General features: G+C 39.2%; 11 protein-coding genes across 15 annotated transcripts in view; 9 read left to right on the plus strand and 2 right to left on the minus strand.

Annotated features, from left to right (window-relative positions):
- The window catches only part of rcbtb2 (regulator of chromosome condensation (RCC1) and BTB (POZ) domain containing protein 2), an 8,221-nt gene extending 3,813 nt beyond the window's left edge, over positions 1 to 4,408 (minus strand). The window contains exons 1-8 of the mRNA XM_085380438.1: positions 4,189 to 4,408; positions 3,107 to 3,241; positions 2,296 to 2,446; positions 1,345 to 1,511; positions 1,107 to 1,265; positions 652 to 759; positions 403 to 545; positions 1 to 146 (exon numbers count right to left, since the gene is read on the minus strand). The exon at positions 1 to 146 is cut by the window's left edge and continues 45 nt beyond it. Coding sequence (XP_085236564.1) covers positions 1 to 146; positions 403 to 545; positions 652 to 759; positions 1,107 to 1,265; positions 1,345 to 1,511; positions 2,296 to 2,446; positions 3,107 to 3,232 — 1,000 coding nt within the window. The 5' untranslated portion in view covers positions 3,233 to 3,241; positions 4,189 to 4,408. The remainder of the gene's footprint in view (positions 147 to 402; positions 546 to 651; positions 760 to 1,106; positions 1,266 to 1,344; positions 1,512 to 2,295; positions 2,447 to 3,106; positions 3,242 to 4,188) is intronic.
- A 2,386-nt stretch (positions 4,409 to 6,794) lies between these two features.
- Positions 6,795 to 53,975, plus strand: fndc3a (fibronectin type III domain containing 3A). Of its 3 annotated transcripts, none has more exons than XM_085379305.1 (26): positions 6,795 to 7,348; positions 14,434 to 14,577; positions 27,341 to 27,416; positions 36,088 to 36,164; positions 36,272 to 36,518; positions 36,735 to 37,025; positions 37,499 to 37,557; positions 38,743 to 38,909; positions 39,027 to 39,086; positions 39,194 to 39,332; positions 39,736 to 39,789; positions 39,898 to 40,022; positions 40,193 to 40,367; positions 41,251 to 41,337; positions 43,489 to 43,627; positions 44,177 to 44,245; positions 44,378 to 44,496; positions 45,532 to 45,637; positions 45,877 to 46,052; positions 46,202 to 46,315; positions 46,398 to 46,547; positions 47,209 to 47,555; positions 48,095 to 48,304; positions 48,599 to 48,765; positions 50,382 to 50,506; positions 51,460 to 53,975. In XM_085379305.1, the coding sequence occupies exons 2-26, from the start codon at positions 14,467 to 14,469 to the stop codon at positions 51,781 to 51,783; spliced, it is 3,714 nt and encodes a 1,237-aa protein (XP_085235431.1). In that variant the 5' UTR covers positions 6,795 to 7,348; positions 14,434 to 14,466; the 3' UTR covers positions 51,784 to 53,975. The 3 variants fall into 3 exon arrangements, with proteins under 3 accessions (XP_085235431.1, XP_085235433.1, XP_085235432.1); XM_085379307.1 differs by having other exon boundaries at positions 36,735 to 36,923; XM_085379306.1 differs by having other exon boundaries at positions 14,437 to 14,577.
- Positions 53,976 to 56,712: 2,737 nt separating this feature from the next.
- On the plus strand, positions 56,713 to 61,906 carry mlnr (motilin receptor). The gene is made up of 3 exons (XM_085379731.1): positions 56,713 to 56,845; positions 57,207 to 58,029; positions 60,524 to 61,906. Exons 1-3 carry the CDS (start codon positions 56,747 to 56,749, stop codon positions 60,829 to 60,831), a joined length of 1,230 nt encoding a protein of 409 aa, XP_085235857.1. The 5' UTR covers positions 56,713 to 56,746; the 3' UTR covers positions 60,832 to 61,906.
- A 4,951-nt stretch (positions 61,907 to 66,857) lies between these two features.
- LOC146654501 (capZ-interacting protein) lies at positions 66,858 to 82,242 on the plus strand. Of its 2 annotated transcripts, none has more exons than XM_085380724.1 (6): positions 66,858 to 67,159; positions 79,260 to 79,343; positions 79,486 to 79,551; positions 80,107 to 80,175; positions 80,909 to 81,121; positions 81,647 to 82,242. In XM_085380724.1, exons 1-6 carry the CDS (start codon positions 67,154 to 67,156, stop codon positions 82,055 to 82,057), a joined length of 849 nt encoding a protein of 282 aa, XP_085236850.1. In that variant the 5' UTR covers positions 66,858 to 67,153; the 3' UTR covers positions 82,058 to 82,242. The 2 variants fall into 2 exon arrangements, with proteins under 2 accessions (XP_085236850.1, XP_085236849.1); XM_085380723.1 differs by having other exon boundaries at positions 66,860 to 67,159; positions 79,257 to 79,343.
- A 1,881-nt stretch (positions 82,243 to 84,123) lies between these two features.
- c15h3orf52 (chromosome 15 C3orf52 homolog) lies at positions 84,124 to 90,076 on the plus strand. Its single transcript, XM_085380847.1, has 7 exons — positions 84,124 to 84,468; positions 86,094 to 86,165; positions 86,394 to 86,456; positions 86,754 to 86,886; positions 87,067 to 87,227; positions 88,670 to 88,740; positions 88,841 to 90,076. Exons 1-7 carry the CDS (start codon positions 84,394 to 84,396, stop codon positions 89,031 to 89,033), a joined length of 768 nt encoding a protein of 255 aa, XP_085236973.1. The 5' UTR covers positions 84,124 to 84,393; the 3' UTR covers positions 89,034 to 90,076.
- A 1,753-nt stretch (positions 90,077 to 91,829) lies between these two features.
- Positions 91,830 to 93,289, plus strand: guca1c (guanylate cyclase activator 1C). The gene is made up of 4 exons (XM_085380075.1): positions 91,830 to 92,024; positions 92,487 to 92,636; positions 92,869 to 92,956; positions 93,153 to 93,289. Exons 1-4 carry the CDS (start codon positions 91,830 to 91,832, stop codon positions 93,287 to 93,289), a joined length of 570 nt encoding a protein of 189 aa, XP_085236201.1.
- A 1,888-nt stretch (positions 93,290 to 95,177) lies between these two features.
- thrsp (thyroid hormone responsive) lies at positions 95,178 to 95,846 on the plus strand. The gene has a single exon (XM_085379338.1). The coding sequence runs from the start codon at positions 95,198 to 95,200 to the stop codon at positions 95,615 to 95,617; it is 420 nt and encodes a 139-aa protein (XP_085235464.1). The 5' UTR covers positions 95,178 to 95,197; the 3' UTR covers positions 95,618 to 95,846.
- Positions 95,847 to 95,960: 114 nt separating this feature from the next.
- On the minus strand, positions 95,961 to 98,433 carry ndufc2 (NADH:ubiquinone oxidoreductase subunit C2). The gene is made up of 3 exons (XM_085379339.1): positions 98,169 to 98,433; positions 97,205 to 97,348; positions 95,961 to 96,148 (listed from the first exon to the last, which is right to left on the minus strand). Exons 1-3 carry the CDS (start codon positions 98,305 to 98,307, stop codon positions 96,099 to 96,101), a joined length of 333 nt encoding a protein of 110 aa, XP_085235465.1. The 5' UTR covers positions 98,308 to 98,433; the 3' UTR covers positions 95,961 to 96,098.
- Positions 98,434 to 99,178: 745 nt separating this feature from the next.
- On the plus strand, positions 99,179 to 103,907 carry rab30 (RAB30, member RAS oncogene family). 2 transcript variants are annotated; one of them, XM_085379336.1, is made up of 5 exons: positions 99,179 to 99,335; positions 101,365 to 101,463; positions 101,553 to 101,636; positions 101,725 to 101,908; positions 102,188 to 103,907. In XM_085379336.1, exons 1-5 carry the CDS (start codon positions 99,294 to 99,296, stop codon positions 102,436 to 102,438), a joined length of 660 nt encoding a protein of 219 aa, XP_085235462.1. In that variant the 5' UTR covers positions 99,179 to 99,293; the 3' UTR covers positions 102,439 to 103,907. The 2 variants fall into 2 exon arrangements, with proteins under 2 accessions (XP_085235462.1, XP_085235463.1); XM_085379337.1 differs by having other exon boundaries at positions 99,205 to 99,335; positions 101,370 to 101,463.
- A 1,224-nt stretch (positions 103,908 to 105,131) lies between these two features.
- prcp (prolylcarboxypeptidase (angiotensinase C)) lies at positions 105,132 to 114,875 on the plus strand. Its single transcript, XM_085380396.1, has 9 exons — positions 105,132 to 105,924; positions 108,867 to 109,007; positions 109,089 to 109,190; positions 109,453 to 109,634; positions 110,053 to 110,210; positions 111,565 to 111,737; positions 113,524 to 113,691; positions 113,807 to 113,994; positions 114,362 to 114,875. Exons 1-9 carry the CDS (start codon positions 105,751 to 105,753, stop codon positions 114,582 to 114,584), a joined length of 1,509 nt encoding a protein of 502 aa, XP_085236522.1. The 5' UTR covers positions 105,132 to 105,750; the 3' UTR covers positions 114,585 to 114,875.
- Positions 114,876 to 118,600: 3,725 nt separating this feature from the next.
- On the plus strand, positions 118,601 to 120,647 carry fam181b (family with sequence similarity 181 member B). The gene has a single exon (XM_085380140.1). It carries the CDS (start codon positions 118,762 to 118,764, stop codon positions 119,722 to 119,724), a length of 963 nt encoding a protein of 320 aa, XP_085236266.1. The 5' UTR covers positions 118,601 to 118,761; the 3' UTR covers positions 119,725 to 120,647.
- The last annotated feature ends 13,730 nt before the right edge of the window (positions 120,648 to 134,377 follow it).

The following is a 134,377-nucleotide window of genomic DNA, read 5'->3' on the forward strand; positions in this document are numbered from 1 at the left end:
CGAACACATCATCAGTGCTGCTGAAATGTGCGAGATGGGGACTGGCTACAGCCTGACCTCGACACTGACCCCACATCAGAACTTGTCCACTCTGTGTCTTGGCTGCTGACGTGTGACTGGTGTGACATGCAGCCACTTCGACTATCCTACCGAGAAAAATCACAAATCTAGATATACATTTGAACTTAAGACAGAAAAAGGCCCATATGAAAAGTGAACATTTCTCTAATAAAGTTCTTTTACAGTCAACAATCAGTCCCTTACTACTCCGTAGCATAAAACCACAAGTGTAAGAATTTGTACGAGTTTGAGACGTTTGGTTATTCTAGGGATCTGTGACCTATTATGGTAGCAAAGTACTGCTGGTAATTTACAATGGGAACAAAGTAACAAAGTACTAACCTCTCCTTGTCTGTGTTTATAGGAGTGGGGAGCGCTTGGTTACTCTTATTGCCTGTTCCCAACTGCCCGTATGAGTTGGCACCCCAAGCATAAACAAATCCCTCATCTGTCAGTGCCAACGTGTGTGCATATCCACAAGCGACCTGTGTTTGGAAAAAAAGAAAAAAGAGGGTATTTAAGATGCATGCAAACAGAAATAAGTAATCAAAAACAATATTTTGTTAGATTTATCCCTCTTTAAGCTCTTACCTGTACAATGTTTACACCCTGGAGGGCAGCGATTCGGCATGGTGTCTGCTGGTTTCCATTATTGCCCAAACCTAGCTGTCCATTGCAATTATAGCCCCAACCATAGATCTGGAAACAATGGACGATTTTGGGATATGCACATACCTCGTTATCAATAAGTGTGCGGAACATCACAGTACTTTTATTCTTGGGTTTTTTGTTAAATTAAATCTGAAATTCAGATTCTGATTTTGTGTGTAAAAACAAATGCAATACTATTTTAGATCTTCTGACAGAGACTGAACGTTAATTTTTTTAAACTATACTGTCTCCACTCACACTCCAGGACCGTTCTTCAAGCTGTCATCATTCAGATCGAGCGTAAACACAAATTCATTTCAGACACTGTTAGAAATCCAATTTGTTTTTCTCTGCTTCATCATGGTTAACATGTATAGATGGGTGTGACCAGTTACCTCTCCGTTGTCCAGTACAGCCATAGAGCAGAGCTGTCCACAGGCTATGTTTACCACAATCTTGTTTTGCAGGCAGCTGCTGACCCGACGCGGTGTCGGCTGGTTGGCAGTAGAACCTGAACCAACTTGTCCAGAGTTGTTGTAACCCCACGCGTACACCTGAACACAAAGATGAATGCTCACCACCCAGAAAAATTCTCAGATTAAACAGAAACAAAGCAAGTAGAGGAAAATTTACCTCTCCATCAGTTGTGAGGGCAATAGTGTGGTGGGAGCCACAGGCCACTTCTGTCACTCTCTTGCTGAGGAGATTAGTGGACACCAGGGCAGGGGTCAGCCCGTGGTTGGTGGTGCCATTTCCGAGTTGGCTGTAGCCATTGTGGCCCCAGGCATACACTTCTCCATCTACACAGCAACAAGTGCAAGTTTATTGATGTTGTCACAGAAGTTAATATTTCATTAAAAGATAAGAAGCAGTCTATTTCACATGATATACTGCAAGTTAAGCAGCCATACTTTTATCAGACATCACAGATATCGATTAAATGCCTTGATTCACTTAGTTTAGTGTTGCATTGACTCAGTATAAATGAAGTACACGAGAACATATCCATAATTAACTTTTTTGCAACTTCTTTTACTGTAAATGCAGATTGAGCAAAGATTTTTCCACATGTAAATAAAAAAACAAAAAAAAACCTCAAACTGACTGGCCTCCCTCAGATGATGTGGAGTTAGTTAATCATTACCACATATTACAGGAAAACAGATACCTTTATGTTGCTTTAATCAAAGTTAAAGGTGCAATCAATTATCCAAATAAATAAGCATGCAATAATCACATTGAAAGCAACTCTCAGACATTTTAATTTAATATTCCAAACAGGAATGAGTGAAAATTGAATGTGTATTTGAAATTTAACAGTTTGAATGCATTTTTTAATCGTAATTTAAGTATGCATGCAACCACATCTCTTGGCCAAGAAGTCCACTTTGACCAAAAAGAATCACACTTAAAAAACTAGATACAATATGAAGCCAATGGTGGCACAAAATAAAAATAAAATATCAAATAAAATATGCATTTTGCATGTTTGGACTCATTTGCTTGTGATCTTATTCCTCTGCCTCCTGAAGACATTTCTCCTTGGTGACACACACAGAAAAAAAGGTTTTGGAGCTACATTACCTGCAGTGGCGATAACCACATGTGGCCCCGTTCCATAGCTTAGAGACACAATCTTCTTTCCACACAAGACATCAATCCTGCGTGGCTCAATAGTGCTTTGAAGATCTCCAAGCCCTAAACAGCCGCTACAGTTAGTCCCTAAAGCAAAGACCTGCAAAGAAAAAACATTAAAAATGTCTTTTTTTAAATATATACATTTACAAATAAGAATTACTCGATCATATTTATTGTGCATTTTTTTTTATATCACAAAATGGTGAAGTTGTCTTAATCTAATCTGTCTAAGATGGCAAATTGCAAATTATGATCACCGGTACACTAAAACAAACTAACTAACTACACTTGAAACCAGGCTATAATAATTTGAGACACTGTCTTTCTAAAATTATGACTGAAAAAAAAAAAAAAACGGCAGCAAGCATGCTCATGCTGGGACTGCTGAATGTGATGTACGGCATAATTTAAAGTGAAATCCACCAAAATACAATTTAACGGTACAGTTGGCTGTTCCATAACATCAAACAAATAAGCAAGGGTGGAAAGATTAGGCATGCACTGCACCTTTCCAAAGGCTCAGGCATTAAGCTCATATGGCTAAAGATAGCCTCATTCCATCTGCTTATCCCTGTGCCTGTAACTGCACCTCATATCAAGCAGAGAGCAAGAAGGCCTGGAGCATTTTTATATCCACTTCAAAACAAGAACTACTCAAAAATCAATACAGAGAAATGAATGACTTCTATGCGTGCTTCAGGACAGCTTCACGTAAAGAAGAACAAGAAGGCAACCTTGCTTAAACTCCAAATGTTACCTCATCATTAACTGTGACATAGAGGGCTTCATTTGCAGCACTGCCAAATACACAAGCCTGCCGGATAAGCCGGAGTTCCTCAGGAGGAAGAAGTGCAAACACTGGCCACTTTCCCACGTCCAGCATACTACTCAGCTGTGAAAAAAAGAAAAAACATGGAGAAGCATATGAATCTAACTCACTATGGAATAAAGGAAAGGTTGATTAGATAAACTGAAAAACACAGATAAAAGCAGGAGTATGTTTTCATGTTAAATACTTTGATGGTCTGGTTGTTTAATTGTATTCAAATGGTTATTAAACTGGATAATAGGAACTTTCTGCCCTGTATCATGGAATGCATACATATATGTTAAAGAAAAGATTATTAAATTTCCACCTTTATCATCCCTCTTGAGTGACCAGCAGCATTCAGATTTAGATGGGCAGACAGATTAAAACGTGTACATCTGTTCTGTGACCTTTACTACCACAGAAAGTAAAGTCAAAATTATGTCATCTCTAAAGTCTAACATAATATTTCAAATATAACGGTTTCAATGATTGCACCATTACTCTCTATTATCAAACCACACAGCTGTCTATGGCTGTGTGTTAAATGGAAAACTGCAATCAACAGTAAAACCTACTCGTCTGATCTTCTGTGTATCATTATTTGTAACGCCTATAAAAGATAATTATCTTGTATTGCTAACAATATATTTCAGCTCAGTTTTTATTCACAAAAACAAACAAACACAAAAACCTGTTTTTATTGCCGCGTCTGACAAATTTACAGTGCTGTTGCATTGCCTTGCAGAAATATGAAGTTGCACTTTGCATGAACCCAGACAACACCTCCTTAAACACACACATACACCACCATGACCACCAGCTGCTGTTGCTGCTGGTAAGATGTCCCATACGTCAAATTAGCAGATACCGAAGACAACACAAACAAGCACCGCAAAACTAAGTGTGTTGGTTTTGATATATAAACTGTCAGCAATGAAACTACAACCTGAAATTATCCCACAAAAACTATCAAGCTAATTAGCGTAAAGAGCGGTGTTGTTGCTGGTACTTCCAAGTGTTGACGTTACCTTCTAGCTAGTGCTTAGTCCGCGAGGTCGTTTTCTGATTTAAAAAAAAAGATACTAAAACATGTCACCCAACATATTTTTCAAATAACTTTGCCGGGGACGTCATGCCGACAAACTGGTGTAGGTCTAGCTTCACGTTAGCTCCTATGGTTGCACTTTGTTGTAGCTAGCTTTAATCGCTACACCACCGCCTGAAAAACATACACACACAACACCACACTTCCTGTAGTCACTTGGTGCGTTTACTGAAAATCGGACCTGGGAGCTTCAAGGTTAAATTGGTATTATACAGTAATTAGTGACATCTATTATGCAAGATTAAATAAATCCAATAGTCTTTTATTTGTGAAGTTACATTACTGGTCAATAGACCATAACGACCCAAGACTCACATGGGTTATAAGTTTAATGGAGAATATTTTTGCATGTTGTTTAAACATCTGTGGCATACATTGTATTTATTTATTTATTTAAGAAAAAAAAATATTTCACCCTACTTTTCAGGAGTTGTTGATATACCAATATCAATTTTGTGTGGAACTTTAGGAAACAATTGCTGGTGTGAAACAGATGTGGGTGATACATTTCTGGCTGAGTCGTCCTGTACCATTACAACTACAGGCACAGTTTCAGTATCAATGGAGAGCTAATCTCCTTTAAGTTAAAACAGTAGAATGTAAACAGAATGACACCTGACTCCTGACACACACACAAATACACACACTTGCTTGCCCACACACATCACATATTTGACCCTAACTGACCAATCACGGTCTTTTGACCCATGAAAGGTGCATTTTGTTTAAGTTAGTACAAGCTCATGTTATTGCGTGGTTTGAATTATTTTATTATCCCATCACTCTGTACTCTCAAAACACAAAGGTTCTCATAAGGACCTCCAATCTCCACTCCAAAAATGTGATTCAATTGATAAAATGAGTATTAAATGCTGCAGCTGCCTGAAAAACAAACAAAAAAAAAAACAAAAACAGATCATTTGAATCAGACAAGAGAGCACCTAAAACAAGAAGTCCTCGGGGAGCTGAAAACCACTGCTTTAGAATTACTGCCTCCAGAAACGATGTCCAACTGCATAATGATGCCCTTGTAAATTTGCTCCCTCTTCATTGTCCGCTTACATTTACTTCCTCATTATGTTTCTCATTACTTTGTATTATATTTTGTGTTCTGCTGCAGTCCTTGATGTTGCTTTTTCATCATGCACTTCTTCTCAAGTCTTAAAATATATGCCCCTTCATCTTCGAGTGTGTGCAGGTGTTTGCATATAACTTTGCTGAGTGTGAGCTTGTTGAGTACAGATTTGAACAACAAGTCTATGTGCATTTCTGAAATCGTAACACTGCATCCCAAGTTACATGTCTTATGTTATTACATTAAAAAAAATAAATACATAAAATAAATGCACGGTGTAAAATAAAATATGTGATGTGTTCGCTGTTCACTGGTTCAGTCCCTGCAATGACACAACTATAATCTGCATATTTCACTGATTACTGCATAATCAGTCTGTCTTAAAGAGTCAAATAAATTTTTGGAAAGAGATGACTCTCCACTGCATATTTCATTGAGAACTATAGCAGACACAATGGGGCATTCCTTTATTAAGTCCAGCAGGTGGAGTCATTGATAACCATCTTGGTGTATATCAGTGGATGGGATAGCACATGTTTTTGCCAAAGATTTAAAGACCGCCTATGCAAGAACGGTGAGTGTGTACATTGTTTCAACAACATCTATATGCATATGATATATAGCATAGTGAAGTTTCGTATGTAGGTAGCTACATTAGGTTGTGTATGATACATTGTCTGTGATGTTTGTGCAATTGTCTGTCTGAGACTTAATATGCAGAAGGGACTAGCACATGAAAGAAGATTTCAGATAGATAGATACTTTTTAATTAAATCAAATTTGGAAGGCACATGAATGAAGGGAATATTACAGTTTCCAGGCAACATGAATTTCTAATAGTGTAAATTTCAAGTAGAAAACAAACCAGGGGGAAAAAAAATCAATAAAACAGAACGAACACAAAACAATCAGAAAAACGATCATCTCTTTGATATATACCAATGTATATTTAAAATAAGCTTTTTTGGAGTACACAAATACTACAAAAATATCTTTGTGTTCACTCAAAACGTGTAACAAACCCAAGACTGCACGGTTTACAAGAACCAGTGATCCACACTTTCTTTCTGCTAAAAGCGATATTGTATTTCAAATTGTCTGTGTGTGTCTTGTGTAGGTTTGACATCACTTGTGCCGTTCAGTGTGTAATTTTGAAAGGGTTGTTTTTTTTTTCTTTCTCCATACATTCCGTATTGGCTCTCTGGCGTGTAAAATACTGCAGTTCAATCATGCTTGTTAATTTTTAGTACAACTGTGTGCTTCTGGTTACAAACCAGGTAGAAGTAGCAGTGTAGTCTTATATGGAGAACAGCAAGGTGGTCCCTGGACTGACCACGTAGCATTCTTAGATCCCCCCCACCCCCGACTGACTTGGTTGGACGAACCGGTCATAGACACGTCAACCGTAAGGTCTTTCTTAAAGTGATGGAAAAAAAAAAATAGGTAGGCAAATGAAGTTCATCATAACTGCACCGGATAGTGACCGGGTTCACAACAAACAAAATGAAATATAGTAACATTATTTAGCGTTTATCTTTGCTATCTTGTAAATTAGGATTCGTGATGAATTGCCCGAATACGCATGCGCACTAAGTCGTGTAAGCGATGGCGACATTCCTGCTTTTTATGCGAGGAACAGGGTTGGATGGAAAGTTATCTCGATAAAACTGAGGGTTAGACAAACGTTATCGATACTTTGCATCGTCACAGTCGCTCGCTAGCTACTTCGACCGTTTTAAGGTGCTGTTAACGCGAGCCTGCGTCGTTCATGAGAAGACCGCATACTATCTTGCTAACTGTTAGCTAGGTAGCTTACGCTAGTATGTCACACTTTGCCTTGTCTTGTGTTTGTCTGGGTAGCTAGCAAGTTCTCATCAGCTTCAGGTTCTGCAGAAAGTTGCTGGTCATCCAAGGTTGCTGACGTTAAACATTTCGGGGAAGAGCTGCATAAGACTCATCACTGTGCATCGGCTTGTTCAGCAAGACTGCTGCTCTGCCAACTGACTGGGTGAGTAACGTTAGCTGCGCTTTTGGTAATAAGTCTTGTTTTGCTACAGCGAACAACATTGACGATATCATTTTAAGGAAGTCGAACTAACCTGTAAGGTTATTGTTTGTCAGTACGTTGGCTACAATAAGGCTGCAGTTAGATAACTATTAGCTATGATATAACGCTAAGCACACACACCTGTAGCCAAAGTAAACAGTCTCGGGTGCGAGATAGTTAACCTTGTTAAAGGAGCTAAAAAAAAATACCAACCGATACTGTGACATAAAATAGGAGCTTGTGCGTGTTGTTGACCGGCCAGGTAATGTTAAACGAGAGTCAACGACATTGCTACGTCAAATACTTTCAGTCAAAGGATAACCAGCTGTTACCCCGTGTGCAGATGTCTGGTACGAAAATAGTGCTACAGTTAAATTTACGCATTACAGTTGAGAAAAAACCAGCGCTATTAAACAACGACAAGAAATATCATTACCACAATTTTGTGTGGCTGATAATTAAAATGAAAAGCTAGTTCAAATCTTCAAGGTGTTTTCCCGTTTTCTCTAAAACTGCAACTGAAAAACAGCTGGTGTGTCCTTGTCAACTGCTCTGTAGCCACAAACAAATGTGAGGCACAATCAGGGCAACAACAGATGTAACATCTGTTATCTGTTGTTATTTCGATACAGATTTCTTGCAGCGCAACTATAACAGAAGTTACAGCTGTTTTCTAGTCGTAGGTGGTGACTACTGATAGGCTATAGTTCTGAAAGTTTCAGATAACTTTGTTAAAGAAAGAGGAGCAAAAAAGACTGAAGTATACATCTGTTCATATGTTACTGCTGTCACTGCATCTGTTTGATAATCAAAATCATAATGTTCCACTTACCACAATCAAATTTGGAAAATATGTAATGAACTTTCAGATCATCTTTTCCCATACGAGGGGAAAAAAAAAAAGAAATTTTGACTTTAACTGCGTAAATGGTGGGTGGTCAGAGGAAATATAAAGAATTGCCTGTCATTAGGGATTTCCCTTAGTTGCTTCTCATTTTACTGACCTCCAGGTAGCTGTTGTCACTGTGGTGCTGGCAAGTAATTTACAACTAGAATAAAATTACCAGACAACCTACCAGCTGGTTGCAGTGATTGGCTTGGAGGCCTCAGAGCCACACAAGTCTGGCATTCATCTAAAGCCTGCTAGTGTTACAAAAATTAACCACATGGCAATCTCTCATGGCTGTATAAATGGTTCTGCAGGCCTAGTTCATTGACCATCACACTGTAAACTGACTTTGTTGTTTGGGCTTAAGGAGGGGAGGGACTAAAGCGAACAGATAAGCCAGATCACAGTAAGGTTTAGGCACGCATGCGCCAGAGAGTAATTAAGTTCAAGGACACGTTACATTTCTTTCATGCTGTTCTGTTGCTTTACACGGGAATTTTATTAACCATGTAACGATTGTATACATTTTATTTACAGTTGGGAAATCCTCAGTGTATAACTTTGGTATTTTACTCCCGTGTCAGTGGAGTGTTGAATAAAAAATATTTTTGTTCTGTTTGTTTGTTCTGTATTGTTTTGTTGTTTTCCCTAGAAATTCTCACATGGTCTAACTTTATTATGCATTTTTTGAGTGTTAGAGTTTAGTAATTAATCACTGAATGGTCAGCTTTTGGGTATATTTGTTATGCAAGGGGTTTGTGTTTGCCAATGCAGTATACTGGAGGAGACAGATGAGAAGGGAATCTTTGAAAGAACAGATTAATGGTTTTTCTCTTTGCCATCATCCACTTTCTTTCTCCTCTCTCGTAGTCACTGTGTAAACCCTTCACAGCCCTGGTCTTATCTCAATGCTGATATGTGTCACATGATAAGTCATGTCCAAAACATTATACCATTGTACTTTCTCATCACATTGTGATGCAAATGATTTTAAATTCAATAATAGGCTCATTAGGTTTGTTCTGAATTTGCCTCTTTCCTTCTTTTCTTAACTAGTTAAGGTATTTAACGTCTGAGAAAAAATGGCATGTGGCACATTTAACCACTTTTTAGTATCACTCTTATTCATTTCTGCACCCTGTACCCTGCACATTTTTTTTGCTTTGTGTTGACAAACTATGTGTTATAGTACAGATGTACCGCTTTTGCGTATATCTTGGCTTTTGGTTTGATATTTGATAAAGGTGACTGATAAACGGACTCCTATATACCAGACTTCTGCTATTACTGAGTACTCAAAGTGCTTTTATGGTGCATTCATAGATCAACTGCATGCGTTTGTATTACTCATGTGAATCTGGTCCCATTGGAAGCCTACAAATATTTGCCTGTTATAGCCAATGGTTCAAGGATGACTATTAGGGCTGCTACAAACGATTATTTTGATAGTCAACTAGTCACCGATTATTTTTGCGATTAGTTGACTAATCAGATCATGCATCCATTGGACGTAAAACTTACAGCTTATTGCACCAGCATGCATCTGCTCTTATATAACTATCATTAGCTTACAGCTTTAAGTGTTTAAGCTATGTGCTAACTAAAAATAAAGACAAGATGATAGTTTATTAAATTTAAATGAAATTTGCAGATTGTTTCGGTGAAGTTTAATAAACTCAGCCGTCTGCTCCTTGCTATCTAAAATATAACAGGACACCGGAGTATATTCTCGAGCATCTCACACTTCTGATAATCAGTTGTCTGCTTGACGTTTATTCAGCTGTGTAAAAACTATAACTTTAATCTCAGCCAAACCGATTTACTCAGGAACAAATAAAATACTGAAAAAAGCCAAACAATAACATTTTTAAGTTATCTAAGTGACTTGTATATCATGTTTAACCTGAGTAGCGAAAGACGGCGGTGGGTTTGAAAACGATTTGCCGGGAGTCCGGTGTTCCCACCGGCTATAGTGAGCCTTGAACCCCGGCTAGCTTTCGAGCTGGTGGGTAACAGACTTCTCCGAAAATGTTGGAGCGCTTCTGAAAATATGTGGTGTCTTGATAAACTGAGCAGTTATTTGAAGCTTAAAGAGTCATATTTACATTCTCGCCTGAAAATATGTTAAACATTTATTTTGTGACCCAGAAAGAATAATAAGAGTAATATTAAAACTAACTAGCTGCTGCCATTGTTGGAAACTGAGCAGGGCCGCGCTATGAGTTCTGGGATAGGTTGGGCCACGAAGTATACACCCGACCCATCCTTCAAATCTGGGGAAATGAAGGGCGCATTTGTCAGAGTCTTCGAATTTGGACAGTTTTTGTCGTGTCGCTGTAACGTAATCGTCCTCCAAATGCGGGCACCGGAGGATGCGGCTCCTGAATTTGGACACAGCTACAATACCGGACACAGCTTCTTCTTCTTCTTCGAGGTTTAACGGCAGCTGGCATCCTTGTACATGCAGTGCTGCCATCTTATGTTTCAGTCCGTTATTACACTCTTAAATCCTACTACTTATTCCTGCGTCTTTTGGGATCCTACAAAGCTTCAAACGGCGCGTCGACTATTAAATTAGTCGTCAACGATTTTGATAGTCGACGTAATCGTGACTAGTCGACTAATTGTGGCAGCCCTAATGACCAATAGCTGGAAGCAAGTTACAGTAAGATATTTTAACAGCTTACTACAAAGTTTCTTAAGCCCTCCTTCTTTATAAAACTGAAGTTGAACCATAGAACTCCATTTGCCCTCAAATTCCAATGATAAGCTTATCCACAGTCCTTGAGAGAAGTCCAGCTGATGGTCTTTAGTGACACAGGATGATGCATATTTTTCATCTAATTTTGAAATATTTTAACTTGCATGAATTAGGATTCCTCTCCGTTCGTGTCACCCAGCACAGATTTATTTAAATTTGCTTCATTACATTGTTATTGTATGTATTCACGGTGCACGAAAATGCATAGTAAGAGGTCAACAAACACACACACACACACACACACACACACAAGATATTCCTGATATCTGATTAAAAAGTTATTAAACGAGGAAAAAATCTGACTAGTTGGCTAGTGTGATGTAATTAAGTACTCAGTAAACAGCCAAAATTGAGCCTTTTGAAACGGATGAGGGTCAAATATTGGCTATACAAAGATTGTGTGTATATTTAAAAGCCATTTGAAACTGTTAGTCACATTTTCCAGTAATAAAATTGACTTTTAAATGTCACTGAAATGTGTGGCATTTTGTAACATGCACCAAATTGTACAAACATCATGGCGGATTATTTGTTTGCTGAATGGCTACCATTAACAGTGCCAACATCAGCAGTCACAGACCTAACGTCTTAGAATCAGTAAAGATGTAACTGGCATTGTACATTTAATAAAACAATAATTTCCTTAACCCAATACAATTTCTGGTACAGACTGTTAAGGACAACGTTTAAACATCACATACATAATTTATAAAGCTATTTTGGTCTTTGCACTTTAAGCACTTTGGTGTTCAGCATGTTGAACGCAGACTTGAGGAGGTGGTTATCGACCACCAACCTTGTGTGTGTATATACAGTTTCAGTGTGAATCATTGAACACTCTCTAATCAAGAGAAAGAAACAATAAAGACTGTAAAAACTTTTTAATTGCACGACATTTTTTACTCTGCATTTAGTCTTGGGTTTAGACAAGATGCCATCCTCAACTCACGCATCAGAGAAATATCTTTCAATAGAGTTTATGTTGCTGGAAGTGAGAAACGATGGATGTATCCAGAAATAAATTAAGCTTTGCACCAAATTGCCACTAGTTCATCTTAAGGCCACTCCTTAGGACATGTCTGTGTCTTAATTTACAAAATGTGTGTCAAGTGTTGTGATTTGACCCACTGTTTTGAGTTAGAGCTTGATTTGATGTCCCTAAACCTCTCAGCAAAGCAAAAATGAGCTTACTGAAAACACACTGAGCCACCATTGGCAAATTTATGCACATAGCAGGTCAAGTAATCAAGCTACCACAATAAACTTGATAAAATACTGCAAAATATTGTTTCTCCTTAGCAAACAGAAGGGAACTGTGTGTCTTTAGAGTAGTCACAGTTTTTGTCAAACGCCCCAAAAGTCAGAATCACTGGTGCTCATGAGAGTAGGTAAGCAAGCTGTCAGTCGTGACTATCAATGAATGGTTTACATGGAGACATTAGAATATTAGAGTAATGAATATTCTTCATTTTGGACCAGACAGCCAATTCTGTCATTGCAAGGTAGTGTTGTTGTTTTTGTTTGTTTGTTTGTTTGTTTGTTTGTTTTTTAAATAATTGTCATCCCAAGTCAACTGTAGATGCTAAACTTGGTTGTTTAATGTTTTTTACAATGTGGCCAACATAGGCTACGTCCACACGTACCCGGGTATTTTTGAAAACGCAGATTTTTCTATGCGTTTGCACCTTTCGTCCACACGTAAACGGCATTTTCGGTCCGTTTTCAAAAATACCCGTGTACGTGTGGACGTAGCCATAGTTTAGCCCCTGTGTACATAAAAAAACAAAACAAAAAACAAACAAACAAAAAAAACCATGTCACTAGAAACTCCCAAAATGATCAGTGATAATCTTGACATAATTCAGAATTCAGTTAGTTTGATCTAATAACTAGGGGTGGGCGGTATAAATGATATCCGGTAGAAACGATATAAATTTGGCCAACAGTAGAGATTTTGACTATACCGCTCTACGGCGATAGCGCATGTTGATGGTGTCATCAAGCTGCGCCTGTTTTGGTCGAAAGCATTGCAGTGGCTGCAACATCATCTGCAAATTATGCCAGGCAACAGTCATAGCAAAGAGACGAAGGACTTCTGGAATATGGGGAAAGACAAAAACTGCGCTTCCTCCACTTCCCTACCATTGATTCATTAATGCTGAATTCTCTCGCAGCTGCTCTATTCCCATGTTGTTGCAGTATATTAATGACTAACCTTGTATTGTGGAGGGATTATCTCAGTTTTTCTCCTAACTGAAGTTTGGTCTGCTTACAGCATCCTGCCATGTGATTGCATTTGTCCCTAACCTCATGTTAACTTTGATCGAGTGGAAAAGGTTTAGCGTCCATCTTTCAGCTTCACTGTGCTAATGTTATGCTAACATAGGTGTTTTGCTAGTGATCACGTAGGACATCATTATATACCAGCTAGTCCAACTTCAGTAACCCTACAGAAGTCACTACAGACTCCTGACTACGGTAGCCGTAACGCTCTGGCAATCCATCAAGCGGTGCGGCTTCATAGCTTACCAAAGTCGTACTAAAACATTTTTGACAGATTTCTGCGCGCTGTGTACAACATAAAATTGGTTTGAGGTCAGTAAGCACAACCAGAATTCATACATAAGGCACACTGTCGATTTTTGAGAAAATTAAAGGATATTAAGTGTGCCTTATAGTGTGTAAAATACGTTATACAGAAGAAAAGAATATATATCGCGATATATATCGTTACCGCACATGCTTCAAATTATACTGTGATATGGATTTTAGGCCATATCGCCCAGCTCTACTAATAAGTCTTTAAAAGGTGACTGATGATTTGATTTGATCTAATTTATGAATGTGGGGACCCAGAAGGATCAACCCTGGTCCTTCATGCTTACTACTGTTTCTTCTGAGAAAGTTGCTATGCGTTTTCTGCAAGCTCAAAATTGTCAAGCATCTTGGTAGCTTATAAAGGTACCATGATTTCTTTATAGGCATCCAAAATGCCGGTTTTGATTTCTGTGATGGAGTTGCTTTCGTGACTTGTCAAGTAATGCCGTTGACAGTGGCATGCAGTCTGTTGACATCACATCTTCCGGTCAATTCAGCTTGCCCAGAAAACCCAGCCAAGTAGGTACTAAAAAAGTACTTGTTACCAGTTACTACCACTTAATGCAAGATCGCAAAAACCCAGTCAAGCTGAGTTGAGCCAGGACGAGTAGGTACTAGTGGAAAAGGACTAATAGTGTGTACAGACAGAGAGGAGAAAAAAGCTGCAGCCTGCAGACATTATAGGTAAATGTATTTCTCAGCACAGGCTGAATGACTCCCAAGACTTTAGATGTTGACGTCATAAACCTTTTTGGTACACTTTGTACATTTCCATTGATCACTCTGTCTTCGTTGCAGCAGTACCTCTTCAGTGGTGTGAATGAGGGAGACATGGCAGACCACACGCCACCTCTGGAGTCTGGCCAGCTTCTCAGCCCTGAACTCCCAATCCTGGCCTCACCACCACCCCCAGCCATGGTCAACGGGGAGGGCCCCCAGCAGGTACACTAATTTTTGTCCAGTATTAGTCACACTTACTGACTTAAGTCTGTTGGGCCCAAGTTCATTTCTGACAAAACTGCCTTGGGATTACATTTGAGGAAATTTGTTCTAAATGGTGCTTCTACTTTTATCTGTTGGCATTTAGGTGTTCAGGTGTAGAGCTGCTGTGAGTTTGATTTCATTTCAGGGCTAAAGGTGTTTCTTTGTGTGTGTTGGGAGGATTAGCTATTGTGTAATACTTGAGTCAGAGATATTGATGCCATTGATCGCACTACATAAATGAACTCCATCAGTGAAATTGAGAATTTTTCACTGGTGCACTTAAAGCATTTCTACGCAAGTAGTAACACTGGAGGCAGTGATGGTAATATTTTTGACCAGCATGGCAGAGACGCACTTCTGTGGGATTTTTACAGAATATCTACAGTCCAGCAGTGACTCCTGTGTCATGCAATAATAAATCCAAAAAGTGTTTGAAACCCTACATTTGTAGAGTTATTTACTATGGCTGACTGTTATATTTTATATGAAATTATATTTCTTTTTTTGCTTTTTTTTTTCTTTTTTTTAGTAAGAAACTGTTATCAGATGAACTTAGATCCACCTCTTGTCAATTGCAATTTGTTTGAAGGCTTGTTTCAGATGCTAAACAAACTATACCGCTATAGTTCTTACTCAGTTCAGTATTGAAACAGCCAAAATGGGTTTTGCTGTGCTCACTTCATTTGCTCATTGAACAAATTTCACAGGCAAGAGGTGCCACTCCTCTCTCGGTTTTGATAGTTTTGCTATATATGTACAGGAAATGGATTGGACCCCACACCTGCCTCAATCATCTCTTGTCAGCATCAGGGTGAGATTGAGCGGTCCTGACAAGCCTCTGTGATATCCCTGTCATTTTGATGGTCACCAGTCCAATTTGTTTAAGTTTCCCCAACTTCCTGGGGGATGGCAGGGAATCCACAGTGATATCTTTTTGTCACTTCCCCAGTCTTATGCAGTTTGTCCTGATAAGACTTGCTAATATTAGCACTGCCTTACAAACATGCCTTTCTAGCCATTGCCGTCATTTTCCACAGTGGAAAAACCCTCACCTGAATCAGGCTTTGTTCAAACAGAGATCAAATTTTGCTTGCGGTGCTCAGCTATGGGTCTGTTGTCCTCAGGGAATTCGGTTACATTACCATCATCCACAAAGACCTTACCTGATTACCTGAACATGTTCTGTGTCAATGTTTAAACTGTTTAAAAATGTGAGGAAATAAAAAGCCACTTTTTCTGCCTGGTCTACATAATTACACCCCCTGCTCCTTGAAAATCACTTACATGTTACTTGCATATGAAAAACAAATACCAAAAATATGTAATTTTGTTTTGTTTAGTTGTTTAAAAAAAAATCTTACAGAGCCCTGTCAGAAGTTACATTAGAGTAAATGAAAATAAAACATGAATAAAATACAATAATGTAATCTTTACTCTCTGTTCACACACTAGTGGCGACAGAGCTTCCATGCAAGGTGTGGCATGCCATGGGGACTAACTTGGGGGCATGTTGCATGGCCAGGGGTTAACCAAATACCATTCACTACTTTATACAAAAACTGTTGTTTTCCATTTAATGTGACAATTTTATGTTTGGGCAGCACAATAGTGCAGTGCTTACCACAGCAAGGAAGTTCTAGATTTCTACTTCCTGTTCAGCCAGAGCCTTTCTGTGTTGAATTAGCATGTTCTCCCTGTACCGGCACAGTTTTCGCTTATGTACTCCAGGTCATCCACAGTCCTAAGCCATGCATGTTGAGTTGATTGGTGATTCTAAATTGTATGCAAGCAGTTTGTGGTTGTGTACCCTTTGGTAAACCTTATTTGGGTAGGTGGTTTGGAATGTGGATGAAGCTGTTGAAAGATGGCAGCAGAAATCAACATGGCACTTTTTTTTTTCTTTTTTTTTTCTTTGCTTTCCCTACCATTTTCTTTCTGTTGTCAAAATTGGACCTTGTGTGGTAGTTACTGCTGAGTAACTGCTTTATTAATAGTATATTTAAAAAAACAAACACAATAAAAAAAATAGATTTGGGTTGTGGATGAACATTTTTAACCAATAGCTTAAAAAATGACAAACTAAATATTGAGAACACAGTGCTGAAAATAGGAAATGTTCCACAAGGTAACCTTTTGGATAGCATCCATTATGTATGTGTTTTTCAATGAAAGGGTGACAAAACTGGATATTATGCGGCACATTTTCAAGGTCAACCTATTCCATCTATATCTATCATTTTTAGCAATGCTGTATGGGTACATGTCATGCTTGCATGGGTGTGTCATGCTTGCAGTGGGTTTCCTGCTGGTGATGTTCTACTGTTCTTTTTTTCCCTTTGAAGAGCAGATAGTGGTGGTTCACACACACAAAGCACTGTGGCGCCCAGAGCACAGCAACTACATGTAATTTATTTTAACTATGATTAATATCTATTGATTATTTTCAGTCAGTCCATCAATAGTTTCAACTTTTATATCAGTGCCCTCATACAAATTAATTTGTCTGCACACCCACCTTCAGTGTTGGTTTTTTTTTATGACATTATCTGACCCTAATCTTTGCATTTTCATGTTATTTTTATCTTATTTTTGACCATTTGATAAACACAAATGTCAGAAACATTTAAAGTGCTATTTGTAGTCTTGATTCTTATCATTTTTGTGCTGGTGATTTTATTTTACTATAGTCTAAAATCTCTTTTGTGAGGGACCAAACATGTTTGTAGGTAAGAAAAACCCTTCTGGGGTTATTTGTTGTTGTGTTTTGTTTGTTTTAGTACATTGTGCAGATGACATGTGGCACAGTTTGTGGCCACCTGAAAATAATACTGGCATTTTGCAATATTTCATATAGGGGTTACAACCCATCATTGTTTGAGTGATGCTGTAAATCTAATGTGTGTAGTGTTGTGTCTGAGGAGGTGCATAAATATCATGACAGCTGCAGAGTGAGGAGCAGGAACCACTGGAGGGGTCTGGGCCCTGACAGAATGAGGCAGGACTGAGGTGACAGTGAAGAGGATTCACAGCGATGGCTGACCCCTTTATTTCTGACCTTTAAGTTAGAGAAGCTACAAGAACACTTCTTTCTTTCTTTGTTCTTGTTTTTGTTGTTGTTGTTTAGTTTTTTTTCCCCCTCTTTCGCCGGTCTTGGCTTGGTATTAACGCTCTATTGGACCAATTATTCTGACTCACAGAGGAAGCTGTTGTCTGGAGGTCATTACCTGAGATGATTCTATTTAAGAGATAACTTTGGCTACAGTGTGATTCACTGCTTCTTTCCATTTAAGCCCCCCCCCCCCCCCCCCCCTTTTTTTTTTTCTGCTTTTGCCGTTTGATTTGTAGCTAAATTGGTAACAGATGAATCAGTCTTTCTGTCAATGTTTAAGCCTAGCTAATGGCTTATGTACTTAGCTGTTGGCTGTGCTGATGGATATATGTTCTTTTTCTGTTCATTACTCCTTTTCATTAGACCTGCCATTTAATGTTTCTGTGCTCTTTGTGCTTATGTTCTTGTGTTTTGATGGATTTTAGGTCTGTTTGTAACCTAACAGATTGTAGGGAATTAGTATCAGTCCTTGGTACAGACGTCTTGCTGTGCAGTTTCTGTTAGAAAGCCTGCCAAGGAACCATCCAACCTTTTGGGAAATGTATATAATAGCTGCTTAATTCAAGACAAAGTAGCACATTTGAGAGAAGGCTTTGAAAGAACACTGAATGAAGAAATTGCTTTCACTTGTCGTCTGTGCAGATGCAGTCTTGTCAGTTTTCCATTTTTAACATGAGATGAGCTTTAAACATGAGAAGTCGACTTTGGTCAAGTGTAATACTCAGTATTAAATGGTAGATACAAAAACTGAAGCGGGGACATAGCCATGAGTCTGTGGTCTGCTTGTGGCTGTGTCTCATGCGTGGGCTACTGTTACTGTGGGATAGTGAGACCTCACTCCCAATTCAGCTGTCTCTAGTGTCGGCCAGACACAGGAGACAGGGCCTTGAATATGTGCCTCTCATAAGTTGCCAGAGGGCTTGAGATGTTGTGACAAAAATGCAACCCACTCTGCTTGTCTCCTGGTCAGCCACTGAATCATCTGTGAAGATGAAGGTGAGCCCACTATTTGTCAACTATTGTGAGGGGGTGAACAGTGCGTGACTCAGCAGTGTTTAGGACACTTTCCTCTAAGCTAGTAAGATGAACCACCATCACTGCTGCACCAGTATTCAGAAGAGACACAAGTACTAGTTAAGCATAGGCACAGTATTTCTGAGCTGAGAAAAAATATCCAGTTATCAGTGCAGATGATTTTCCTATTTGCCATCTGTGTATTTTGAAACCAGATACCAGAACAAGGGCTGGATCAGTTTGTAAAAACGTACACTCACCAACTAACATCCTGTAATTGACAAGCCGTTAGCCAAAGGTTAAATAGTAATAAGTTAAAAAGAAAAAAACACGACACTATTGTTTCAACATCACAACCACTAAGCCCCTGTTTTGTTGTGTTGTAATCTTATTTAGTCACTGCTTACCAAATGCCTTCCCTGTAAATTTTTTAAAAACTGCACCCCATTGTCAAATGTGTAGGCTATAAAAAAAAGAAAATATTACTGTGACTTCATAACCCTGGATTAAGTAAAGGTTTGGCCATGTTTTAAGAGACTACAAAGCTTTTGCAATAAACTGGCTGACAGACCTGTGGCATCATTCATCTTCCCCCTGCTACTGATGTGAAGAGACCCACTGCTTGACAGTTACTGCTGGTTGGAAGCTGACTCTTGGTTTTCACTTCACTGTCTACAAGCATTCGCCTTTGCGTCCTTTTTAAGATGCACAGGAAATCAGGCTTTGCCTTTCTGTAACTAGCATTTATTTAGATGTGGTGTTAACAATTTGGTGATAAGTTATATGGAGCTCATTACCTGCTGTGGTTTAAGAGGGCACAAGATGACTGCTGGCAGAGAGTTTGCAGACATCTGCAAGTTTTTGTTCTGCTTGCTTAACAGGTTTTTGATTAATTGCTTTCCTCTAGTTCTAGATTTTCTTGTACTTATGGCGAATGGGCATTGTTGGTGAGCTTCATTCTTTCCACTCTGGCCTTTGCTTTGAAGTATCTGCTGTGTGTGAAGAGCTTTGGCGCACCCTCATGCAGACATACAATGACACTTGACACACATTGCAGTGGTTACTGAAATAATTACAGCATTTTATCAAAACATGCTTTCAAATGCAAAAGCAAATTGCATGTTGACAACTACAGTTGATAAAGGTGTGGAAGGAAGTAATAACTAGATTTGTAGAAAAAAAAAAGCTTTTTTGTTATTATGCACTAAAATGCCATAAGTAGTTTTTGTAGCAGAGATTCTGCCCCCTTTTTGACGACACTGAATTTGGCCGTTATGTCAGGGAAATAGGTGAAGCCAATCTTAGTCAATGGCCCCATTCGGAAATATGAAGACAAATCCCTTGGGTGATGTAATATGATACATTGTGCTCTTTAGGTATCTTGAGACAGTATTTTTTTTTTAAAAAACAAAACAAAAAACAACCCAACAACAAAATGCATAAATATGTAGCAGGGTTTCTAAGGTAAATTTAAACTTTTAACTTTGGTTGTTTTTTGTTTTTGGTAGAAATCTAGAAGAAAACATGGGCAGTGGAAAAGAATAACACATGGATTTTAATGTGGCCAAAACTGTGAAACTACCTGGGCTTTCAACTGACCAAATAGTGACCAAGCTAGAAAATCTCAGCTAGGAAACAGACTTTGAGTCCAAGGACTGTTTTGATAGTGGAACAAAGTGCCTTCACTTTAATGAGAGATTGCTTTGGAAGCAGTACACTCAGCACAGCACTTCACAAGTGTGGGCTATGTGGTAAAGTAGCCAGATGGAAAGTGCTCCTGAGTAGGGGAGAAAAAAAACAAGCCAAAAGTAACAGGGCTGTGCATTACTTGCCTAGCACTAGTTTCACTGTCAAGCATGGTGGTAGAAGCATGGCAGTGATTTTCCTAAATATGTGATAAGAAAAGATGAGAGCCAGCTATTGAAAATCTCTCTTGACTATCATTATGCTGTTGACATCCTTTTTTTATTTGTAACTATGCACTCATTTCCCAGCCATTGTTGGAATTGGTTGAAAATTGACTCCAAACTATACGCAGCCCAGAACCTTTCCAGAAATGTAACTACATCTCAGAATGACGTAGTAAAGGATTTCCAGGCCCTATAAACATGGCAACTTGATTTCAACAACAAAATGTGCTATATTGTAATTGTGTTGAGCTATTATTGCTTTGCAGTAGCTTCAGTTAAAAAGACTATTTTAAATTTATTAGCTCCAGCTGGATTGAAATGCACATAGAATCTCTGGACAGTAACAGTTGACCCAGTAGTATTTGGAGGTGGAATAAAAGAGTGATGGAAAGATGTAAAACATGTGGGATATACTGTCATTTATTTTCAGTTGATTATTATTTGTAGGGATGTCATGATACCAGAAATTTAGTACATCGTATGAATAGAATTACATGGTTTTAGTACCAAAGAAAATGATCTTTGCATAGAATTACACTCCTTTATTTAAAAAGTCATTTCAAATCGTTGAGACTATGGCAGTCAGTAATTTAAAATGTTATCATTATATTGTGTTTACCATAGCTGGAGAGTAGCCTAATGTTACAGTTACATAGTGAGAATAGTCAAATCTTCAAGTCAGGCTGTCAAAATAAAAAAGAGGAAGAGAGAAAATCCAAATCAGCTTAAGAAACAAACTGTACTGTAATTTATTTGGGATTTTTGCAAAACGGTGATCCCAACAGTGCACCCATTTAAATAGAATGCATCATTATTTTGCTCTGATAGTACTGCTGGTATAATAGTTAAGTTGATCAGGTATAAATTGCCTTTGTCTGCATATAGAAGTCACTGGTGAATTACTTTTTTTGTTTTTCTTATTGTCTGCATACCAGCATTTCAGTTCAGTTAGCTAATTGCTCAATTCTTATTATTGGCCAATTAACTTTTTAAATATGTAGATTTTGAAAGGTAAAAGTCTTGAATTCACAAATTTCAAACACCAATTATCCCCTCCACTGAATTGTGAAATATTCATATGTAGTTTGAAGACGACAATAAAAAAAAAAAGGTTGTCTGTTTTTTGTGCACTGTAATATAAATATATACTTGTATTTTTTTTTAATTGAAGTACAGATTAATATAGGTCAAAACCATTTAAAAGCTATTACTGTATATCATTTTATATAATGACTTAATGCAAAGCTCAAACACCCTGTCAGTCAGTAGTGTTTGGTCAGTATTGATGTGTGTTTAGAAAGGGATCATCTGATATCCTCGTGTTGGTGTTGTTCCCAGACCATCATGAAAATGTTGTTCCAGGTTCAACATTGCAAGTGACCAATCACATTGTTGTGACGTTATTCCTTTGCGCGCCAAGCCATTCGTGCATTTATGAAATTCCAATGTTGCAAGGACAATATCAATTCTGCTTACTGTTTATTAAAGGGTTACGGTTAGGGTTAGGGTCAGGGTCTGTTGATCGGCGGACAGAGGCGGTTTCACGCAGCTTAACTACAGTTTTTTTGTTTTACGCCGGTTTTTCCCGAAGTCGCAAAAGTATGACGTCACAACATTCTGATTGGTCACTTGCAATGTTGATCCTGGAACAACATTTAGTATGATGATCTGGGAACAACACCAACACGAGGATATCAAATCAACCGTTTAGAAATATGATGAGGCATAAAATAGAGAAATGAAAACTAATTAACTTTGTAAACAAGATGCCAGTGGAAGCTGTTGTGTAAATGAGATGTATGAATCTGTATGACTGACTGTGTGCTTTGGTAATGCTTTGTAGTTGCTCTAATACATATAACAGATTATCCTCTCTAAATTAATGGCACAGAGAAGAAGACGGTTATTTACAACAGTATGAAAACCTCTTTAAATGATTTTATTTTTCAGGGTCCCCCCCCCCCCTATCCCCTTATGTAACGTTTCCAGGGTATCCTGGAGGGTGGAGAATCATTAAATTGGTTTGAATCATCATTGCACACGCAAGTGTATGCCATCAGCTGCAGGGAGACTGCGTTAGTTCCTGGCTAGTTCCGACACTGGCAGGATTTTTCCCTGTGTCATTTGGCTCCTGCTTCCTGTCCACCCAGCTGCTATCTCGCATCAACACACAGTAAACAATTAAGAGGAACAAATAGTGAGAAACCTGAACTCTGAGTCACCAACGGCAGAAAAACGTCAGAGCTAACAGCCACAAACGCACAGAACAGCCCCATTCTCCTGGGTAATAAAACACAGCAGTGGCCACCTGTGTGACAGCGTGTGCGTACTGATCCTCAATCTCTTTGCATAGGGCTCATACTTGGATGCAGATCTTTATAGCAGTGAGAACAAGATATACTGCTTAACCTTTGGACACACTGGTTATATAAATTTGTGGCAGCTTAACTGAATTGTGTTGTTCCCTGTTGTGAATGTAACTGGGAAACCATTGCACATTACAGTGCTTAGTCATCTGTGTGAAAAGTAACCTTTGCAGCATCCTAGCACTTCTTCAGAGTCTGTCTACTTACAAATAAAGTCATCACGCTGTTGGTCTTTACTGCATCTGGACATTTAATACAGACAGCCAGCTTGGGTTGGAGATGGGCACAGAGGTTTTTGGAGCCAAGCAGTGACGTTGTGGATCTTTCTGCTTTGTTTTTTAAAAATAACTTTCTCCTTAATCTTTGTTGTTCTGCCATTGTCTGTGGTAGCACCTAGGCTGTGCTCAAATTATTAATTAATTCACTTGCACACTCATTCAATCACTATATAGTGTTGGCTGTATTGTAGGCTCACTAGGACATAACTGGAGACAATTGTTTATACATTTCAGACACTACATGTATGTACTGCTGCTGAGATTGTAGACCATGCGCACCTCAAACTTGCAACTAAAAAAGTAAAGTATGATGGAAACTGCAGGTGTAACTGCGTTATTATATAATAATAATAATAATACACTAATTATGAAAGAAAATTACCATTTCAAGTTGCAAATTGCAAATATTTCATAAGTAATCTACTTAAGTATGTATCACAAATGTATGTACAGTTTAGACTGAGCATTTAAAGTCTTGAATATGGCTCTCCTGTTTAAATCTGGCACCCAATGGGTGGGTAATATTTACAGTTGTATTTTTGAATGGCAAGACAAAATTTTTGAATTCCCTGCTTATTTACTGAGTAGTACATTATATGGTCAGGCAGATATAGTCCTGCAAAAGCTTTCAAATTTGGCACGCTGATTGGGGCTAAATCGGGATCTTACAGACTTGGACACCCGTAAATGATCAGAACATAAGGTATTGTATTGTTATTGCTCGGATTTGGGCATCTTCACAGCATTCTTGCGCCATATTTTATTTTCATTCAACATCCCATTTTGAAAAAGCGTCACTGGACCTCGGTTAACTGCTGAACTGCTTGAACCTGTCATTGCTGTTTGCAGCTATATTTGACAGTAGGATTTTAAGTTAAGCTTTACATCTGAGCTTCCTGGGGATGTAAGAGCTATGTTTGTGCATGACACGTGGCACTATCAAAAGAGGAACTTGTCTTATCTGAAAGTGATTTATCTTTTATGGTGTCGTTCCCCCGCCCCATTCTGCAAAGTCAGTTTATGCATTAAAAATGTTAGATGTAGTTATTCTCAAACTAGTAGTGTTTTTTTTTTTTTTTTTTTTTTTTTTTTTTCTGCTTCTTGTATATGTGGCAGGTTCTAAGGTCTCAAAAAAACGCACCAAATCCATTTGCTTGTTTCACTAATGGCAAGATGATGTTTTCAGTTTTGTTTTATTTTGTTTTAAATTCAGAGGATGATGAAGGATAAATGATTACAGATGAATAAGTAGATTTTGCCTTTTTGCGCTGTAGTGACTCTCCACTTAGTAAGCAGTTGTCCATAATTATTTTGTGTGGACACACAATAATGTCTACAAATTGCATGGTTGAATGACTGCAATATTTTAGATTAAAAAAATTAAAGGCAAGTGAAATCAAGCTGAAGGTTCACTATTCATATTTCACTTTGTGCTTTAGTCCATAACTGCCTGCAGGAAAAGGAAAAAGAATAAAGAAAAAAAAAATCCATAATTCAAAGAGTGTCAGCCTAATGATTATATCCATTTCTTTTTAGTGTGTGTGAACTGCATAAACTAAAGTTTACCTTTTGAAGTGTTTTTTATTTGATTTTGATGTTTTACAGTCAGATTGTGTGATTTTTGTTTTGTGGAAGAGTTTGTTGTACTCTTTGTTCAGCAGTGTCAGTGACGCAGAATATTGGGTAACTTGACATACGCTGATCAAGTGATCAGCACTGTCGCTTTAAGGAACGATCCATTTGGAGTAAATGAGGACAGATGTTAGTAAAGCACTGAGTACTTGCAAGCTGTGTGCGTTGTGTCACTATACAAATAATCTCTCGGTTTTGTTTCATTTTTGCTGCTTTCTGATCTTTAAAGACAGCACAAATGACACGAGGCTGGAATTGTCACAAATGCAGGAGCTCTGCAGTTGAACTCCTACCACCTCATCTCCGCTCAAATTGATCGGAGTATTAAGAGGATGTACGGCATGTTGCTCTGTGAATGGGAGAGAGAGACAGGGAGAGTATGAGGGGGAGGGAGAGAAGGGAGGGCGAGGGAAAGGGACTGTAGCGTAGTCGTATATGTCAGCCTCAGAAGCTGCGTGGGTCGCTCAGCTCCCTCACGCCATTGTTGTTGTTGTGAAAAAGAGAGAACAAAGGACTCCCCATGCTGTGGACCCCTTATACCTTTGCCGGCTCAGCTGTGCCATGATCACACCCTGATGGAATGCTCTTGAAATTAACCATATTAAGGAGCACAGCAGGCGTTAACTGAGCTGGCACGCAGTCAGTCACAGAGTCAAGAAGGGAACTGGAGAGGGAACTGAGGCATCATCTAAAGTCCTCCTTATTTTTGCTCCTGATTTCTTGGGCTCATCTGCCTCCTTTTCCGGAGAGTGGCTACTGCTGATAACGTTTCAATCCCTTCTGTGAAGGTTTGGCGTGGACATCGCTGTGGCTTATTTGTTGAAGGGGTTGCTGTGGATACTGACGGTAGGGAGGCTGCACTAGAGCCAGAGGCGAAAGTGAACAAGCCGCCTGCTGCAGAGAGAGACGCTGTTTGAGCAGATGCGGCTGAACCACGCTAAGCAAGCATGAGATTTATGAACTACTTTGTGTAAATGCTACGTCCAGTGCAAGAGACCGATCTCTATATTACTGCACTCCTCGCATCTTGTCAGTTTCTTCCTGGACTTTATGCAGGAGTTCATGGAAGTGGAGGATGTTAAAAGAAAACATCCAAGCCAGATGTGTTAGCATCGCAGGTCATGTGATTTCTCATGAGGGTTGGGTGAAATGGTGGAGGGTCTGATAGACCCTGGAGCATCTTTTCCTTTCTGTGACTGCGTGAACAGAGACGCTTGAATGAGAAAAAGCAATGCGGGCAACAGTAAGTAGCAGTCAAATCTTTCGCAAGCAAAATTTCCTTTGTTTGATTTTTATTGGCTGGCAGTGAATGTCACAGTATTGATTACAACAGTAATTTCCAGTGTAAAATTAAATGGGGGAGGAAATATCCTACAAAGCATATTTGCTTCAAATCAAAGAGAGTGTAAAACAAACATACACATGCAGCCGTCTCTGAAGTAGCGAGACTTTGATTCACTTAAACCTCCCTTGCCCCTCCCACCACCTCCATCATCTACGCTTGCTGCTGACGCTGCTTGTGTGGGTTTGTATGGACATATGAGGCTCTGTGTGGCAGGCAAAGGGCTCTTTCCTCTCCCTGCTGAGCACATGAATGGGAGCAGTGTCAGAGATGGAGGTGCTGATGATTTCAGTGCTTGAAGCGAACCATAGTCAAAGCCCTTTGCTAGAGGAGTGTAGATTCTATGACAGCGACTTCCACAAGAGTGAGGTAACTAGCTCCCACACACAGTGCCAGGCAACAAAAGCCTAGTTGCGCATGTTTCAGACTTTAAAAAGACAAGTTAACGGAATAATCAGTTTGTGATCTTGATATTTTCATTTTCTAACCTAAGCTAACCTGTTATTTAATTGAAAGGAGAAAAATAATGATTGTTATAAACTTACAATAACACTTTGGATGCAGCTCTTAAAAGAAAGGTTATATTGTCAGAGACCTTGAAGGTGATTAGAAATGTCTTTACAGACCAAAGTGTGCTTTTTAGTTTGTGCTTTCTTGGTTGTTGTTTTTTTTTTGCTTTTTTTTTTTTTCCTGGTCTTTTGTAAATGACATAAGCAGTGTGACTCATTGTCGGCTACGTAGCTGTGTCTTTTCTTAATCAACAAATTTGTCTTTCCTGTACATTTGATTTAGCTGTGGCGAGAAACTGTTTTCCAGCAAATTATATTTTATATTATCATATTGGTTTTTGTATTTTTTTTTTTTTAATACTTTTTTTTCTTTTTTACGATTGTGGTTTTTACCTTTTTGACTTTCCTGAATTATACCTTCTTTAGGGTATGAGACGGTTTAATTATTTTAAAGTTATTCATTAAGCATGGCACTTTTGTAGGTCATTCAGTATGCCTTCACTGAAATGAGAGTTTGAAACTCATATTTTTCTGTTTGTCATCTTGTTTGCTTTCTCACAGGTAATCCTGGTGCAAGTAAACCCAGGTGAGGCCTTTACTATTCGACGAGAGGATGGTCAGTTTCAGTGTATCACAGGTAAGAAGAAGCGTTGATCTTTTTAGTCTAAATTTTTATCTGTGTTGTCTAATATGACATAACGTTCAGTTAAGTCAGTCTTAACTTTTTTTTTTTTTTTTTTTTTTTTTACCTCACTGGATGTTTTTCACCCGTCTTTATTCATTAATGCATAGAGACAAAAAAAAAACAAAACGTATTTTCTCAGTTCTGTTTTTTGCCTTTAAAAATTAGTTCATACAATGTCATCTGTTAATCTATTTTTGGAATACAATAGTTTCCCCAGCATTTTAAAGAGATAATTAGGCGTTGTGTTTGACTATGTGTTTTCTGCATAGATAACACGGCAACAGTATTAGATCAAGGTTTAATTTTCATCATAACCTTGTACATATGAATACATATAAAATGTTAAAGCTTCAAACTCATTCATTTGCAGCAGAAATCATCAACAGCTAATGAAAAATAAGGCACCTGCATGACTGTCACTCAACTGAAGAGCCTTTTCTGGCATTTGGTAGAGAAGGCGTGGCTGTCAGATAATCATATTAATCTTCACTCTGCATCACGTTTACAAAGAGAAAATGAAAGTTGAAATGTTTGGATAAACTTAGCCTTGGGAAAACTAGAGACCTAGAGGGGAGTAGGACAAAGGGAGATTAAGTTGAGCCTAAAGTCAAAGTTGGGCTGGTAAATCTGATCATTCTACTTGTATGTTCGTCATTTAAGTCATGGTGGTTGGTAGTGGTACATTTAACTGCTTCATATCTTAAAGCATGCATAATATTTTCCACCGTTACGTATGTAAATGGGGTGGAAAAATTACTATAGGAGGGGTTGTATTGAATTACAGGGTTGCAGTAGTGTTAATAAAGTGCTTGATGAGTGCGTTTTTTTTTTTTTTTGTTTTTTTTTCTCAGGATATGGTAATCTGATTAACACAGATTCTGTTCTTGTCAGTTATTTCCTTTATGTGGAGTCATTCAGCTTGGTTTTTTCGCCTTGAAAGAGAGGAAGTTGGTGAGGATGCAGTGACGTATTTTTACTGAAAAAATATCAGAATGGTAGTCATGTGTCATAGCTCTCAGCTTGCTCAGTGCCATAATTGCACGTATAGTTTCAGTTACAACAGTGACTAGTTCAAAGAATGGCATATGACAAGATGTTTTTAAGACAAATATCTTTAAACGTGCTTAAAGGACAGATTCTTGTTCTGTAGTATGTGATGTACATGTGGTCATGCAAGTATTATTTAAGTGTGTTTTGTTTACTATAATCATTCCATCTGTCTTTAAAGTTAATAAGAGGCTTCAGCATTCTGAGACTGTTGAATCAAATGGGTATCTTCCAAAGGTACCGTGGTTTAAGTATGAAGTTCTTTATTTTCTTCATCTGGACACTGTTTTCCTTGTCAATATGGCAGCAAGAGGATAACATGAACAATTAGATGCCTACTGAAAAGCACAGTTAGTTTGGAAGGTATTCATTTGACTTGTCAAACTCAGACTGCTGAACGCTCCTATTACGTTTGCTGAACTTTAGAAGAGAGCTTTTTTTAAAAAAATTTTTTATATTTAATCAAAGCCTTCAGACTTTGTCCCTCATCACTTGAATTACACATAAGGAAGAGACCTGTGACCATTGTAAACGGGAGCAGTGATTAAAGCAAGCAAAACCGGTTTTGTGTACTCATACGATCACATGTACTGTTTTTAGAAGACTTAAAAATGAGTGAGCCTATTGTTTAACACAACAAACTAACAAAAAAGATGTTAACAAAATGTGCATTATTTATACGAATCTAGCATGAGAAATGCTTGATTACGCTCAGTTAATATGTAATTTTGTTCTCTTTATATTCTTCTCCCTCATCTCATTAAAAATCCATTGTCCTGATGAATGGTGCATCTGTAATCTATATATCATAATGTTAAAGAAAAATATGGCATAATTACAGTGTTTAGTAGAGGGCTTGGGGCAAAAGATGTTTGAGTAAGATGTGTTACTCATGCTTATTTGTCCTGATGGCATTTCCTTTTCCACAATTGTTGGTGATTACGCTGGCTTTGTGACAGCAACAATGAAGTCTAGCCCTAACGTGTTGCTGACAGTGTGAAGGAGGGGGAAAAAGTGCCAGCGTAGTTGTAGGAGGGAGCGTCGTGGTACCATAATTATAAATGATAAATTGTAGTTGCCCGGAGAAAACATTGATCTGAAAATGATTTGCTTTGTTTATGGCTTGGTACACGGGACATCCTGCCCTGTATTGACATTTCCTCGAGCTCATAGCCACTCTTGCGTTCTCTCTCTCCAATTGTGAATTTGATATGATAAGGAAAAAGATGTTAACATAGTGTGATTAATTTCTGATACCCTTTGTGACCCCATTAAAGGCATTCAGCATTGTAGGACACATTTAATGATTTCCATATAGACTGCTGCTTACTGTCTCATTGTGTCTGGGCCTTTTGTCTATACCATGTGGCATATAGAAATAACTATGAGATGACATGCCCCAGGGATCTATAGTTAAATGACAAAGGAGTTATAGAAAGTGATACTGCCCAGCCAGGAAGCCATAATACAATGTGCTCACAGCAGGGGCTCTTCTCCCTACTCCTCTCTTCTGAGTTCTCACACCAGTCCCCCATTATGAGCTTAGTAAACCTTCCTAATAGGGAGCAAGCATGCATAGTTTCCATCAGAGGAGAAACAAGGAGCTGAGAGGTGCCACATAGATCAGTGTGACTGCTACTAACTGGCCTGTCACAGGGTGCACTCATCTCTCTGTGACGTGAATAGAGGGATGACTCACCGCTTGCAGTGCAAGGAGGGAGGAAGAAGTGTGTGTGTGTGTGTGTGTGTGTGTGTGTGTGTGTGTGTGTGTGTGTGTCTGTTTGTGCTTGCAGGCATGCATGCATGCATGCATGTATGTGCTGGTTGATTGGGTTGTTTTTTGTTTTGTTTTCCCCCTCCCTTGTTTGTTCAGAACAACCCATACAACACAACAATATCTCTGTTCACTTAAGTGTTTAATGTGCACGTGTATGCTTCCATCTTTAACCCTGGTGTGTATGATGGTATCACAAAGCCAAAAGGATCTGGCTTACGCACTTTTTGCTTTATACGACATCATTTTGTGTGCTCATATATTCACATATTTTTAGCAGCTTAATGTGCACAATTTCTGTGTGTTAGGGCATGGCAGCCAGGTTAATAGGAACGCACAGTCTTGTTAAATGTCGTTTATAGAAGGCGTTTGCCTTTTTGCTAAGTTGGAGGCGGGACCTGAGATGATAGAATCTAATTGGAGTGGCCATTTACTGTGCTTGTGTTGGGTAACTTTCTTGCCACAAGGAGAGTGGACATGCCCTCACAGTTTCAGGCCAGCACTCCCTAATTTGGCTTTCTCTTTACCTACTTCTAGATGCCAAATCTAGACGTAGATGAAGAAAGCTGCATCACTGGAATCTGTAGCCACCTGATAAGCTTGGTGACAGATGAGGCAAGTCAGCTTCAGGACCACTAGGTTGATTAGATCCACTTCTTTATGTGATATAGCCTTGCGGTGATTCACCATCACTTTGGATGATTCAGTCGGTGGTTTATGGCATAAAGCTCTGTCTAGTTCTACAGGGCTTATTGAACCTGATAGTGATTTGCCATTTTTTTTCACAAAAAATCAGTCATTTTGGTATTGTGACGGGAAGCTAAAAATAGTGTGCACAGACCTTCATGTTACTGAGCAGACACACACCTTACTCAGTTTGATTATTCAGTCCTTCTGCTTACGTGTCCCTTATCTCCGCTGAGGCTGTCTCACAGCTATGAAACACTTCACTTCACTTCATTTCTGATGATCTGCAGGTGTCTTTAGTCTTTCTTTTTCCCTATTGAAGAAAGTTACATCTATCATATCCTGTGCCTTAAACTGTCTACACTGTATACTATGGTGTAGTCCGTTTTGAGACTGTTTTGATGACAATCTATGTTCAAGAAGTTCTACGAAAATAATTCCTATGATTTGAGTTTTTGGGGTTGAGTTAATTTGATCCACTTCACTTGCAGTATCATCAACTTGAATTTTTTGAGCTTGTTAGTGCATACTAACCTTCAGAAAAACTGTTTCAGATAGGCTACCCTAGAAAACTGTATGTATGTAACCATCACGTTTTTTCCCCCCAACAACAGGAAAAAAAAACATTAAATGAGAATTTCAAATATGGATTATACTTTTTCTGTCGCTGCTTAATTTTCCACCACCTCTTTAGGTGTAATTTATACTTCAGTGTTAAATCTATATGGAGTCTATGATGTAATCTACACTAGTGTCTACTGCTGTTGCTGAAATTTAAACTGGTGTGCCTGCACTTAGGCAGTTTGTCTCTTCAAATTAAAGCATTCTCCTCCTGTCTACCTGAAAAAATGGTGGCAGAAGAAGTGGCCGCTGGAAATGTTTAGAATGAAACAATGGTAATGAATGAACCCATCGTAATTGGTGCAACATTGGTCCAACATTACTCAGTCTTCGACTGAGTAGCTAAGGCCATCATGAAACGGTTGCTGGTGGCACAGGCTACCAGCAACCAGTAGTCAGCCTATTATTTTAACTGGAAATAAACAGAAATTTGGATGAATTGCATCATTTAAAATTAAAACCCATGTGAACAGCTGTAGTTGGACTTCTTTTCATACACAACACCCTTTCCCAAACCACAGCCATCACATATGGTTTACAGGATTGGGCTGCAAACATCAAACACATTAGCACTATTTTTATGCTCATCACCTCCCCCACCTAACTCCAAGGACATGTACACAAACATGTGGATGCAGACAGTTCATTCACAGCTTCTGCAGTGAGTAGCTCTAAGAATGACTGAGCTTGTGAGTCATTCTCCCGCTGCTGCGTTGATACCAAGGGAAAGGGGTAAAGAGGATATGATGGGGGGGGTGTCAACTTAACCCCACCCTCCACCCCCGTTTAGGCAGTTGGGGGATGTCCATAGCAATAAGATGGTTGCATGTCTCTTAAGCTGTTTTTGTGTTTGGGAAATTATCATTTCAGACATCATAACTTTATGTCAGGAAACTGTTTTTAAAGTGGAATCTTTATTTCCTGAACATAGTCAGATAATTCATTATTTACAAAAAAGTGCCCCCTGTAGTCATGGCCCCTCTCTTGTTCTGGTTTAGTCTGGCTTACAGCAGTATAAGCCTCTGATGTTCTGTAATAAGCACAAGCATGAAGGTTACTGACTCCCTCCCTTCCTGTAAACGTCATTCATACCGGTGGGGGCTGCAAGACTCACACAGATGCCTTAACATTTTTAGGATATTCAGATTAACTTTACAAATACCCAAGAAAATGTCTATTTTTTTTCTTAAAATGTTCAATTGTTTACAGCTTCCTCAAGTTCTGGTTTGCACAGTTCCCTCTCCTTTTTTTCTCCTCCTCTATCTGGATAGATTGGTGATGGTTGGATGCTAGCAGGCATGTTTTGGATCAGCACTGTGTCTGAGGATGGGTGTACACATGCAGCCTTTGTAATCTGATAATAAAATGTTGCGCTTGCTATAAATTACTGCCTTCTTAATTTGATGAAAGATATTTCCCGCCTAAAAGAAAAATGCTATATCATGCAAAAAAGGGAACAATTTGCCACAGTGTCATCACTAAAAATTCAGGTTATGGTTTTAAGTTCTAATTATTACTTTTTGGGATTATTGACAGTTCAGTACTTCCTTTTCCCTTGCTTGGGTGTAATTATTATCCACTGTCAGTAAGTGTTCTTGCATCCCCTGCCTACCCTAACTCTCCTCTTTATTTGCTGATAGAGACAATTTATTAGCTCTAATTAATCAAGCCCACTTCATCTTTATAGGACCACAGTTCATCGTGTTGCCAGTGAGAGCTCATTGAGAGCGCCCATATGAAAATACTGACTGTTGTTCCCTCTGAATGCTTTCCTGGATTTTTACACTTGTCTCTTAACCCAAACAGACTCTATGTAGCTTATCTGCTTCTTTGTAGTCTTCAAATGTAATTGAGGGTTCATCGTACATCGGATTAAACCTGACAGTTTGCTTGTATTATAGCAAGCAAATTTTATAATCTATTATTTCAACACCACGTCTGCCAAGTTTTGTATTTTTGCAGCATGCATGTGAAGTTCCGCTTGACTGTTTTTGTTATTGAGCCCCATTTTAAGACAAGCGGAAACAGGTGGGTGCTCAAAGGGCCTCAGCTCATTTTTGTGTATGTGAACATGTATGCGGCCTTTTGAAAAGTCTTTAACTCCTAGAGGAATACTGATACTTTCTTTTTTCTTAATGAGTTTTTCTTTTTTCTGTGGCAACTTCCTCTGGAAGGCTGGCACTTCATGGCCACGTCAGCACAACCAGTGCTTCGGTTGACTCAGGGGGAGGAGGGGGGTGGGGATGTGGCCTTTTTTTTTTTTTTTTCTTCAAATAATCTGATCTTTGTCAGCACGCGTGCGTCAGTTTGATGTAAAAAGAGTGGGTGTCTCCCCCTATTTTCCACCCTGCTTCTCACATCGTGGACTTCTATCCTGCCTCTCTTACCTTGTACTTTCTAGCCCATGCACTCCAAGTTGGTAGACACAAAGCTTTTCATTCTGTGTGAACAACGTATAGCATGCTAATGAGATTAATCAGATTTCCTGTTCCTCAGCATCAGAGGCACTAACTAGAATTGCTTTAGGCAGTTGTTAGGCTGATGTGCTGCTTAGTACTGAGTGGCATAACAGATTTTTCTTAAAAGTGAGTAGAGTTCACAATGCAGCCCTTGAACTCCTACTCAAATTATATTGTTAATCTAAAAATCTATGATGGCTGAGCCAGTGTGACTGGCTTCATTCAGACAAAGTCTCCTCATGTTACCTGAATTTTTGTCCTTGCACAGCCTGTGTTCTTAGGCAGGGAAATGACTCACTGCCTGTTTGCCCTTTTGACTTCAGTATAAAAGGCCTATCTTCTGTTTGTCTTATTCAAGAAAGTTTATTAGCAGGGAGCAGGTGCCCTGCAAAATCATGGGCTTACGTAGTTGGGTCTCCTGGAGGCTACTGTTGATGCATTTAGTCTTGGCTCGGTACACTGGGTCAGTGGGGTAAAATTCTTTGTAACCCTTTGTATAGCAAATAATACCAGAAAGGGGATGTGAGTATGATTCAATTCTAAGCTGTCGTACTACTTTTCTTTGTAAAGTGATGCAAACGCGTCATGATCAGCTATAGATTAAAGTTAACATTTCTGTCTACCCATATGGACATTTACCTTCTCTTATCATGTATTCATGACTTTTCTCCCCTCTCACATTTCTCCCACAGCCTGTAGAATAATATACAAGCATAGAAATGATCACATTTACTTCCTTTCCTGATAGCAACAGCAATATCACCAAAGCTGTGCAACATTCACACACGGATTGACCTACACAGATAAAGACTGCTGTGTCAGCTTCGATGGTGCAGCATTACTTTTCTCACAAAACAAAGTTGCTCGACTGCCTCTCAAACATTACCCGCCTCTGTGTTGAGCTGCTGATTACAACTGTGAACTCTGGACCTGTTATTCTGTGTTGAGATTTTATCTGTTTACACTTAACTAAATGCTACTACAGTCTAAAGCAACAGCCTCACAGTTACTGTAATTTGGTCCCGAATGTATTAACGGCAATGCTTCTGTTATTTGGAAGTAATAGTGGTGGAAATATCCAAAACAGGTAGCTGGCAAACTGGCAGCTGTTCCTATTTGTGCTCGTACTTGCTGTTAATCTTCCTTGAGACCTGGAGGCTGGACTTAGTGCTGAAGGAGGGCAGTGCTAAGTGTTAGTGGGAGTGTGGCAGGCTATAGTCCTAGACACGTTAGAATTAGAATAGCTTTTGCCTCTTATTACTCTTTTGACAAAATGAGTGAAAATGCTTAATCAAGCAATCTCTTTTGCTCTCCTCCATGACATATGGCATTGGGGGGCGTTTGTCTTTGGTCTGTAAGAAGAGAAATGTGTGAATGTGCAAACTTGGCTGAGAGGTCTCTTTCTTTCTCCAAGGCTTTTTGCTGAGCTGTCTCTTCTCTGAGCTGAGCTAAGCCGTTGAACTGCCCCCCACAACAGAGCAGGAAACTTTGTTCCTCAGCACTTTTGGAAAGTGGTTTTCTTGCATTTGCCAGGATTTTTAAAAATGTGTTTTGGGCCTTTTTTCTCATAGGTATTAAGAAAATACTTATTGAAAATGCATCTGGTTTAGAAAAACAAATCATATACAGGGATATTCCTCTTACAGAGGTGCAGCTTTAGTTAAAACTGCCTGTGCATGGGAATTTTAAGTAGCTGAATGTGAGAAGTTTTTCTGACTTAGATTTAAGTAAAGTGTGTTTATTATTTCTATAGAAGTTTTAAGGTAAATGGCCGCATTGTTGACTTTACTAATTGAGTGTAGTCTTCTGTAAATAAAGCCCTGACCCTTCAGTTAAAAAATGTAAATTGGGGGCTCTGGCTTAGTTTTGATCACTCATTCATTGCTGCGTGGCATGTCGGAAATGTGCTACATTTGTGGATTGTGGTTCTGGTTTGCCATAGCTGTTGGGCTTGTATTAAACTTAAGCCCCATGTATTACAGTGTTTATCCTGAGGGAAGGTGTTTGATCTTGCGCCTTTCTAACTTCTTCGTAGGTCCTGCTCAGGTTCCCATGATGTCTCCAAATGGTTCAGTGCCTCCAATCTATGTGCCTCCTGGATACATTTCACAGGTAGCCATTCATGCGCTATTTCCATCCCAGTGTTTCTGATTGGCATCTTATCATTCTGAGAGTAGCTTTGATATCTGCTTTCAATGCTATTGTTTTCCCCCCCTTAGATCATAGAAGAGAACGGAGTGCGGCGGGTTCTGGTTTTACCTCAGCAACCAGAGTTCCACCCAGGGGGGCACTCCCCTCTCCACCATCCTCCTCCACCACCCCATGCCCACCTGCCTGCCTTCATCCCACACCCTGCCATGATGCCCCCTCCACATCACCTGTATACAGGCATGGCAGGGGGCGTGGGCGACATGAGCTCCCAGTACATCTCTCAGTACCATCCAGCTCATATTTACCCAGAGCAGGGTGAGTTGGAGTCAGGAGTCCCTGGATATACTGTTATACTTGTTGTGTTGTTTGTTTTTGTATTTGTTCTCAGCACTTTATTTGGATAGGCTGGTTACACACTAATGGCATGAGTCAACTCTTACTCTTTTAGTTGCTTAATCTAAGAGAATTACTTCACTTTCATCATGTGCATTTGCATGTCCGTCTTATAAGAATAATGTTTTTGTGCCACAGTCTCTACAGATTCTCACTCCCAACATGGACGTCCATCGTTGGTTCACAGAGATGACAGAACTAGCAAAACACATGAACGTCTGCAGAAGAAACTGAAGGAGCGTCAAGGAGGAGGGCAGGTGAAGGACAGCCCTCCCTCGTCACCACAGAAGTCCTGCAACAGTCCCCCAACGGTGGACATTCATAACGGTATTGGAGGGAAAGGGCTGGAGGCAGAGCAGGGGCAACTTAGGCACACAGTGTCCTCTCCTGACAAGCAGACAGGCAAGCGAAAAATTGGAGAGTCAGCAGGTAAGAGTATTAAAGGGTGGAGGTTTATCATAGGTTTTGGGTTTTAGCATGGTATTTGGGAAAACTAATAGCTGGGCAAAGGTGATACTATTTAATCAGTCACGTTTTAATGTGCAGGAAGAATAGTTTCACATTGTGACCTGATGGAGATTGCTACAATGTAGAAACAATCCACTACTAATAATGAAGCATTTAAAAAACCGTTACAATATTTTTCAAGATCCAGTTAGAGAATCATTTTCACAGCTTAGAAATATCTGAATTCCTCACTTGATAGTTTTCTTTAAGTCTTTAAAGCTTAAGGGTAGTAACTAACAGAAGGTTGATCTGTAATCATTAATTTAAAAGAAGTTTGACATTTACAGAGTGATTTTGGTAGTACTGACACATCCTGTTTGTTCAGCACGTAAAAACAGTAGCTATTATTAAAGTATTTTAATAAATTGATTTACTTTTTTCTCTTCTTTCCTCAGTACTTGACAAGGAGGCGCAGGCCCTACAAGCGCTCTTGAGCACCATCAATAAACCAGAGGTTGGTGTTTGCTTCTTTCTTCTTCTTTTTTTTTTTTTTTTTTTTTTTAAATCTAATTAATGCAGTTTGCATGATTTTATGTGATTCCGTTAACAAAAAATGAAACTGTAATGATGCTACTATGTTGCATCATTAAACATTCTATTAACAACCTCAATGAATTATTACTTAGCATCTTACTAATGGAGTCAGACCTGCTGACTACCATCCATGTGGGGACTTTTATTCCCAATTGTGCCGCAGCATTTATACAAGTACTGAAAGGTTTGGATTTGCTCTGGGTTAAATACATTTTTCCCCTGGCTCTCACATAGTTAGATTATATACATGAGAAAGCCATTTGTTTTGCACCAAAATACATGATTAAATGTTATAGTTGCAAAATTATCTGACTGAAATATTCATACTAGATACTTCTTTTTTTTTTTAATCCTTTGAAATTGCTATTTTAAAATGGTGTTGGGTTCTCAGCTGCCCAGCAGCTTTGTAGATAAATGAAGACGAGAATGGCTGTTCAATAGCAGCTGGGTCAGAATTAGTAGAACTGCAAATAGAATTTGCTTGACCTTATAAGATAAGATTTGTCACCGTTGGTACCGTCTGAGCTCCTTGTAAAAGTAGCAAAAACAACTCGGTTGGAAATATAATAGATAAAGTTAACAGAATACTGGGGAAGTTCAGCTCTTTTCTGCCATACTGGTCCGTTACTCAACAGAGAGTCAAACTGCGGGAAGGAAAAGGACTAAGGTGGGCCTGCAGGGCAGAGGGGAGGAGGTACAGACTTGACCTGATTGAGTTCTTCCACATATGAATCCCCCCCCTGCAGAGTAGCTCAACCTATTTTTAAATCTTCTCCAAACAGAATGGAAAAAAAATATCTTAGGGTTGCACAGCACATCCCTGCCAGAAGCTGAAAACCTTTTTCCCAATGCACTGTCAGTTTGCATATTTTGATCCCACACTCTTTTCCACTACCAAGCAATATGTTGGTTTTGGAAAATGCAAGAATAAGAAATGCTTATGTTTTTAAGACTTCTAAGCATGGCTGTTTACCAGCCATAACCAGTTTTGGTTCTGAGTTTTAAGGGTTGTAGGAAATTATTAATTTGACAGTATTTTAAGAGTCTGCAGATACTCTGAAGAAGGAATAACTTGATACTCATCCAATGTACTTTCTTGTGATAGGTGTCAGACATCGAGGCCAGAGGAGCAACAGTGAGCTGGAGTGCGCCCACCAAGCCAGAAAGTGAGAATGACAGCAAGGAGGATGACCCCAGCTTCTCAGAGCCTCTCTGCTATGATGTCTCCATCTCAATTAGTGGTAAAGATGGGAAGTACCAGAGCATGCACTGGTGAGTATAAGAAACATCCACAAGTTTTAACATCAGTTGTCATGACAAATTAAGCATAGACTATGTCCTTATCAAACTCAAAAGGTGTTGTTTTTTTTTCATTTTCCTTTAATGCAGTGGGGAAGAACTAAGTGCAACTTTAGAACTCCTTCGGCCAGCAACAGACTATCATGTCAGGTTGGTGCAACACTCCACCACCTCTTATTTCAAATCCAGATTTAGTACTCCTAGTAATAATGTATAAACATGTTTTTTTTGTTTGTTTGTGTCATGCCCCCTCCCAGGGTCCAGGCGATGTGTAGCGGTTTACAGGGAAACCCATCAGAGGCTGTGAGCTTCACCACTTTAAGCTGTGAGCCAGATCCTCCCAATCCTCCCAAGAAGATCAGTGGGACCAAGAATTCTCTTGTACTTCAGTGGAAGGTAAAAGAAAAGACTGCCTGATGAAGCCACAGTTTTAAAGCTGGACATTAAGAAGCAGCAAGAATGTATGATATAAAAAAGATTACTAAATATTGAAACTACGATTTCTTTTGTGTTCAGGAATGATAGTAGGTGATGGTAATAAACGATGCACACATATTTGCCCCTTGAGGCGGAATAATGACGAAGAGTTAAGATCCCTGCACTTTCTATGATTACCTGATAATTATAATTACCTTCCCTTCACATTTGTTACCATGCCCCCATCAGTGTTGTACCACTTCTGTGTTTTCATTCAAACTGTTCTATGGTGAGGATTAATGCTAGTGGTTGCACAGACTACTAGTTAGTTGAAATATTAAAAACCTTTTTTTGTTTGCTTTTTTTTTTTTATCATCTATAGGCTCCATGTGACAATGGTTCCAAAATTCAAAACTACATACTCCAGTGGGATGAGGTAATTTTTTTTTTTTTTTTTTTTTTTTTTTTTTTTATCTCTAAAGAATTGATATTTGTGTTCAACTAGTATTCCAGTTTCTTAAGTGAAACACTTTGTTCATTAAAGGGGAAGGGCACTGGTGTTTATGAACAGTGCTACTATGGACCTCAGAAGCAGTACAAAGTGACCAAGCTTTCTCCAGCTTCACGATACTCTTTCCGCCTTGCAGCCAAAAATGACATGGGTACAAGGTAGGTGCATTAACGTCCTATTATCTCCTGAATGGCACCCTCCCTGTTGTCCGTTATTATATTGCTGTTTCTTCCATCCACTGTCTTCATCCATGTGTGTCTCTCACTGTGTTTCTTCTGTCTCTCTCTCCCATTCTTTCCCATCCACCATCTCTCTCTGCCCTCCCCAGCGAGTTCAGTGAAGTGGTGGACCTGTTCACCTCATGCAGTGTGCCATTGCCACCCTTCCCTCCAGAGCTGGAGATGGCGGGGGTGACCTGGCTGTGTCTGAAGTGGCAGAGGCCTGCTAGCTCTCCAAAGGAGGATGACATCTTTTATATTTTGGAAATGGAGGAGGAAGGCTCGGTATGTCTCCTGCGTAAACCTAAAATCATCTGATCATGTGAGATTGTAGCTCATGTATGAAACAGCAGTATATGCAGACACTGTTTTCTGTAAAATATTATGTTTTTCCCATCCACGTGAAGTGCCTCCCGTTAATGCATACAGGCTTATCTTAGACTGTTGTGTTTCCAGTTGTGTTGCCATCTTGAGTTTGTGAAAGAGTATAAAATATGTACATTTTCCACATTTTGTTGTGCTTAGACTTACCTTAATTCTTTGTCCATTGTGTCCTACTTCCGTTGGTGTTCCTAAGATTCGTTCTGTGCCTAATTGAAATAAATTAATATTAAACAGATGTAACAGTTTGTATTAGGTCTCACAGTTGATGATGTCAGAGTTGGAAAACTAAGCAGTGAGGTCAAAAAAACATGCCCATAGACTTGCAAGAAAGGGTTGACTCAATCCATGGATGAAGGAAAGGATACAAGAACATTTAAACAGTGTTAAGTACTCGAGAGTAGATGGTCTCCATTGAAGGTGGTTTCTCGTGCCTTTTAAAAATAATGGTAAATCCATCCTTAATCCTTAATCACAAGAGTCACAGCTACCGGTTAAAGGTTTAAAGAAAAATTGGAGCAAGAGGGCTTGGTAAGACAGGTAACACAGAAGCCAATTGATTTTTTTTTCTTTTTTTTTTCTAGGTTAAAAAGTTGACATATTTGTAGCTTTGTTGCTTTTGCCCCTCAAAACGTAGTAGGTGGCGTGAACCAGACGAAAGCTTCCGTAATCCCTGCAGCTATTGCTCCTGCAGACCACTTTGCTTTCTGTGCTACAGTGGTTGTCTTGAAAGCCATTGCTCACCTGGTTGTTTTCCTCCTCCCTTTGTCATTTGTCTTTGTCTCAGGGATATGGCTTCCAGACAAGCTACAACGGTGACGAACTCTCTTTCACCATTAGGAATCTCCACAGGAGCACCAAGTACAAGTTTAGGGTAAGGGAGCCCAAAGACTGACGTTGGTCCTTTTGGTTGTACTTTAATTTGAAATAAATGAAATCATATCTTTTAAATGAAAATATTAAAAGAATGCAGATCATAAATGTAGAACTTCTGAAATTTATGCTCAGGGATGCAGTGAAGCATTCCTGTCCAACTTTTTGGAAAAATGTTGAGGTTAACAAATTCTGAATGAGCATGTATTTATTTGTTTATTTATTTTTAAAGCTTCAATATTTGATATGTTGGCTTGGGAATTATTTGCTGCTTATTATTATTATTATTATTATTATTATTATTATTATTATTAATAATATCAAGTGTCCCAATGATTTTTGAAAACAAGGTTGTGGAGTGTGTATGGAGAGGAACAGCTTTTAGGCGGGGAAGTTGCTGAGTTCAATGTTGACCCTGTGAGTCATCTGTTTTGCAAGATTCTGCTAGCAAAGCGGTGGGCAGCTGACAACATCAACAGGAAGAGCCAATGAGAACCTAGTTGTGCAAAGTGTTTGAGCTACACAAGTTTTTTGGGCCGGCAGTAATGTTAGAACCTTTGGACAAATAGTTGCCTGTGTCTTCTTCCCTATATATTTTTCTCTTTCACACATTCCCAGATTCCCAGTCTTTCCCATTCTCCCCAACATTATTAGTCTCCTATTTAATTTTTGAATGTTTACTAAAGAGTTTTGAGCTCAGAAAATGGGCAAAGATTAATAATTGGTTGAAATTAAACTGAAGATGTGACGCCTGCTTGAGATGTATGATCCATATCTTTATATAAAATAGTGTGTGTTCAATAAATCTGTAATATTTGTTTTTCTAAATATTTGTAGCGTGTTAGACGTCTTAAATGAGTTTTGTCTAAAACACAGTTCCATATCCTGTAAACGTTGTTTTAGTATTGATTACAGCAATTTGTAAATGCTGTTTAGCCTTGTTTGAGCAGGCCTGAAAGATATAGAGCCCACTTTTAAGAGGTTTACTGTGCCCTGTTAAACTAAACATTTCTCAGAGATGGCATCACCTCAGCTGTGACGTTAGTGAGTTCTTAGCTCGAATCCATCTTTAAAAATATCATTTTTGCCCAGCATTTTCACCGCAGACATCCAGACGTTCAGACATATAAACACCTTCCCAATTTCCCCAAAGCATCTTTGTGGTTGTTTCTACTACACTGGTTGTCCTCAGAAGGAAGTGGTGGGTTTCTGGTTTTGGTGCTAGAGGCAGCAGTGCTGATTGCCAAAACATATAGAAGACATTCTTTTAATTCAGGTGAACTGCTTTTGTGGTATTTCCTTTAAAAAAAAAAAAAAGGCAAAAAAGAAAAAGTTGATTACATAAGTTCCTCCATAAGACTGTATTTAACAAGTGTGTCATATTCAGTTTAGCTAAGTAGCTGTACTCCTAAACTGCATTTGCACTAGATCACAGGTGTTCAGTGTGTCTCCCCTCTCATAATAACTGTTATTTTCCTGCAGCAAGTGACAGTAACAGGTGCTATTTTTCTGCCCTGTGTTTCAAGAGCAAGAAATCCAAATTAATTAATAGACTGGTAATAGAATTTATAAGCTTTACTCACATGGCCATACAAATCCACACCACAGCATTGCAAAGCATGAAACTGTCAGAAAAGTATCACATAAACAAGCCGCCATATGGCTAAATGATAGAAATATTCATTAGCCATCTCAAGAAATCCTCAATTCCTCATTTCCAATTTTCCAGCTGCACATTGCGAAGGCAGGCTATGCACTGTGCAGGTTTGTTTGGTACAATTCGTGGATGAACGCTGCTCAGCGTGCTCACAGAGATTTCAATATTATAGCAGAAGCGGCAGAGAAATGCAAATCCCAATAAAGCTTATTGTCTCGTTTCATGATTGCCTTTTGAATTGAGAAGAATAAAACCTGTTTAGACACCACAAGCTCTGCAGAGTCATCTCTCTCATAATGTGCTATTTGCCTGAGGCCATTTTAGTTGCAGGCATACTGTTTACTTTGTCTCATGGATCTGGTTGGTGGTTATTATCAGGGAAAATAATGATCTTTATACACTTGGCCTCATTTACTACCTAGAGGGGAAAAAAGGATTAATTTCCTGATAGGGGTTTATTATTTATTTATTTCTGCATTTCTGCACCTCCTCCAGGTGGCGGCATACAACTCAGAGGGCAAGAGCAACCCTAGCCAGGTGGTCGAGTTCATCACAAAACCAGATATACCTGGCTGTCCCTTCAAGCCTGTCATCAGAGGAAGAGTCCTGCCCAACAGCTTCAAAATGGCCTGGGGTAAGTTTTCTTCTAGTTGCCCTTTTGACTTATTAAAACCTTTCACTCTTCATGTAGTTGACAGCCTGGCAAGTCCAGTTTGCAAGTTCATTTTTCTGACTGAGCTCTGCCTGGACCTATGTGACGGATGACATCCCAGGCTGTCTGTACTATAGATGATTGACAATTCTCTTCTCTTCAGACATAAGCATGAATCCTTCATACGCACACCTCACTGGACAAACACATCCATCACCGCTGTACGTGTCTGTGCTTCCAGATTTCAAAATGCCATTTAAAAAACATGTCTGCAGTTATGAAGATATTTTCAAATGTTTCTGTGCACTAAAATGAGTTTCAGAAGAAAAAACAAGGCAACATCCTTGGCCAATCATGCTTTAACTGAGATTATTCTAATGCCGAAATCAGAAATCAAATTTTGTAGATTCATAGCACACTTTTAAAATGAATTAATATATTTCAGGTGGATAAGTAGTCAACCCTTTTGGGGACATAATGATTTATATAGAAAAATAATTATTTTAATTATGTGCTTGTGTTAAAATTTAGAACCCCCTAAAGATGATGGTGGCTCAGAAATCACTAAGTATGTTGTGGAGCTTTCTGAAGGCACAAGTGGTAAGTTCCTCATGGTGACAGTAATAATTTACAAATTTAATAATATATGATTTCATTTATTGAAATAATTTTAATGTAATTAAAATGGTCTGTGCGTGCGTGTGTGTTTTTTGTTATGTTTTTTCCGCTTAGGCTCACCGTGGGGGCAGGTGTACTCGGGGCCAGCTCTGGAACATGTGTGTGAGGGCTTGAAGCCCGGCTGCTCCTACCAGACGCGAGTTTACTGCATGAGCGAGGGGGGGCAGAGCCCGGTGAGTCATTCAACGTCAGTACACGTGTGCACATGGTTGCGCACATAGCCTTGTGTTTCACCACAGGAATTCAGAGTTTGATGCATCAGTTACATATTGATTTGATTGCAGGGAGAAAAGGGAGGGTAAGATATGGCTGTGGTTTTTTGGGCGTTTTTTGTTTTGTTATGCTTTTTTTGTTTTTGTTTTTTAAATGATTTGCATACACGTGGACTGAGATTACTGTTAGAAACATTAGAAAATGTAACAGACACTTATTTATCTTATAAAAACTTTCAGAATCACACTAGGTGTTAGCCCCTTTTCCTGTTGTTGTTGTTATTATTATTATTATTATCATTATTATTATTATTTTGGTTATGAGTGATGCATTTCTGAGCTGTTATTCAAAGTGTTGTGAGTAAGCAGACAGTGATGATTTCATTAATTTGACACAAATGATTCTAGATATGCAATCTATTTATGGCAAGTTTTAATAGGAAATTGTCATTCAGTCAGTTGCTTATGTTGGATATTAGACTATGCTTCCTGGTGTGTAAGTACAAGACAAAGCCTGCTAATCGATTAACCCTCCCTGCATGTGTCAGAGAATGTTTTTCTTAATTAGTTCAGTTCACAGACGCTCTTCATTAATTTCTTCATCAGCTGTTTGTGCATGCATTTATTCAAGATGGAGCTGGTAAAGAAACATGAGTCATGGTGGCGAATTCCTGCTTTTTGGTGCAGCGCAATGTGACATAACACTCACATGGGCTTTTTTTTTTCCCTTTGTCACAGAAGTTGAGTGTATAATTCACTTGTGAGGCAGTATGTCTAACTTTACCCATAAAGACAGCGTATTTTTCTGTATGCTCGTGTCCTTTGATCGATGCATTCACATTAGTCTCCTCTCCGGACTGCTGTAGCCTGAGTCGGTCTGATAAGCCGGTGAAAATGACAATCTGTGTCCTGTGTGTTTTGTAAGAGGAGAGAGTAAAGAGTGTGAAATTGTTATTTTCTGTGGGTCTTAATTGGTGTGTTGTCTTTACTTGCAAGCTGTCAGAGACCCTGCAGGTCCAGACTCCCGCAGTGCCCCCGGGGCAATGCCAGCCCCCTCGGTTGGTGGGCAAGCCCAAAGCCAGGGAGGTGCAACTGCGCTGGGGTGAGTCATTCCTCTCCAACTTAGATCTGTGTGGGATGCATCTCTGGCTTCTGTTGATGCATTTATTTGTCTTGTGAACAAACCTCAAAGCACTAATCTTTGATTGTACAGTTACTATTATTTTGCTGTTTGTGCATTTTAGCTTTGTTTATACACTGTTATTTTTCTTGGACAGTGCTTCTTTTTTTCTCCCAAAGTGTATTGATCTTTATAAATACTTGTTTGTACAAATTTCCTAGGTGTCCCTCAGGTAGACGGAGGAAGCCCGGTTTCTTGCTACAGTATAGAAATGAGCGGGCCACAGTCTGAGGAAAGCAAAGAGGTTTACCAGGGTCCAGAGCTGGACTGTTCTGTAGGAGGGTTAATGCCTGGCAAAACCTATAGTTTCCGGCTCAAGGCAGCAAACAAGGCTGGGGTGAGAGACTAATAATACTGAATAACACTGTAAGGGATTTAATTATTTTTTCCCAGTGTGCTTTGAACAGTCTCAATAAATACATTTTAAAAGTGTCATTTGGAAATTTCTGGTTGTATAAACTAGTTCTGTTCTTTTCATGTGAAAAGTTTGGCCCTCTTTCGGAGCGCTTTGAGGTTACGACTGGCCCCGGGGCCCCTGAGCAGTGCAAAGCTCCCTCCACCACATGCAAGTCCTCCAGCTGTGTTGTTGTGAGCTGGGAGGTAAGACTGGCTGCCCCAAGTAATGTGTTCAAAATTGAGTGTTGTATGCATCATACTCATTCATTTCTTGTTTGGGATCTAGGCCCCTCCTTGTAATGGAGCTCCGGTGACAGAGTTTCGTCTGGAGTGGGGAGCAGCTGAGGGTAGCATGCAGATTTGTTATAGTGGACCAGGCCTCAGTCATGAAATGAAAGGCCTACTGCCTGCAACCAACTACTTCTGCCGGGTGCAAGTGAGTGCTTCATTATTTCCGATTTTATTTCTCGATTTCTAGCCCCCCCCTTTTTTTTTTCTTCAGTCTTCACCATGGTTAAAATAAAAGTCTAAAGCAGAATTATACATCATCTTTCACTATATAAAGACTATTATGCTATCTTATGACCTTATTTAAGTGTGATATATTCTCTGAGAATCTCATAATAATCCGAAGGACTCCCAGTAAAATGAATAATTTTAACTTTAATTTAATTTGAGAACATAAAGCTGACTAGGCCAGCACAGTAGGAAATATCTGAAACAGTTCTGCATCAGTTCCCTTATCCTTTGAGACACCACTTTCTGCCGGAGTGGAATAGTTCTTTTCAGTTTTTTTTTTTTTTGTTTTTGTTTTTTTTTTTGTGGTTTTTTTTTTAATGTCAGTACTTGTAATAATTTCTGCAGCGTTACTAAATGTCATCATTTGAGGTTTTCTCCAATTTTGTGGATGTTATCATTTGGATAGTTGTTTGGTGCATTTAATTTTTAGCATATTCTTGACTGAAGAGTAAAATTGTTTACGTTTACATTGGAACTCCATCTTGTGGTCAAACGTTAATGCTGCACAGGTGTTCTTCCACACCACAAGTGGTACTTGATATCAACTTCTTGGGCGCACTCTTGTTTCTTGTTAATAGGCTGTGAACGTGGCTGGTGTGGGTCCCTTCAGCGAGGCAGTGTTTTGCCTGACGCCCTGCACTGTGCCTGCTGCTGTCAGCAACATATACGTGCTCAAAGAGTCTGAGCTGCGAAGTTACGATACTCCAGTGGATGCGGATGAAGATGAGGAAGAGGAGGAGAGTGAGTCCCGGCCACAGCCGGTCTACTCTCCGTCCACCTGCCTGGGTATTTGCTGGGACCCTCCATGCGATCACGGCTCTGAGATCAATTCCTACCTGATTGACATTGGAGAGCGACAACCTATTGTTGTTGGTCCGGTCACCAAACACGTCATCCAAAATCTACAGCCTGACACCAGCTACAGGTTGGTGCAAGTTTTAAAGGTAGCATCGTAGTTATGCTACACCACTAAGAACTTTCCAGATGTAAGGCAGAAAGAGCAGTTTTTAAATTATGTCTCTGTGCTCATGCGGGATAACATGTGATACAAATTGGACACGCCATGCTTTTAGATTCACTTGGTCTGTGATGCTTTGTTCCAAAAGATGTCAAAGGGGACAACTTGGGCAGATGTAATTGGTTACATCTGTAAACCTTGTCTATTGTGAAGAGGGCTGGCAACTGTTTAGAAAGCAGTTGGGTTCCAGACGAGACATCAAACATTTTTTTGTTGGCTGGATATTTGAATGTGTTTTATTATTCTAAACGAGACAGAAATACTGACAGAGTTCATGGATTAACATTTTAAGAGGGACTGAGATGAATGAATTTGTTGTCAACTTTTAGTGAATTTGTACAGAAAATGTAAAATCAAGGACATAAAGGTCCTCTGGTTGTCACTGCAGTGTTTTACTATACCTTTCCAGCTCTCTGGTGTCATGTCTTCTTCTTCTTCTTCTTCAGGATTCGAATCCAAGCCCTTAATAGCCTGGGAGCAGGCCCCTTTAGTCACACCTTTAAGCTGAAGACAAAGCCCCTGCCCCCACAGCCCCCCCGCTTGGAGTGCACCGCCTTCAGCCACCAGACCCTCAGGCTCAAGTGGGGTGACGGCCCAGCCAAAGCCACCTCAGATGCCCTTCAGTATCAGCTGCACATGGGGGACAAGAATGGCAGGTTAGTCGGTCATTATTCAGGTGGGAGAAAGCGATCTGACAAGAGATAAACCAATAAGAAGGGAGACTGGAGTTTGAGCAAAAGCTGCAGATAACTGTATTCAGGAGGGCGGGGTGATTGAAAATAAAGCAGCAGACAAATTGCGTTGGAAGCTGAAGGAGACAGGAACTGATGATATGCCTTTTGCCACTCTGTAGTTTCAGATAGAGAAGTCACTCATGCCATTTGCTTTTTCTAATATTTATCCTTTGCTCATTAAATCCTTTCTCTTTTTCCATGTTCCTGTCATTGCAGATTTATATCCTTGTATAAAGGACCATGCCACACACACAAAGTCCAGAGGCTTAATGAGTCTACCTCTTACACGTTCCGCATCCAGGCCTTTAATGAGGCGGGCGAAGGGCCCTTCTCCAATGTTTACACATTCACTACCCCACGTTCTCCTCCAGCTCCTCTGAAAGGTACAGTGCCACATTTTTTTCTTTCTGTCCTAAGCATTAAACAGTTCCTACTATCTTTACAGACACTCACTGCTTGACACTGTGTGCTCATCCTTTAACCTGAGGTGACCCAAACTTGACTTGCATTTGAGTTAGACCAAACTGCCAGAGATTCACTCGCCTGCTCTCATCAAAAGTCGTGTAGATCAGCTCTGTGGTCTGGTCTCTGCCAGCCTCTGCAGAGCCTCTTTTGATCCTACGCGTTGAAGTCAGTAATGAGGATGTAGGCTTTATTCTCAGTGCGGCACCTCTTTTGAATCAAGCAGTCATGTGCCAGATTGTCAGTGTTACTCAACACTGCTGGTCTCCCCACACAGTGAAGTGGACTCTCAAATATAGACAGTTTGAATTTAGACAAGCCATTTCAGCATTGAGTTTAACGTCTGATATCACAAAGGCACAAAAGACTAAAATGCTACTTGCCGCTCCATCTCTTCACGCATTACCAGGCCACTTTCAACCAGTCCAGTACAACCACGTATTTTTTTATTGTTTTTGCTCAAATTGCCACCTACCTAAGGAACAGCGTGACTCACAGTTAGGTACTCTGCTAATGGGGGAACAATCACATTAAGTTCTCTAAAATGCACTTTTTTTTTTATCCATCGGCTTGAGTCACTGTTCATATATAAAAGCAAGTACTCTTGTATTAAAGCTAGGAGTGTCTGAAGAAGTTCCATTTTCAGAAATCCCCCAAAGCTCGCATTCAAAGTGGGAGTTTACTTCATGTTTGAAAAGTGTTTGGGAACTTTGATGTCTCTTACTATTTTGTCAACAAAGCTACATCCCGTTATTTTGCAGAATATGCATTATGCGGGGTTCACTTCAAATGGTGTTTTGGTTACTTTAATCCAGAGAAGCCTTTTTACACATCTCCATTGCAGTAATGTACCACCCTTCAAAGGGAATCTAAGATAAATAGCAGTTCAGTTTACCTGTGTTTAAATGAAGCCATTTTAGCCTGGATATAACCACCGGTAGCGTTTTAGATGTTGAGTAGCCAGAATTGACCGTGTTTGGACCTGAGGGAGGACTTGGATCAGTTTGCAAAGCAGGCTACTGTTATAAACTGTGCTAATTGCAAACACACATGGCTGCTAACTAGTGTTAAGTAACACACTAATAAAATACCAGATTTTAATCTTCAAAACTCAAGTGCAATTTGTTGCAGACTTCTTGGACAGGCACACAGCAACACTGCATTTATTGATTATTGGTTAGATATTTCACTCACATTAAAGTTGCCATCAAGGGGAAACTGTGTCAGGCTCTAAACATGTATTTAAATGCTCTAAATCTGGCCATTTAACATGGGAGTCCATGTGGATTGACTGCAGTGTTTGATATTTTAGCACTGGCCTAATTTTTTTTGATGCAGAGGGTGTTGCATGTGTGTACCTTTCTAATGCTGTCAGTGATGTTTTGTTGTTTTTTTTGTAGTTGGGTTTTTTGTGGGTTTTTTTTTTTTACATTTCTATTAGTCTATTTTAAAGCAGTTAAATAAGTAGTCGCCTGTATTGCTTGTCTTCATCACAGCTCATTTTTTTCCCTCTTTCATTTCCAACTTCACCCTCCAGCCCCTAAAGTGGAGCGTCTGGATGATAACTCCTGCGAAGTCACGTGGGAGGCCCTGCCGCCTATGAAGGGGGACCCAGTAATCTACAGCTTGCAGTGTATGATAGGAAATTCAGATTTTAAACAGGTACAGATGTTGTCGTGTTAAGGTTTTGTACCCCTCCTTTGTGTTTTATGTCCTTCTGTGTTACCTTCATGTGACCCACCATTCATCACAGTGGCCTTTTTCTATGCAGAGTGGGATACAGATGGATCCCAGGGCCTTGATGCGTTTGCTGTGGCTTTGCAGCACTCTGTATTACTCACCGCTGGCTTTAAATTGCCCATTATGCAAAGGTCATTGATCCATGAGGTATACCAGGTGTCTAACCCCTGCCACCACATTCATCCCTCTCAATGGCCTGTGGCCATGTTAACATGAAATAATGGTCTCTGCAGGTTTATGCTAATCTCACCACATCGTATATGGCAATTGAATCGGGACGCTGAAATATATGGCTACCATCCCCCTTTGTTTCCCTCTTTGTCAGTCTTGGTGGCTTGGATTCAAAGCCCATATTTAAGAAAGTAATTTTTGTATCACTGCTAGTTTGACATCCAGTATTTAAATAACACTGCTCATATCCTCCTCCTGTAATTTTGTGTGCAATTGTTTTTAATTTTGATTTTATGTGGTGGGCTTAATTAAAGTTTAGGCTTCAAATGAAACGTTTGTTCACTCATTAAAGAGAATCAAAGAAAGTGTCACTACGGCAACCAAGCAGATCAGGTTCACGAGGTCCTCTAAAAACTTGTGGGTGTGTCAGCTGGACAGACGGCTGAGGCAGATGGCTTTCCACGTCTTCCAAGGCGAAAAAACAGGACAAGTCTAATGAAAAGAATCAAAAATACTCTGTCAACTGGAAAAATAATAAAAGTTAAAAGAGATACAAGTGTATTTTCATTATTTCTGTCACTGAAGTTACTCAGAAGCAGTAAGAAAGATGAATTTTCATCTTCATTGTTCAGTACAGCTTCTTGCTTCATGTTTTCTATAATTTTATATACTATTTTTAATCTCTTCCTCTCTCCTGTTCTCAGGCTTACAAAGGCTCTGCCACAACCTTCCATGTTCAGAACCTGCAGCCCAACAGTGACTATCGTTTCCGAGTATGTGCTATCAGGCAGTGCCAGGACGCCCCGGAGCTGAGCGGTCCCTACAGCCCCACGGTGACCCTCTCCTCCCAGCGGAATGATGCGGCGCTGGCCAGCAGCGCGGTCAGCTCAGGATCCAGGATCGGCACAGAGTCCACCCGAGCCAGACAGAGCCTGAGCGACGAGCAGTGCGCTTTCCTCATCCTCATGGTTTTTGCCGTCATCGCCATCCTCATCGCTTTTGTCATCCAATATTTTGTCATTAAATGAGCAGTCTGCACCCCCCAGCTTCAGGGTTATAGCTTTACTCTTCCCTGCCCCTCTGTCTCTCTGTTGTTTTGTATTCTTTATTTTGTACTTACTATTCTCCAGTTTCAACGGAGTAATTGCATTAGCCGAACTGGGGCGCAGCAGGAGGATGGGCGGGTGAGTGGGCGCTAAATGGAAGTTATAAATTGAGGATGTAACGTCTCATTTGGCACCTGTGATACCTTCCTGACTCTCCTTCCTCTGTCTCCCCGCTCCAAGGTTGTGGTATCTGTTGAGTCCAAATGCCTAATCCATCACGATTAGCTTCCTGTGCAAAAGGAACTCAGAAAGCATAGGGATAGGGTTTGCTTTGGGGAAGGGCTGGGGAGAAGTGGCGCATATATATAAAAATGTATAGAAATAGTCATTTATATTTCCATTTAAGTGTCCAGTAAGAAACAGTTTTTTGATAGATGTGTTCCAAAAATAGTCTGTAGGTGTAAACCTATGTGCTATTTGATCCTGGGACCTGGTGGGCCAGTGTTTGCACAGTGAGGTGTGTCCAGATGTGTTTACTGTATGTAGTTAGTGCCACTGCAGTACACGGCTGGGAATGCCTCAGGGCCACACGAAGGGACGTGATTCCCCATGCTGGAGTTTGTTCGAGAAGTCTAGGGAAAGAAGAATCTGAAGAGTTAACCTTGTTCACATTAGTAGGGCGTTCATTTAGCACTTTCCAACCTTTTTGATGTTTAAGAATGTTTAAGGATGCAAAAATGACTGGAGAAATGTTAGTATATTTTTGTACAGTGAAGATCTGTAAGTTTGAGGGGGAAAAAAATGCTCAGTATAAAGTTAGAAAACAAAAACCAAACTAACAGTGAATTCTAATTATTTTTACTATCATATAGTTATACTGTAGCTTGTTTTTACAATCATGCAGCTGCTTTACTCTGAGATATTGTTGTTCAGCACAAAAAATGTATGCTTTCTCGTATGTTCTGTTTTATTTCGTTCTCCCCGGTAATTGATTTTGCACCTTAGTGAAAGAAAACCTAGACTGACTGCGTCTTGGTCTTGTGATGCATTTTATAGAACACACTTTGAGATTGTGAAAGCCCTTCATGTGTTTTGGGTGTTTTTAAAAGTTGTTGAATCACATGACATGTCACTGAAACAGCTAATCAGCAAAAATGAAAAAAAATAAATAAATAAAAAAAGGATTTAAAAAAAGAAAACCAGAGGGAAAAATATCACAAGTTGTTTCAGAGGCCTTAATTGGAGAGGAAAAAAACTTTGGGAGATTTTTTTTTTTTTTTTTCTTTCTTAATTTCTCTTCAGTTCCTATGGTTTTCTTTTAGTGTTAGAAAACACTACAATGTGTTTCATTTTACTTTTGCAAAATTCATTTGGTGTTTAGTAAACATGTATAATCATGAGAGAAATGGAAAGTAGTTGTATGTATTAAATTTATTTTGGTTTCTGTTTTTTCAAGTCATACATGTGTGAAGTATATTTTTTTATGATATTGAAGTAATATAAGTTAATACTCTCCAGAACATTAAAAGAAGAAAAAAATCCTGTCATGAATCATTGAAAGCTGAAACAAAATGTGTTATGTACTTCCTGTGAATCTAAATTTGCCTTTTCTCTGTGTGTTAAGTATTTCTAACAGGTTGCTAAGCTGAGTTTTCAGTGGTAATCTGGCTGTAGAGTCTAGTGATTGGTTTTGGGCAGATAACTGCTGTTGCAACTTTCAAAATGAAATGCAGGTACCTTGCAAAACATCCTGGATAATTACATGATTTGGTCCTTAAGACATTCTGCAAATGTCTCCTCTTTGTCATTTAAAAAAAGAAGAAGAAAAAAGATTCAAAATTCCTATTTTTGATAGCAATTGCAAAGCGTGCCATTTTAACACCTCTTCACCCGGGGGCTTACTACCTTTGGCTGGGGAGATTAACAAAATGCTACAAAAATGAGTAAAATATGCACAAAACAGACCATTTTTATGTAATTTTAATGTTTGCAGTTACCTCATACACCGTACATTCCAAAATGAAAATTTGTTATACTATACATACTACCAGACATATCACTTTACAATGTTCGTTATGGGAAAAATGTATAATCATAGATATGTATCTAAAGTGTATCTGTATAGTCATGATATCTACAAAGGATCCATGCACAATAAAAGATTTATAATTCTTTGTCCTGCTTCAAGTTTGTACATGTGAGTGTTTGATTACCTATTTGTGCACAACATGACTTTGGCAGCACTTGTTTCTGAACGACTGGCTTGTGTTTGAGGGAGGGAAAGAGCACCTCAACACCCTTCTTTATATCTCCTGATGGTTATAAAAATTTGATCAGTAAAGAACTGCTGCTTCTCTGGTGGTAAGGGTGAAAATCTAAATTTCAATGCTGTTCTAGCCACATTCAAAAAAGAAGCAGAATTATGGGAAAAGCTATAAGGGACTATATTTAGATTGCTATACCCTCCTTAGTGGCTGAATAGTGTAGTGGTTAATATATTCACTGGTTAGAGGCCTGGATGACACACCAATCCCTAGGAGGGTTGCATCAGAAAGGACAAAAAGAAAAAAGCCCAAACAAACCTGGATCCATCCACTGTAGCAACACCTTGTGAGTGAGCGATCAGTTGAAATAACAGTTCAGACTCCTCCTTTTGCCTTGAACTGCCTGAATTCTTAGTGGCATCGATCCAACAAAATGCTGGAAACAATCCTCGTGAGATTTTGGCCCATTCTAATATCATCACACAGTTGGTGCAGATTTGTTGGATCTCCTATTTCAATGCATCCCAAAGGAGCTTTATTAAATTGGGGTCTGGTGACTGTGAGGCAATTTGAGTACACAAACTCCTTTTCACATTCACAAAACCAGATTCGGGTTGTTTGAGGTTTGTGACATGGCACATTGTCTCTGTGGAAACAGCCATTAGAAGATTACAGCTACACTGTGGTTATAAAGAAAAGGGTGTGCTCATCAGTGAACCTCTGTTGGGCTGTGGCATTTAAAAGATTCTCACTTGGCACTAAGGAACTCAAAATATGCCACGAAAACATTCCCCACACCATAGCACAAATTCTGACCTGAATGTTGCAGCAGAAACTAAAACGTCACCATTCGATGTTTTTCTAGCCTTTTATCATCCAGCTTTGTGAGTCTTTGTAAATTGTAGCTTTTCTATTCTTAGCTGCTGTAGCCCATCTCCTTCAAGATGTGACACGCTGTGCATTCAGGGATGTTTTTCTGCATACTTTAGCTGTAGTAAGTGATTATTTGACTTACTGTGGCCTTCCTGTCAGCTAGAAGCAGTCTGGCCATTCTCCTCTGACCTCTGACAAGGCATTTTGCCCAGAGAGCTGCAACTCACTGCTTATACCCTCTTCTCTTTCTTTTATCATCCTCTGTAAACCCCAGACGTAATTGTGTGAGAAAATTCCAGTAGACCAGCAGTTTTTAAAATACAGACCAGCTCATCTGGCGCCAACAATAATGCCACATTTCAACCACTAAAATCACATTTCTCCCCTATTCAGATACTCAGTTTGAACTTTAGCACCTCAGTGCCAAAATGCATTGAGATTGTGGCATGTGATTGGCTGATTAGATGTTAACATCTCTAATGAAATGGTTGGCGACGGTATTTACAGCTAAATATAAAAACAGAAAATATTAAAAAGATTAAAAGATTACAAGTTTATTAACATTCTTCAACGTCCTGATTTTTTTATGTTTATAATTCTATCGTATAAAACATCATACAATATAATAATAGGGACACTGAAGCTCAGTGTAGTGTGTGAAGTTGTGGACATGGGGGACTTTTTGTTCTCTGCACAAACCTACCTAAACAATACAACTAAAAATGGCGTAATTAATGAAGGCGAAAGCGTGCTTACTCATCTCGGTTGCCGCATTGTGGACAACATTGGCTGCTGTTGAAAGATGGATTGGAAACCCTTTCAAAACAAGCAAACGAGGCCTCCCTGTGACAGCGCAAACAATGATAGAGGAGAGAGCTTCACACTGACCCTTTCTTAGGTCCGACTGGTTCATCTGGTCATGGGCCAGCTCAGTGTAAACACACAAATACACCCTTGTGTCAGTGTGTCTCTTTTCTGAAAGGTTCGTCGAGTTGTAATGGATGTGGTGGCTGTGAACCAACAGAGCGAAGCAGCGTTGGGATAAATGTTAGCTTGGAAGAAATATCAGAAAACCGGTGTTTCAGGAAGTGAAAGTACCCCTCTGCTCTCATGTCTGCAATTAACTTCTGGAATGTAATTTTCCACAAGAATCAGGACAGTTCAATTCACATAGAGGTAGCAGTTTTCTAATATTCATACTTATCAGCACTCTCCAAAGCCTTGAAACGGTCTCTAAACCTTATGGATTAGTGGGACGTGGAGTCAAGAACTGAGGTCAATACCCTCTGGAGGTCACCCCAAGTTAAACTTTTGATTCTTCTATTAAAAATCCTAACTAAGCAGAAAAGTCAAAGAAGAAAAACCCTTCGCTGTCCCTTCTTCACCTTCGTTGTTGAAGTTTAAGGTTTGTTAGAACAAGCCTGAGATGATACCTAACTCAGAGAAAGATGGGGCTGGTGGACAGCGGAGCAGATAAAGAACATATTTTTCAGTCACTACTTCCAAACAGCTCAGCAAACGCACACTGACTGTCGCATGAATCATTGAATTAAGAGCAATTTTTATATGTTTATGTCTTGTGGGTTTATGTTCAATCCAGAATAATATCATCCTCCGTCTTTTGCCTTTTACCATCATCTGTCCTGTTGTCATTTGATTATAAAGATTACCCAGGCACACACACACAAACAACAGACACCCATGCTGTTACTCCTGGACTCCTGAGGGTGCTGTGGAGGAGGAGCTCCTTTCTTCATCTCTCACAGCTCAACCAGTTATTGAGCACCAGGACAGGCTCTGCCACTTCAATGCAAACCTCCTGCCACCGCTGCTCTCCTTCGGCACACACAGAACCACAACAGGGACTGCAAAAAGTTTCAACTTTGAAAGATCTCTCCATTTGCGAGGTACCAGCACCAGCAAAAATCTATTTTACACCATTAAGTTTCCTTTTAAGGTTTAATGCATCGTACTAGTTGGTTTGCATGACTTACTATAACCTGCAGTGCTTTATTTATTATGTTGTTTTGCGTAAATCTTGTATTTATTTTTGTTAGAGTTTAGTTTTATATTTTTCATTGACATGTGGTGCAATGCTTGAAATCAGTCTGCATTTTCATTACCATCAAGTGTCGTTGTGGCATTTTTATTATGTGCAGTGAGTTTATTTATGATTTATCCAAATTCAGTATTCATATTATGTCTGCAGTAATGAAAAGTCTACGGCATTTGGTTTGGTTCTTTAATATGTCATTTTTGTCTTGTCAGTGGGTCCCTGAAACCAGATTTTTGATCTTTACTGTGCCAGCACCTAATGAAATTGGCATGCCCTGGTCAAGACCTCATGCTGGTGGAGCAGAGGACATGGACAACATAGATGACCACCACTACGAGGGTTCCCTGTTCCCCACCTCCACCCTCATCCCTGTCACTGTCATCTGCATCCTTATTTTCATTGTCGGGGTGACAGGCAATACCATGACCATCCTCATCATCCAGCGCTTCAAGGACATGAAGACTACCACCAACCTCTATCTATCCAGCATGGCAGTTTCTGACCTCATCATCTTCCTGTGCCTGCCATTTGATCTGTACCGCCTGTGGAAGTATGTGCCCTGGCTTTTTGGGGAAGTCGTGTGCCGCTTATATCACTACATCTTTGAGGGCTGCACTTCGGCCACGATCCTTCACATCACGGCACTGAGCGTCGAACGCTATCTGGCCATCAGCTTCCCCCTCCGAAGCAAGGCGGTGGTGACCAGACGCAGGGTCCAGTACATCATCTTTGCCCTGTGGGGTTTCGCCTTGGTCTCTGCAGCTCCCACGCTCTTCTTGGTAGGGGTCGAGTATGACAACGAAACACACCCAGATTACAACACGGGGCAGTGCAAGCACACCAACTACGCCATCATCTCGGGAAAGCTGCACATCATGCTCTGGGTGTCCACCACATACTTTTTCTGCCCAATGCTCTGCCTCATCTTTCTCTACGGCTCCATCGGGTGCAAGTTATGGAAGAGCAAAAATGACCTGCAAGGCCCCTGTGCACTGGCCCGAGAGAGGCCACACAGACAAACAGTCAAGATCCTGGGTGAGTAAGAACATTTGCATCAATGCAGAAAGTATATATCTCTGGTATGCTGAATCCCAGCAGAGCACGCACATTTTTACAGGTTCTAAAAGTGTCACATTTTGTACATCAGAGAGATTTTTAAGAATTAGACAGCCACCTGTTCCAGCACTGTGACTCAGTCTCACATTTGCCATCTGCAGATAAACGTTTAAATAATAATTATCACTGATTTCGCACAAAACGGTGGCATTTAATGTATTCCATGATCTTCATATTCTGCTTTATCTGCAATAGTATATAAAGGTGTTTGAATTTCAATTACGAAACATGTAAAAATCATTGTCTAGAGCCAACAACAGGGCAAAACAGCCTGAAGTAACTGTCTCCAAATCATTTAAAAACACCTAAATTCATTTAAATGAGACCAGCTCCTTAACTTTTTGTTGATTTTACAGCTGATTACAGGAGGAGGGAGCTGCTCTTTTTTCCAAATTCAGTGTAACCTTTCAGGACAGACAAGAAAACAAAAAAAACCCCAACACTTTTTTCAGGAAGGCATCAGTTTATATCATCAGTCTCCCTTTTTATTGCTGCTGAGGCCAAACAGCAGACACATTGGACAAGTCTGAATTCAGGTTTTCTCCTTTCCTGCACTGCCTTTGCCACAGCATTTGCCGCACATGTCGGTGAACTGATTTAAAAGCCAGTAGTTTCACCTTAAAAATATATCATTTGCTCTTGTTTTACTTCTGTCTTGATCAATAAAAAGCTGGTTCCATGTGTGCTGCTGTTGATACCAGCTGGTTAATTACTCTATTTTGTCACGTCCTGCCACTGCAAATATATTTGCTTTAATTTGCAGTTCTGGTAGACTGTGCAGGAAACTGTTTTACAGTTAAAGACCCGGGCCAGGCCTGTCCACATTAACTAAATGTTTAATCATGGTGTATGTATTAGGATATAAATGCTGTTCATTAGCTGAGCATACACTGTGCAGAGCTCACGTCATCAAACACAATGCCATTTGTATCCACTGAATCCCAAATTGGACTGTCACCATGAGGGACCTGCATGAATCAGCCTTATTGGAAAATTCCATGCAAGGTTTTTTTTTCATTTTTTAACATCTCAGGAGTCTCACACTAAATCTACAATTAATGTCTTACATTTATGGATAACTGTCATTGTTAATTTAGGAATATTTAGGCCGATGTGAGCTACATCCGCTTCTATTTTTATTATTGAACAAACAATCACGGTCTTCACAGAAATTGCTCCACCATTACAAGTTTATAGTAATTTATTCTGCAGGGGCTTCGTGATCAATACTGGTGACTCAGTGATTACCTCACCCACTGTTTCTGACTTTGCTCTTTGCTGGATGTGTGGCGTGTTTTCTTCTCGGCAAAGCTTTCTGCTGCATATGCGCTCTAATTGGCCTGCTTACATAAAAATGTGACTTCATTGTTGGAGCCAATTACAGTCTCCAGTCACTTCAGGGAAGAAGGAGAGAAGCTCTTTTGATTTAGCTGTAATTGCCGCTGGTCATTAACAAATGTCAAGGGTAAGCGTAGACCACAGATCTGAGAATACTTAAAGATCCCGAAAACCAATTTTCTTAATCAGCTTCTCGTTATAAATGAGCTCAACATGAACACAATTTAATTACTCCAAGTAAGTTGGATGCTTTTTTTGCCACACGAGTTTTCTATATTTGTATGTACTATTTCTATTTTGGTCTTCTGAAAAAAAGGCTTTGCTGTAACACGTCAGATATATCAGTGCACCAATCTGAAATGATTGCTGCCATTCATAAAATCTGATCCAACTACTCCCACACAATGAAGCAGAGTAGCTGAGTGTTATGAGAATTTTACTATTTTTAGAACTAAAGATGGGTTTTTTTTCCCCTTTTCCAATCACATATTTAAGTTTTGCTCATTCATTCACAAATATTCAAGGAGTTTATTCATACCTGCTAATATCTTCATGTCTCTTGTGTATTGGGCAGGAATCAGAAAACAAACGGAGGCATATCTGTAAAAATAATTAACTAATAAACACTGAAACTCTCTACCCACCCGGATACCAAAACAGATAATGTGCCAGTGTGCTTTTTTATTGCCTTATTTTTTACTAAAGAAACACTGGATGCATATCTAAAGCAATGTTTTACAACACTCGTCTGGAACGCTCGGTTATGTGCTGAGACTTATGGAGACCCATAATGCTTCAGTAATGTTATGGCAAATCTTATCTGCAGGCAGTCATTAACGCTTGCCTGCGTATTAACCTCATCATCAGGACAAAACAGGAAGTTAGACAGCTGTATATAAATTAGTGTAAAATAAATCAGTATAACATCAACAAAATGTTTTTAACTGGTTTTTAAAGGAGTCCACAGTCAGCTAAAAATAACTGTAATAGGAGACAGTTCCTTAGTGCCAGCGATACCTGTCTGCTTATATAACTTTTATCAAACTAATTTATCCCTCCAAACTTTCCCTCTCAGTGGTGGTGGTGCTGGCCTTCATCATCTGCTGGCTGCCGTACCACATCGGCAGAAACCTCTTCGCCCAGGTGGACGACTACGAAACAGCCATGCTGAGCCAGAACTTCAACATGGCCTCCATGGTTCTCTGCTACCTTAGCGCCTCCATCGACCCCGTCGTCTATAACCTGATGTCTCGGAAGTACAGGGCCGCGGCCAAGCGGCTCTTCCTGCTGCACCAGCGGCCCAGGCAAACCCGCGGTGGCCAGAGACAGCTCTGCGTAATAGATCACATCTCCACCCTGAATGAAAGCCTTACAGGGGTCTGAGAGGAGTCAACACATAATGAGCACTCACAAGCTTGTTTGACTTCACTGCCAGGGGGGAATCTGCAGGTCTCTTTAAAGTTCAGGGGGTTAGGAGTCGAGAAGGCTTGTAGAGGAGAAATGCTCTGTTTTTTTTCCATGGTGGAGGCAGGGGGTGACAGGGCTGAGCGCTCCGCTGCGCTTCAATGCAAAAATCACATTTCTTACTTCTCAATGACATTCTGTTCACGGACACACGATGATGATGTTCTGCCATGTCGCATTATCATTTTTGTCAATTTACAGTCCATTTGCAGTCTTCCTGCCTTAGTCATACGCCCCTCATGCAGAAGTATTTACCTCTGCATTGTGCGCTGCTACACGTTTTTCTAGCTCTTTATTACACACATCATTTCAGCTCACAAGTACCGAGTAATCTCTCTTTGTTAATGACCAATGAAGGTTGCCACATCTGAATGTTCATGTGAAATTTTTAATTGTAGCTAACTATAGTCTGCTGTAAGATTTGTTTAATCAATGGTGAGTAACTGTTATCTTAATAAAAAAACAACAACAAAAAACAACAAAAACACAAAAAATGAAACCTATTAGCTGAGGGCTATTAGATGAGCAGATCTGACATTGTGTATGGAGTGTGTGTGTGTGTGTTAATGGAGCATACATTCGATAAAAGCAGATTAGTATGAAAATGGGGCACTTGCTGTCTGTGTGTGTGATACCACCTGAGTCTTGAGGCTTTGGGTCTGTGTACGTGCCGGTCATCACATGTAAGATGACGTGGCTATTATATTAAATGGACCCTGAGTTAGATTTACACTGGCAGGCAATGTCCCCACATCACCATATTCAAAGTAATGGCTGCTCTAAGTGCATTTCAAAGAGGAAAAAAGATATTAGGTTGTCAGCAGTAGCGGAGCTTATTGCTTTTATTGCTTCCACTTGCATAATCTTGGCACATTGTACAATTCTTCTTGGGGTTTTGGATTAGAAATGGCACACTTTTGTACCTCATACTCTGTGGAAAGAAAGGTAATGTCAAAGTTATATATTTCAACCTGAACAATGTCTTAAGCATAAAATAAACCCATTTTTATTCTTAGCTCTGTCTATCATACATCTTGTTCTCTAAAAGGAACTGTCATGATTTTGCCTATGAATCATCGGCCCTCGGTTTGTACAAATACAAAGAGACATAGTCGCTGTGGGCTGACTCATCCCCATGACACTTTTTTTTTCAGAGAACCATTCATCTTTTAACCAGAGGAGCTGAAGCTGAACGACCTTATATCGCACAGACCATCGTGCCATCACCTGGGGAAAGATCAACAAGAGGCGCAGCTCCTCTGTCGGTTATTTTCTTTACTGATAATGAAGAGAGTAGATGTGAGTGGTTTGTTTGGAGCTGTCAACACCTCCCTGTGGTGTTCTTTACACCGCCTCAAATCACTCACAGACATATACAATTTCTTTGTTCTGATTCCACTTTTAAGGCTGCGATGTCTACTTCATCAGCAAACCTCGAACATTGTGCAAATATGTAAGTAGGGATTTGTCTGAATGGTTAATACAGAATAATACCTGACATTTCAGCTTTAAGTAGAAATTAGATCATATGCTCTAATGGGGTGATATGGTACTATGAGGTCATTAAGATAAGATGGGGCCTGATTATTCAAGACCTTGTATGTGAGGAGGATCAGGATTTTAAAATTGATTCTGGACTTAACACGGAGCCAATATAGGAGAAATATGCTCTCTCTTTCTAGTCCCTGTCAGTACTCTTGCTGTAGCATTTTGGATCAGCTGATGGCTTTTCAGGGGGTTTTTAGGGCATCCTGGTAATAACGAATTACAGCAGCCTAAATGCATTTTTCTGTCTCAAATGGTAAAAGGTAAGGACCAGTAATTTAACAGAACACTCAAGTATATTTTAAACATCTATTTTCAATTTAGAATGACAAATTAAGCTATCATCTATATCTTTGGACTGTCAGAGGAAACCAGAGCAACCCCTGATGAAAGGTAAAACTCGATGTTGCATGCTGTAAGGGGAATCTGCCTCATTTGTAATTTGCAATTTCATGATACCAGTGACAGACATCATTTAAGGTAGTTTCCACCAGAAGGGGGAGCCAGAATATACTGCTCTTCAGACAGACAGTGTGTGAAAGCTATATGCAATTTCCAGCAATTTCCTGAGATTTAGATGGTTCTAAACTACATAAACAATGTTGTTTGAGTTAAGGGCTCCTGGTTTCCACCTTTGCCCTGTAAGAAATCTTTATCAGCTTCCCTTTTTACCTCATTTCCACAAATTATCAGCAATGCATTCACTTCCTGTTTGGCTCCCTATGCCTACTGACCTTTGCAGGAAAGCTGTGCAAAAATGGAGATTATTTAGGAGCAGGGTCTGCAGGACTAGTCTTTCCACAAAGCCTGCAGGGGCTCATTATCTTTCCTTCTGGCTTTCTTCCTAGGTAGACTGCTCTCTAATGCCATCTCTTTTTCTCCATGCACCTCCCCAAAGAGAAAGCTTTTGCCACCCCAAGCTGGCTGTGAGGTCAATCATCTGTACCCAAAAAATGTTCTCTCTGAAAGCTGCTATAATGGAGAGCCGAGGGAATTTGGTGACCAACAGTATTTGGGGGTGTTAGTCATTTTATCTTGTGTGAACATAAAAGCCTGAAATGGCTCGGGTAATTCAACCATTCACAATCATGTTTTGCTGCCATGACGAGCCAGACGGGTGGCAGTGCTACCCTCGTGCTCTTGTTGTCACAGCTGGGTGACAGTAACACAACAAACACAAATACGACTTTCCCTTTTACAAACCACCAAGCACTCCCACGACGCTTTAATGACAGTGATAACGAACCTTAATTTACTAATCACCTCATCTTCTAAAGCCTTTTGTAAACAGCCACCACTCTCCTTCTTTCTACAAATTAGGGTAGTTTCCTACAATTTAGAGGCTGCAATTTTATAGACTTATGGACTTGATGTCTATTTAAGTGTCTAAAAAGTATTCAACATTTGGTCAACTGAGAGACTTTAGAGCACGGGTGTGAAATATGCCAGAAAATCTAATTCAGCCCACTTTATGGTGCTGCAAAATAGTATCATTTACTTTAACAAACTGCACTGATGTTCCTGGGGCTCAGGGGTTAATGTGGGATTTAGCAGGTGTGATAACCTTAAGATCAGACGGAGCCGTGCAATGTAAGGAAAATAATTATTTAGGAATAAGTCACATACCAGTTTGCTTTGTGAGCTCCAGTAGATTTTTGTGTACATGCTGTGATCAGCTGACCTGTGCTGCTACTCTGACATTTGTGGCTTTAACTAATTAAACAAAATTAAAAAATAGGCCAATATATCAACTATTTCCACCCCCTACACTACTATAAAACTCATATAAAAAGTAGAATTAAGAGGGTGAATCTAATCAGCATCATCTCCTTAAATATAAAGAGATGTCTCCTGCCACCCTTGATGTAACCTAATAATAGCACACTAGATGTAAGTAGTCAAACATAATGCAGTACTTTAAACTCAATCACAATATAGCAAACTAACCAGCCTGTACTAAACTGCACAGCATTTTCATGCAACCTCTGAATTTCTTGTTTTACAAGACATATTGCAAAAACAGTCTGCAACGCATCAGATTCAGTATCTTATTTAAAAATTCGAAGCTGACTCAGAACATTACACGCAAGACTCCTTTACTAAGCATTATTTATCTTTGAAAATAATTTCTCAACTTCCTCTCTTGCTGATTTTTGAGCTGTATGAAAAGTTGCATTAGAAATTAGTTAAAAAAGGTGTAATGTCTAAACAACTACAGATGCTCCTCTTCTGGAGTTAGTTAGATGTTTCAATACTGTGATTGCCACTTGCACTATATCTGGACTATGAACGCATCAAGAGGAGGGGAAGGAAAAGGGATATGCTGAGGATTTGAGTGGTCAAAAAGTGATTGCTGATATTTGTATGTGCTCTTTATGATCTCTTAACATCCTTGTTTAGATTGGTAAATAGCGCATAGACAAAATGAGTTTACAAAGGGGTTATTTTTAAAATAAAGTGAAGTGCTATATAAAGATTTAAAATATCATGTCATGCTTGACCTTTGATTTTCAAGGCCAAAATATTGATCTGAAGGTCAAAGTGATAGTAATGCTATATAGAGCTATTTTATGCCATTGTTTGTTTTGACAATACGCAGGCATATAGGAAATTATATATGTGGATTCTAAATATCACATTATTTTATTGTGACTTTGTTATGTACATTACAGTAACCAGTTCTAATAACAATGAAATGAATGCTGCAAATGTACCATCTCTACATAAATAAGAACTAATAAAATTATTGTACTCAAAGTGATGTCATGCATATTGAAATAGAGTTTCAACAATGCAAATAACAAAAGCCAAACGTGTGAACGAAAACCCAATGAATGTAATACTGTTCCCTTAAAAAGTAAATACTGCCTAAAGAGTGAGCTGCCTCGGTGGAGGTTAGTGTGCTCGGAGTGCTTATTACTCTTTTTGTAAATATAAACAATACCATAACTAATTATGGAAAACTTCTATATATCCCTTGTGCATGATAGTGATGCAGGGACAAGATAAATGATGTTACAGGCTTGTGGGACGAGTTTTGTACAGGCTATAGTGTCACATTACACAGCTTATACGCAACGCATAAATATAAGAAACATTTTCATGTTTATTGTTTAACAATACATGGTTTTAAAAGTACAAATAAAATAATAACTTTAAATAAACTTTCATTTATTTTTCAATTGTTCCATTCTTCTTTATGTCTTTACAGTTAATTTAGAAAGCTCTGCACACCTGAATCAATGACAGATGCATAATTCTAACAATTCTACAACTCGTCAAACTGGATTTTGACTATTTGACAGCTGAACATAAAGATATATCTAAACTCTAAAACCATCTATCCATTACACTTCACAAAAACAGAATGAGTGACAATGGCCATGAGTTTCATATCATGTATCAAATTTTTCATGGCCAAAAAAAAGCGCAAAATTACCATAAAGCATTTACAGTTCAACAGTGTGAACCCTTTGAGTGACTGACCTGTCTTCATTCAGGCCACAGACAGGATAGTAGAGTTACTTCTATATATTTTATAAGACTCCAAATGAGCCAACAGACTAAAAATGAAGTTACTAGATGTGAGTATCTGTGACTTACATTATAGAAAAAAGAAATGGTAATTCTTCGCATTGTCAAGAAAACACAAGATATGCAAACACGTTGAACGAATTACAAATGTCCACATTTAAAGCTAGAAATGACCCCCAAACACCACCCTTTTAATTAAAGATATTAAAATTTGTTTTCAAGTTTGTCACATTGTTCTAATTAGTTGTCAAGTTAACTTTTAGAGACCCTGCAGGATATTTACACGAAATGAAGCAACCATTAAATAGCAATGTGAAAAAGTGCATGTGGTTTAATGAGACATTTGTCAGGATACTGTGGGAGAACCACCTACAGCAAGGAACTGAACTCTACCCAAACATGTTTCTTATGCACAGCAAAAATACATACCACCCACCTGATTACCAGCGCAGCTTAACCACATCAAAATAAAGAAAAACAACACCACATCCGTGACAACGTTGTCTTCAAAATAAAGGCTTTAAATGGGTAATTCTCGCCAATAAAATAGTGCATGTACTCCATTTTCAAGAACAACTATATTTATGATCTAAAAGAGTAAATAAATAAGTTTACTCATTTGGCAGATAATCTGCTGCTGTTGTGACGTAAAGGATTGAAACGTACAGTTTGGCTGCCTTGTCACAGCAACTCTTAGCTGCCATGTGGCAAAAGCAAACGATTGTCCCCCAAGATTAAAGCTGTCGCCTTCTGGAACTAAATGGTAAGTTCATTTCTTTGAATAAAACATCTATTAGTATGTCCATAGCAAAATTTATTTTGGGATATCTGCTTCATTTGTAATAGCAGCTGCTGCCAAACCTGCAAGACAAAAGTAATTTTGAGTGACGGCAAAGTGCGTTTTATTTTGAAAGGCTTTGGGAAAAGTGGCATTTTCAATCCGACTGACTTGACGGCGTTGAAGGAGCCAAATGCGCGTGAAAGTTGCCCGCTCCTCCCACCTCCATGAGGCTGATTTGGCTCCAGATATAAACACAGAGTTTCTATCTACGAGCTACGCTTCTCCCCGCTCTCACCTTCCTCACAACCCAGCAGTTCGCTCCAAGAGGCCGAAAAGGAGAGAATTACGCAGGAGGGGACGGTCTTTTCCACATTCAACAGGATGGAGGTAGAAACTATATATATGACTCCGAGCGCAGTCGTTATGCAGCCCGTGCTCTGAAGCCAGATGTTTTTAACATTTAATCTGGTTGTGTGTAGAGACTGTGTGGTTGAAATTAAGGCATTGCATCATAGGAGAGTTTATTTGTGCTCAGTATTATTACTGGGATATTTGTGGGGGAACTGGGACTTGTTTGCGCAATGTTTTAACAAATGTTTGACCAATGGTTCATTATGAGCGTGTCCTATGTCTTTACTAAGATGATCATATAGTGTGGTTTGTGATAGCAATCAGCACGTGATAGCAGCGTGATGTGCTTTTAAACTCAGACTCACTTTTTGGATTTTTCTTTTTGTGTGTGTGTGTGTGTGTGTGTGTGTGTGTGTGTGTGTGTGTGTGTGTGTGTGTCTGTTTTTGAAGCATAGAGACTAAAGACACACCAATTTTAACCTATTTGGCTCTGTGTGTTTGAGCCTCCGGCTGATATGCTTCAATAACAGGTTTGTGGTCACAATTTAACAACACAACAGCAGTGTAGAGGAAGGAAACGGAACTCTTAGAACATCTTTCACCAGATGCTGTTTTGCCGCGATGGCAAATTTACAGTTCAAACTGCTATTTTATTAATTTTAAGTCTTCTGTAAGGACTTTTGGGGGTTCCTGCCACTTCTCAGAACCCAAACTTTCCTTTACTCACTTGTGCTGAAGCTAAAAGAAAGAACACGAGCTCTTCTTTATGGTATAAGATAAGATAAGATAAGATAAGATAACCTTTATTAGTCCCACACGTGGGAAATTTGTTTTGTCACAGCAGGAAGTGGACAGTGCAAAAGTTATGACGCAAAAATTAGAATACAATAAGAATAAATACAGTACACAGCTGTACAGAATAGAATAAAATAATATACTATATACAGTAGAATAAAATAGAATAAAAATATACAATAAGATAAAAATAGAATACGAATGCTATATACAACTGAGTAAAAATACAACGATGCCAGAAAAGATTATTGCACTTAGTGTTATTGCACATGTGTGGATGTGTGTGTTTGTTCAGTTAAAGTCTTTGTTGTGGAGTCTGACAGCAGTGGGGAGGAAAGACCTGCGAAATCTCTCCGTCCCACACCGTGGGTGCCGCAGGAAGTCTGTTCAGTCTTCCACTGCACTGTGTGCTCACAGGTTCCCGGCCTCCTCCCTGCAAAACAAGCTGTTCCCTCAGACATCATTATTAAGTTTTTTTAATCTCATGTGGAAAATAGCAGAAATACCCCTTTTCTCCAACCACAGAAGAAGACGGAGAACAAAACCGATCTCACATTCTTTAGAATTGCTTTCGACTTGTTCACCTTGCGAGTTTATTCGACTTTTTGTGTAGCAAATAGGGACCACCTTCAAATCTTGAAAGATAAGAGCGTTTAACAAACAAGTATTTATGATTTGAAATACTTCCAGTGAAATGAAACTGTTAAAATAAAAAATAATCAAAAACTGAACTTTCATCCTGAAGCAAAGCTTTGATGTGCATTTGATGCATTTTCTGTACCCTCTAAAAAAACCCAGTGTGACTTGATTTGGGAGCCTGTGAACAGCATATAGACCCGGATATTCTGCTATTACCTGTCAGCAGTTTCATGGATCTATTGATGACTGAGCTCATTTGGTCTTTCCGCAATTACCACAATTAGTGAAGTGAAATTTGTCATCAAAGTGTCTTTAGCTTAGTTTTGGATGTCACATGCTAATGGTGGCCAATGTGTGGTTCTAGCATAGTCAAAGAATGGGTCACGGTCACAAATGTTGATTTACGTCACCGCCTTCAAGCCAGCCTAAGGAGAAGATTAACACATGGAAGTTCTTAAACTTTGTGTTTCCCTTCTAGGAACTCTAACTGTGTGTTTGTGTGTATGTGCACAAACACCTGAAAATTAGTACTGTATATGCATGTGTGGTGGTTTTCCTCTCATGGAAAAACATCCCCACAGCTGGAGGACTGAGTATTTGAGATCGCATTGCCAACCATATGGCATGCACATTTATTATGTAATCCTAAGTAAAGAGACCAATAACACAGAAACTCAGTCTGTACCAGCCAGACATTTGCTAATGAGTTAGTTTTTCCACTTTTGCATTACAACAACATGTCTTTTTAAATGGTGCTCGCAGCGCTGCAGTCACTGGTACATGTAGTCCATTGTCAAAGGTTGTATACTACAACTACAGACGAAAAGAGTAAAAAAAGAAAGAAAATAAACATGTATATTCCCGATCACCATTAAACTTGGTGACTTTTTTACTTTCACATGCACCTGTGGCTTTATTTAAATTCAGTTTTATTTAACTCGAAATCACAACAACAGTCACCTCAAGGTGGTTAATGCTGCAAGGTAAAAATGGTACAACGATGCAGAACAAACCCCAACAATTAGACGACTGCCTAAGAGCAAGCACTTGGTGACTGGGAGAAGGAAAAACTCCTTTTTAACAGGAAGAAACTTCTGGCATTATTTATCTAAGCTCATGCTAATTTGCAAACAAAGGTAACAAAGGTTGTTACTCCAAGAATGTGTTGGAAAAATACTTCAGTGGATAGGTAGGAATAAAACTGGGACATGTACTGCTGACATTTCAGCTCAAAAATGGTTGGCAAAAAATAAATGTACTCATGCCTGTGGTAATATACCCTCGGTTTTTATCTGAAAACGGTTTATCTCAAAGATATCACCGTGAAACTTTCCGAGTTAATTACTTTCTCATTTAAAAATGCAAATGAGGTACTATCTCACTAAACATACGCTACACTCATTTGCATAAATGTTAGACAATGTGTGGTAAAATAAACCCATATATGTGTGATTTGGACAGTGGTTTTTTTTTTTTTTTTTTAATTCCTGTTGATGGGCCTTGCCTTGTTTTCCTAACCAGTGCTAATGTGCCATGTTTCAGTACACCGAATGAATGGTCCACTCTGTAGCAAACATAAAACAGACACCTAACTGACCGTGAAACTCAGTGGAATGCAAAACACTAAGATCAAGGAAAGTGGAAGACACTGTGGCCTATCCTCTGAGTCACGGAGTCGTTATGGCTATATCTCCGTTTAAAGCACACACAGTGGGGTGTCTGTTCAATGTTTTGTGACTTTTACAGTTAATAAAATTCACTTATGTTTCCAAAACAGTTTTGAGCATTGTTGGGATGAGTTGGGTGACATTTGGACAAACAGCCAGCATCTTGTAGTTAACTTATGCTTTCTATAGGCTAATTACTTATTTTAACTTTATTTTTGTTATACAAAAGCTTTGACTTCCAAAAGGATGTAATCGCAAAATAATTTCATGCAGAATCTTATTGCTCTTTGCAGTTTTTCTTGATTATTTCACAATGCATGCAGTTTCCCTGGGGATAACAGTAACAGGGTGAAAATAAACACTTTTTTGGGGGGCCTAACTTAACTGTTGTTGACATGAGAGTTGGACTATGCTCATTACAAAAAAGTAACTTGCACTCCTTAAAAATGCTTAGATTCTCTGATAATGTTTGCAGTGCATGTTCCCAGATGAAGATGCAGATGCACTGTATGAATGAGTGCAATGATTATTGTCTGGAGAGGGAGACGAAGATTATTGTCTGCAGACAATAATCATCCTCCTTAGTATGACAATAATCATACTAGGAGTCGGTGGCGGTTCATTCAGCAAGAAGTGAGCTGCAACAATAAAAGATGAGATGATCTAAAAAATGGAGTTGGAGGGGAAAAAATCAGAACTGGGTAAATTTATAATATTTTTCACGCCTGAGGGATGCACACAATGTGTTTGGTTGACAAATGGGCTTGATTCTGCAGCTGGCTGAAGCAGTTTAATTGTTCCCATCAGATGTGAAATTGCCCAAGTTTAATTCAAAGTAAGGCATTTTATGTCTCCTTGTGTTGCATATGTCTACTCTCTGCTTTGCTGCTTGAAGTTACTTCTCCACGTCGACCCTCATTATAGCACCTCGAGTCATAGGAGGCTATTTGCACCTTTACGACCGATCAAATGATTCATTAAGCCCCATAATCCTCTAAATGCCTTTGCTGCGTTTTACTGCAACACTTTTGTTCTTTTCCTAAACAATGTTGTTATTTGCAGCCCACACAGACCAAAAGGTTCTGCTATCAGGACGAGACTTCGTCAGAGCTAACAGTTCAAAGCAATGCGTGAAGCAGAGAGATACTGTGTGTGGGGTGGGAACTACAGAAGAGATAACGCAGAGGACACTGATATGTAGAAGCAAAACACGCATGTTGTTTGCCCTTAAAAATTACACCATGAACGCATGCATGTACACCATGAAGAAATCATTGTAATTTGAATGCTGGCAACACAACTTCTGGCCCAGCTTTGTTATTGCAGGCAAGTTCTTGAGATCTTCATCTTGACAGAGCTGACAGGGTACAAGTTATTGCAGTCAAAGCCATTTAAGTTTGTAAAGGCCGGGGGGGCTGTTTGTGCTGTCTTAGACATCTGCAGCTTCTCAAACATGCTGACTTTTCAGCGCAAAGTCTAAAAAATGTGAGGTACGTGCAGAAGGATTTTGAGAACAGTGAGCCAAACAGAGGAAGTGGAAACTACAAAAACACTATCATCATGAGTTTATACATTTCTTACAAATCTCCCTGCAGAACAGTTAACCCCTGCTACCTGCACCTCTTCAACCACCCTCTTCTAAATGTGGCATTTAGCCATGCTCTTGATTTCCTTTTTTGGCAGAAAGTAGTGCAAATGCAATAAATGCTGCAAGATGCACATAGTTTGCAATTGCCCTTTTTCCCACATTTACTTTTGCATTTTTCTTAAAAAGGAAAATCTTGCAACCTCTTTAAGATGTTGAATATTTATGATTTCATCATTGTTGCTTTATTATTGAATGTACTGTGTGAAAGGTATTGAGATTTTTAGGTTGTTGTAGCTTGGAAGACACGTGCATCCTGTGGGTTTGGGCATGTACAGTCATGTGAAAAAGAGTTTTCATAGCACTTCATGCAGTCTTGTAAAAATCTATGTAGGCCCAACAATTCAATATCTTTTTTCTGCTGTGGCAAAAATTCAAAGAAATTGTTTTCTGTATGACTTTATCAGTCTCTCGCATCGCTGTGGAGGAATTTCGGCCCACTTTTCTTTACAATGTTCTTTGAGTTTTGTGGTCATTCGTTTATGCACAGCTCTTAACATCACACCAGCGTGTTTCTGTCAGGCTGATGTTTGGCCATTTCATTACAGATTTTCTGGGAAGTTTGAAATGATCGTCCTGTTGAATGACCCAGATTCGGTCAACCTTTAGCTGTGTGACATATAGCCTCACATGTGACTCAAGAATACTGCGGTGTACATAGGAGCTGCTGTACGAGTCAATGACAGCAAGATGTTATCTGGCTGCAAAACAAGACCAAATCATCAAAAGTCTTGTGGTTTGTTCAGTTAAACTTAGCAAACCTAAACTGTGCCACCATGTTCTTTTTAGAGACTTTCTACTGCCAGTAAAATTATGATTCAGTTTAAACGTTGTAGCAGGCTGATGTTGGGCTAACCTGTCCACATATACTGTTTGGAAACCTAATCAAATTTTTATAAATTCACTAAATAAGATTTGAAACTATCCTTAGTTAGTGTAGAACACAGGTGACATGTAGATACTACTCGGGTCTCTGTGGTTGTGGTAGTAGGGTAAAGTCAAACTGTAAGGTTTTCAGTTGAAACACAAATGACATCCTGCTGTACAGGGTGGTTGTTTGTTGCACAATCTCCGGTCTGAAAGCCTTAAGTTTGCTTGAAATGATCTAGAAACGCATGCAGTTCAACTCTCATTAGCAGAATATTGTGGTGCCAGGAATGGAGTTAAGAAAATGTTGGGAAGAGGAAGTGGTAGAGTAGTGGAAAAGTGGGAGGATAGATTGAATTCCCAACAGAAAGAAATCATGGGGAAAAAATAATGTTTTATTCACAAGCAGCATATATAATGTCACTGTCTACATCCAGTTTCATACTTATGTGCCACTTCAAATCCCTTTACTCCATCACTACACTATTCAGGCTATTGCCAAACTGCCAAAATATGATCGCTATGCCTGAACAGATCCCAGATCCTCTGGCACACTGCAGGTACCATGTAATTAAAGTGACTTCACTGAATGATGTCATCCCGTGACTGTCTGTGTTCTTTAGTCCACAATGTCAACCATCTGATTCACTATGCTGATGGCTTGTCATTGTGCTGTTTGGATCAGAGTGAATGAGAATACCAGAGCCCTGTGAGACTCACTAAAGTTTTCCTGAATAAGTTCAAATGTTTGGGAGCTGTAATCTCTACCATGAGCTGTTCACATATTCTGGTAGCTTTTGTTTCTCAGATTCTTGTTAAACAGTGCATTCCCACATTAACAATTTCTTAATCAAATCGCAGTTAAAGTCACTTGGGATGTTGATATTGTTGGTGCATTTATCACATTTGAGAAAAATGTGTTCTGGCCTTCTGGGTATTCTTGGGAAAAATAACTTTATCTGCAGCTTTCTGTTCTCAGGTCATTTGGATTTGTTTTCCTTTTCTCTGGATGCTTATTTAATATTTGTCTCCTCAGTCGACAGTGTTAGGCTGTGTCTGCAGTACCTCCCATTTCCCCGGAGGCTGCAGCAACAAGTGAATGAGTTTGTCCATTTACCTCATCCCTCTGATTCAGGACCTTTTATAACACTAGCACACGTAAGTGAAAACACACAACGGTGGTGCCAGTAATGGGCAGTGGAAAACTGACATATTCAGATGAGGTCTGGTCCAAAAACACATCATGTTTTCCTGGAAATGCAGCTAGCAAGAAAGTGCCTGTCTGTTCTCTCGCCACTTAACATGTGTAGGCAGAAGGGAGCTGCTAACTGTGGTGGTTTTCCCCCTGGCAGAACACACTGACTTGTGAAAAGTCTGCAGACTCAAACTGAAGCCATTAGGCTTGGTGAACCTATGGAACAAAGTCTTGCTGAACAGCTGTGTGCTGTATTTATCTTCACTTTCACCGATCCACACCCTGAGGCTCGCCAGTTAGACATTATTAGGATTGAGAGTTAAAAGATCCTGCGCCAGACAGCACCTTTATCAGCTCCTTTATGTACATGGCTTCTTGCTCTCAGACAATTGCACAAGCAGATATGTTTAAGATTTACGCAGACTAACATCATGTGCTTCTTCTCTCCTGCCTCTGGAAATGGGAATCACAGGAACGGACAATAACTGGTTTTGTGTGATCTGTGGTCTCTCTGTTCTCCTTCTGCTAGTCATACAGTAAACCTCGTGTCTCCATCCACAGCCTAAAAATTAAGGCACTGGTTAGCAATAACCTTTGTGTCTCTAAGCACAGCCCACAGAGAAAATGTGGAATTCGTAGATAATTTTCTTAGCAATTTCAAAATATCTTTTTAGCGCAGTATATTGATTTTAAAGAAATTGTAGCACCTTAATTTCTCAGTTAGTTATTTAAAGACACTGTTAAACCTCATAGGTAACCATAGAAACGTCTTCCTGATGGCAAACGGGAGTCTCCAGTTTTGGTCCCACTGTTAGTACAATTTTACTTTTTCTAATTTTCTCACTTTATCTATTGATTACTCTAGTAGATAATATCCACATTTTTCCTAAATCTCTTCAGATGCATTCGTGTTTGACCCCAACCCTGTGACCACCCAGCAGAAGTGATATTTGACTGTTTGCCGTGCTCTTTGTATATCAGGGTGCCCCAACATCACACACTCAGATAAATGAGGATTTAAAGTATTTGATGTGACTGCATCAAATATTTCCGTTCTCACGGGCAGTGTTAACTTGGCAGCAAATTTTGATTTAGTTATAATCATAATTTAGTATCTAAATTCCTTTTTTTTTTTTTTTTTTTTTTTTTTCCCCATTTACTCTAGTTTTAGTTGACTAAATATCGTAACATTATTGTAGACTGGCTAAAACGAAGTGTTACAAAAGTTACAAAGCGTCTTATTTTCCTTAAATCAAAAGTGTAATGCGTCTACTCTTATTATCATCCCATGTGTTGACATTTTATCACGTATTCATGAGAAACAGGGAGCATGGGAGCTTGCCTCCTCCCGCTCCATTTGTCGGCGGCAGATCAAATTCATGTCTAACCTTACGGCACAAGGAGAGTACTTCTGGGTCACTTCCAAACTCGTCCCGCCTTTCTACACAAATTGATGAACTCTGATTGGATTTTGTCTGACCAGAACATTTTCATCTTGTTTTTATATGTCTACGCAAGTGTGAATACATTTTATCATAGTTTTTGTCCTTGTGCATTAGTTTTTATTTAGTTATCGTCAGGGGGAAAAAAGCTTGTTGATAAAAACTATGACTAAAAGAATTAATCAACGAAATTAACACGGCTCATCCATTAAGTACTGTCCCAGCATGACTAAAATGGTGACGTTACATCTCAGGTCAAAACTGGTCACCATATGACCACAAAGACTCAGTTTTATTGATATAGCGCACATTATATTATAAGGTAAATATCCTACAATAATAGAATTCAATGAATGGATTTTGTTTCCAAGTATTATACAGGTTCACTCTGACAAAACCAGACAAATTGAACCTTTTTTTTTTTTTTTTTAAACAAACTAAATCTTAGTGAATCCTCTTACATGGTGTTCTCCGGAAGTATTACAGCAGCCATGATGTTTATCTAAAATCTATTTAAATTGTTACATGGTAAATATGTTACACTGTCATAGATATCCTCTCCTTACAAAGCTGTGGTGTGAGCAGTACATTGTCTACTCAGTGGCTATAGTTCCTGATGTTCTCACTGTCCACTCGATCGATGACTCCCCCCCCCCCACTTGATACAGGGGGGGGGGGGGGAACGAAACCTTCTTTGGATAGAAAGCCAAACAAAGACATCTAGACAATGTTTGAGAAGTATATTTCATCAGTGGCTTTCCTTCACACCTTTCAATTTCATATTGTTTTACAAACTCGACTAGATGTCAAAAAGACTGCAAAGCTGGTGGTTGTTCAGTGTGGAGATATTTGCTGGGGTGGGGGCTATAGTGCATATGTCTGCTTATATTATTGCGGTCAGTCATTTACTTAAAGACGATACACTTTACCTCTGATCCATTAAACGCCAGTCTTACTGAAAGCATCAAAATGCAGCTATTGAATGGTAAGAACACTTTTAATTTGTGCAAAAGCGAACCTAAATGAGCTATTTCCAGGAAGCTTTCTTGGATTTAAGCTGGGCCTGGTTTTGTGTGTGTCACACATGGGGCAATCGTGGCTCAAGAGTTGGCAGTTTGTCTTGTAATTGGAGGTTGCCGGTTCGAGCCCCGGCTCCGACAGTCTCGGTCATTGTGTCCTTGGGCAAGAAACTTCACCTGTTGCCTACTGGTGGTGGTCAGAGGGCCTGGTGGTGGTCAGAGGGCCCAGTGGCGTCAGTGTCTGGCAGGCTCGCCTCTGTCAGTGCGCCCCAGGGTGGCTGTGGCTACAATGTAGCTTGCCATCACCAGTGTGTGAATGAGTGGATGACTGGATGTGTAAAGCGCTTTGGGGTCCTTAGGGACTAGTAAAGCGCTATACAAATACAGGCCATTTACCATTTTAGAAGGCATTTCCTTTTTTAGATATGTTCAATTGCCCTGTATGCTAGATTATGGTATGTTTCAGATGTGGTCTAGCATGTCCAGGGACACACTCTCTTAGGAGCCGGGGGGTTACAGAGTAGAGCTGTGATCCAGGAAGCCTACACAGCTCTGGTGCTTTTTCCCAGGCCTAGAGCCCCAGAAATAGTTTGCCCTGCTCATAGTGAAACATAGTTTCCCACTCTTCCACTGAGCTTGGGGTCCCACCAAAGTTAAGCATGTGTAGTAGTGATAACCCACCAGAAGCCTTTTTGTCATCTTGGTGACACAGTTGATGAAGCTATATGTGTTCATGAGCTGAGAGGAAAAAGATTTTTGTCACTGGCGTTGTTAAGATGCACTTCATTTTTCATAAGAGTGCTGACTTTGTATCTGTAAAATGTTGTGAAACTCAAAGCTGATGAGAAACCTAATAAAACCACTGTTTTTACGTCCACAGACAGTATGTCGCATGGTCTTGGGTGTTACCTCAATATATGCAAGACTCTAGTTTTAAAGTAACTGCTGATGTGTTGATAATACACGTCTTGGATATTTTTACATTATGCATGAACAGAATTACATTTATCATCTTATATAAATGCGTATTAAGTGTCATTAAATTCGGGAGTTTTTATGGAGCGTGACATTTATTTTCGTTCCACATGAAGAAGCTCATTAAAGATAAGGGCTTACATAAAAGAAGGATGAAAGAATAATAATGCACCTCCAATTAGTTCTTATGAAGCTGTGCAGATGTTAAATAACTAAGACTCCTAGACCCTCTTGACATTTACATATATCAATTTTACTTTTACTTGCTTCTCCATATTTTAATAATTTGTAGTATTTTTCCTGCACATAAGCAGTTTCAATTTTCCAACTGCAATCATGACTTTCTTCACCTAAAACATCAGCGCATAGATATACAAAACAAAGAGTTCCACTTCCTGTCCCCTGCACGTGTTTTGACTTTGTTCTCAAGGAGGCATTTGTTTTTGAAGGACAGGAAATAGTTAAACAATTAGAGGTTACAAAATAATGGCATGACGAGTGGGTGGTCACTTGTAATTATTATTTATCGTGAATGACAAAAGAGATTTCAGGAAAAGGGCTGGCTCTGGATTAGAATGCAGAGAAATGTTACGAGAGGCACTGCGAGGCTCGCTGGTGCCATTACGTATTTGGGTGGAGGGAGCAAGGTGGTGAGGTCATGCTGAGAACAAGGGGGGGGGAAGGAAAATAAGGCGTGTGATTAAAATGTGGAATGTGTCTATCTATGAAGCCTGGGAGATCCATGTTTTCATGGGCCACAGTTCAAAATGTGCAAGGCGGGTGAACTGCGAGTGCACACCCAGGAAATGTGACTGGAATCGCAGATGTGAGGAGAGGCACGAGCTTTTTAGTGGTCAATAAAAGTATGATGGTAATGAGATGTAATATGAAAGCCACAAAGAGACAAGGAGGGGTCCCACAAGCAGTGAATATAATGCAAACCATTAAAAGGCTGCATCATGCACTGGAATTTGCACAGTCCTGGCATAACTTCGACTGCCAACTTATGCAAACAAATAGCTCAGCTAATGCACGGTTCCAATACTTGGTATAACATGCACCTAGACCCTGGGAAAAAAACTAGTACTGATGTTGTTTTTCTCAATTTAGATTTAGGTCTGACACAGTCAGCAAACTTATTACTTAAGCCACGGTAGAGTGGAGTTACTGGCCATCAAAGCAAAGTGCGGAGGAGGGATGTTTAGCAATCAGCTTGGGAATAGTGGGAGAGACTGAAAGTAAAGCAGCCAAGAAGTGATAACAGTTTGAAGCAGAGGACAGGTCCCTCCTGTCACAGGCTGCAGCGTGATGTGGAACAGCTGCAGAGACCGAGCGAAAGAGGGGGGGGGCTCACTTCCTGTGCTTTCTAGATGAGATCCTCTAAGGACCTGACTAAACCGGCACGCTGATGGAGTCTTGTTAAGAAGAAGGAAGCGAAAAACTTCTTTTTTTTTTTTTTTTTTTTTAAATTTAATCTTAGAACATGATTTGTGTTCTGCTGCCTTCTGCACATGCCATGTTTATTAAAATGGATGATGTTTTAGCTCTGTTTGTTCAGCAAGTTACACCCCTTTGTTACAACATTCAGCTTAGACAAGTAGGGGGGGGTGTAATTAAAAGTGCCTTTCAGTTCCACAGTTTGGTTTCCATGACAAAGTCTTGATGCACTATTATGTTTAAGGTTTTGATTTTTTCATGTTATAGTATATACACACTATATAGAAATATTGCTTAATATTATCATATTATTCACTGTTCTTGTGTCACGATTGTGGAATTGTCATTAACCATTGAAGTCTGTGTGTGAAATACTAAAACTAATTATTTTTTTTTTTTTCAGTATATTTAAGTTTTCATACAGTATTTTTCTCCTTTTTTCTTTCTTTCAGAAGAATTCTCCATCCAAGCCGTCGGTGGCTGAGCTGGCCGGAAAGTTCAAAGGTCATATTCTTCCAATACCCAACTCAAATGGCGAGGTAATGCATTTTATTTGTCCTGTATAACAAAACAAAAGTCTATAAACATGTATGTCCGTGCAGAACATTATTCAAATATATGTGCTTTCTTAAAGGAAGCAGTTAGTGAATCATTGCTCGTTCTCTTCCCTTAAATTTGTAGCCTCGAAGACGACCTCCGTGTTCCCTGAAGTTGCGAAATCAAACGGATGATAACGACGAGTCAGATGTGAGTCACCGCGTTCGTTCATTGACCCGCGTGTTACGTTTGGCTTCTTGAAAGTCCCCAGAAGACAGACTTGGATTTGTTTACTGTGCATGTTCATTGCAGCCTCACAGTTTCAACATAGTGGGTAGTGTAATGTTGATAAATGTGGTATTTTATTATTTGTGTTTTTGGTTTTCTTCTTCTGCCTCAATCATTGGGAAAGGCCTGTTGTTTTTCCTCCCAGTAAAATGACAACATGCCAAACAAACTACGCAAATCTATCATTGAGTTATGGGCCAATAAAAAGCACAACAGAAATGTTACATAAGCATAAAAAACAATAAAAATGTATATTTTGTTAGTAACAAAACTGAAATATGTTTAAATGTATATAACAATTCTTAGCATCTGGTAGGACATATGCCTTAATGGGCTACTTTATAAGAAAAAGCGCCTTAAAGCACAATCAACCAATGCTCTTAGTAAATATTAACTTTTGATAAATATTAGCTTTTAGCAAATATTAGTTGTGAATCCACTGTATGTTTGTCTTTCATTAACTGTGTTCTCTGGCAGAAATCTGCTGTTCCACCAAATCCCATTAAAGTCAAGCTGAAGAACTCTGCCGTCATTGAGAAACTGCAGGTTGGTGCAACACATGGTTCATTGGTGAAGGAGGGGGGGAAAAAGCTGCAAAGCTCACTAATGATGGGTTATTGCAGTGAGTATTCAGGAGTCTGTTTTTTAAAGCATTACTGCCACCCGCTGTTCTGTTTTCACTGGTGCCTGAGCCGCTCACATGCAGGGAGGTAAAAGGGGAGAGGCTTGTGCCTTATGCAGCAATCTGCACAGATTAATGAGCTAATTGGATCACAGACTACAGAGGTTCTGGCGAGGCTTTAACTTGCTACTTGAGTTCCTTTGGTTTGCAATTTCACACGGTGGGCAGCCATGGGACAAAAGGGCTGCCGATTCTCCCTCTTTCTTTTCTCTCCGGTGCAGGTAGGACATCAGTTGGCGGGGTTAATTTGTCGGCTATTTGTAGCACTTTGATTTTTCAAGGACAGACTTATAGCAGTGACATTTTAAAACCGGAATGTTGTAGTTGTACGCAGAGCAATATCAAGTAGGTAGGCCTGTAAAGTAATGAGTTAAATTCAGTTTTCAAAGAACGATGCTCACGTTGTGACTGGAAATATTATTTACACATGTTCAAAGAAATGCTAGAGTTTAGTTTCTGCTTCACCTAATCTCCTTATAAAGCAAGTTCTGTGTTTCAGTAAACTGTTATTCTGGTATGTTTATAAGTTATTGAAGTTTAAAATTCATGGAAGAATTTTAGTATCTTGGCTTCAGGATCTTCCCTCCTGCCCTTCAGGCCAACCTCGCTCTGTCACCCACTGCTCTGCTGCCTTCACCAAAGACTCCAGAGGTGAAACTGCCACAGGCACCGCTGTCCCCCACCATGCCCTGCAGCCGCCTGAGCCCTCTGACTCCCACCCTGCAACCCTCGCATCAATCCAGTGAAGAGGAGGAACCCATCAGCTTCGGCAGCCCTCCTGAAGGGACCCCATTGCCAAGCATCAACAAGGTGCTGTGTGCTTCCTCCTTATAGTATAGTTAGGCTACTTTTATCTTATTACTTTGAACTTTCAGAAGGCCAAAATGCACCTTACATGACACCTTTAACTTTCTTTTATGTTTCGTGGTGAATTTTGTGTGACTTTTGTCACAAAATGACCAACATGAGTTGCTGTCACATTGAAGCCCCGTGTTTCTCACGCTAATTGCCGAATAAGCTGTGATACCACAGCCAGGTACATTTCCCCCCCATCCCTACTGACGTGCTTCTCAGTGGGGGTTCTGCAACGTCTGTTTAAACAGGCCGGCCTTGGATAAGCTCAAGCAAGATGCTCCTGTAGTTCATGTGTGCTCCTGCTGGGTGGATTGAGGATATAATCCCCTTAGCCTAGTTAGAGTCCCTGGGTGTCATTTGTTTGGTGCTGTCACGCATATGCTGATTAAACCTAAACAGTTACTTGCATCATTTAAAGCTGAAAACCTGCACACTCTTACAGATGTAAAATTAATCCTTTTGCTTATTTTTTCCACACAGACCCGCGCACGACTGTCATTTAAAAGGCGACTGCCCACAAGACAGCACAGGAGATCAGCTGGAGAGGAGGCGGAAGGCTTCGGGAGTGGACTGTCCCCATGTGAACTGTGCAGCCCAAAAGAAAATGGGGTCAAGAACCAGGTTTTGGACAGCCCATCAGAGGAAGCTGAATGTAGTCTTAAAGAAGCTGAAAACAAGGAAGGGGACTGTGAAACTGCAAACGCTGAAATGACAAAAAGCGACCACGACAACAGGGAAGACATGGAGCATGAAGCAGAACAAGACCGAAGCTCTGATGCTTCGAAGGAGGAACAGCAGGCTTCAGAGCCTGCCGAGCAGAAAGAAGGTGACATTAGGGCAGAAGAAAGGCAGGGAGAGACACCTCAGGAGGCAGATGAAGGAGGGAAGTGAGAGGGTGTGAATGTTTACATGAAAAATACCAAATATATGAATAAGTTATTCAGTGCTTTTCTGAGAAACTGTTAGAGAAATACTCCTCCTTAAGAGTTATTTTATTCAGGTTTTATCTCTTTATATCAGCTCTTAAGTCCCTCTGTCGCCTACTACTGGCTGATAAGTTAAAAAACAAAACAAAACACTGGAGAGTCATGAGAAGCAGCTGCTTGTGCACATGGAAATGAGTATGGCAGTTAATGCTGTATTCCCTGAGCACAGGAAACATCCATCATGTCGTACCAAGTCTGTAAGACTCCTGTTTTATAATTTTCTTTTTTAATGCAAATGTTTCTTTGTCGAAATGTCAAGAGTGCACTTCCATATCAGGAGTACCTGACACATCCACAGAAGTGTTTAAAGCTACCACGTTGTGGGTTGGTAAGAGGCAAAAATGTATTAGATAGTTCATATATATGTAAGCAGATATATAAATGCTTTGACGTCATACCAAAGTACTTTAAGCAAAGTATGTAATTTTAACTTAGTTGTTTTGTTATTAATGTATGTTGATCTATGCTTGTCTTTTTATTTTGTATACTTCAAAATATAGAAATCACAGTGCTACTGTGAAATCATGCACAGAAATGTTAAGAAAATAAACTGCTTCTTTCTTACATAACGAATACCTTTATGTTTTGTTTTTTCTTTTCCTTTTGTTGGATCGTCATGTATCAGTGAATATACCACATCCAAAGAAAACTGTTTTCCAAGGAATACAGGAGGGTCTTGAGTTGTTTTTAGCCAAAACGTCAGAGTTTATATTAAGACACTGTCATTAATAAAGGGAAACTGTACTATTGACCAAATGCAGAATTGCCCCTATATAGCGCTCTTACAATTTCTATTTAGAATTCATGTCAGTAATGTTAATGTGTGTAAACTGTTGACTAATAGTGTCATTGCACCAATTAACATGAGACAAACTGCTTCTTGGCGATTAGCATTAGTCCGTGAAGTTAATGTAATTTTCTGCATTGGCTTTCTCTATTTTCAGCTTGAACAAAGCTCAGAATAAATGGAAAACAAAAGCCAGAGGATACTCCTTTAAGCATTAACAAATACCAAGAATGTCATCTGACATGTCTAAAAAAAAAAAAAAAGCTCCTTTATTGACACAAAAGGCGTGACTTATACTCACCGGACACTTTCACTTAGATTAGGTGCATCTTATTATCTTCTTATCTTATTATTTTAGCTTTGTGTCATGGTGTAACTCTGAATACTTTGGTTGTGAGGGGTGGAGTGGCCTTGATATGGCCTGCACCTCACTGGATATTTTTATCTTTGGACCAAAAGACAGCTTATCTGGCACAAACAACCATGCCGCGTTCAAAGTCACTTTAAATCATATTTCTTCCCTATTCTCATGCTCAGCTTAATCTTCAGCATGTGCCTTGTCCATGTCTAACAACACTGAGTTGCTAACAAGTGTACATAAGAATGCGTATGTCGGCCTCTGGTGGTAATCCGGAAGAGGTTACAGTAATTCCTAAACCTGTTTCAGCAGTGGAATAAAACTTATCTTCAATGTGTAAATATCTCGTTTATTTGTATCGACCGTTTTTGAAGTCGTTGTTCAATTCAAATCACAATAATAGAAACAACAACAACAACAAAAACAGCTTTCTGAAAGGTCATAAGTTCACATGATCCGAACCACTGATAAACTGAACCACTCCTGCAAGGACAGAGTAAATATATGGGTCATCAAGAGATAAACCAAACAATAAACGTTATGTGGAGCCATGCTTTGGTTAAGCAAATACTTACGTATCATAAAAAGCACTCGAGCGCATAGCTGCCAACAGATTGAAGAATACTGAAAAAAATCACGTGGGCTGCAAAGAAAAGCATAAACAGCAGTGCTTACGGGTACATCTGCATTATATCTAACTCTGTAACGTAATTCAACAGAGAAGCTGCTTATCAATCACGCATTGGTGTGCCGCTGGCCAGCTGTTATAACGTCATGAGTCCTTCCAATGCTTCCTCCCAAGTTTCGAAGTCGCACCGCCTCTCCGCTCCACCGAAACTTCAAGACTCACCTGTCAGACTTGAGAAGGACACGCAAGGAAGGAAGATTTCGTGGCTCGTCTGAAGAAAAGCTTTCCCAGAAGCTGTCTTGAGTAACGATGTGAAGTCACTGACTGGTGTTATTCAGGAACTGTTAATATACTTTGAGAATCTCAGCTGGGACGTTAATGTCACCGCGGTCAGCTTGTATTTATTACCATTAAAAGTTGAGGCGCATAGGCACTTCCGGGTTGGAAAGAATCTTGCCCAGGATCGCCATGGTTGATATTCAGATGGAAATGTTGAAATCCCAAGATGAATTCGATGGAGCACCGGTTTCACGTGCTCATGGGGTGAGTAAATGGTATAAATATGTGAAATTCTGTTTAATGGCATTCTTATTTTGAATAATAGCGTTATTGGTCATGATATTTTATGAAATACTGTCTGTATGTTTAATCACCTTGTAATAAGTCCTCCAGCCCTCTCTGTGCGAATAGAAAGTAAAACAAAATGCTCCTTCTTTCCTGTATACTCTACTCTGTAATACTACTAAAATTATACTAACGTCTTATGTAGACGGACGAGTTAATTATGTATTTTCATACTGTGTGTATGAAGAGCAGGAATTAACAGCATGAAATGAAGGAGCCCACATGCTCCTCCTGTGTGCTTGAGGGTGTAACATGGCTTAGGATTCCAGTCATAATACAGACTCAATTCTTGAGCAACTTTGTTTTCACTCATTGATGTGAAAGTTTAGTTTAAAGGATCAAAAACCAGTTTTTGAAATCCAATGAAAAGTAGCTTCAAAACAAAAGTAATTCTATTCAAGTGCTTTTAAATGTGAGGAAAATATGACCCAAACTCACAGCTCAACACAGTATTGAGTCATCACTTCACTTCTTTATATTGTGCTTCCAAGGAACTGGATTTTCTTGTATTTCTTAACTGTCTCGAGCAGTACTTCTCCACATTTTCTGAAGGTCTTTCAAAGTATTCTTTGGACATTGGCTGCTTTTCCACTCATTTTCAATCCAGTCCTTCTGCCTAACTAATTTAAGAGATTTTTGGGGGGTTAACACTGACCTATGAATCATTCAAGCATAGAAAAGGCAACTAACTCAAGGGATGAACCAGTGTTTTCTCTACAGATAACATATTTAAAGACAACAACAATTTTAAACTGCATCTTGTGCTTCTAGCAGCCTGTCACTAAAACACACTCTATGAAAAATGCCAACAATAACACAGTTTAACAGGCATGAAATAGTACAAGGTGATTCTGAAAGAGCTGTTAACTGAAAACATGGAATATCTCAGCATGCTGTGCAGGGTGTCCTTATTAAATTGAGGAAACTGGGAAAGTGGAGGACAATCAAGAAACAGCAGGCATAAAAACTACCTACAGCAGATTATTATTATCTTAAAGTCACGTCCTTAAGAAATGAATACAGAAAAGTCCAATTTTGATCCACCATGCAATACTATCTGGAAACTGTCTTGCAGTGGCTTGATTTTTCAGCGTGACCGTTATCCCAAACACTCTGGTACCTGGATAGAAAACACACACACAATGGAATACTGTCAGTCATGGACTGGCCTCCCTGGAGTATGGACCTCACCATTATTAAAGCAGGGTAGGATTAAACAAAGGCAGCCAACATCCAAAGAATAGTCCTGAACATCCTTCAAGAAGCCTGGAGATCTATTCCTTTAAAGAAATGGGAAGAAAGCATCCTAAGAGAGTTGTGACAAAGATTTAAGGTGGCCATACCAAATATTGATTTTCAAGCTTTTACAAATTTGTAAAAACTCTGTTCTTCCCTTATGTACTCCATGTTCTTTCTATTCTTACTCATGTTTCAATAAATCACTGCACCTTTGTCCCATTTTCCTTGTAAAATTAAAAAAAGAGGGAGCTGGCTCAAGAATTGTGGTATCTTTTATAAATATCCCCAAATTTTTCACCCTCTAGGGGACATGTGTTACATATGGTGATGCCAACACGAATTCCAGTCCAACCGAAGCAGAGAGTCTCCTGCAACCCGTAAGCAGTTTTCACTAAAGTTGTGCTCTATTTATTTTAAACTATTATTTTATTCTCTATTACACAATGAGAACTACATATTTTTGAGTATGACCTTTCTATTTTTTGAGCAGAAGACAAAAGCAACCGTAGAAGGAAAAGAAACCTCTCACTTTCCCTTCTTGACTTCTATATTTAGTGAAGGAAGTGAGCAAAGTGATGATGCCATCTTTTTTTGTGTCCTGCTAGAGAAATGGTACTAATGGAGTGCAGACATCTTCATGTGATGTAGAGTCTCAAAAATCTGGAAAGGTATGAAAGGGGCTTTTTTTTTCTTGGGTATTACCTCTTGTGGTTTGGAATAAAGAGGCATTATTTTTTGGTATTTGTCCCAGTTTTTTATGTTTTCATCTTAATTTAATTAAAATGAATTTTGATCTTTTGTTTTTTTATGTGAATGACTGAAAAAATGAATATGTGTATTCTGAATTGGTGCGTGTTGGGAAAAGGTTTGAGTGCCTGTATATTAACTGACTAGAAATCTAAGTTAATGACAAACCTGCTGCCTTGTAAAGTGTATTCCATTTCATTATTTATATTATGTTCTAGGACTGCACTAAGCGTGGGATAAAGAAAGAGCTGAATGAGAAAGTCTTCTGGGAAATTAGATTATGGATGGTCATAATATTCATCCTCATTGTCATCATTGCAGTGATTTTTACTTCACTGGCTATATGTGCAGGTAAGGTTATGTTTTTTTTACTTGTTAGTGCTACGTTGTGGTGCATTCATTAAGATGGAAATGAATGAAATTTAAAAAAAATATAATTTATGTTATGTGAAAGCATGAATATTGCAGGGAGCTACAATGCAGCATTTTTAACTATTCGAATTTTTCACTCACTGATTTCTCTTTGGGCAGCGATCCATCAGGATGAGGATGACATATTTGACCCTTCATCGTTTACAGTCATTCAGAATTTCCGTGGGAGCTTCCAGATGCCAAACCAGGTCTTCACAGACGAACTCGCCACCAATTCCTCCAATAAAAGCCAAACACTGGCTACAGAACTAGGAACAAAGGTTGGACCACTTATAACTTATATTTTATAAACGATGTACTTGATCTGTTCGTGTTAGCTGGTTGTATTTAGAACTTGCTACATACTCTGTATGGACAAAATCACTGGGCCATCTACAGATGACACCTGCTCGGCTATGGAAACCCATACTGTGATGATCCTGGAGTGCAGTTTTTGATTTAATGTTAAGGTCAAGGAAGGTTTTGGAACTTTGCATTTAGTCAGAAGAACATCGGCGCCTCAGCAGTCGGTGACCCTACTCTGCAACGTTACCACCGGTATCTGTGGTCTACCCCTCTGTGGCTGAGTTGCGGTTCCTAAAAACTGTTTTAAGAAGTAAATTATGGATGGTCACTCTAAGTGGTATTAACTACGTTAATACCACTTAGAGTTAAATGTGGAAATTAAACTTTAAGAGTTAAGGGAGGGGAATAAATTTCACAAACTGGCTTGTTGCAACTGCATCCTATTACAGCACTACGCTTTTTAGAACAACTCATTGTTTTACAAATATCTGTAAAGGCAGACTCTCAAGTGCTGGATTTTTCTGCACTTGTGGCAATGAGACTGAAAACACCTAAATTCAAAGATTAGGAGATCTGGCCCAATTCGTTTGTCCTTATAGTGAATGTACAAAATATCTTTTACAGTGGCTATATTAGATTTACTGGCAAACAGTGTAGCATTGGCTTTTGCAACCATGGTGCTTAGCTGGTGTATACACGGCGCAGTCCACGTGCCCTTGTTATATAAGGCAATTCAAGGATAGTTAATAGCTACGTTGTAAAAGAGGGTAATGTCATAGAAGATGTGCCGATGTCTGCACACTGATAGTAGCAAAATGAGCCAAAGTTTCATGGTATTCAGCTCAGTAGTTTTCTGTGCAATCCACCTGCAATGCACCAAAGAAACGAAACAGATGAATGACAACATTCCAGTTCAGGTTACAGCATGTTTTTAAGATAAACACAGTGATTGTTATTGTTTCATTCACTATGAATAGTGGAGTAACGATCCCCCCCCCCCACGGGCGCACACACACACACACACACAAAAAAAGAAAGAGCAGTATTGTCCTGCAGGTTTTAGATCTCACCTTGGGTCAACACACCTGAATCACATGATTAGTTCGTTACCAGGCCTCTGGAGAACTTCAGGACATGTTCAGGAGGTAATTTAGCCATTTAAATCAGCTGTGTTGGTTCAAGGACACATCTAAAACCTGCAGGGACACCGGCCCTCGAGTTGGAGTTGCCCACCCCTGGTTTACACAAAACCCCAAAAACCTGTGTGTGCGCTTTATGCTTTCATCTTCTTCTGAAATTTTAATGTAAAAGCAATTAGCATTAAAATTGAGCTGAGAGAAAGGTAGGTAGGGGAGTGCCAGGCAAAACAATTTCCTGCTAATGCTTTCTCTTGCATGCTTTGTTCTGCCCCACCCAGCTCTCTGACCTCTTCAAAACCTCATATGCACTGGGGCGATACTTCATCAACGCAGAGATACGCGCTTTCAGGTAAATACGCGTCACACTCAGAATTTATGAACTGTGTATTTCGGTGAAACCACTGAATTTTGTGCGTTAAACTTCAGAAATGTTTAATCCTCCCCCGCAGGAACGGTTCAGTCATTGCTGACTACAAGCTGACATTTCACATGCCTGAAGAGGAGAAGGATCAGCTGAGGAATTTTACTCTGAGCAGGGAGATGGTGTACAACGTGTTCAGACAGTTTCTTTATGACCAGGAATCTGAATCGGACCCAATGTTCATTGACCCAGCTTCCCTAAAAATGGTTTTAGGAAACTGAGGACAAGAAGTTTACAGCGAGACCAGAAAACCAGTTCTTGGTTTCTTTTTAGTTTTTATGAGCCACTAAACATCCGTGATGTCACGTCGATGTCATTGTTTTCTCATGAGTCTGCATATGAGACGTCTTTACCACAGGAGGCTACATGACCATTGTTGCGCCACCCCGCAAGTAATGGTAGTCATGTGTGTGTTTGTGTGTGGGATATTTTTTTAAGGTTAAAATATAACCTATAGTCAAACTCACAAAAAATGGAAAACAAACACAAAAAACATATTTTTATTGAAAGAAATACATTGAGATATTGTACTTAAGATTTCACTGTGTTTTACTGTTCATAGTTTACTGCATTTACATGTCAGTTCTTTAAGTTCCTCGACTCTCACTGTGATATTTGTACATAAGAAAACTGGTGTATATTTGTAATGGAAGTATTGAATTTATCTGTGCTGTTATTTTTGGGCTTTGCGACTTCATTTGCAAAGCCCTAAAACACAATTCAATCAACAGTTTAATAGGAAATGAACAGGAAAATGAGTCATTTGCTTATTATTACATAAAGGCTGCGCATCCCTTATAAACTGTGCACTCTATACACAAATTGTTTTGTGTACTATAGCACGAGAACAGTTTTATTGGGCAAGCAAATAGTTGGGACCCTGTTTTCCCCTTCACTGTTTGTTTTGGTAGTTGAACACTAGGGGGAGCATTTTCCACCGGACAGTTGAGGGATTTTGTCTCTCTCTTGATTCCTTTCTCTGGCTCAGTTTGCAGAGAACGGGAATTCACATTGTAAATACTACAGAGCAGGGAGCAGGTTATTGCAACGGTTTTGGCAACAGTTTATGTTGTATGTTTTTAATTTATTTTTTGGCTACTGTGTCAGTGATTATGTCTGTATGTCTAAGATGACAGCTGTAATAAATGTTTGTATTTCCAAGGATAGTTGCTCCACACCAGACATTCAGTTCTCTTCACTTTAACTTGTTGAATTTCCAAGAATGTGTTTCCCAAATAAAGATATTACAGTCATTCCTTTAAAAGGCTAACCCCTTTTTACAACTGATGCAATAATGCAAATACTTATATGTGATTTAACAACTGTGGTGTTGCTTCCATGGAACTTACATTGCATCATTTACACAGCTGCACATTTCACTAAAACAAATTTTACGTCAGCAATTTTCTCAAACGACAAAAGAGACTTCCCGAGAAAAGGAAGTATTATGTATTACACGAATTACTAATAACACTATATGGAAAGAAATGCTGAGTTTTATTTCTTGTTCTTCTTTTTCCTAGCGGGGAAATACAGTTTTACATGTTCACAAACAGCCATCCTGCATGACAGTCACATGGTGGTCAAAAGGTTAAGTTTAAACAGCAGCGCATCTGTGGGATCCAAAACATTTCAACAGCTGGACATAAAACCACACCGCCCTGTTTGCTCTTTGAAATTCCCAAATATTGCAGATATTGGCACATTTTTGTTGAGACGGAATTTATTGATCCAGACTGGACAACTTTGCTCTGTGCTGTATTTAGAGTCGCGGAGGGGATTTTTTTTCTCTAAGTAAACATTTTACTAAATATGCTGGCAGCAGTGATAGCTCATGGGCACCATTCTGGCTGTCTATGTCTAACAGGTAGCAACTGCATGTCTTGCTTGTAGTAAAGGAGCTTTTTCTTCTGAATGCTATTTTAAGAATCAGTAATCATCCAAAGCCAGATTTACTCTAACAGGCACGCTGAGCTTTGATAGCCTTGTTTTGTTTTTTACTTCATGGTAGATCAGAGACCAGTCACAGAGTTCAGTGACAGGTCAACAGTGCTCGAAGAACGCGTATAATGTGTGTGCAACATTTTTCTGTATTCTTAAAAACTCAGATCATGCTGAGATTAAATTCACATGGAAAATGCATCATTATTAAACTTATGCTTGAAGAAGTCTAGCTGACTGATGATTAAAAATATCAGTCTTGGCAAAGGCAGCTCCTTTTTGCTCGCCATTGTTAGAAATGCAAGCACAATTAGCCTATAAGCGTCAAACACTGGGGTGGCAGAAAGCCATAGAAATGACAAGATTTGATTATTCACGACTTGTAGGAGAAAATCCCAAAATCAAAGTTATTAGGAGTCAGGAAAACGTACATTCATATGCATACATATTTGGCATAAATAATACCAAACTTTGGGACGGGACAGGCTTGACTGACAGACACCTAAATAGAGAGAGTTACAGTAATCAAGACGTGAGGAAATAAAGGCGTCGATAAGGTTTCCAGATCTTTAGATGACAAGATAGATAACATATATTTTTATTATAGGCTTTTAGTAACACAGTACCTAAAGATACAATTTCAAATCATTTTTTGCTAAATTTTCTGATATATGTAGACACAACATGGGTTCATCCCTAGTATTTGGTGCTTTATTTAATACTTGAATTATTGATAGATGGCCGTCAAATGGCTTAACGAACCAAAAACAAACCCATTCTCCGAAAGTTATGCTCTATGCTTTCTCTGAAAGTGACCCCTGCAGGAAGTTCCTTTGTGCCAATGGAAACTAGTTCAATCAAAGAGCACACACTTTGCCCTGACGTTTTAGCGAGATTCTCTGCTTATCCTATTAAAGGGTTATGTCTCCTTTTAGTTGCCTCAAGACACATAAAGCTTAAGGAGGTTGTTGTTACTCAGAGCTCAGAGTAGGTGCTACACTTTCCTCTGTGGATTCACTTTTATCAGCAGCTCTCTACGGGTTTTTGGACAAAAGTCCCAATCATCTGGAGTGAAAATGGGTGCCCACGGCTCCAACCTGGATGATATCCTGGAGGAGGACATGCACCACTGGTACACAAAGTTCATGAGGGAATCTCCTTCGGGGCTCATCACGCTCTTTGAGCTGAAGACAATGCTCGAAATGAAAGGTATGACAGAGGAGGCCAGCAGTTATGTGGACCAGGTCTTCGTCACCTTTGACATGGATGGGGTATGAAAACATTTAATATTGGAGGATATGAACTGGGTGGAAGAAACACATGAAGAATACCAGGAAACTTGAAGTATAGAGTAATGCAGATCAGGGGGGACCAGTTTTGCAAATAGTTCAATGGTGTCTTTATCAGTATGTAATACTGTAGAATGCATCAATTATTATGAAGATCTCAGATTTTCTTTTCTACAAGAGTTCAAAAGAAAATACATTTTATGCTCTGAATCATTTAGTTTGTTCCAACTTAAAGGATAAAAAGTTATAAGTATTAAATTTAGTGTCTCTAAATATCTGATATAGCTTAGTTTGAAATTAGCTGCACTTGTAGCCCTTGTTTGCAAAGATAAAAAACTTAATTATTTAATTCAGAATTTGGTAATTATTCTTTGAAGTAAACAAGTTTTGCTTTTTCAGTAAATGATCTGAGATTTACACTCCTTTCCCTTTTTTATTTTACAGGATGGCTACATAGACTTTGTTGAATATATTGCAGGCATTAGTTTATTATTGAAAGGAGAAATAAATCAGAAGCTAAAGTGGTACTTCAAGCTCTTTGATCAGGATGGAAATGGAAAAATTGACAAGGATGAACTGGAAACTATATTTAAGGTAGAGTATGCCTTCTCTGAAATCTTCCTAATCAGATTTCTGCATCCAAAGTAGTGAGCTTCTCAGAATTCTCTGAATGGTGCCTTGAAGATTAACTCTGGAAGCGCACATAAGTAGCCACAGCACCTAAATCCAATGGCTTCCTAATTCACCTCTGTTTTCAATTTGGCTGATTCTTAACTCCTGACTAAAGCCATACAATGATCACCTTGTTTACATGACTCTCTTTTAGGCCATTCAAGACATCACCAGAAGCTACAACATCCCTCCAGAAGAGATTGTGCATCTTATATATGAGAAGATTGATGTCAACGGAGAAGGTAACAAACGCATGATTGTGTATAAAGGGTATCAAGAATGAAACCAGTGATAAAAGGCTTTTGTCACCGTGACCAGAGTGAAATGAATACAAAGCATGAGTAAACATTCTGATAGTTGTGAAATGTTCTGCTTTGTGATTTATTTCCATAAAATCACAGCTTTAAATGCACAGAGTGCCACTTCTCTCTCTCTCAGGTGAGCTGACGCTGGAAGAGTTCATCAGTGGAGCAAGGGAGCACCCTGACATCATGGATATGCTCACTAAGATGATGGATCTAACTCATGTCTTGGAAATTATTGTCAAGGGTCAACGGAGGAAAGCTCTGAACTGAGTCAGTAAACAACAAGCCGAAGAACTGACATCACCCAGACTTTAAAGACTGTATGGACTTGACGATGCACAGAGTCCCACCTCAGACTGCAAAAACCCAAACTGACAGAGCAGGAGCACACAAATATCTCTCTGCATATCACCAGATAACATGCAGAATGAAGCAACAGAATGAAGCAGATAACTTCCTCAACTCTGTTAACCTGTATGTGCCCTCAGAGTCATTGTACAGTTTACTTTTTAATTTTTTTAAAAACACTTTACCAATTGTGGCGAGGCTTGGTGAAAAAAAGAAGAAGTAAAACTGCTTTTAGGGTCTCATCATGGGCCCAGCAGAGTGTGCAAAGTAAGGTTAAAAGAATCACTTTTATTTAATTTATAAGGAGCTAATTTCTGACTAATGATTCTAAAGACTCCTAAAACAAATGGTCAGTTTCTGAATAGTTACAGCATAAACAGAGTATTGGGGTATTTACAGTCTAGTCTACAACACTCGCAGGGACTGTTGGTAGTTTTGTGTTGACGAGTTTGTAAAATCTGAAAGAAAAGTCCATTATTGGTTAAAAACACTAATGGACACTAAAATATTTGTGATTATGTACAAAAAATACAAAGTTTTAAAATATCTTCCAATTAAGGTTGCCTTAAAATCAGTACATTTGTTTATTTTTTTTAATAACCCCCTACACTAGCAAAGGATTCTTTGGTTTTTACCAAAGATCCAGGCATAGACATGACAGATTCCATTTTGCAAAACCTGCAATAATTTCCTTTAATCAATGAAGTAACTTTAAGAGTAACATGCAAAGTTTACCACATTGTTGTTGCGTCAACCAGCTTCAAATAGAGAATTAGGAAAATAGATAAAAATAAGATATATAGATTAGAAAAGCTAAAAACTGAGGAAACAAACAAGCAGTTATTTAATAAGATGCAGCATTTAGAGGTATTGTTTCATTTTTACTGCTTGACAACTGAACCAGCTCAAGGATGCCACCTTGTGAGAAAAAGATGAAGAACTAGTGCATGTTAGTGTGGTGAGACTGATGGTGTAATTCAGCAATGCCAGCTGTTGTATCACTCACATTTCAAAATAAAATGAAAAGAAAGCCAAATGCTGATTATTTGAATATCCTGATTATTATTTATTAAAAAGAGTATTCTTTTTTTTTTTTAATCCCACCTGATAACCTAAAGTTATAGTATGCTTTCAACATTGATTTATCTTTGTGAGAGAACCAAAACACATGTTCAGGCACCACACTCAATTCTGCCAACTGGCTGCAAAGCTTTCAGTTCCACTTGAGCAGGAAAAACCCAGAATCTGTGGAATATATTTAGCAATCATGCAGTTTCTAAGGGGAACCAGGCCCTAACAGAACCATTTATTCTTGCATTCCTTCATTTTAAATCAACAGAAAGCTAGATTTTGTTTTTAAGATGTATTAGTCTTTGTGTTTCACAGAAACTATTGGGAAAGAAACAGAAAAGTAATGGTTTAAAGCCTCTAAAACAGCCTTCAGAACCATACCAGAATAATCCAGGGTTCTTTATTTTGGGCCTATTGTACCTTCATAAACTCATTTTGTACTTGGAAATCAAAGCATGACATTCCTTTAAACTTTCAACATTAATCATTAACCACACAGAGCATTAGCAGGTTCATTTCAGTACACACTGCCCCCACTATTTTGAACTGGGTGGTGTAAATCAAATAAAGATAAGGGTTTGACTCCACATAACTCTCGGCCTCTTTCTAAATGTATCGGATGATGCAGTTACACAACTGCACTGTTCAACCCACCTTGGTTCATCATATAAACTCGCATCTCACAGCGCTGCAGTGCACACTGCTTCCACTTGTTTGCCACGACAGCAAGTAAACAACTGACCACATCCAGCGGGAACCATGCAGTCTGCCGACGCCAAATTCAAGAGAAACAGCCTGTTCCTGGCTCTGAGACGATACAGCTCAGCCGTCAGTGAAATGGAGCAGACCATTCTTCTGCCAAGCCTGCTGAGAGACATGCCCTCAGACGAGGTGTGGGACTGTGAAGCTGCAGAAGAGACCTGCAAAGACCTGTTCAGCAACTACTTGATGCTCAAAGCCATACGGACCACAGTGGAGAGTGGCCTAATTCGCCTGGACGATCACAAGGCCAAAAACAACATAGAACTAAACAAGACCCTGGAGCCTCTCTTGGACACAGATCCTGAAGCCCTCTTCCACTTCCACGTGAGAGGACTGTTTTCTGTGATGAGTGACCTCACCAAGAAGACGCAGACTCTCACTGAGAAATACATGGACATTATTGGGATAGCAAATTAGTCACAAAACCTAAGATATGTGGACATCTGTTTTTAAGAGAGTCATCTAAGACACCCAACCATTGCAAATGTCTGAAATGTTTACATTCAGTGACCCCAGACAAACCTAATGAATAAGGAATAAATATACATTGTCAAAATTAATCAATTGTGTCTCTTAATTTGCTTTTGTAATGATCTCTTTTTAAATTTCGTGATAAATATTTTTGGTCATATCGCCCTGCTCTAATCCCTTTTATATAAACAAACACCACAAGAAAGATGACCTGTTAAAGAATATCAGAGTTTCCTACGTTTGTAAAGAATTCAACTTTTTGTTTTCACTTATAAAGTCAGTCACAAAATTGAGTTTGTGGGTTGAGTTTATTCTTTTTATTTACATATCTATATTTCAAACAATATATGACAGAATGCTCTCACAAAAAGGCTGCTCAACACAGGCGGCAACTGTGAATGTTTCCTCTCTCCGCAGCCACTGATGCTTAGCGCACAGGATGGAAAGGCTCAACAATCTCAGCAAAGGTCTTTTGCTCTGGTAAGATAAAAGAAACCAAAAGCAACAATTTGATTACAAACATACATGACCCAACGTTTCATAAGATTTAATCGGAGTAAATGTCCTACAGCACTGCACAGTCTAATTTCTTCCCCTGTGGCATTTCTCAATCAAAACAATAACATCAAGCCTAGTTTGATGGCACCGGAAAGTAGTGTGGGATCATGGGAGCTGTAACTATCAGCATCAATGCTACTGAAAATCTGATGTGACTCAGAAAGAAGCCATTTTCACAGGCGAGGTAATCTTTACTTTTTGTTACATTTATTTAATTTGCAATAAATTTGCATCACCCCGTAACATTACTGTATGGATAAGCTTGGTGGCCATCAAATATAAAGTTGATTTTCCACTGACAGGTGACTGAAATATTAGAAATAAGATTATGGATTTCTCAAGCTTTGAACATTTTGAACACATTTCAATTATGTAGATACACATTCTAAAGGTACAGCATTATTTTTCTTGCTTTCAGGCAATCTGGGATTTGAATTTGTAACAGGGTACATATTACATACTTAAACGCTAAAGAAACTATTTCACAACTACACTGCACAGGATTTAACATCATCCAAAGACAACAAACAAACAAAAAATAATCCGATGTGGTGTGTGCATAAACATAATTCCCACCTGTGTGGTGCTGAGCCTGTTCTGTGTTGGTGTTTTTTGAAAACAAGGACATGTATGAAAATAGATTATTATGTATAATTTAATTTGAAAGAAAATCATGAAAGCTACATCAGCTGAAGAACGGTGAATGGTGGCCCACTCACAAAGCACAAATTCTGCATTGGCTGTGGCTGTACTACTAATCGGGAGGTTGGTGGTTTGATCCCTGATTCTTCGGCTCTGAATGTCAAAGTATCCTTGGGCGAGAAACTTGCCTTCTGATGCATCCACTTAAGTGTGTGTGAATGTTAGTTTAAAAGCTCTTTTTTCAATGAAAAAAAAGGGTTTCATATAATAAAGAATAGGTAGTGTTGGGCTCTTGTGTCTTCGGTTAGAGCAAAGACATAAAAATGAACTTACCCTTTGGTACAAATTTTTCCGGGTGGAGTTTGATATACTCATTCATGTCTCGATCGAGTCTAGCATAAGTATAATTTTCATATTTGGTAACATGGTAGCCAATGAACCAGCCAATGGTTGCCAGCAGAAACTGTCGATGAACACCTTAAAGAGAAAACATGGAAAACGATGCAACATTTATTGATCAGATATAACTAGCATACAGCAAACTAAAGTAGATATATTTGCAAGATACTTCAAAGCACAATAATAAAATCTTACTGTGGTTATGAGAAACCAAAAGCTTGCACATTATAAGGTTTTCTCTTAAAAAAATAGGATTGCAAAAAATGCAAACAAAAGCAAATTGAATTAATAGGTGGAGGCTTACACTTTAGCTTACTGCACCTAGCTTTTTGACAGCGCATTTTATATCAACACTTCATTGCTAGATATTACCAAAACAAAGACGACAGGAAACACAAAACAAAACCCAATGTGGCACAACCAATGTTAATACTACTTTCTTTTTCAGATAGGGAGAAACAATAACGACAAAATTTAACGCTAGACTTCTTTAAAAAAAAATTAACAAACGAACATTTAGTTTTCAGTTTTGTTTATTTTGTTTAGTTAGATTTCAGAATCAGAATACTTTATTAATCCCCAAGGAAATTATGCATGTATTTTTGTTCAATTTAAAACTTTATTTTAATCATCCTCTGTGTCATGTGCTGGATAATGAAAGATCTTGTTTTTATGGTGTCCAAATTTCTTAACTGTTTTTGATATTTATCGCTATTTTAATGCTAAAGGAAACGTAAATACGCTGCGACCACTGTGGACAGCTCACAACCAGTTACTAATCTGAGAGAACATTTATTTACTAAATACTCGGATTTCTTTTTTAAAATTAAGTGTTTCATATGCTTGAAAGGAAAGCGTCCGTTCGTGCACCAGTCTGAAAGACAGGTAAAATGCTAACCTGATTTCACTGGCGGCCTGTGGTTGATTGCGTTGTGCAGCACGGCGGAGACCCAGCCTACACCCGCCAGCCACAGTGAATTCCTGTTCACGAGCCCCGGAGGAGGCAGAGACTTCCCCTCTTCTGGAATAAAGCCCATGGCGAGAAATGTGCCCCTTAGTTCAGACCTTATTTAATAATTTCCGAGATACCTACTACTACTATTCATCGGCTATCACCTCTCGTAGGAAGTCAAGGGCACGGCGTGCAACCGAACTACTGGTCCGGGCGCAACCAACGACTAGCGCTTGAGTTCCGCATTATTTGTTTCCTAGCAACAAAAGCCCACGAGTCACAGTAGGCCAAAGTCTTTGTAAATAAAATGTGCCACATAGTTAATATTACAGTTCAGTCCGCTTCAAAATATTTACTACATTAATGTGTACGTTAGCATCATATATAGAAATATCATAAAATACATCTTAATGGGAAAATAGATTAATGGAATCAGAAAAACAAAAGAGAAAAAATTAAACAATAATAAAAAAACAACATAGTCCGTATTCAGCTTAAGGTAATAACCGAGGAGGACACGTGCTTTTAATATACTAATGTTGTAGAAACTGCAAAACTCTGTAGCTTTGTACTTTCACTCTTTTGTTTATCATTGCTCTGTGTGAGTTTCCCTGTTAGAATTATAATCTATAAAACTGCAGTGTCCACGTAGTATAAATACTAGAAGCTCTGTAGAATGGAACAAAATTGCAGCATGAGAGAGAGAGATCAAAAATATTAATATCTAAAATTCCCTCCGAGTTTCTTTCCCATGAATTCTGCTGCATCCACCCAGAACAACCAGTGGAAAAATAGAAAAATGCTTTCCTTTCCAGCCCACGGATGTCTGCATCCGTTTGAATGTTTGAAGCTTCACTGGGAAAAGACACACTCCATCAAGTACTTTTCTGAATGCAGTGAGTACATGTAACGCGTTACTTTGCATGTGAACTGATGACATCATTGAGGGCAGCCCCCCCCCCCCCCCCTCCCTCATCGTCTCTCTATCAGACGGGCTGCTGCTGCTGAGCTCCTGAGGATACACAGCCCTGCCCAGCAGCGGCTTTGCCCATTTGAAGAGGTGACCTATGCATGCCAAGTAGTTCTAAGTCCGGGGATATCCCCGTGTTTTTGGTAAGTATGAATTATCTCTTGACTCGGTGCGGAGGGCAGACTTTGATTTTTTTTTCCTTGCTGCATCTGCAGATAAAATGGCCAGAATCACACGCTGTAGCCGCTAGTTGCTACCGTTGCTAGCTTCGACCGAATGGCTTTCAACTCAGATTAAAAATGAAGGATAATTAGCCAGAAGTATAAAGCTACTTCAGATTACGAAATGTGCGAGATGCTGCAGTTTTTTTTCCTTACCTTTCAGGGCATAAGATGTTGGTGAAGATGTGATTGCGACACGGAAAGAAGTGTTTCAAATCACTACAAGAAAGGGTTAAATTATTCCTTCAAAATCTTCTTCTCTGTACCAGCATTGTCAACCAGAGATTCACATCTTCCTGCAAGCAACAGTTTGTTTCCTTAAAATGTTGTTTTTACAGCGATATGTTCGGTTCCTCCGCACGTAAAGGCCCGGTTCTCCATTCTAGCGTAGGGGCACACATAGAAACGCATTGCAGAATTTAAACTTGTGCTATATTATCATTGTTTACATACATTTCAGATCACGCCCTGTTTTGTGGGCATCGACCAAAGTAACTCTTGCATCTTTGCGTTTTGTGCTTTGTGCAGGTTGTATTGTTTGAATCTCCATGTCTCCATGCAAGTGATGCACGGCCCCAAAAAACGGGAGCTAAAAAGAAAATAAAAGATATCAAATATCTAAAATGAGATCTTGTGGAGGAGTGAAACATAAATGTTTGCTATTTTCTTAAGTGCACTGTCTGAAACACATGTGTCATATGCTTACCAAAAATGCCAGTTTTCCTACAGTGATCTAAACTATTCCATTGAAATGAGACTGGACAAACTAAGCTTATATTTAATTGAGAAAGACACATTTTACGCTTTCCAGTGTAACATTTCACAGCTATTTTAGTGAATAAGTACCATGGCCAGCTGGTATAAGGAAACATCTAACAGAAGCTTTCAAGTGGCAAATTCTTAAAAACAATTAAAGTTGCAGATAACTTTAAAATGCTATCATCTGCAGCATAGTGGAAAAGTAAGATTCAGATAATCTGGAGGGGCAAGGTTAGCATTGAATGATGGTGATATGGTTCCATGCATGGGCTCAGGAAAACTTTCATTTACTGAGGCAAAGTGGAAAGCTGTTCTTTGGTCAGGCAAATCAAATTTTAAATTATCTTTTGAAGTCATAAGTCCCGTGACTTTTGGCCTAAACTGGACGTGGATCAGCCAGAATCTCGGGATTCTCAATAATACTTAGAGGCTTTGGTCCAGTATCTGCCATAACACTTTTTTTTTCTTTGGTCAGGGAATATGTTTCTTACTTCAGCAAGAAAATAACAAGCCACATTCTACACGTATAACACCATAGCTTTATAAAAGAGTCTGGGTGCTTAACTGGCCTGCATGTGGCCTGTGCACGACATCTAAAAATATGTACAACATTAATGAAATGAAAAGCATCTAACTCTTGAGCAGCTGAAATCGAAAATATAGCTCAATAGGAAAATATTTTGCTTTAAAAAGCTGCAGCAGGTATGCTCCTAAGTTCTCAGCTGCTTGCAGAATCTTGTTAAAGAGAGAGATGATCCTGCCACTGCCCTGTTTAAAATTTGTGTATTTACAGAAAAGCTATAAAGCTTCTTAGTTGTGTCATTTGATAGGTAGGCCCAGTTGTTTTCTGTGGAAATAGGATTATAGTTAGTGAAAAGGAAATGTCTCTCTGTGATACATTTTTTTCAGTGCAATTAGTGTCGGGTATAATTCCGCTAATGAGCACAATATGAATTCAGATCACACACTGAAGGGCACAGCTTACTCACCCAAGCTTATTCAGCTCAAATTTTACTTGTTGTCTGAGCCCTGATGGTTACACAACAGTTTTTAGTGTCATCAGCATCTTTGGTGTGTGTGTCTCATGACTTTATGTCTGTGGCTTGGAGCACATGGGGAAAAATGTTAGCAATTTTACAGTTATAGCGTTAGCGCTTCACCTCTGTCTTTTCTCCTTGTCTTTATTTTCTAGTTTAGTATGAGCATGGAAGATTATGACTACCTGTTCAAAATAGTTCTGATAGGAAATGCTGGAGTTGGGAAGACATGTCTCGTCCGGCGCTTTACTCAGGTTCGTATGCTGTCTGTGTGTCTGAGTCTGTAGCTATTGAATTACACAGTACAGAAGTGTTAAATTATAAGTTTTGCTTGTAATTGTAGGGCCTTTTCCCACCTGGACAAGGGGCTACTATTGGAGTAGATTTCATGATTAAGACTGTGGAAATCAAAGGGGAGAAGGTCAAGGTGCGCCAATGTTACATTTTTGTTTGCATTTATGTTTTGTAGCAGTTTGGACAGTTGCCTATATTCTTGACAATATTATGTTTTCCAGCTACAAATATGGGACACAGCTGGACAGGAGAGATTTCGCTCCATTACTCAGAGTTATTACCGTAGTGCCAACGCCCTCATTCTTACGTATGACATTACCTGTGAGGACTCCTTCAGGTGCCTTCCAGAGTGGCTGAGGGAGATCGAGCAGTATGCCAACAACCAAGTGGTGACTATATTAGTCGGTAAGAACTTTGTTTTGTACTTGAATAACTCATGCTTATCTTTGTCATCAGCATTGTTTGGTAAGATTTATTTATTTTTATTCTTGTCATTTTGAGAACGCAGTCTTCTCAAATGCATCCCACACATGCTCGCATGCACATATCCCTCCCCATTCTCATCTGTCTCATTAAACACCCACTACTGTTTAGTCAGACTGCAACAAGCCAGACTTGTGGTTTGTTTTTGTTTAGTTTTGTTTCCCCTGTTGTTGACAAATGGACATTGTATGTTTATTTTAGGTAATAAAATAGATCTGGCAGAGAAGAGAGAGGTCCTCAGGCAGAGGGCTGAAGACTTTGCCGAGGCTCAGAGCATGCTGTACCTGGAGACGTCAGCCAAAGAGTCTGACAACGTTGAGAAACTTTTTCTCGACCTGGCCTGCGAGCTCATTCGAGAGGCGAAGCAGAACAAGCTGGATAACAGTGACACTGCCCCGATGCCTGGAGAGGGTAAAACCATCAGTTACTTGAGCTGCTGCAACATCAATTAGAGAAAGCTCAGCCATGGGGCCGTTTTAACAGAGTAGCCATTGACTGTAGAGGTTAGATGACTGATCCCCAATGCCTCCGTCCCACTAAGATGGCATAAAGCCACATCTTAGTCTGGTCATTTCTAGTCCCATGCCTTTTTTAAGCTGTACAATGGAATTTATTACCTTAGTTTGGCCTTCCAGGACCGAGCATTTTAAGATGCTGCCATTATGGAGAACGTTTTTCCTCAGTGCAACAGGATGTAAAGTGTTTCCCTGATACAGCCGAGAATCTGAGTAAAGTTCAGTTTTATGATCCTCACGGTGAAATGGCAGGATTGTTGTTTTGGTTTTTTTTTCCTTTTGGGATTTTAGAATCCATTTTCATCAAATCAGTTTTCACCAGCAGTATTAAAATGAGTGAAAAGCTTTGCCAGGTATTTTGTTACAGATCCCACATAGTTTACAAAAGAATAATGAATCATTGGAGGTGATAGGTTAATGGTAACAATGTGTTTACATACAGTACATCTCATCGATTAACAGGTTTGATTAAATTGTAAACAAAAACGTTGCAAAAATGACCCTAAAATCTGTTGCACAATCGTTTATTGTCCACTGCAGTTTCTTCTGCTCTGAGATTTGTGTACAATTTGTGTAACTTTTATAATTTTACTTCTGAATCATTGTTTGCACCTGTTGTTACATACTGTGAAATATTAGTTCCCAATATATGATTTTACCTGCTGCTAAAATGTGTTTGTCAAATAAAATAAACTGAAAAACACGTATAAATGCTACAGTATTCTGTGACGCCATTATTATTATTATTATTATTATTATTATTTTAGTATACTTGCAGTGCTTGTGATTAGTCCGTTTATTTAGTATGACGCAATTGGAAAGGCCATCATCAGCAGACTTTGTCAGCCGTTTATTTAAATTAGATTTTTTTTTTTTTGGTCATGTTTTTCTTACCCATAGGCGTAAATATTTCTGCCTCTGTTGTTGCTGCCTAGCCATGAAATTATTTGAAGGGTTATGTTAATGTAGTTTTGTATTACGTGTTGTATTTCATATGCTTTTATTGTAAAATTTTCTCAATTGTTCAGCATGGTTAACCATTTTTTTTGTAGTGTTTAAATTTATCTTTCCTATATTTGCCATAACTGTAAAGTACTGTATTGCACAATGCCATATACTGCACACTTATTTTTATTATAACATGTTGTCTTTTATTGTACAGTAGTACAATTTAGCACTTTGCTTTTATAATTTTGTATTTTTCCATAATCCCTTTGTAAAACTAGCGAGCATTTTGTTTTGCCTTTAACAGCAGTTGCTTATAACTAATCCCTTGCATCTTCCTGTGAAGTCTCTATGGGAAATACAAAGGAAACACCATTGGGATGTTGTGCTTCTTTTCCTTTATGTGTACAAAATGATCCCTGGAATATTCTGTATAACATTAAACCTCTAAATACTCTTAAGATGTGTTTTTATGTTGTTTTTCATGAACATTTTATTTTGAAAATTTCACCGGAAGGTTGGTGGACCAGTGCAGGGAGAAACCGACAGCTAGCTAAAACAACAGGTTGTAGTAGTTACTGCAACGTTTCTGTCTAGTAGGCAATTACTTTCCAGTACGTGTGGTACAGTCTTCACTGTGAATATATGTATTTAAATTTTCGTTAGAGCGTGAGACATTTTGATTAGTCAAGCCCATGCTTTGTGACGTGTTTCCGATCATTTCACTACTTAAGAGTAATACACCCCAACGAAAAGAATTGACAAAGTTGATTCTGTTCATCTGGACATATCGTTTTCAGTAGGAGAATGTTTTGTTACTCATTCAAGTAACTTCTCTATCTCAGGTTAATATAGTTTTCTCCAACCTTATTGTCTTTGATCAATGGTCATAACAATTCGCATATTAAACTGACCTGAGCCCATTGGTTTTCAGTGGTGCTAGTTTTAAACACCCTCGCTGCAGGAAGGAGCGCTTTCGCAGATCATTCATCCCAACAGCAGTTAGACTCTATAACTCCTCAATCACGATGTCATAAGTCACTGGACACTGTGAACATCCACGGTCACCACTTCATGCATAATGGACCTTCCATGACCTTCCAAGCTATATAGTTTATGTCTTCCATATTTCCAACTATATCCATAATCACATACTGTGTATGCTACCATTATATATAGTGTATTATCTTACTTTTTTTTTTTTCATTGATTGTACTTATTTGTATTTTTGTATTTTCTTCATATATCTGTACCTGAGCTGAGGTGACGCAAAAATTTCCCATTGTGGGATCAATAAAGTCTTATCTTATCTTATCTTTAGTGATTATGCAAATGTACTGTTTATAAGGTTGGAGAAGCCTGCATTTAGCTGAGACTAAAGAAGTCACTTAATTGAATAATGAAATGTTTCTACGTCCAGATGCACAGAATCAACTTTTAGGGATTTTCTTACCTGGATGATTGAGCGTGCATCAAGACGTTAAAGAATTTAAATGTATCTTTCATTACTAGTGCTGAAATTCTTAGTTTTAACTTTCGACCGGAAGTTCAACTTAAGGTCGGGACATTATGACGAAGCACGGCCGGAAGTAGCCATCAATGTAGCGTAACTTTGAGGACGTAACGAGTACTTTGCCACTATTACAGTAATTAATATTTCTTCAGAAATTGGAATAACTATAGGTAGTCAAGCGCATAATTTTGTGACGTATTTCCGGCAATTTCACACGGTACTTAAGCGTGCCTAGTGCGGAATCATCATCATGTTTGACTTAATTAGCCGCATTATGTTTGGCAGGTATCTGAAACGCTCTCTTAAGAGAGAAAATATACGTAGTATTATTACTAGAATGTTTCTAGTGTAAATTCCGTATACTGAAAACTATACTAAACTATACTATACGTATACTAAAACCATCAGCCGCTGAGTGACCAACTAGAACTCAAACTCCCACCAGCCATTGCGAACTGTCTACAGTAGGAACCATCTGCTGTCTGCTCCATAAACACAAGACATCGAGCTGACTGCAGCTAAATCAAACTTATTAAAAACATTTTTTAGACTTTGAACCTGATGTTTCCCGCCCATCTCCGGACAGCCTCAAGTCTGATGCTAAATTTAGGACACGAGCTGCACAGCAACACCTCTCTGGATCTGCTGACAGGGTAGTCTCACTTCCTTTCTTTATCGGGACAAGTCTTCCTCAATTATCCCACTGCAGGCACAGACACACAGCTCATGGAACCCCGTTAATCATGCGCTGAAGACCAGTTTGTTGTGCGCTGAGTGTGACAGTTACAGCAATGAGGACTGGAGAGAAGGTTTTGGACAGAGCCGCAGCTACCTGCATCCTAACGTTGTGTTTTGTCTGTTTACACGTGACCGCTCTCAAAACGCAACTTTTTACCAGGCTGGGTGGGCTGCCTTACTCCACTGAGCCTCCAGTCAGCTATAAAACATTTTACTTTGATCAGAAGGTGAGTTTAAATTGATCAAAATGTACCTTTTGTCTTATTTTATACCTATTTGTCCAATTTTACACTGTTGTGTTCCTCTTTCACTTCTTTATCTTTCACTTCCCCATGAAATACACAAATTGTGCCTTATTGGGAGTGGATTTAATGGTGCAAAAGAGAAATGATCCCACTGCTTTGTAGATAAAGCAAAGTTTTCTAAAAACAAACAAACAACCTCATCAAATGATGCTTACTCTCATTGACCACCTTTTTATGCCACTACAGTATGTTACTTGATTGTTTAGTGTGCAAATAATCGTACCACTTGCTCTTTCTAAAATTCCCACTGCACTTAATTCTATAAGGTCCATGTGTTGTGTTTGCAGACAATAGGTGTTTTCATCTGGCTTCCTGTAGTGAAGGGAAAACCAAATCACAATTGGCTCTGTTCCTGCCAGCAGATCTGTAACTATCCTTCCTGGCTCCCTGCCTAAAGAGGTCTCTAGGGCTCAGTGAATGTGAAACATTTTACCTCAGGGGGGGTTGAAAGATCTTCACTCAGCTTTTACATGTTCCCACTATTTACTTTATAGAGATTAAGGTTACATTTAGCAGGTATGCAGTGCTACACAACAACCATCAGGTTGCTTGTCTCATTCTCCTGCCCTTGTAGTCAGGCTATGGAAGCTAAACCTCTGAATAGTATTGGACAATTTGGTGCTCTGATTAGTCAGAATCATTATGACTTGTTCGCTATTGACCATAAAACAAATACTTTGATACACTGATTATTAGATGCTACACAAACGTAATACAAATTATAATTGTTTTATATGTGCTTACCCCTATTTAATGAGGTTATATTTACAATAGGATGACAGTTAGTTAAACCCATTCCAAAACCCATATAAGAAAGTTACAATACTGATAAAAGTTTTGAGTGTTGTGGCAATTTTTAAATACGTAAGAAAAAATGGCCATGGCTAGGCTCTCAGATGTGACTGTTTGCTTTATAATATAGTAAATTAAATCCTCTTTTTATGAATTGCTAAAAACATAGGAAAGTAGTGATGTCACTTTATTCTTTAGGGAATTGTTACAGTGAACATTAGTGTGGGTATTTTTAATATTTAATAAAACAATGAACCAACCAGTTAGCCAAGAACATGATCTACATGTAGACTAAGAAGAAAATTTGTAGATGTATTAATAAGTAGTAGGTACACACTGTAAATAATGTGTCTGTGCTAAAGAGTGTTTGGGTTAGAGGACAATGCTCCACACCTGGTCCCACCCACAGCATCCTGTGTAATCAGCCGAGCTGACAAGAAGATAAGGGCCATTTCCTCCTTTCTGACACCCACTGTCCCGTCTGATGTGGGTTATTTAGCCAAGCAACAAGAGATTGTATGCTTCTTCTGGACAAATAGGAGAAATGAAATCCGTTTACTGTAAACCACTTTTTAGTACTAGCAGCTAGTCTCTTTTAGCACAAAAGAAACATCAAGAAACAAGCCATGCTGATTTTTATTCCCTTTTCTTTGAAACTTGATGTGAAGAGAGCACCAGCATTCATCATCAGGAAATCCTCTGGACTGCAGTCTGCCGTTAGACAATGAATGGAAATGTCATTTAGCATCCTTTTGATGAACCTTAGCGGAGCTTGTTCTTAAGTTGTTTCCCTCATGTCTCCATTTGCCGGACAACAGATGCAGCCTCCTGTCTTGTCAAGTTGTTAACATAGCGATCTCATAGATGTGCGGCACATGGTTTGAATTTTAATTCAAAAAAACAAGTTGCTGCTTGGTCGCACCACATGGTGGCACTACTTACCAGGGTGGGGTTCTCTTATGAAACCAGTCTCATAGGCTTTGTGATGTGCATACTGAGTGGGTGCAATTGATACAGTACTCACCAGGGGTTCTTTTGGTCTTAATATATACAGCCACTTTAGTTTTGCCATTTAGAGAGCAGTTCTTTATGGGGGGTTTTCTGCATTACATGAGATTGACATGTAACTTTTATAAAAGAAAAGCAGGAATAAATGAAAACTCACAAGGTAACTCAAATGCTTTTACCAAAAAAGTCTAACATTACACTTCAGTTGCACAATACTACTGACTACTACCTTCCTGCCAAGCTGCTGAACCTTTCCTTTAAACTAACTGTCTCATGATCCCCTCACACTTAAAGCACTGCCAAGTGTGAAGGAGTCGTGGGTTGAATGAACACATTGTGGCCCCAGAATCTTTTTGCTGTCATTGGCTCATAAAATTGCTGCCTCCTTTGTATCCAACGAGGAGGGAACAGAGCGAGAACGAGGGGAAAAACAAAACCGAAACATTTTGTATGTAAGAATGGGGGGCTGTTTAAAGGGTTGGACGACTCAGTAGCCTCATGGGGCCGTCTTCTCTGTGAAGTTGTTGGTTTCTTTCTGCCTTTGTTTAATAAAGAATACAGGAAATATGGTTGAAAGGAGAAGATATCCCAGAATCCCTGAGGTTTTATGAAAGGATATTTCAGAGCTCATCTTAAGTGGAACTAATGCAGCATCGCTTAAAGTGGCTCCAGCATTTTTAAATACAAATTGGGGCTAATTACCCCAGAATCCAACCTCAGAGCTGTCATTTCCAAACATCATAGCTGGCACACAGCCAGGTATCCAGTGATTACACCTACCCCAAAGCAGGCTCTGCTCACTGGACTGCATCCCCATCATTTTAGTCTGATGACAAGTGTGACCAATCCCCCAAAGGTTTTCTTTTGCCAGTTTGTGGATCAAATTACAAATTTAAAACCACTTTGAATGCTAATCACTATTTTCATATTTTCCTAGTTTCCGTCTATACCTCATGGTGCTCTTTTCAAGATGCTTCTCGCACAGTTGCCAAGTACAGATGCTTGTGATTATCTTATTTGTGATTGTGATTATTTTATTTGCTTTCTTTTTAAAATTGTCACAGATTGACCATTTTGGATTCCTTGAGGATGGCACCTTCAAACAGAGATACCTTCTGTCTGACAAATACTGGCAGCAGCCTGGAGGACCTATTTTGTTCTATACTGGAAATGAAGGCGACATAACCTGGTTCTGCAACAACACTGTAAATACCCAGGTGTTCTCTAGTGTATTTGCGTTGCGCATAATCCTCAGTCTAATTCAGCACCTGTTGTTTTCTCTTTAGGGCTTCATGTGGGAAATTGCGGAGGAGTTAGGTGCCATGCTGGTTTTTGCAGAACATCGTTACTATGGAGAGTCCCTGCCATTTGGACAAGACTCTTACAGTGTAAGCGAATCTGCAGAGTCACGCGCGCACTAAGTCTAATTAAAATCTGATTAAATATGTAAGGTTGCATAATTTTTCTCCTTTCAGGGCTCTAAGCCAATAATTTCAATACAGCATTAACAAGAATTGAAGTAGATAATTCTGCAGTCACAAACACATTTTTTTTCTAAAAACTGGGGTATGAGCTGAAACAAATTCTCATATCCAGTGCTGGCACTTCATTTTGAACATTACTTCAGTTGTTATTTGTTTGCATGTGCAGGACAGCAAACATCTCAACTACCTGACCTCAGAGCAAGCCCTAGCAGATTTTGCAGTACTAATTCAGAACCTTAAGGGTACTCTACCTGGTGCTCAGCACAGCCCCGTCATCGCTGTTGGAGGATCCTATGGAGGAATGCTCTCTGCCTGGTTCAGGATGAAATACCCCCATGTAGTTGTTGGGTAATATGTTATTTCTGTTATTAGGAAACATTAAATAAAAATTTGATTCAGTACCCAATACATCATATGAATGTTAACTGTGGCGTTGTTTCAACCTATCAGAGGAAGGTAAAGGGAGAATTCTTTAGACAGAGTGCATGTTCAATGGGTTTTGCCTTCATCTCCCAAATGTCTAACACCAGATGTTTATTTGAGCTAGCATGATTAATCTGTGCAGTCTGCTGTGTGTAAGACATTAGGCAGCAGAGCCTGACTTATCATTCTTTTGACTTCTTTACCTTTTTGTAATTGCCATTTTCCCCCAGCAAACATATTCACAAATACAGTGAAGACTGAATATTAAGGATGAGTGTGAATATGCAGTTTGAGTCATTTGGAAGAAGAAAAAAAAAAGATTTTGCTTCCTCTTCTATTTCAGAGCGCTGGCATCCTCTGCACCAATATGGCAGTTCCCTGGTATGGTGCCATGTGGAGACTTTTACAAAACAGTAACACAAGACTTTGCCAAAAGTGGCATTAACTGCGATGCAAACATCAGAAAGTCGTGGAAGGCTGTAAATAATGTTTCTTCCTCAGGTAAGTTGCTGTCAGAAATATCCAAACATCCATTTTCTTCAACCCAGTTAAGGGTCGTGGGTGTGCTAGAGCCTTTTCCAGCTGTCATAGGGTCAGAGGTTTGGCTACACCCTGGACATGTCACTACTCTGTCGCAGGGCTGTCACAGAGAGAGATGGCTATTTGCACACCTACTCACACCTACAATCAATTTAGAATCACCAGTTAACCCCAGCAGACAGATGGATGATGGTTGGTCTATTGTGTGAATTTTGGCTGCCGTTTTTTTTTTTCTTTTTTTTCTTATATCAGTCCCCAAGCAAATGTCTCACTGACTGAAAACACTTTGAGTTCCACCGAAAATGATTTTTTAAGTGGTTACGTTTACCTCACAGCTATGAATGCAGTGCTGTGAAAAAGTATGTACCCCCTTCCTGATTTCGCTCTCTCTAAGTTAGGTTTAATATTTGCCCCCTAAATCTAATAACTGGTTGTGTCACCATTGGCAGCAAGGACTACAATCACACTTTTGTGATAACTTACAGGAGGAATTTTGGTCCACTCTTCTGTGAAGAATTGTTTTAATTCAGCAACACTGGAGGATTTTTAAAGTCACGCCAAAGCATCTCAATTGGATTTTGACTGGCCCTTCAGAGGTGGACTCACTGGTGTAATTTGGACTATTGTCCTGCTCCATAACCTGAGTGTGCTTGAGCTTCAGGACGTGAATCAATGGCTGCACATTCTCCTTTAGGATTTTCTGGTAGAAAGCGAAATTCATAGTTCATCTGGCAGGACTTGGTGAGGCTAGTGAAATTGAACAGCGTGCCAGAAAATGTAATTAATGACAGTTATTTTGTGATTTTACATAAGGCCTGGTAGGTTTATAGCTTCATAGCTGTTCATAGCTTTTTATTCCCTTAAGAATTTAAATCATCACTTAAAAATTAAATGTATTATTTACTAAGGTTATCTTTGTCTAGTATTTGTTTGACGATCTGAAACATTTATTGTAACAAATACACGAAGACCTAAGAAATCAGGAAGGGGACGTGGCAGCACCACAGACCACGCCCCACCACAGGGGGCAAATACTTCTTCACAGTACGGTATGATAATGAGGCTTTTTGTGCCTATTTTAAATAATATTTGACTACATGAGTCTCCAATCTGTCAAGTAAACCAAGATTTGACTTTAAACTGATGGATATTTTCTTAGATATTTTGTCTCATTTTAGTATACGCCAGTGTCGTTAATGCAGTAGTGAAATGAACAGTATCATTCACATTAGAAGAGTTATTGAGCTAATGCCGTAATTGTCTGTGAAGGTTCTCAGTCAGAGTTATTGAGATTTTTTTTCTCTGTTTACTCAAGCGTCCGGTCTTCAGTGGCTGTCAGAAGAATTCAGTTTGTGTGCCCCTCTTAAAAACAAAAATGATGTCCTCACCTTCAAGAGTTGGCTTCAAGAGACCTGGGTGAATCTGGCAATGGTGGACTACCCATATGAAGCTAATTTCCTCCAGCCGCTGCCTCGCTGGCCCATCCAGGTAAAAGCACCCTCCTGTAAAACACTCTGAGATCCAAATTAGTATTCTAGTTATCACTATTTAAATTTGTCACAAAATTAAATAAAGGCTTTGGTTAAGCTCTATATTATCTATCCCTTTATATGACAAATGGTTTTTACTTTATTGCACCTTTGAATTGTGTTTGTCTTTGGTTAAGCGCCTAATTTAGCCCAACAGCCTGCCCTTAATTGAAATGAATGTGCGATTCAGCCGATTGTGATACAAGTGTTTGTTGTGGTCTTCCAGGCTTTTGTTTACAACAGCTGTCAAGTAACTTCATTAATATTCATAAGGATCTTGTTTCTTTTAGATTTAAAGTATTCTTTAGATGAGCAGCTACAAGTAAGCCGCTATTCTTTTCTTCTGTCGCACCAATAGTGCTTTCATTTGCACACTCCGTCAGATCTCTGAGGTGTTCCTGTTAGGACGCTCACATGGCACTACAGAAAGAGGTCATTTGCCCAGTGCAGCTCGTGAGGCCATTGAACAAAAGTTCACTGGTCCCCTTTAAATGGGGTTGTAAAAAATACTTAACAAGACTCTTGATGGGGAAGAATAATTGCTTTAACAGTAAGAAAAATGCATCGTATTTATTTATTTATTTAATCGCGCGGTGTTGTTGACATGACAAAAAATGCCATTTGTTTTAATGTAAAAGAGCTTGTGACATTACAGCGGCTGTTTTCCCGAGGCTGATTGACTTGAGTGAAGTGTATTCTACCAGTCACCTTGGCACATCACGTGTATAAACCAAGCTCCACTGCTGACCCCCGACTCTGTGTTTGCGGCGGTTCATACCCTTGGGAGTGGTCCGCGCATACTTCTCTTGTGGGGCATTTTTCGTTATTTACCATTTGGCCAATGAATAGACTGTGAAGCATCATTGTAGGTGAAATAAACACTAAATGGCCATTTGGAGTTGTTTTGGCTCTTTGCCTTTAATGTATGCGACCCCTATGGGTGGTTTAAGCGGTTTAGGCAGTGGGTGCAAAGAGGAGCTTTTTTAATGACAAAGCTAATGTGATTATCTGAGTGAGTGTGAGAACGGGGTATTGAGGGCTTAGAGGAGGGAAATCTGTTGGCAGAGATGAATGTATAAGCCTAATCCTATCTGAAAAGTAAGGAGAAGATGCTTTAGAGCTATTGCGGTGTTTTTTTTTTTTCACAATATAAATCTTTGGTTGGACATGTCTGTGGCCCTCCTCATCCATCGACCACCAACTCCTCCCCAGCCTGCAGACAAAGGCCTTAGTAACAGACTCCACACTAGTGCAGCTCCCCTCCAACCTCCAACCAAGAAAGCCCACTTTCTCTGCTGCACAAAGAGTCCAGAACAACAGCCAACTCTACTGCTGCAACCATAACAACACAAAGTGCGATCAGACAAGAGCTAAAGCTAAAATATTGATCATTCACGCTATTAATTCTGAAAGCCAACCTATGGTCACACCAAAAATAGTTTAGGACAGCAAAACCTTTACATTTTAAGTTCTTGAGATCATTGGCTTTAAGTAAATGGATTTTTTCCCCACTAGTGCCAATATTAGAACAATAAATTCAAGTTCATTCTGGGGAATTTCATATGCAAATCAGGCGCCACCACTTTTTATGTGGAAAAACACTTTATGGGCTACAAGAAAGCAATCTTTAGTCCTGTAAACAACTTGGATGTGCTGATGGGTTTTTTTGGGGTGTTTTTTAAGAAGCTTTTATGGTGTAATGTAATTAATTGTGTTCTTGTTTGGCTTTTTTAACATGTTTTAAGGTGGTGTGCAAGTACCTCAGCTTCGATTCTACTGTGTCTGACTACCAGCTGCTGCAAGGTGTTGCCCAAGCAGCAAAGGTTTACTATAACTACACCGGAAGCTCTCCCTGTCTAAACACATCACAGACAGCAACCAGCAGCCTTGGCTACCTCGGCTGGTTTTACCAGGTGCATAAAACAGCGCGGGATTCAGTCATGTTATGCTGAATAAATCTGTGCACACAGGTGTGAGTGGGCAGCTTTTCCTGTCACAATGAATATGTATTCAATCCCTTGTCCCCAGGCCTGCACGGAGATGGTGATGCCCATGTGCACAGATGGCGTGCAGGACATGTTTGAACCAGAGGAGTGGAACTTCCAGGCCTTCTCTGATGAGTGCAAAGCCATGTTTGGTATCAGGCCACGGGCTGACTGGGCAGGCACTGTCTACGGGGGGAAAGAGATCTCCTCTCACAGCAACATCATCTTCAGGTAAACATTGCTTTTAAAATACCAGATTTAGGGATTTCTTGAGATTTCGGGATTTGTCTAGGGATGCAAAAGTAAGTTAAGTGCAGATTCTGACTGCCTTGTATTGCAGGTAAGTCCACATGTGGGTAGCCACGCAGGGAAGATACATGTTAAACCTAAATGGCTCTGAAAAAATATATATATGTCAGTCTTTAATCCCAGCACTGACAGATAAGACTGCCACTGGTTCAGTCACTTCAAAGTATTCTTGTGCATTCACAGAATTATCAGATATTAGAGTACAAAGACACTTTAATGTGTCCATGGCAGAAAATTCCTGGCTTAACTATTTCTAGCTATCAACATTGTTTCTGCTTTCACATTTCAGTAATGGAGGACTCGATCCATGGTCATCTGGTGGAGTGACTTCCAACATCTCACATTCTCTGGTTTCCATTATGATTCCCGATGGAGCCCACCACTTAGACCTCCGCTACAGCAATGACCTTGATCCACCTTCAGTCCGTGCTGCCCGGGCGTTAGAGGTGAAGTATTTTCAGGAGTGGATCAAGAAGGCTAAAAAGACACATAGAGCTGCACCAACCGGCTAGTCTCCAAAAGCAGCACAGTTCTACCCAACGAGGATATTCATGATGTCCAAGATTTAGCTTTAAATTGTGCGACACGTTTTTGATTGTTTTGTGGGGTATTTTCTCGGTGCTTTATCTATCACGATGCCAAAGTTTGTTTTTTCTCTGACCAATTTAGAAACACTCCGCTTCTTTGGGTCAAACATTAAAATCTGAAGGGCTTGATGACAAAATGTACTGATGTTGCTGCAAAAACAATTGACCTGTTTGTCATGTACAAACTGTTGAAAATAAAGCTGCAGGGTAAATACATTTTGGTTCTTTATTTCTGCAATCGCATTATCATCCTAATCATCAAAAAGCTGCATCATTCTCATTTTGTCTTTCATGTAAAGTTTTCTAAAAATAATTTCCTCTTTTGGAATTTATTGCAAGTTTATTGCAAATTTAGAGTTTCTGTTTGTTTGTTTTTTGTCACGCTTGTCAGTTAGCTGTGGTTATTATTCAGGCATCTCTTAAAGTTATTGTAATATGCAGATTAAAAAGTCTCAGAGGAAAATTTTGGCACCAAATACAAAGGCAATGCATTTTTGAAGGCTTTCACTGCACTTGGTGTAATATGAAGCTTAATCTGTTTGCTGTTCACAGGAGGACACTGCCTTCCATGCATTTTATCATTTTCTCAATACGCTTGAATTCCCAAATAACACTGCTTCTAATGAAACCGATTAAAAAGCTCCAGGTTTACTGTCGTCTAAGCCTTCATATTATGTTTTGAGCACTTACAGATGTGCTGTTGCCGAGCACACCCTTTGTCATATTTTAGATAGACTGGGGACTTTAACTTTCATTTCCAGCTCTCAAGAACAATTGCACGTGCTTGAGATTTAATAAAAACCCAATCGGAGGAGGCCAATAAAGTGAGTGGTGGGAGATTATTGCAGTTTTGCCTGCTGACCTTACCCCTGCAGACCAACCTGTGGGATTCCCCTCGACACGCATTAATTCACTGGCTGCCATTAAAGCACTAAATTGTGGCACCAAGGCAGCCTGTAGACTCTGGTTTGTCCCCCCTGCAAGTAATATTATTAATACAATTCCTGTGGTGCCAGAGTAGTTGAGAAAGGTTGATGGAAGGTTAAGAGTGAGGCGGTGAGTAGTTGCAGGAATCAGTTGGGATCCCAAGAAGCTTTCTGTAGTTCTGTGAACTGGCTTTTTACTTTCTTCTTTTTTTAAAATGTCAAGATAAAAGACTCAAATGTCATGAAAGAACTAAGACTAAACTCCACCGCCGCTAATGAAAACATGTCATCCTGCTTTGTAATTTTCTTTGAACTACTCTCTCCAATACTTTTTTTTTTTTTTAAACCTCTTCTTTTAAAGCAGAAGCCACTGACATGACATGACCTTGTGATGCAGATGGGAAACATGTCCTGGACTGGTATGTGGGTTGATTTTCAACCAGGAGACACAAAGCCTGACTTTTCAGTGTTTTGTCACAGGCTTGACTGAATTTCAGACGCCTCGGTAGAAAGAAACATGGCTAAACATGGGGGAGGATGGGGTCTCGGCCACTAAATGCTCTCCTTAAACCTTTCTCAGGACTTTGAGGGGTCATTAATTTTGCCAGCATTTTCTACGTCTCTGACACTGGCCATCAATCAGAGCTGTTTTAAGTATTCAGTCAACCCCAAATTCTGACTATGTCCCTGCTCAGACAGGGACCACACACCAGTAGGAAGAGATTAAGCCTGTGCATGTCACATCACGTTGTAGTGAGCACCTCACTCCCTTGGGGTTGGGTGCTGCTGAATAAGTAAATTCCCAGAAGCCCAGAGGGTGTGGTGGTAATGTTTAACAATATCTCAGCAATACGGAACAACTTGTGTGTTTTAGGAAATTTATCTTCCTCCCGTATTAAAGTTCAGTGGTTTAATAATTTGTCTCTAAATCTTGGTATATTAAAGGACACACACACACACACACACACACACACACACACACACACACACACACACACACACACACACACACACACACACACACACACAACTTTTTGAGCTGCTCTGCTCCAGCCCCATCCCCTCTCACCCTCTCAGCCTTTATTCAACAATAGAAACTTGTTTCCGGGATCTGTGCGTCAGGCTCTGTCATGTGAATGACCCACCAGCACAAAAGCCAAGACCCCCCGACTTGGAAAAAAAGGGGGATATAGCTGCCATGACTGTGATGATGTCACTTTGCCAAAACTGTGCCGTTAGCAAAGAGAGGAGACAAAATCGGTTTGGGCAGGCATTAAAAGCCCCTGCACTGAATGCATGTGATGCCCTGATAAGGCTGCAGCTGTTTCCCCCCTGTTTTTAAGATAAATGTAAACTTTTTTGGACATTTATTTTGAAAGATTTATGGAAACGGATGAAATTGCTCATGCACTTCACAAGTTCTTGTTTTTTTTCACATAGTTGGCAGTTGTATAACAAGTAAGATAGTCTTTGTTTTGTATCCACCTGCTGTTCTAATATTTTTTTCTTCTTGATTTGTGTTGTGTGGCTACAGATAATTAGTGCTATCAGTATCACTGGCCCTTTTCTCCCTGGAATTACCATAAGAAAGAATTTGCCACCACTTTAGACTTTTTCATGTCTCAAAAACCCTAATGAGTCACCGCTTCACCTCAAATGGATCTTCTGAAAGAGGAAGGATCTTCACTTGTTACCTTTTCAGTTATGCGCCTCAGCATCACTTCAAATAATTAATGAAGCTTTAAAGTGATTCAAGGATGTGCCAGATAGAAACTGCTGCATTGCCTTGTAAACCGAAATACTGAAAAATATAAGCAGGGTGAAAAAGTGGCTGCCAATTTGATCACTCCAAAAAAAAAATAAATTCCACTTAAATTCTGATAAGTGCTGGCAACTTAACAATCTGGCTCTTGGACACATCCTCCATTGTATTCACTGCTGGCCAAGAAACTTCCTGTAAATACGTTATTGTTTACAACAGAAGTTTCATACCCAGGATTTCTTAAGGTCAACATTTCTTCTGGCACACTAAGCCTGAACTGCACTTTATTCCCCTTTAATTTAACAGCTCCGGCAGCTTTTCTAGTTAAATCGACTGTTCATTATTGAGACCCATTTTACGAAGGGGCTGTGAGGTGCAATTTAATGAATCTCTGGCACAAAGCTCCCTTTCAGTGCTGCGCGAAGAATAGAGGCTATTTAGACCCTGTAGGGCTTTATGTCAAAGGCAGCCCATAATAGTTGTCAGGCCAGGGCAGAAATTCCCACTGGCCTGGGAATGCACTAGAAATCAACTTTTGCCATGAGCAGATTAAGACACAAGCAAGCAGTTGGGAAGATTCTCCCATATAGTGGCATCTGTTTAGACGCTTAGATTTTCCCACAGACAAAAAACCCCCCCAAAACTTTCCCTGTACTGTAATGTTGTGATGTGCTAGCTGTTTGTCCCTGTGCCTAAATGAAAATTAAGATTATAAATACATTTTTATTTGGGTATCCACACAGGAAACAAAAATATTAGTATATTTTTCCTTTTTTATTTTAGTGTTTGGAGAAAGACGAGAGGAACGTGTGAACAATGGTGTCGGCTAGTTGAGGATTTGAAAGTTATTTACATTTTTTCTTTGTTTGGGGGGGTTTAAGCGTAGTTTGTTTGATAGTCATGAACGTAACAAAGGAGGATATGGTTGTTTAAGTCTAACAGAGATCATTTTGTATTACATTTCTGCCTCCGTACTCTATCCACCATGTTTTTTCCCCCTTCTCACTGTAACAGTAATATCCTCGAGTTTCATGAAAGCTTTTTTGGTTCAGAGCACACACAAACAGTTAAACTAGAGGGGGAGAGTTCTGACAGAGGTTATTGTCCTCGGCTCAGCAGGGAATTTCAGACAAATCCCTCTTAGATGCAGGTGGTCGGGCACAAGCAAAGAGTTAAGTCCAGCGGTCCCATTGCCCCTCCTCTTTGATGTTCTGACATCATTTGTCCAGCCCCCCGAAAGATCTCCTTACTTTCCTCAGAGCGCGTCACTTCTACTCTGGAATGTTTACAGGAACTTCATGAGCAGCATCAGGACCAAGTTTTTATCAGAGGAAAAAGGGCATGCTGTGAAGAAATTTTGGGTTCAAGGATCACAGTGGATGCCACAGGTGTAGCTGCTGGGCTCAACAGAGTAATGGCTGTTCAGACTGCAATCATGAACCCTCAGTTCATGAATTTCTGCTTCCCTGGCTCTGTGATGGAGTATGATGTGGAAAAAAGTCTTGATGGAAGTCTCCTGGGTGAGACAGAAAATGATGAGGACTACAAAGAGACGACGAGGGATTTGTTGAGTTTCATAGACTCAGCCTCCAGCAATATCAAGCTAGCTCTGGACAAGCCAGTGAAATCTAAAAGGAAAGTCAACCACCGGAAGTATCTGCAAAAGCAGATCAAAAGGTGCACTGGCATTATAACACCAGGAAATGCTGCAGAGGCCCCAGTAAAAAGACAGGGTTCTCCACTGACTCAGCCAAGCACTTTGCAGAGCAAAACTCTACCTAAGCGTGATGGTGTTCAGGCCAACTTGCAGAGCAAAAGCTTGGCAGCTCTCTTCAGCCCTGTGAAGGATATAAGGGGTGAAAAACCCAAGAAACCACCGCTGAGGCATCGCAACCTGCCCCCTTCTTTCTTTACCGAGCCTGCTAATTGCTCCAAAGTCAGTTCAACATCTGGAATGACGCTGAAGGACTTGGAGCGAGGCAATCCAGAGGCTACAGAGTTCTTTGAGCTCTTGGGGCCCGATTACTGCAACATGGTCAGCGATCAGGATATTTATCAAGGCATGCCTCTCCGGGTGCAGCCAGAGTTGGGAGGGCCAGATCCAGCTTCCTACGATACTCATCATTTAGTTGGTGGCCTCCTCTACTCGGAACCCTGGACTAGCTGCTCAGGACCCTCTAAAAAAGTAGGGGAGAGTATGCGTACAGGCCCAGCCCAGCCTCCTGTCTACTGTCAGTCTGAGGGTGCTACGGGGCCCATAGAAGACAATGCGCTGTGCACTTTAGCCTTTCCAAACTTCTTCGCAGACTGCCCCATACCTCAGGTCACCTACGATTTAACTGGTGGTTATAACAGGGCTAATTATTCATCTCTATGAGAGGCTGACAATTCTTTTGGCTTATAATATGCAGATAATTATGTTTAACAGTAGTTTATCATATCAGGTTTGTTGTGAAAGCAGTGTTGCAACTGGAAAACACGTAGTATCATCCCTACTCAACAAAGTGTGTCATGCAATTACTTCCGGAAAAAAAAGTAACTGGATACCAAGTGCTTCTTTCACTCATAGTTTTTCCACTTGTGATAAAAAGCTTCACACATGTATATGATTGCGTCTCTCTCAGGCAATTTATATTGCAATCGATGAAAATGCATTTGATTCTGGCTATGCTGTTGCTTTAGTTAAGTTGTCCACTTGAGAATGTGCAAATCAGACTACAGATTATAACATTTATATATTTTACAAAAATAATCACACAAGCAGCACAAATACTTGTTGGTTTAGTCCACAAAGCATCTCTTTTTGTTTGTTTTTTATATATCATAGGACTGTTTGACAAAACAAATGGAGCACTTTTCCTGCTAGTAACATTTCTGTGCAGCAACATAAAAGGGACTACTAATTTTAATTTTAATTTTCAAACAGTAATGTCTGATGCCGTGTTTGCTTGATGAAGTTTTATAGCTCTGAAGTTATTTTCAGCTGGAAGAATTTCACTTGTGCCCTTTTGTCTGTGGAAAAGCCTTTAATGTATCTAGCTATTGTAATAAGAGGAAATAAAGCTGGCCTTTATTACTGTGTCTGGTTGTGCTCATTGTGGAAGGGGAGGTTTAATTATCATGAAGAAATGAGGATACAAAGCAGAAAACGTCCATGACTGAAGATGTATGTTTGTAAAATATAACAGAGTTAATCTGTATAAAAATACACACACTTTGCTGCATGGTGCATTTTTACAATTCTTCTGGGGCAGATGCTTGGAAAAACTATGTGCTACATTTTGTTGACAGAAAATAATAAAACCTATGAAAAGCTTCACTTTACCTTTGTGATTTTGAAGTTAACACAATTACTAAACATGTAACATTGATTACTTTGCACTACCACTGCACTGGAACATTAGGTGGAAAAATATCTAAATATTGTCATTTTGCCCATATGTTTAGTTCAAGTTGACTGGCGATTTAATCTTGAAACCCTTTAAAGCATAACCTTTGCAAAGGAGGTCTCTGGAGATTTGAATGCCAGAATCCTCTTAATGGTATACAGCGTTAACCCCCTCTGCTGGCTGCTAAAGGTTCATTCATTTGCATTCTAACATCGAACCTCATCCCGGCCCAGACATTTGTCTTGAAGTATCACCCTAGAGTCTGCATGAAATGACAGGGGTTGAAAAAAAACAAACAAGATTTAATATGAAATTGTGTCATGAAAAATGGTGACTTCGAGGGTCCTGTAAACCATAGCGGAACTCTAGGGTCTGCAAACCTGAGCGTTCTTTAATAGAACTTGAACATCCTTGTTGTTCTGGGGTCACAAATACTAGAGACAGAACTGCAATTACTCAAGATTGTTTTCGAGGACCCAATAAAAGTTTTGCCGTGACATTGAGGCATTTCAGTGCAAGGCGAGAGATGAATTTGAAGTCAAGGAAAGTTCTTAAACTTTTTTCTTTACTCATTTTTCCCCCATATTTTTTAAGCACAATTACTGATTTATTTTTACTTCAGTAACCATGCACAATCTGTCTCAGCTCTGGTCTCTGTCACACTCTTTACATGTACACACATGTAAAAGATATTCACCTCTTGGCAGCTTAGATCGAGTACAAGGTTTGGACACAATTAACCCCAGTTTACTGACCACAGTGGACTCATTTTCTCAATTTTCAAAATCAAAAATATGTCTTCGGTCTGTAAGCAGGTATTTAGCAATTGCGCTAGATGGCAGTATTGTTCTGTTGAAAACCCAGTGTCCACCACTCCCATCCAGACACCAATGATATATGGCATTATGAATGTAATTCTAGCCTCTTATGCTGAGTTGTTCTGCACACACCTGCTCATAAAATGAACCACCAATAAGATGCTGTAAGCATAAACAATTATGGTGCATATATCCATTGTAATGCACCCTCTGCTATGAAGCTAACATTGTCTGCCAGTCTTTTGTTTTACCTCCTGCCAGTTAGGTTTATTGGAAACTGGTCAACATTACCCCCTGCCATATGTGGGGAAAAACAATATCTGGCAACTTGCAATACAGCAAACTATGCTCACAGAAGGCATATGGATTTTCTGTCTCTGAGTTAACATCAACTGATACATTCAGATTAGACCCCGCTGATGATGGAGCCACTGCTGAAAGCCTCGCTTTCATTTGTGGCACACAGGAGTAGCAATGTTTGTCAAAGGGATTAACAAGATCTGTGTTAGTTCTGACCTGAATACCAAGAGGCAGATATCTTGGTAAACGAAATAACAATCAGCAGATTATCTAGCATGGCGTGTGAGGTCCTTTGATGCAAAAAGGAAAAACAAAAATACAGGAGCTCATAATGTCAAGTGCATGCACACATATGAACTCAACAGAATCTGTATTGAAGAAAACCCTACTGCAGAAGTTCAATTTCCAGTGTGCACAATAACGTCTGTGCAACACTGGAAATTGAGAATCTACTTCCATGTTTGCCCTCTCACTGACCTTTCACAGCTTGTCCTCGTGTCTTGTTAACACCACAAGGCTGAAAGCACTGTGGAAGATGATATTCACGAGCCTTTTTTACCCCTCTCCATGACAACTTTTGTCACTCACAGAATAACCATTGCATGTTTACAACTGAGGGCAAATAAATACTGTAATAGTAAGACTTTCCATGTAGGTTGCTGAAGCATCACCGTTATCTTAAAATAATTTTAAGTTTTACAAATTATGTAAAAAAAAATGCTAGATGAAATTAACTGAGAATCGCTCCTCGTATCAGGTTATACCCTATTTGCTTGTAAATATTACATATTTATTTGACATTTCTCTCAAATGCAAAGTACTATATCTTTAAAAGCCCCTCTATATTTCAATGTCAACAAGTGCCTTTCTATTACCAGTACAGAGAGCCACTGATGTATTCATTCTTCCAAAGATTTCCTTTCTAAGTCTTCAAATAGATCTTTTGCCTGCAACAAACTGAACTTTGAATCCTTAAATTTGGAAATGCTATTTTATCACAAAGCATGTTGTAGGCTGCTTCCCATCTTTTCAAGGGCATCATGCTGCAAGTTCTTTAAGGATTGTAAACAAGGTCAGTGCTGAGAGATCTCTTCACAGTACGCCCTGCAGTTCTCACATCTTATTTTGCAAGTGCTCAACCGGCGGGAGCAGTTAGAATTACAATCAGAAACAGGTTTACGTACACATACGAGGAGTGTCAATCAAGAAATAGAGGGTAACTAGTGTTTATGCAAATAAAAACAAATGAATATATATCTACCGAAAAGACAAGTGATCAGTTAACATTCATTTTAACTCATGGGAAATCCCTGCCTGACCCCCTTTTTGTCCATGTTGTAAGATTAAACAAAACAGTGGTTTGCTTTCAGCACAGTATATTTATTTCCATATGCATGTCATGTCTCACCGCTTTCCATTTAAGTCTGCATTCATTTTCAGTAGCTCTGACGCACTGTTTTCTACCTCGAGGGTGTTGTGGGTATGCTTGCTTACATCTCTGTGTTTTTGTCAGTGTGATAACAATTGCAAGCTGTGCAGCTGACAAAAGTCCTGGCTAGATTAAAGACAATACTGCCTCAAAATTCTTCATCGCCAGCAGATGCTACTCATATTGAAAGACAAAACTCTCACACTGATAAATATCAATCAAAAATCAACTCCCTGCTCAGATGACAGATTTTGATATCTGCTGCTGCTGTTTTGACCTTTCACTTAAAACCTGGGCTGTCAAGAGGCTGCAGAAAAGCTACATGATAGCGTCACTTTAGTAAATGCAATTATGGCTTGGTGTTTTTTCTCATGTCTTAATAATTAACACAGAATAAACACAAAATATTGCACTACTGATTAACTCCATATACACACACACACATACACATCTATGTGCGTGTGTGTTACTTGTTGAGTCCCTTTCACATTGAACAACCCATCCATCCATCTAAGTCGGGTCACGCTTGGGGGAGCTAAGTATCCATAGCATGTTTTAGCCAAGCAATTTCCTCAGGTTTCCCCACTCATAGTTGGTCACGCTCCATCAGAGTCACAGCTAGAGATTTTGTGGCTCTTGACAACAGCTAAACAGAAGCTTTAATACAATGAATATCCTGGGTATTTTCCAAGGGCCTGTCCAGCTCTTGGCCCCCTGAATTATTCAAGGTATGTGTTTGTGGTCAGTAAACACTTACTGATGTCACCCTTGTTGCGTCAGTTTCTGCTCCTGTATTTCAGTCACTATTAAAAGCAAAGGATGACAGGTTGAAAGAAAAAAGAAAAAACAGATGTGGATGTACTTTAGATTTTTTACTAACTGGATATCAAGAAAACCTTCTTGACGTTGTCCTACCACATACTCTGCTTGATGGGTCAAGACTCATCAGTTTTACTTCTGCGCCAAATCTTTGACAATGTGAACAACAGCACCACATTGTTATTTTATAACCCAAACTGGGCAAATGCTCCCTGCTGTGTACTAGCTTCCCAAACTTTCTTAATTTCCTGTCTTTGATAATTGCAAACGGGAGAAGCAGCAGGGTGTAACTGCTGGGCTACTCCAACACCACCTCAGGAGACACGGTCATTAGCCATTTCCAAATACGCCAAACACATTTTGACAGGTTTGGCATATTCCCGTAGCCATCTCATCATTTTCCTCCGGGTAAAAAGCATGCCCATGCACCGTTAACAGGAATAAACGCAAAGTTTGATAACTGCTGTAATTGCTCTTAATGAGGAGAAATACAGACTCCTTTATAAACTAAATAAGACATTCACTTGAAATTGATGTACGATTGCTCCGAATGACTTCAAAGACAGACAGCAGGGCAGCAGCTAGAATAAAGATAGCTTCAAACGTACAAACAATTAGCTATGTTGCTTTTAAAACAGCTGTCCAAAGCAACTAGACTCTGTGTGTTGCCTCACCCGAGTGTTCCCAGATAAAACAAATCACAATTGGTTATTTATTTATTTGTCTGTTTGTTTTATTTCTCTGATGTTCTCCAGCACTGTGCGGCAGAGGTTGGTGTTAACTGTATGAAAATGAATTGAGGTGGCAGTCGATGTTCAGTAGCTCTGTGTAAATAAAATTCCATGTAGATACAGCAACGGCATGAGCTGTGAAGTGTCTTTACTAACATTGTTTACCTGATGGGCTGGCTCTACATGTTCTGTTACTTCCTAACAAAGGGGAAAAGACAAGCAAAACAGAAACAACACTGTTTAAACTAATGTTAATGAAACATTTTCATGCTTAATTATCGTCTTTTGGGGCAATTTGAAATCCAGACATCAGCACAAAGCAGGAGTGACAAACCGATTTGGCACAATGACCAATATCTGGTGGTCAAAATGTGATTACAGCTATAAAGTTATTTAGTAATAGTAGGTAATTCCTCTGTGGCCTTGTTATTAATACTCAGAGCTTCTCAGCAATAAAAAGACCACTCGTTATAATTGGCACAATTGCAAAATTAACAGAATTAGCTGTGAGACTCTGCAAGTTGTCACTTACCCTGCAGCCATGTTCAGTTTTTACTCTGAAATGCAGTTCATTTGTGCTTGTGTCCAACACCTTAGAGCACAGAACAAAGAAAAAACAACAACTGTGTTTTCTTCCATTATTATCCCTTTACTGGCTTTAAGTAGCAGATTTGAAAAACAAGGTTGTTGCATAACACCTCTGTTGAAGGCTGGACATGTATAACCCTCTGTGGTAATGCAATGTAGCCAAGTCTGTCATTGCACAAGGCACGATAACACTTCTTCGTACAAATTCTGCTTGTCTTCATGCAAAGTGCGAACGTGAGTAACATTCTCACCTCAAAATAGATGTTACTTTGTGAAATCATCAAAACTGACTGCCAACAAGGCCCACAGAGCTGTTCAGTTATTGAGTTGTAGCGTGTCTAACTGCCTCGGAGAAATAATCTCTCCAACTTATGACTCTTAACATCCTCTAAAAGAAAATTTCTCTCTGGCTACTGTCATGTGAAAATGGTCAAAGATGTTAGGTTGAGAGTACATTGTTTGGGCTCCCTGTATCACACTGAGGACATGATCTGATCTGCAGATATAAATGATATGCCTATCATCCTAAGGAGAGCAAGTTGTATTATACCACCTGCACATCCCCTGAGAAGCATAATAATCTTTAAAAGCAGAGACAATCCCATTACCTGTCACAGATTTATTCCCTCATAATTGCCAGAGCCTTCCCTTTGGGAGGAATAGGGGGTGAAGGACAGCAGACTCACTGATACCAGACTTATCTTCGGGAAAAATCTAGGGGACATCTATTTTAGTCTTGTCATTCCCATAGCATTGTTTGGCTGTTCTCAAAACCTTGAAAAAGGATTTTTGGTATAAAACAGTGCTGCAATAACACCCATGCATCGAAACCTGATGCTGAAGACCAGCAAACCTCAAGACTTTATACTTTCAACAGTCACCACACTACAGCTGGTAATATCGGTTGTTGATCTTTAATTTAATATTATCCTGCATATAGTAAGAGTCAGTACATTAGCCCTTTCATGCATAGTGGACACTACAGTGGACAGCTATTCAAAGGCTGTTTCCTTGTATTTGTGTCATTGTTGATGGTATACTTGCACATAAACCAGGAGGATGTGTCATTCCACACCCTGCCACCCACTGGTGGTTTAATGTTACTATAGATGTATGATGTGTGTCATTGTAATTATTGTTATTTAACCCTGTCATGCATGAATTATGGCAACCTCAATCAGGATTTTTTTTCTTCAGTATTTTTTTCATCTGTTCATGCCTAAAGATGAATAAAAATACTTAAGAAAAAATCCTGATTGAGGTTGTCATAATTCATGCATGAAGGGGTAAGCCTAAAACTTAAAAAATGTAAAGGCTTAATTCCCTGGACAATACAAAGTTTACAATCTTTGTATGTCCGTTTGTTATTAAATGCAACATCCATGAAATTTGATAACAAGTTGGACAACAGGCCAAGAAAAAATTAGTTTTTGTACAGAGCAAGGCATTAGACCTGATTAATCTGTTAAATTTACATCAAAAAAGATTCTTTTTTTTTTTAATGGAAAAAATACAATATAAAGTGTTAAATGAGTGCTAAAATGACATGTAATGTTGGTAATGACTATCTATCTACCAGTTGCCATTTAATGGCTATCCAGCTACCAAATTATCCATTTAGTCAACCATTCACTGGGAGCAGGCTGAGCAAATTTTGTCTTGACTAAGCAGATGTGGTTAACAAAGGCAGTCAAAGCAAATCACTTTTGTTCACACTTTTCAAGATCAGCAATAGAAAAGAAAAAAAGCACCTCTGTGAGCTGACCTGAGAGACTCTCTGTCATCAAAGATCACACGGTCCGTACAGTTGTTTGTTCTGCTCCTGCTGCTCCGTTTGTTCAGCTTTATCTCCAAGCCAACCCAATTACAGAGCATCAAAATACCTTGGGTCTTCTTGTCCACTAAATGGCTCCGAGTTTTTCTTTCTTCCCTTGACAAAAAAAAGAAAGAAAGAAAGAAAATAAATAAACAAGGCACGAATCAACTGAAGCAAAAAGGTACTGCAAGCTGGTGAAAACTGAACATAATCATCAAAAGCCTCCAGTACTTGTACGCTTTATAGCGGGTTCTGTCTTTTTCACAACAATGCAAATGTGTTAAATTAACGAATCAATTGACAGTATTGTAGTAGCATAAATCATTCAGAACCAGCCATCATAAATCATATTCCAGCTCGTTATTGTTCTTTCATGTTATGACAGATTCTCTATCTCTCTCCTGCTCTCTCTCTCTTTTTCTTTGAGCCCCTCATTTGTTTAGATGATCTGACTAATGTCCAAGAAATTGTTCTGTCCAGGCGTGTGCTTGGCTGAGCGGACTGTTTGCTTGTCTGGTATTTGTTGTGCATCTGGGTGCAGGTAGAGCGCTGCAATTCTGTGAGTGATGGCACGCCCCTGTTTTTAATGAACTGTTTATCTGCTGTTTGGTTGCTGGAAATGTTTGATGTTTGCCCATGGAGAGACAGTGACGGCGAGAGAGAGAGCGAGAGCGAGAACTCCTTCTTGTGACACGTTGTTGTGTCTCATTTGAAATCCGCACATTTCTGTAAACTTTAAAAGTGCAATGAAAGATGAAAGCGGAATTAGCTCAAATAATTTATAGGATTTATAAGAAGTTGCAGGGTATCAAATGTTGTTTCAATTTCCTTTGTGATCTCCCTCGTAAGATCTTTCATCTTTTGGTATGACGCATAACAGTTCCTTCAGGAAAGTACGATCAAATTTACCGATCCTTCAGGAAAAATCAGGTCACTGCAACAGCCACAAATATGGTAGTAATAGGATATTTCCAGTCTAGTGGTGAAGTACATAATTTACACTGTTAAACACATTTCAGAAATTAGGCAATTTAGCCCAACAATTTAGAAGCAAACATTTAAAAAAAAAAAAAGAAAGAAAAAAAAAAGCTCTGAATAATGAGTTTGAGTGTGTTTTTGTAATTTGGGCATGTGTTACAGCTGCAGGAAAGATTTCACTTTTCTTGACCATTGTGAGTAGATATTTTACTCCAACTGAAAGTGAATGGTTTAGTAGAGACTGAAGTTACACAACAAGCTTTTATGATATTGGGGACTATAATGTCCATCTGCTTAGGCCCTGCTTTAAAATCAAATCTTTAAATGAAGCTTAAACAGCTGTTGTTGTGAAGTGCGCCTGATGCAATAAATTTTTCATCCAAAAACACAAGGAATAGATTATTCCTTATTAGCAAGTTGGCCAAAGTCATTCCTATAAGTTAGTTTTCCATCAATTCTGACAACATTTAGATATCCAATAAGGTTCTGTAGATATTTTGCTCTGTTTGCATCATATGAAAGTAACAATGTGTCTTCCAGTACTCAGTAACATTTACCCAATCACTATTTCCATGCAGTCAGTGATAAAGCAATGAAATTATAAAGACACCATGCCTCTTTATGTCCTTGTTCACGTTTGTGATATGGTAATGTATGTATATCAAGGGTCCATTAGCATCTCTGTCCCATGAGATATGTCTGCATCTACTGATTGTATTTCTGGGGCCAGAGAATTCATATAGACAAGCTGAAATTTTTTTCTCTTATTTTCCCTCGTCTGGTAAATTGTTCCATTAGCCTTCCGCCGAAAAATAATTCTAGGCTTTCCAAATGCCAGCCTATTCTCCAGCGATATCAATAATTATTACTAGTTTCCGACAACACAATTACATGTTGGAAAGACGTGCTTCTAAGTGCTCTGTGCTGTGGAATACAGATCGCAAGAGAATCTATTTTGTCTGTGACGCTTGTGTCTCTCTGTGTGTCTATGTGTGTGAACAAATAAAATTAACAGCATTTATCTTATTTCTGTTTTCAGCAGAAAAATCTAACAAGTAGAATTTCTTCCCATGCAGGAATGCATGTGCATGATCACATCCTCTCAGAAGTTTGCAAATATCTCAAACTTTCACTGAAACCGTGCTGGCTTGCATCTCCAAAGCAGATGTTTGTAATAGGTGAAATCCTCTCGAGCAGCTGCATTCAATACTGGTTCATTGACCATACAAAGACAAATGACTAACAGCTGTTTGACTAGCTGCACTCACATTCTCTACAGGTGAATTTTCATGTTTTACTGTATTCCTCTTCTTTGTTGTACACTCTACTATTTAACCCCCACAATATGCTCACTCAGAGTACACAAACCAACAAGATTAGCTGTATGTTATTATACCTGTTATTACTCTTTGTCTGTGTGGAGCTTTCACGTTTTCCCTTTTCTCAGTTTTCGTCTGTGTGCCCTGACTGCCCTGATTGGCATAAATGTAGGGGCGGGAATGTTGATTGTCTGTCTCTTCAGCAGTGTTGGTCAAGTTACTTGAAAAAAATAATCAGTAACTAAATACTGATTACTTCCCCCCAAAAGTAATCCCGTTACTTTACTGATCACTTATTTTCAAAAGTAATTAGTTACTTAGTTACTTAGTTACTTTTTAAAAACAAGATTTACAACCTGAATAGGTGATAAAGCGATAGATCTTTCAGCCCAATTCTACTTTTTCTGCATAATCCATCATACAAAATGTAATCAAATGGAAAAGTCTCTTTTTTTAACTTGTTTTATCAGTTTTAATCTTTTAACTTTATGCATCAAGCAAAAATTAAATTATATGCAACATTCTCTGACTTGAAGAAATTTGTTTAACATTTAAACCTATTTTCTGCACATTCCAGCACATAAAATAAAATATTTTTTGTGTTTACACTCACTCTTTCAAATAGATGCAAGTAAAACACAGAAGAAAATAAATAAAGTCAAAGACTAGAGGTCCTTTTGCTCTATTTTCACCTGTAAAGCAGGAGCGGGGTAGGCAGAGGTTTACCCTGGTGCAGGTGTGCCACGGTCAGTGGAAGAATCCGCGAGTTTCTCTGTGAATTTCCAATTACGTCGTTGCGCACTCGGTGCTTGTTTAGGGGTTTTTTTCTCTGTAAAAAGAAGTTTTCTTCCCACGCACAACGGACACTAATGTTTTTGTCACTTTTTATGGAATCAAACTCAAAGTAAGGACAGTACTTCCACGCTTTAAACGCTGCACGCTCATACTCTCTCCCGCACTCATTATATTATCCATTGTTGATCTGCACACAGCTGTTGTCACGAAAGTCACACTCGCTTACGTCCTTGTCATGAGACATTCTCGCAAAAAAAAAAAAATCACGGTTTTAGTAATGCAGTAACACAGCGTTCCTACGGGAAAGTAACGGTAATCTAATTACCGTTTTGCAATAGTAATCCCTTTCTTTACTCGTTACTTGAAAAAAGTAATCAGATTACAGTAACACGTTACAAGTAACGCTCTGCTCTTCAGCCCTGCAATAGCCTGGTGATTGATTCAGGGTGTACACTACCAACTGACCAATATCAGCTGGGATAGATGGTAGCCCCTCATAACCCACTGCAGGATAAAGCGAGTATAACTTAGTGGGTCATCCCACTGTTTTACCTCTTGCTCTAATGCCTGCACTCTATAAAAATGGTACAATTATGCACAGCTTTGTAGCTTATGCAAAGCCAACTACTTCACATGAACCTGTGCACTAGGTTCAAGGTGTGATGATTGGCTGTAAAAGTAAATGTAAGGATTGATTTGCATGCGCAGCAGCATAATGATGGATTCATCAATAAACCTCCAACCCCAACCTGTTAATGAGTCAAATATTTAATCAAATTGGAGCTCCAATCAATAGATTCTGATCCTCAACACGAGGACTCATTAATGTGTTCTATTGACATTAACACCGAAATGCAAATCTGCATACAAACAATGCCACATTCACGCTTCGGTCGAGGTCTACCTGCTGGTTTCCAAGTGAAATATTCACATGCAGAGCAATGCATTTTACAAAACATACAACTGCAAAAGTCATTCTCTTAATGGAGAACAGTTGATTTTTTTATTTTTATCTACATGATAGCAGTCTTTTTTATAGTAATCTCTTCTCATTAAGCACTCTACAGCATTTTAGCTTCATGTAAGCTCTAATTCTATCAATCAGGACAAATATCATCAGTATGAGTGTAGTCTTCTGTGACCTTTTCAGACTGCGTTATGATAGTGAACACAGTGAGAAGGTCAGCGTGTGTCCTCTTTGTTCAGAGGAGGAAGCATAGCACAGTGTGAGCTGCTCTAATTTAAGATATTAGAGAGAAAGCTGAGGAATGTGTCAATGCAGAAAAGCTGACATAAACGAGCACACAGCAGAGAGTCCAAAGTGGCATATTTATCGAGCATTTTCACCTATCGCGAGTTAGTTGAGGCGCACAGGTGTGAGTTATACTGTAAATGTGAAAGAATTATTGTACTGCATTGTCTGATCTGTGGGCAGACTGCAAATAAATAAATAAATAAAACACAATCTATTAATATTTCTTATTGTGGAAATCTGCTTGTTCTGAGCTGGCATAAGTCACAAAAGATAAAGCGATTATCATGTCTCAGGTATTGTGACCGATTTAGTTCAACTAATTGAACTCATAAGTTTAATGTAAGACTTTATCATTTCTTGGCTTAAAGCAAACAAATGGAAAATATGTATATTTATAACATTTCCGGGTAAACAACATGGTAAATAATTTACTGAGAATTTGTGCTTTCTTCTTTAAAACAAACCACCTCATTAATAGGCTAAACACTTACTCCAACAGAAATTTTTCTGACTCCCCAACTGAACTCTAACACCAAATTATGAGTTCTTTCTGCCTTCATAAATATATATTTGCCCACAGCATCTCTATCTACGGAACAAACTGAGAGCTCTGACTCACCTAAGCTACTTAATTCTAGTCAGGTAAGGCTGAACTTAAAACAACCCCAGCTTTGACTTTATTAATTAATTTCCTGGGGACTTTTTATTGATTGCAAAACAGTGGCTGAATAGAGCTGCTGGTGTATGTTAAGGGTAAATATAATACAAATATGAAGAGAAGACTGCCGAAACGAATTTCAATTTGTCTGTCTATCGCTGATAGACGCAGAAACAAAGTGGCGTAACAGCTCAAGGTAAAAAGGACTGCATGATGGTTTATGTTTACAATGTTTGTTGTTATAAACTAGGCAGTATGTCCCAATGTGAATTAAAAGAAGTGGAGGAAAACTACTTGCCAGGGGACGAGTCTTTTAAACAGTTTAACAAAATAATGCATAGGAACCAGTTCAGGAATGATTGAAATGTCTTTCAGTATTAAGGGAAAAAAACTGGAGCATTAAAGAAACATCCTAAATTAACCTAATGGCCCAGGCCACTTGCATTGCTCTTAAAATTGGGGCATATTTGCAACATAACCTTCAAGTAATGCAACATTTTCTCATAACGTCTCCGTTTTTTTGGAAATCTTATCACACCGCAGAAAGAAAAACTCCAACGTGTTTTGGATCCACATAATTAAAAAGCACTAATGGTGGAGCAGATTTATTTCATGTCTTTGTTTTCAGCTGGAGCTAGATGTCGAGAAGAAGGAAGCTTGAAAGGGAATCCTTTACTGTTTCTATTAATAAAATCCTGAAGGAGGGAGAAAGAGCCTGAAACTGGGTGATGAGCAGCCTAATAAAAAAAGATGGATTTCAGGTTCGAGTACTTTTCCTGATCTTCAGGAGAAGAATAATGAGTTTCTTTGTTTGACAGTTGGTTAACAGAGTGGATTTGTGCAATCCCTTTGTTCTTTTTCTATCTATTTAAAGTAGTTTGAACTCTAGTTTCTTAAAGGTTGTTGAATTTAGGAATCTGGAAATATGTTTGTCTTAAATATGTTAATTAGTGCAGCTTGAATTAGCCTAGCTATGCATATTTAATTTACAGTGAATACTGGGTGACACTATTAGTTATACTTCAGTATATTATTATTCCAGCATAGTTTTATTCCAGTAAAGCCAGCCAACTAACAGCCATCTACTGTCCACAAACCCTGTGAGATTTGTCTCCTTCAATCTTTGCGTCTTTACTTGAAATAGAACAGAATAGAATATTGATAATTGTACATGTACAACAAAATTATAGTGGCAGCCAGCATTATAATGATGCTGACGACTTACCTTTTATTAATCGGATAATTTCCATCTGAGCAACGGTTAAACTACTGCAGAGAACTCTTTCTCTTTAAATGTATCTCTCATCTCATTACAAAGCTTTTTGCCCAACTATGTGTATTGCAAACATTTAATAAATGAGGCAAAATATTTCATAATTATGAATGAAACTAAAACGAGTTTTACACTACAGCCAGGTGTGACATCAAATTTAAAGCTCTACTGAAAGCCATTTTTATGCAGCAAAGAACATAACAATCTAGAACTAACATTACATTAAAATGCAGTCTATCACCGCCACCGCTTTTATACCATCGGCAGCGGGACACCATCTGTTGGCCAGTAGATGCTTTTGTACCACTTTCGTGTGACCTCGGCAGTGTGGCGCGTTCATTTAACCACTTCACTGTTCACAGCGAGTCACTTTTTACATCACCCTTTGCTGCATGTTAAATTCATGCTATTCAGGAATAATCACACAACACTTCAGTGCAAAATGTGACATTTAACATATAGTGAACTGTGGACACACTGCGCAGCTGCCATTCATGGATAAAGGAGAATAACTACACTGTGGTGGGTGTATTCTGGCTGGCAGGCAGGCAAGGTCAAAGGTGAGGCTGAACATACTTTACTGTTATAAACACATTTTTACCTGAGGAAACAGTTTACTTTTTAAACTAGAATAAATATTTGAATTCCACTACTGTTTTAGCTGATTTGGAAGTAAAATGCTGTTATGTTGGTAAATGTCAGTTTTATAAAGAGGATATTTTCCAAATGATAACACCAGGGAGCTCTTTGTTGTGGCACATCCTGTACTTGAAGTTGTGATATTTGCACATTGACTGTCTCGTATGTGTAGGTGTTATCATGACATTTAATGTTTCCAGAACAAAGCACAAATAGTGATAAC

Source organism: Rhamphochromis longiceps, linkage group LG14 (assembly GCF_057381845.1).
Source record: "Rhamphochromis longiceps isolate RC_006_pf linkage group LG14, R_longiceps_female_GT1.1, whole genome shotgun sequence".
In the NCBI taxonomy this organism is placed as follows: domain Eukaryota; kingdom Metazoa; phylum Chordata; class Actinopteri; order Cichliformes; family Cichlidae; genus Rhamphochromis; species Rhamphochromis longiceps.

Excerpts from the sequence above, each read along its gene's own strand:
- LOC146654501 (XM_085380723.1), top strand. Across the intron at positions 79,344-79,485 it reads TACCCAACTCAAATGGCGAG|CCTCGAAGACGACCTCCGTG; the intron begins GTAATGCATTTT and ends TTAAATTTGTAG. Across the intron at positions 81,122-81,646 it reads CATTGCCAAGCATCAACAAG|ACCCGCGCACGACTGTCATT; the intron begins GTGCTGTGTGCT and ends TTTTCCACACAG.
- fam181b (XM_085380140.1), top strand. The coding sequence starts at position 118,762 with ATGGCTGTTCAGACTGCAATCATGAACCCTCAGTTCATGAATTTCTGC.
- mlnr (XM_085379731.1), top strand. The coding sequence starts at position 56,747 with ATGCAAACCTCCTGCCACCGCTGCTCTCCTTCGGCACACACAGAACCA. Across the intron at positions 56,846-57,206 it reads AAGATCTCTCCATTTGCGAG|TGGGTCCCTGAAACCAGATT; the intron begins GTACCAGCACCA and ends TTGTCTTGTCAG. Across the intron at positions 58,030-60,523 it reads ACAAACAGTCAAGATCCTGG|TGGTGGTGGTGCTGGCCTTC; the intron begins GTGAGTAAGAAC and ends TTTCCCTCTCAG.
- fndc3a (XM_085379305.1), top strand. The coding sequence starts at position 14,467 with ATGGCAGACCACACGCCACCTCTGGAGTCTGGCCAGCTTCTCAGCCCT. Across the intron at positions 44,497-45,531 it reads GCGAGGGGGGGCAGAGCCCG|CTGTCAGAGACCCTGCAGGT; the intron begins GTGAGTCATTCA and ends TTTACTTGCAAG. Across the intron at positions 46,548-47,208 it reads ACTACTTCTGCCGGGTGCAA|GCTGTGAACGTGGCTGGTGT; the intron begins GTGAGTGCTTCA and ends TCTTGTTAATAG.
- ndufc2 (XM_085379339.1), bottom strand. The coding sequence starts at position 98,307 with ATGGGCTTTATTCCAGAAGAGGGGAAGTCTCTGCCTCCTCCGGGGCTC. Across the intron at positions 97,349-98,168 it reads CAGGCCGCCAGTGAAATCAG|GTGTTCATCGACAGTTTCTG; the intron begins GTTAGCATTTTA and ends TTTCTCTTTAAG. Across the intron at positions 96,149-97,204 it reads GGAAAAATTTGTACCAAAGG|AGCAAAAGACCTTTGCTGAG; the intron begins GTAAGTTCATTT and ends TTATCTTACCAG.
- guca1c (XM_085380075.1), top strand. The coding sequence starts at position 91,830 with ATGGGTGCCCACGGCTCCAACCTGGATGATATCCTGGAGGAGGACATG. Across the intron at positions 92,025-92,486 it reads TCACCTTTGACATGGATGGG|GATGGCTACATAGACTTTGT; the intron begins GTATGAAAACAT and ends TTTATTTTACAG. Across the intron at positions 92,957-93,152 it reads GATTGATGTCAACGGAGAAG|GTGAGCTGACGCTGGAAGAG; the intron begins GTAACAAACGCA and ends TCTCTCTCTCAG.
- c15h3orf52 (XM_085380847.1), top strand. The coding sequence starts at position 84,394 with ATGGTTGATATTCAGATGGAAATGTTGAAATCCCAAGATGAATTCGAT. Across the intron at positions 84,469-86,093 it reads CGGTTTCACGTGCTCATGGG|GGGACATGTGTTACATATGG; the intron begins GTGAGTAAATGG and ends TTCACCCTCTAG. Across the intron at positions 86,457-86,753 it reads AGTCTCAAAAATCTGGAAAG|GACTGCACTAAGCGTGGGAT; the intron begins GTATGAAAGGGG and ends ATTATGTTCTAG.
- thrsp (XM_085379338.1), top strand. The coding sequence starts at position 95,198 with ATGCAGTCTGCCGACGCCAAATTCAAGAGAAACAGCCTGTTCCTGGCT.
- rab30 (XM_085379336.1), top strand. The coding sequence starts at position 99,294 with ATGCCAAGTAGTTCTAAGTCCGGGGATATCCCCGTGTTTTTG. Across the intron at positions 101,464-101,552 it reads TCGTCCGGCGCTTTACTCAG|GGCCTTTTCCCACCTGGACA; the intron begins GTTCGTATGCTG and ends TTGTAATTGTAG. Across the intron at positions 101,909-102,187 it reads AGTGGTGACTATATTAGTCG|GTAATAAAATAGATCTGGCA; the intron begins GTAAGAACTTTG and ends TGTTTATTTTAG.
- prcp (XM_085380396.1), top strand. The coding sequence starts at position 105,751 with ATGAGGACTGGAGAGAAGGTTTTGGACAGAGCCGCAGCTACCTGCATC. Across the intron at positions 109,635-110,052 it reads TACCCCCATGTAGTTGTTGG|AGCGCTGGCATCCTCTGCAC; the intron begins GTAATATGTTAT and ends CTTCTATTTCAG. Across the intron at positions 113,692-113,806 it reads ACCTCGGCTGGTTTTACCAG|GCCTGCACGGAGATGGTGAT; the intron begins GTGCATAAAACA and ends CCTTGTCCCCAG.